The 140,468-nt window shown below is 33.2% G+C and overlaps 1 protein-coding gene and 2 long non-coding RNA genes across 3 annotated transcripts; 2 read left to right on the forward strand and 1 right to left on the reverse strand.

Moving 5' to 3' along the window:
* Positions 1–59,565: 59,565 nt before the first annotated feature.
* On the forward strand, positions 59,566–121,581 carry LOC123706856 (mucin-5AC). The gene is made up of 10 exons (XM_045656395.1): positions 59,566–59,816; positions 106,335–106,532; positions 113,229–116,073; positions 116,434–116,672; positions 116,742–116,818; positions 116,988–117,348; positions 117,825–117,955; positions 118,732–118,881; positions 119,335–119,492; positions 120,341–121,581. The coding sequence occupies exons 2-10, from the start codon at positions 106,460–106,462 to the stop codon at positions 120,459–120,461; spliced, it is 4,155 nt and encodes a 1,384-aa protein (XP_045512351.1). The 5' UTR covers positions 59,566–59,816; positions 106,335–106,459; the 3' UTR covers positions 120,462–121,581.
* Positions 121,582–129,015: 7,434 nt separating this feature from the next.
* On the reverse strand, positions 129,016–130,474 carry LOC123707327. The gene is made up of 3 exons (XR_006753479.1): positions 130,121–130,474; positions 129,893–129,972; positions 129,016–129,402 (listed from the first exon to the last, which is right to left on the reverse strand). It is a non-coding gene; the product is annotated as an uncharacterized LOC123707327 (long non-coding RNA).
* A 110-nt stretch (positions 130,475–130,584) lies between these two features.
* LOC123707351 lies at positions 130,585–131,597 on the forward strand. The gene is made up of 3 exons (XR_006753482.1): positions 130,585–130,795; positions 130,976–131,045; positions 131,294–131,597. It is a non-coding gene; the product is annotated as an uncharacterized LOC123707351 (long non-coding RNA).
* Positions 131,598–140,468: the final 8,871 nt, after the last annotated feature.

Below are 140,468 nucleotides of genomic sequence, written 5' to 3' on the forward strand. Positions count from 1 at the left end.
ACGCATTATTTACCTCGGAATAATTGTAATCTAGCTACCCACAACACAGGGGCCCTGTATGTTCTTGGGAAGAATGCCTGGCAAACCCCGAGGGCCCATCTTAAGGGCGTGTGAAGGACTGAAGTGTTTTTTAGTGGGTGGGGTCTCGCTATCCCTCTGAATAGCAGAGGGGTTTGCGTGTAGGTCCAGCCCCACAGTAAAGCCCAACATCCATGGCGCGGGTCTGCGTAAGCGCATTTTCAACTAATTAAAAATATGGGCCCTGAGTGTACTACGCAATATATTTCTTTCATGAATAAAGTTTTAATGACATACTTGCGTGAATTTAAAATATATGTTAAAACAGAGAATGAACAAGTTATTAATTGTTTTTGGGTGTTATATGCGATATTTCGTTAAAATTGTATTTAATTTACAAAATACGCTGAGTCAGAGTTTTATATTTGGAATTTCATTTTCACCTTGACAAGGGTTGAGATAGATAACGCACTCCGGTTAATATTTCAAACCTAAGTCACGTTTATGATGAAAAATCATTAATCCACAGAATGTGTATTATTTTTTTGACAAGTATGATGAGTAAATAGGAAATGTTACTTAGCTTATGAAGTCGAAGGTCATATTTTTAACATTCAATCTTTAAATTTTATGTTGTTACAGGGACCAAACTTTAAAAAATTGTTTTAATTGTTTATTATCAAATTTTAATTATTATTACTATGTAGGTTAAAATATTGTATATTTGTGCTTTCTTTCTATGTGCGAATTTAATATTCGTTCGAACGGTGAAGAAAACATCGTGAGGAAACCGGCTTGCTTGGACCCAAAAAGTCGACGGCGTGCGTCAGGCAGGCCTATTAGATTAACTAGTGATCATGAAACAGATACAGAAATCTGATGAACAGACCTAAAAAGGTTGTAGCGCCATTGATTTTATACGAAAAATAGGACTCGTTTTTAATTATACTTTGTATAATTGAGTATTTACTCTGGTTTACATTTGATTCTTTTCTTTTCAAATTACTGACCATTTATCCCATAAACTTTTTTTCCGCGTTATAGCCACTTCAATTGCCGAATGTGACAAAAATATTTAAATGTTTAAATCAGTTTTAAATGCATACATAAATACTAATAAATAATTTTACCCTTTATAAAACAAATGAAATAAACATCTTCTAATCGTAATATATTCGGTTTATTCAATCAGAAACGATTGAAGACTATGCCTAAGAGAGATAGCTGAGGTGTGAATTGGAGATATATTCAAAAGGAATATGAACATTTAGGTTGTAGCGCGTGGTGGCTTCAGATAACGAAACAATAGATGTTTGGATACGTGTGATTGACTTTGTCGACTGTTCATGACTTTCTCATAGATTATGCCTAGATAATAGTAGATGCGGATAACCTATGGTTTTACAGATTTCTGTCTTCCAATGCAGGACTGTGTAAAAACACAGTAAAGTAACACACATAAAGCATATAATTATTTATAAAAACTTGGTTGTCTGTAAAATCGGCTTATGGAATTTTACGTATGTAAATAGCATAGCGTTATGAATTGAATTGAATTATTATCACTAAATTATCATTATTTTGTATACTACAAAGGAGTTAATTTAATTTTCTTTTATAAATTAACATATACTCGGTAATTTAAATATTTTGACATTATATTGGAGGCACGTGACAATAATTCATATTACGCTCGGCTCATGCGGAGTGTGACAATGAGTCATGTTTTTTCGTGCGTGCAGGCGGCGTTCATCGATTTATAAGACGTATCTTATCAAAAAGCTTCCCAACGTTCGGGAAACTAATATATTGGTACAAGAAAAATAAAATACAGATTTTAATATGTCAAGCACTTATAGGTAAACATTACATACACGAAGAGACAATAAAAAATAAACAAAACAATTAAATAATAAAAACTACCTGCAGCATGGCTTACTACTACTAAGTTAGCTTCCATTAAATGGGCTGGTGGTAAGAATTACTCCAGCAAGGAGGAAGAACTACAAGAAGAAGAAGGAAAAACAGGATAGTACATATATCTGTAAATATCTGTAATGGGTCAACATCCGCGAACGTTATATTAACAGAAAGATACAACAGACAGTTCTATAAACCTATTTCTCGAATGACTGCCTGCCATCTTACGGATGAGAATACAGCAAAGCTTGTTTATTTCAGCAATTTTCATAGTATCATGTCATATGGTGTTATTTTGTGGGGTAATGCAGCTGACATCAAATGGATATTTGTAGGACAAAAGCGGGCTATAAGAGCGATCTGCGGATTATCCCTACGGGAGTCAGTCAGTAGGAAGTTTAAAGAATTGCATATTTTGTCTTTGACATTTATCAAAATATTTCAAAGAAAAATATAGATATCTTTAAAAATAATAGTAGCTTCCGTAATTATAGTACTCGTAATAAACACAAAATTAGCACGCCAACCACAAGGTTGCATAAAACGACTAATTCTTTCCAAGGGAATTGTATACGTTTTTTTAACAAAATCCCTAGTGATATACAAATTTTCTATATAAATAAATTTAAATCGTTCGTTAGCTGCCTATTATAATACAAATAAATATTTAAAAGATTCTAGTGCTTGGATATGAATTGCTCCAATATAAGAAAGGGGCGATCGCCAACATCTATGACTGTTCTAATGTAAAGTGGGAACAAATAGTGATTCATGTTTTTATTTTTAATTATTTTCTTATGTAGCCAAGTTCACATTTAAAAGTCGTCATGCTTCCTTAAATATCATTGCATGTGGCGGCGTCCATGCGTTATACTCGTGAACGGGTGCTACTTGTGGTGACTGGTCGTACTTGAATTCGTGTATGCGGTGATGTTAGTTATTTTTGACTATGTATTTGCGTGTTATTCTCACGAGAATGTAAGTGCGTGCTCCTATTTCACCATGCCGCCTGTTGATATCATGTGGAACATGGTGTTATGGTTGCAGGCCTTACAAACGAAACATACTTACAAATACAAAAAAAAACTTGGCGATTAGCAAGAGTGGTGGAGAGTTTATTGCCAGTTCTTCTCTTCCGTTCTACGGCCCTGATTTAAGAACTGGTAGTAAATGTAAAGTTAGAAGCATTTTATATATATATCTGTTTTTGACGTTCATAAGTGTACATTGTGTTACTGATATAAATGATTTAGGATTTGAATTTAGGGTCGAAGTTAAAAATGCCTTTCTTGTCTTGCTATAGATAACATAAATAGTTTTATAATTGTTTTCTACTTTTATAGTATTATCAAGTATGTCCCATGTAAGTGAGTGTAGCCAAAAACGGCAAACTATAACCCCAAATTCATAACGTATCTGAACTAATTTAATATATAATCTTGGTCAGCTTAGTAAAGCAATCACAGCTTTTGATTTATGTCTTCATGAGCCAGTTTGATAGATCGTTTCATTTGCCTACCTTTCCAACTTCGGGTCCATTACATCAAGTTTCTCTTAGTCACTAATATTGGGTCTTAAACAGACTTATAGGCGACCTTATTAGTTGTGAATGTCGCGAAATTTGAAATTCCGTTACATTACAATCAACCTTGCGATATTGTTATTTGTGTGCTATGAATTACACAATTTATGACACTACAATATCGTTAGATAATTTTTAATCTAACGGGTTCTAGAAGTAGGTTCAATAAGTTCAATATTAATATAACAAAATGAGAAGTTTATTTAAATTGTGGAACTCGCTACACTAAAGAATTGTTCGAATTGAAAAATACTCCGATAAATAATTACGAAAACGGGAAACATCATTTGTATGCATTCGTTGCGCCGAATAAACAGCGAAAGTTAGCCACAACTGCTGCAACGATGCACGCTGCCACGATTCGTCGTTCTATTTCAGCTCTTTGATTCAGTCCAACAGAAGTTGCAACAGTTCTAAGGGGTAAATCACAGGGGCATGATGATCTTGGCATGGGCCTGTTGCACGGAGGCCTGCATTTACCTAGGATCTATGTTTTTTTGTATAATTTATATAAATATTTTGAATAAGGCACTCGTCCTCTAGACTAGATGTATGAAAACGTTTCTTGTGCCAATAATCAGCAACTATATCAGATAAGCTGCCTGATGGCTACTTGAGTTCGCATACATATGAGTCTCATATACTACTGTATATGAGAGGTACTCCGCTAAAAGAGTTGAATCAGTTCTAGTGTTGCTTAACGGTGTCCCCGCCATAAGGACGGAAATAGGAATATAGGTGTTTTGGTCATTGGGTTGTAGAGGATTTGTCTGATAGCGCTGGTTTGGAGCAAGAAAGAAGAGCGTTAGCCGTAAGGGCTAATATGCTGGCGGAGGTATGCACGTAGCTAACCAGAACTTGTAGTTATTCTGTTCGAGGCTGATTATCAGTCATTTTACCCATGTCGCCGTACCCTCCGTATTCACGTTCGGGTTGCTACTGGGATTGCCGAGGTTCTACAGTGCATCAGGTATGTTTGCCGGGTATCGAGCCGAACTGACGTTCTTAATGCCATCCTTTGGAAAATGATAACAATGCATAGCATTAGACATACCACCAATGGTATCCTGAATGTGTTAATAACAAACAACATGAAAATCTTAAAACGTTGGTATGCTTCCCATACCCTATTATAGAAGTTTTTTGTTTTGTTTACTAGCTAATACTATCATTGCAACTAAGCCCGAATTGTTTCTAACTTAACTGAAACTACATATGAATATAATCTGCAATCTGTTATTATTATTATATGTCTATGTCTCATCATTACTCACTATTTCCTCTTTTATTACAATTATATTTGTCCTTTAAAAAATTAATAATTACCGAAACTGTTTTTGTAAATACGATCCATCCATCTTCATCCTAAGTAAATATCTAATTAATCAAAATCGATTTCAATAAATAATTTAGGAGATAGTTTTAAAAAAGCTTCAAGACTTAATAAGAACAAACCTGCAATTTTATTATTTGCACGGTTCTAACAATAATGTGGGTGAAACCGCGGGAAACTACTACTATACAATATAAGCGCAAACACAAATAAACAGGCCAAAGAGAATAGAGAAACATATTTGCACAAAGATATGGTGCAAATATAGTCAAGCTTTAACTAAGTACTCAGAATGATTTATTTTTATATATTTATTTATTAACAATTCGTTGTTTAAACATAAATATTATACAACTGACAAATTTACCGCTTCCCAGCGATCACTTTCAGGCAACCAAAGATAAAAAAATAGATTAGTGTAAAACGTGCAAAAATACATAAGACATATAGCTATTTAGACAAAAATAATGGAACAAAACAAAGCAAATAAATATATGAAAATATTGAACAGGACAATAATAAAAAACACACACGAAAAAGAAAAAGTGCACATTAATGACGATAATTTCAGATCAGTTATAAATACCGTCAAACTTCTTGAGCATTAAACAAGGGAGTGTAGTTTGTGCATCGTACACAGCGCGGGACACAAACGTCAACTGATTTACAAATCACGCGATCGAGACGTCACTCTCCCGCTGTCCCCTCCCAGTGCTTCCTAAAAATCGCTTCTGCACAGGCACATTTTTTCAAGATGTTTGCCGGTATCTATAGTTAGGGATACAGGGGAGTTAGGGATGTGGACAGGTAATACTTGTATAGTAGACATTTAAAGGAAGTGAATTCCATAGCCTCACCGCAGAGACCTTAAAGGATTTTCCAAGAAGGGAAGAGTTATGAGATGGGATTTTAAGGAAATGGTTTTCGAAAGAGATTATATAGTGAGATCTATAGCTATAGGGTCCCAAAAAGTTGAATCTCCCACTAGGCCCGGGCGATAACTGCTCCAGAAATATTATACCATGATATTTATGGTCTAGACTGCAGGCGGGCGGGACACGCGTCACCTCTAGTGCTATTCATGTTACTGACATAAATTTGACAATTCTGGGGCAGTATTTTCCTGCTGCGATCTGTGATTGAACAACATCTCAGCCTCGAGCTCGGTATTGGAAGTTACAGAGTACTAATTCTGGCCAATTACAATGTTTTTAAATAATTAAGTGAATAATGCTGGCTGGCTGGCTTGGTTATTGTGGTATTGTTATGATAATCAAAACAGCCAGTAGACGAAATCCTTTCAAAAATAATAATAAAAAGAGCAGACGAGCGATTATCATTTGTTTTCATTACTCCGCTATGAAACCACGAATTCTGTAAATTATTAAATTTCATGAACGGGTGAAATTTTGAAATGGGTAGGATCGTATTATAATGTATAATTTACTAGTTGTCCTTTTACCTTTCTAATATTTTGAACTTATTTAATCAATTAATTTAAAATGAAATAAACGAGTCAGTTTCAATGAGTATGTTCAAAACTTGAACAATTCGTAAACAAATGCCGTCTTTGCCGTTCGATACGCATTGGGCTATCTAATGGAATATAAAGGAACTATTAAAAATGAAAGAATTTTAACCGAGCAAATTTATTGTTATGGAAATTTATTATATTTTTTGTAGATGGCAGCTATCAACATAATTCTAACTACTAAGATATTTGTAGAAGTTCTTACGTTTGTCAATAGATGGCGCTTGTAAACATAAAGCAATTGGTATAGATGGCGGATGGATTCTGTAAACTGCACTTACAAAAATAATGTTACAGTTCAGGTAGATGACGCATACTCATAAATTAAATAATATTTAATAGCTAGCAAACATAATTAATACTTTTATTAAATTTACAGACCAGAAATGTTCATATAAAAATATACAGAAAATTCTGGGTGATGGTGACACAAATGATTGATATAATAAATTCTAAAGAAAAATTCAAGATTTTACATGACATTACAAAGTTTTCCTTAAACTTATTTCAGTTTTTATATTGTAAATAAGAAAGTTTAAAAAACATTTGGTAAATTTTATAATTCGGATCCAAATCATGAATATTTTTTTAATGCTTAATATTTAAGAGGTCAACATAAAAACAAAAAAAAATCTATTATAACAATAACAATAAAAAACTAATCTGAGTAATATGTTTAATAAAACATACATCGTTACATAATTACAATTAAAACATAATCGTTTATAAATGCATCCGCAACGATAGCTCGTTAGTAACAGAACAAGAAAATGTAAATAATGTGATATCTTAAACAATTTTCAACATCACTACTTACATACTTTAGTTTTAGTTTACCTTGTGCTTGGTTAACCTTAAATTTCCGCAATTTTTCTTACCGTTTCACAAATTTCATATAATTTTTCAAAACTTGCCTTGATTTGTGGGCTTTGGATATTCTCTTATACTTCATACCTTTGCATTTTTTTTTATCTTGGACTACGCTTTGCCTCTGATTTTGACATTGTTGAAAATGCCTTCGGAAAAAAGTTTTTATGTATTTAGATGTGGAAGTTCTAGCAAGTTAACTCATAAATTAATTGAATAATAAATGCTTCAAAACTCCGTTAATTTGTGATAAACCAGTTTATTTAATTTACTTAAATTAAGTGACCTAAAAACACTGTACGTGGGTAACACTGCTAATGTTTAGAACTGACCATTGCTAATGATTTTCTTTTATTTCAATTTTAGAACTCTTTGGTAAACTAATGTAAAATTGCATTCATTTGTTTTTGTGAATTGGTGGCAAATCTAAAGCTCTTGTCACGTGAGAATGAACCTAACGCGAGAAAATTTTCGGTCAATGATTTATTATGACTCTCGTTGTGGGCTTACTCAACAACAAAGCCATGATAGGCTGCGATTAGCATTTCTTAATGAAGGCCCATCTCGTGCCACTATTTACAATTGGTTAATTGGTTAAATAATTTAAGCGTGGACGTAGCAATCACAATGGTGATACGCGTGAGGATGTCCTTTAAAAGTGACTACTGAAGACAACTTTAGTGCTGTGTGACGCATGATAGAGGAAGATAAGAGAGTGACCTATCAGCAGATACGAGCAAGCCTAGGCATTGATATGAGTCACAACAATTAGTCGTCATTAGTGAACAATTAGTCGTCATTAGTGAACAATTAGTCGTCAGGAAGCTTTGTACCAGATGTATTCCCCTATACTTTAACCGACCACCTTCGCATGGACTAGTGTTGTCAAATGTTAGATAAGTTCAACGACGGTGACTCAATGCTGTATTTGACATCGTCACAGGTGATGAAAGCTGGATATATTGCTACGAACCCGAAAGCAAAAGACAATCAGGTCAGTCGGTGCTTCCTTTCGAGGATCGCCCAACTAAGGTAAAGAAAGGAAGAACTCAAGGATAACATTAACTCATTCTTTGGGCGGAAAGGTCATTTCGCTTGGTTGGGCTTGAGATGGAAGGACAGTTACTGAAGACTGGTATGTCAATCGCTGTTTGCCTGTTGTCTTGGAAAAAATTCGACAGCAGCGCCCTCGAAGCAGGGTCCTCCTTCACCACGACAATGCTTCAGCGCACTCCGCAAAACGGACTGTTGAATATTTGACTATGGCAGGTGTCGAGATAATGAGTCATCCGGCATACAGTCCTGACCTGAACTAAAGATTCAATTCGATATTCGCTTTACGAGCCCTGAAAATGCCATAGAACAGACCCCCTTAGGAAGAATGGGCCCACTACTTTTCTCAGTGGTTCCATCGAATGCAACGATGTGTGGAGAGCAACGGAGATTACTTCGAAAAACAATAAAAGTATTGGCAACTTTTTACATTAAGTCGTTTTTTCATTTTATAAACATTTTCAGTGTTACCTAGGTATCATCTGTTTCATGCAGCTTCAATTCTAAGCCGAATGCTTAGAATACTTAGTTAATTATTACCTTACCAGTAACTATTGATTATCAGTTGCCATCCCATACATTTTTTGAAATAATCAGCAAATATAGTTAGCAATTACATTAATTCTTGAAGAAAATTAAGGGAAGCACGATAGTGAGTTCTATGATTTTCCAACTCAAAAAATTGACTAAACTCACGGGAGACAATCCGACAATATTGATAATCAGTAAAACTAAGAAAACCTGGTCGAGCAGAAATACAGCCTTGGTTCGTACAATACTTATCTTGAATATTAATCCACCCATCTGTGTACGGGGAGTACAATAGATCTTGGTTTAATCACTTACTCGAATTAGCTATCTCGCTGAAACAAGCGAACTGCGCTTTGCCTTACCGAATTCGAAACTATCGCGAACTCTAATGTAAGATAATCTTCTAATCCTACAGTAATTGAACGGATTAAACTCAATCGTTTAGTTACTGCCTGTGCAACGATTTATGTATGTTAATTAATATTTCATATAAACGAAGGTGTTTGAATTAATATGAATTAAAGCGACGGCCTTGAGGTTGTGGTTTTACGGGTACGCGGGGACTGACACAGTCAGATGCCAATAGAAAATTTAAAGGTAATGCAATTCCATAGTCGTTTGTACTCTTCGGTTTCTAGCTCTAGGCACAGTGATCGCTATAGGTCCTAGTGCCTGCTTGTCTATGCGTAAGTAATTAAAAAAATATTGCAACGGAGATGTGAAAAGTAGTATTTAAATTGAAAATTAAAATAATATTTAAAAAAAATACAAATTGAAAATTTAAATAGTTACGTTCAATTCGAAAAAGTCGTCTTACCTATTAAATAATTTAATTTAATTAATATTTTTTTATCTTAATGCTTCTCTGACAACACTAGTGTTTACTCCAGGCTATTATAGGCAAATGTATTTATTTCATCTTCGTTTGTAATAATTATACCTAACTAATATAGTTTCAATTAAAAACTTTGACTTTGAACAACGAAATAAGTATAGTAATTACAAACATAAAAATGAATAGTATATCTTTTCAAAAAAAGAGGATCTTATTTCGTATGTACTCATTAAAAAGGACACCTTTTCACAAGAAACATAAGATATTAATGGACTCCAAGATTTGATGAAATGTTTTCCTCGTCTTTGATGCGGACACGTAGCTAATTATCTAAAAGCATTTGTAACGTGAGTCAGCGATTTCGACAGTGACGAAGAAGAACGTGATTGTGTCTCAGGTTTCCTTTAAGTAAATCATTAAAATTTTCTACCCTAGAGTAATTCAGAGACTTAGCGCGGAGTATGACTGCCACATGGCAACTTTTAATAGGTTTTTGATATACGGGAGTCACAGCATGCGCTGAGTTTTAACTTTGAATCCCCTTTGAATATCGTTATCTAGATGACTAAATGTACTAAAGTAGGTATTATAAAAATTATAGTTAGTGTCGTAGTCACTTAACCCTGAGATCGTAGATCTAAATGAATAAAATAAAAAAACCAACAGATTATCTATGTGGGAAATTAATCGCTTGGCAAAGGTAAAAGTTGTGAGGAAACCGACATCTTTTAGACTAAAATCAAAATGTATTGGACACTGCGGAATACTAATCTTCTACTTTGCCCTGGTAGAATACGAGAGCGATTGCGGAGTCTCTCTAACGCGGCCTTGACTACCCTCTAGCAGAGATTCTGGTGAGGATTAATATCACGAGCAGGGGAAGCACAAATGCACTTCCAGCTCGGATTAATAAAAATATTTGAGACCAAGATGGATTATTATTATTATTAGTACTTAAGATTTTTTAAAGTCTAAATTTTTTTATTAGACACAAAACAGAAACATTTCTGTGTTTGATTGCCATTGGCTGTTTCATGGATCAATTTTGAGGTAAATAGTTATTTATAATTGTACCTTAAAAGTGAATTTTCTATCTTCAAAACAACGAGCTATACGAAGTCAAGAAGTATGTAAAGCATTTTCATTTCAACACGATTTGGAAGCCAAGAAAAGCTGCGAAATATGATTTTCCGCGACAAATTAAATCTGGCGTTTTATACGAGTGCATTTTCAGCATTTTGCGGAAAATTCTACTTAAGAAACTGACGTACACAACAAGTTCTTTACGGTAAATTTTGTCAGTAAATAATATAATGCCGCACACGCGTACATATACATCCATATACAATCTATATGTAGAGTCTAGACCAACGTCTATAAGATAAAGAAATAATTTAATTGGTTTAGTTAATTAATCAAAAAAAGTATATTAATATATTGCTTACTACTACTATTAATAAGAAATAAGTTTCGCCTCGCTGGCTTCTAGTGGTACGAGACGTAGCCCAACCGTGGTTCCCTACGAACTAATATATTTCGAAATTAATATTTTTATTTAAACATATTGGTTAACATCTATAATTTTGGAAACAACTTACTACTACACCACATCATACACACCGCAAACCTGTATAAGCTACCAAAAAACGTACTTTCGTTGCCCAACACTTTTTCTCCTTCAGAGGCCTTTTTATACATAAAAACAACAATTTTACTAACGATTCAAAACTTTATTCATTCACTAAAATAACATGTCCTATGCTGAAACGGATATTATTATTGCGCAATAAAAGTTTAATATTATAATATAAGAGTTATGTTGAAATTATTACGTAAAGTAACATTTCAAATGGAAGAGACTACCTGCCCACGACACAGGGACTACTGCACTAGCACTAACTAAATATTCGAATATATCATGGAAAAAGGTATAGTATTTAAAAGTAAGTTTTTTCTTTCTTCTTCAAAATAATATAATGTATAAGGGAATGTAACATTAATAAAATGTCTCTAAAATTGGCATTTTCAAGTTAGATTATATAAAACTACATCAAACCGGAGAGAAATTGCAATAAGTTTTAATTTTTGTCTGTCTACAGATAGCTACAGTAATTCAATGAAAGCCACTTTAAAAACCTTTGGAAGCTGTTATATAATCTTATTGGGTACGGCGTTACTTGTTACGAGATATTCAGACGGAATTGCCTATGAGTCGGTTTGAAGAATGCTTGTACCTGTCTGTGGTGAGAGCTCTCGCTGAAAGACGTGTAATACTTGAGAGATGCTACAGATATCGTGTTTAAGCATCTAATATAAATAGAAACTCATGTTTCGTTCCTCAACAAAGAACTAAAACAAAATAAGTGAAAAAAAAAAGTTCAATAAATAGTGATAATGCTATACATACTCCTATATTACCCTCCTAGAGAAAAAGAAATTGAAAAAATAATTAGTGTTTTAAATATAGAATACATTTGTTGGCGTCGTGTCGTAAATATTAGATGTTATAATTTTTGGTTCTGATACATGTAGGTTTCCTCACTATGTTTTTCTTTAACGTACAAGCATAACGTATTATTTGCTTATAGACAAAAAGTCCTACTATCCCCTATATCATGTGATATATTTGTACCTATATGAGGAGAAGAGGGTTTGACCTCTCATAGATTTTGGCCGAAGAATTCCTTCTTTTTAAGCAACTAAATGATACCTACAGTGTCTGTTGTCGATTTACCCTCAGATTAAAAGTCAAGACATAGCGCTAAGTGAAATTTAAAACACTTTTGACATACCGGAGTGATACTTAGCAAGCTTATAAGGTGCAAAGTCAAGAGTCCGTTGCTCGTTACCTCGCGATTTTTATTTTACGAGTAAAACACATTGAAAGAAAAATACATTTACACGGAAATTAAACGAACTGAGTCGACCTCTTACACCATTCTCAATAATCATAGTCAAGTCAAAAATCATTTATTCATATAGGTAGCATTGAAATGTGCCTCTGCGCCCGGGTGATGGTAAGACTCTGCGTGCGTCTTTCGGGATCTCTGCGTGTTAAAAACAACGTGAAGAAAAAACAGGCTGCGTTGGTAATAAAGTGACGATTTTTTTACCGTCTTAGTATGGAAGCTATTGTTTCCTTAGCTGTCCAGGTAATCCTTAGCATACCCCTCCAACTCTACATTCTCAGAGCATTTATTTTTATGATTGCAGATGTCCGTATTGTCCAGGTTGGAAAGTTGGAAATACCAGAGTCTCAACCAATGCCATCTTCGTTTTTAAGAAAAAAATTCGGTCCTTCCATAAACACAACAGTTTTGTCATTGCCTCTTTGGTCATGTGGGTGTTTTTTCGGATTTCATTTACGCTTCCTCCTTAACTTGACAATAGTTAATATATAATATAAATACTGTATTCAGGCATTTGCATGAAGACTGTATGATTAAGATTTACGGTTGAGTGAGTTCGGGTGCGACAGCGAACCCTTCATGGGCGGCATTTTCACACCCCGCTAGACACATTGAAAAGCGTCCGTTGCAAGTGTCGATTCATACGCGTTTACAGATGTTCACGAAGAGTCGTCATCACAGAGTAGTGGTTAATATTGCGTATAGTTCTTAGAATTTATTGGAAGTGTTTGTTACTACTTTACGAAAATGTTTCCCGACTTTAATGTAGTGAGAAATATATATTAGGACCCTGGGAAATAACACACTCAATAAAATAGGAACTATCACTTTCTGAAGGAATATTGTTTATTAAAACTAAGTTATTAAATTTTTGTAGGCTCTTAGAGCTTTCGGTATTTCATGGAAATATAGTCAGTATCTTTTACTGATTCAGCACACAACAACATGATATTTGACATAATAAGGTTCTATTCAAGTAATAAAGTAATAAAGTTTTTGTGTTCTTGTCTATCAACTCCAAAGAAATACTAGGAAATAAACCCAGTGCCTATTAATCTAATATTATTTAATATTATTTACTCAGTGTGTTACATTTTATTAGTCGAGTCTTTTTCGTTTTACTACTCCTTGGTTAGTTTAACGATATTTTCTATCCTTATGCAAAATTTCCCTCTGAATATCAAATTGGAATTCATTAAAGTTTGTAATAAGAGAAACTTTTGAATATTAAAATTTATTAGAAGCTCCATTAAGATACTGAAGAGCGAGGACATTTATATCTGCGATTTCGAAGAGATTTCGGTGGTAATTGATATCAATTAGGGTTGCGCTGGCGGCTCTTTTTAACAATGGACTATCCAAAACAGGCTTAAATTTGCTTACCGAGATTGTGATCGGCTGCATCAATCATTTCGAGACATTGCTTTCTTTAAACTATTTTTTTAAAATGCTAATTATTTAACATACATACATTATCTCTTACCGTACTCATGTTGGTACTCTTAATTATGTAAACTAGAGAACAAGTTTTAAACGATTAAATGAAGAGAGGTTGTGTTTCTTTTCATATCTTGTCTTATCTATTTTTTAATTAATTTTATTTCTAACGGCTTATATTTTTTATTGTTTTTATTTAATATGTAAGCCTTAATTAATTCTAACTCCAAATATAACGAATGTTATAAATGTAAGAGTACGAAAGTAAAAGACGTTGTAACATATACAAAAAAGTTAAAATGGAAATGGGCCGGTCACATTGGCCGCATTTGTGATGGCAGATAGATCAAAAAGACCCTTAATTGGAATGGCCAAGTGGGAAGAACAAAGAGAGGATGCCTACCAAAAACTTGGGAAGATGAATTAAAAGGGAAAATTGTCACAAGGAATAGGGACAAATGGAAGAAGCTGGAAGAGGCCTTCACTCCGTTGGAGGTCACTAGTGAAAACAAAAATGACATAGACTTAGTGTAATTACAGTGTACCCGAATAAAGGCTATTTTTTATATACCAAATGTGGTAAGTGCAATGCAGTTTGATAGCAAACAACAAATTAGTCTTGCCTGAAATAACAAATGGAATTATCAATATAGATTTTATTCTATGAATATTGCATTACTTAAAACATTTGTCAGTTATTCGTTTTAATGAGACATTTAATTAATTAGATAAAGGAAGTAATATGTTATTTTTTCCTAATACCTAGGTAACACTGAAAATGTTTAGAAAATGAAAATCGGCTTAATGTAGAAAGTTGCCAATACTTTTATTGTTTTACGAAGTAATCTCCGTTCCTCTCTACGATGGAACCACTGAGAAAAGCAATGCAATGTTTAGCAATGTTTCTAACTGGCCGGTTCTAAACACTTTCAATGTTACCCACGTAAGTTTAGAAACAAATCAGATATACCATGATTTTTAGTTTTCTAGAATAAAATTGCCTGCGGAGTAACCGACAGTGGCACAGAGTGCCTACGTAGCACGTTCTACGGCCTACAGATACGCGCCGCATATTAACGAGGTTTGTTAACGACACTGCATCACATCTGCAAAGCCTTTTCTGTTTACTCTTGTCTTTCAATCTTTATATCTAAAGAATTAGCATAGACTACATGGTTTAGAAATTATTTATCAACATTTCATTATATTAAAATTTTGATTGAGTTGTTTTGTTTGTATTTGACTGATTATTTAAAAACAATCAATTCGCCGGAAGTAGAACCTCTAATGTGTGCTAGTTACTGTGTTATTATAATATTAATCTTAGTCAGTTACCTCCGTGTGTGTGTTTGTATTTGTATGTGAAGAAGTGATAATAAAAAATATCATTTTACCTCTTACCTATTTCTGAACTGTGTGAAAATTTAAAGTGATAGTGCGATGAAAGGAGTGTAATTCTCGCTAAGATCTCCCTTATATTTAAATATGATTAAATGATGAAGACTGAGGCAGCCACCGTGAATATGAAGATTGAGTTGAGAGTTTTAACTGCCGGGAACTTTAAACTGCCCTCACAGCCTTCAACGTAACTTTCTAAATATTAGCTATTACTCTAATTTACCCTGGAAAGTTTGCCGGCGTATCCACATTGATTTTAAAATGGATATTTAATTCGTAGTAAATTTAAACATAGTTGGGTACTTTTAAATTTGTTTAGTTATAGTTACGAGAATTGTAAATTAAATTAATGTCAATTTATCGATTTGTAAACAAAAAGTGATAAAATAACATGTAACTGTGTAAAATTGAAAATAAAGTGAATATAAATAGAAGTAGTGGAGTAAAAAGGAAATTTCAATGAATAATAAATTCTACTTAAGCCAATTTGATTCAGCAATAATACTAAAAATAATGCCCACACGTATAAAATACAAGCTTTTAAAACAGAAGCCATGAATGGTTCTGTTGTGAAATGCCCGTAGATTTTAATTGCGAAATGAAACCTTACCAACTCGGCACAAGAAATGTTTTGAAAAACTTTTAAATAATTTTATATTAAACTTAAAACTTCACTGTAAGGCACTTTGAAGGCGAACGTTAAACGCAATAAGTTTATATAAATGATGGTTGACAAAGATATTATTATTATATCAGCATTATTGTTTAGAAGATTTAGCAAAATTCATGCAAGCTCTTTTATGTGTTGTCTTAAGTGCTGCGACTTTCAAATTCATGGGAGCCAAAACACGAGAGTAACAACAGTTGTCTATGTCTAGTCTATGGTATACATTTTGGTATCTGTGGCCGCGCTCGATTTGCGCGTTTGGCGCCAATTATAATTTCAACCATAGATATTAGATATTAATATGTATACTATCACGTACTTTCAAACAAAATTATATACAAGAATATTCCCGGGATATTCGTGATGCCTATGACGGATGAATGTTCGTAACTTTTCAGTGACAAGTTCCCCATTTTCACCGGCAGTTTCTATCAGAAGTTGTTGAATTATTTCGTATCCGATAATTTTAAATGTCAGGAGTTTTGAACTTTAGTGATTGCTCTTGTTTCTGGAGACAATCTGTCAATTTGTTAATCATTACTTACAAAGTTATTCCCGAATTTAACGAATATTCTGTAACTAAAGTTTTCATATTGTTAATAAGCATTTATTTATTTATTAAAGCTTACCACATCATACAGTGTACTTAATCTACTGCATATTTTATATAATCTTTCATCTAAAATGTATGACAATTGAAGTAAACATGTGTTTCAAAAAATTCATGTTAATATTGGATACAGTCCCTAAAAAAAAATTTAGTTTACTTAATTTAACTAAATACAGTGAATAGCGATCGGTACAGTTTACTTTTGTTTGAAATCGACATAATATAAAAATGCCGTTGTGGAGCTCCATCGCTTAACATGTAATATGCAATAATGGAGAATCACGTGGCTAATATGGTCGGCATGCAATAATAAAATATAATTGGTATAATTATGACATCAGTAAAGCGTCATTTGAGAGCAGACGGTGCCATTAATGACAGCATTAATCCAATAATGACATGCCTACAGCCAGCTTTCGTGCTCCATAACACTGATATGAAAATAATAATTTCATGTGTGATTTAGTAAGTTTTAGATCAATAGGAAAACAGTATAGCTCCGTATTTAACATCGCCACATTACACTATCAATTAACGTCTGCCAATATAACTTACACCCATCCCGGGGACGCCCAAAAAGTAATTTAACATAAGTGATTTATCTTGTGCCTATATACTTATAAGAAGAATTGCCTGGAAGAGATCGCTTATTATTGATGATGTTGCACGTTGCACTGTATTGTTTATTTATTTTTATATTTTGTAAGTCGTTTTTATTCTGTGAATAAATAAAAATTAAATAAATGACGTAAGCTTCAGGTTACTGAGGACCTTATCCAGCGGGTTATTTTAATGTCTTTTACGTTTATTTGTATAGTAGTATTAGAATTAACACCCAAAATTTGGTTATTTATACCTTACAATACCTTGTGTAAGTGTAGATTTAAAAAGTCACTAAAAATGGAATAATTTAAGTAAAATTATTATTCAAAACTCTAAATAATATAAAAATTAGTTTCTATATTGAGTATATTGTTTCCAATAACACCAGTGTAGGGACTACCGTGTGTATTACTACCATATCTTTTTTACATTTTAAAGTAAATAAATACTTTTAATATATTCGTGGGTTATTAACACGTATTTACAATCTACCGTTCTGCACAACTACCAGTTCAGTCAGCAATAAAACAGTTGATTATAAATAAAAAATACAATTATAAACTTAATATCTAACTTATATTTCTTTGTCAATGGACATAGGTAATATGTCTCATTGTTCTCTCTTGTCATCCATCAACAGCCCTTGGGACTTGGTGTATTTAATGTACAATATATATTGCGTATGTGTTATAATGAACCAATGTATGACTTAACTCTCTTGGGGTTGAAAAGCACATCCATCAGATAAATACATTTGCATTTAAAATTAACTATAATTTATTTAATTTAAGTGTTCGTGCTTAAAATTGTTATAGAATAATATTAAATAGTATTTTTAAGACTGTAATGTAGTGTTATTGAATATAGGGATATATAATTCATATACTGTAAATATTCTTTGAAAATAGTAATACTACTAATAATAATAACACTTAATTTACATCATTGTGTCATTGTGATGATTGTGAATAGGATAAATTAAAATAAATGAAGTTAAAGGACGTAAATAGGCGGTTTTACTACTACAAGCAGCTTGTTACAGACAACCCAAACATAAATAATATGTAATAATATTAAGAAGTACTAGTTAAAGGTAGGTAACACAATACCTACCAAACTAAAACTTTGTCAAACAAACAACACGCAAACGTCTGGAATCAATGCCTCCAGGCGATAAGACGTTTCTGGAGCTGGTTCATAGGTGTTGTTATTGAATTTTTTACTATTACCTAGACTAGACTGATAAATCCATGTTTTGTTTTCAATATTATTCAATTCGTTAATCTTCGCTTTAAGGTCCTAGAAGATAGATAATTAGTATGTTTAAGTACATACTTCCAAAGCTATGAGTTAGTTGGTTTGTTATTGTATTTAATATGCTGGCTTAGTTATCTTAAACTACGGTGGCTATAAATATATATTTTATTTATGTAACATTCAATTTAGACATAGACATAACATAACATTAAATTTGTGTTTAAATTTATATCTTGCGTAATCTATAAATCAAAATGCGTTATACCAGCTAGTCTGTGCGTTTCGATTCCCAACGAGTATCCACTCGCTTGAAGACAAAGTCAAGAGTTATCTTAAATCTCCGCCAGTTTTTAGTTATTCATTCATATACAGTAAAATTTAGTTGGTTAAAATTGATTTACCAAGTATAATATAACCTAATTTTCATCAGTAACGTTCTATTCAACACCGTACCTGTAGTTATTTAGCTAAAACACCCATTCAACATTTTAACAAAAGAATGTATTGACATTATAAAACGTCAAATTCTTAAGAACTTAATATACCTTTACCATAGACACGATTTATTTGTAATTCTGTTTACAGAATGCTCTGGTTTACCAGAGCTAATATTTTACATAACCATAGTAATTAACACCGACTACCATTGTATGGACTATTTGACACACTGACTTCCATATATTTTAAATTACGTATATAATACACATTTAATACTTAGTCCACATTTTATAAGAAAGGGTTTTGTGTAAGTTTTATTAAGGGCATTTTTTATGTAGTTATCGAGAAACTTTGATCAAGGAAAACGAACAATAACAAAGCCTTATTTGTATATCGCCGTAATTTATTGTAAGAGGGAATCGCGTACATTAATATAACTCTAGGAAAAACGGAATTGAACTCATAAAAGGGAAAAGGTATAGTATATTATGGAAACCGTGACTTTATGATATTAAGGTTTCGGTATGGAAAAGGTTCGATATTAGATTTATACAATAAATGCAATTTATAAATTATTAGTTTTATCTTTACTAATACTAATATAACACAAGAGTCAACAAAAAATCATACAAGGAAGTTTTAATATACAGTATATATCTATACTGATAGAGAATAGAATATTACAACAAAATTAAAAGGGAAGAATAATTATATCAAAATTGTTAATTAAGTCAGAAATTAATCTCACGTGACACACTACATGTGTACAATACTAATTAATTACAGGGCTGAAGCATAGTTTTCAAAAATCCTAATATATAATATAAATTAATCGATAGGTTGAACTATAATTACAAGTCTAAGGGACAAATAAGTATCTTCAATTCAGGATTGATTGTAACATTCACAAAGAATGATGGCAAATACGACCTCATCGGAAAATCAATTCGAAATGGCAGGTCAGCCGGCAATTGAGAGCGGTGACAATGTGGCGTGGTGGATTAGCGGGCGGAGCTGGACTATGTCAATCTTTTGTTGTTTTGTGAAACTAAGTAGGGCGACCACTTACTTAATGGTCAGAGGCATTTGACGCCTTTACAATATTGTAAATAATTTCGCTATATTCATCTTTAAAATCGACATTTTATATATTAATGGAATAATATGTTAACTAATGAAATATTTTTTACAGTGACTTTGCGTCATGTTATCATGTCATGCATTTTTAGCATGTCAAGATCTACTAGATATAGTTTCTATATGCACGGGATAGTCTGTGGTCGTAATATAGTTACAAAGTGTGCCACAGATAATCTATAATTGCATTAAGCTTTCCCACTATAGGATGTGAGGTATCAATGATTTTACAAAAATCAATAATATCGTAATCGTAAATAAATATCGTAATAATATCTACAAAAGAATATGTTTCAGTATCTTCTAAACTGTATTAATAAATATATTGCAAAAATATTCATGAACAATTTTTAATCATAATCCATTGTCCTAAATATTTTCAATTTAAAATGACATTCCAAAATTAAACTTCAATTAAACGGTCATTAATTAAAGCGAAAGTAAAAAGGGTTTTGGAAAGATTTATCTTCCCATAAAAATTGGGAAGGCCTTTGGCTAGATTAATAGCGTCGTCACGTGGACGCACCCCTTTCCTTAAAAGCCTACAGCCTACTGACGCCAATTAAGAAGTTTCTAACTTAATATAGATTTTACTTTCTTAGAAAGTTTGGTGATTAGCCCAAAAGCTCATTAAATGTTCTTTTTGTTGTCTGAAAAGGTTATATGTGTTTTGTAAAGCGTAATATTCTTATGTTGCTCAACTTAGTTTTATAATATAGTAACATGTGTATCAACTACACTTATATAATTTTGTAATATCCGGTAATAATCATTGTATATTTTAGTGTATATCATGCATGCCTATTACGTAGAGAACACAAACAATGCGATATTCCTCTTTATTTTCCCTTTTGAAACTCTGCTTATTGTAAACAACATACATACAAATTATTAGCATAGTTTCTTTCTGGCTTAGACACTCTAAGACACTATTAATACATAGGTGAAAATTCTAATTTAGTAAGCTATCTTTACTGTATACGATGCAAAGCTTAACCTGTTTAGATTTTCATGCACAGACGTTGGAGCTTACAAGCTTCAATGAGCTTACAATAATTAATTTGCTTTAAAATTCCTAACATTAATTTTGTTAGTTAGATTTTTCTTTGAGTTAAAATTTCTTAAGAATCTTATAGTTAAAATATATCAAGTTGTTAATGGGCAATCTTTAGTAATAAATCGAAATCGTTACCTTTTTTTACAACGCTTTATATTAATAATAATCTTTGGTTATATAAATGTCAATACAATAAAATAAATAAATCAATGTCACTACAACCTTTTTGGTCTGGGCTTCAGATTCTGTATCTGTTTCATGATCATTTTTTAAGCGAATAGGCAAGTAGGTGATCAGCCTTCTGTGCCTGACGCACGCCGTCGCCTTTTTGGGTCTAAGACAAGCCGGTTTCCTCACGATGTTTTCCTTCACCGTTCGATCTAATGAGCTCTTTTTGTCTATGTACACATACATACATACATACAAATCGCCAGGAAATCATCGCAAGGAAATCGCCATCTGTCACTCACTATTTGTATATAAAATAAAAGTTAGTAGTTATTTTAGCGAAACTGAATTATTATTCATATCAAATATCACGTAGGAAACTTTGAAGTCATCACACTTGTCAGGCATTTATAAAACCAACATGTTTGTTTTGTATAAGATACTATAGATGTATCTCTCAAAGCGTTCCGACGATTGATAGAGTGTGTCAATGTATCAACGTCGTCCGTTGGTACACAAACAACGTCGTCTGAGGACATGGTTTTATTGGCCTCTCGTTTTATTACCAATAGGTCCACGAATTTAATAACGTCTCAAGGGGTAAGATTACAGTGCCCTTATCTTTTTGAAGCATATGAGTTCATATTATATATTAACCATTATAATCTTTACTTTCGTATATTTGACGTTAAGTATTTTGAATACTAAATTTACGACTCAAAATTAAAAGTGTTATATACTAGATGCATATTTTTTTTAGTATCTATTATATCTGTGTCCCAAAGAGGGTTTCAAACGAATTCAATGTTTTCTTTACGCTGTCGCGTCGTTAGATCTTCTAAATAACAATTTGGAACAACTAATGTCAATGTATCGAGGTTATTTGTTCAAAAAATACAATATGCTGTTTCTCATAACATGGTCAGTCACTATTAAGTATTATATTTAAAATATGGCCTCATTTAAGACATATAAACTTGATCGTTATAACCGAAATAACATAGTACATTATATCCATAGATTACAATGATTTAGCTAAAGCATGCGCATACAATGCATCTGATTAGTACTGTTGTCTACTACATAAATGGAAATCGGCCATTACAGTTAATAGGCTTATAACATGTCTATATAATCTTTACATTATATAAACATATCTCTACATCATTACAAAAGGATTACTTGAAATGCTGAATCCACTGAATGATTGAAAAACGTTCTTTAACATCTAATAGTGTTGCTGCGTACCAAAAGTCAGCTAAAAATCATATTATAATTGATTTAAGGCACATTGTTGATCAATTAAAAACAATTAAATTTTATCACTTGACTTAAAGTCCTACGACCCCAAGCGGGACAGAGGGCATCCAGTGAAGAAAACCAGCCCGATACTGGACGGCTCTCTTATTTTCAGTCCAAATCATACCAGCTTCCTTCGTCTCTGCATTGATGCTTTGTTGTCAGGTCTGTTTTGGGCGGCCACGTTTCCTTTTGCCAAATCAATCAAGGATTGATTGATTCTTGATTCCATTGGCTTGCTAAGCAATCTGTCTTGGAAAACTCCAGAGGGTATGGCCGACATATAGCTCCCATAGACGATGGTAAGTATTTAATGTATCATATTAAATTACGTATTTATTGATCTATTTGAAGGTTTGAATCTAAAACCGGTAAATACGTTGTTACGGGTTGATAAATACTGGAGTTATAAACTAAACTACGACGCGACACGAAAGTAATATCATTTCGTATCAATATTTTCAAAATACATTTCACTTAATACTTTAAATCAGCAAAATTGTATTTATACATCATCTCAGAAGATGTTATGTTACGTCGTGCGTTACGTGTCCACTTTAGATCCCATTATATAAGAGTAATAACACTGGTAATAAGAAAGGATGGGACGTTTATGGAGAAGATTTTATTTAAATATACCTGCTTTTTGATTTACGAAGAAGCCGTGAATGGCAATTTCCTTTGCGGAAGTGTTGCTTGGCAACGCGCTATGTCGCTTGATCTTCACCTCGGAATTAAAATGATATTATAGAAAGGCTAAAATTAATTTAATATTAAGCAGCGCTTTAGCAAAATTGTCATTACGAATTTTTACATCAATGAGTTTTTGAAATTCCAATTATTAATTTTATTGTTTAAATCTCATCTTTCATGTTTTTTGTATTTTTTTTAAATAAAATAGACGTCGTTTATACTGTCCCTGTGTCTCTTAAAGTCAATCCAATGTAAATCAACTTACATAATTGTATAAATTAGCCTTAATTACGCTTACTTTCTTTTCGTATAAATTTATTTATTTATCTATTCATTCCACAGAATAAATAAATGAGGTATAAGAATCAAAATGTATATTCGCCAAAGAAGATGACATTAAAAAATATACGAAGATATTTTTCAATTAATGTACTAAGCGCCGAGCACTGTCAAAATTAAAACTAAAAAAACAAATACGTACATCCTCGCTTAAAAGGCTGTCATATGGTATATTTAATTTTGATAAAAATTCACCTGACCTATATACAGTCTGACAAATTGTGTTTACGCTTTCACAAAAAGCGACCAGTGCTTTATATAAACCTATAATACTTATGTTTTATATAATGGCAGTGTTGATCTAGATCAATCTAGATCAGCTTGCGATTTTTACCCCATAGGTCGTAGGTTCGAACTCCAGCTGTGCACCAAAGATTCTGTTTATGTGCGCATTTAACACTCGCTTTCACGGTGAAGGTAAACATCGTGAAGAAACCAGCGTGCCTTAGACCCAAAAGCCGACGGCGTTTGACAGGAGGCTGATCACCTATGCCTATTAGTAAAACAAATGATCACGAATCTGATAAACAAATTTGAGGCCACACTTAAAATATTTTTGCAATACTATCTTCATACTAGATATTCTATAGATATGATATTAGAGATTAGAGCAAGTAAACGTCTATATTGGTTTATATTTCATACATTTTTCAGGCTTGCTTCAGTACTAAGCTCTCAGAGGCTGAGAAACTTGCTAGATATTGACGCAGTGAGTGTAGTGAGTATACATCGTGCAGCTCTGATATCCCATTACAGAACATAATCTCAACGTTCCGTCTGACGTATTATAACTTTGCTGAACACATAACTTGCTTAACTACACCTGTGCACATACTCGCTAATGCCCATGTATTCGATTGAGGAATTTAATGTCATTCTGAGAAATATCATTATGTTTATCAAAAAATAACGAATTAACGACCATTTGACTTCGATGATTATTTTATTTATGGAATTAAACTTTCTATACATATTTAATTTGATTAATCTAGAAGATGAAGATGAACACAGATAATACTGATTATTTTCTGATGAGGTAACCTTATTACATCGGAAAATGTGATTTATGTTTAAATTTTCTAACATCGCTTTTAATTAAAGTTACTAAGTATAATTTTAAACAAATCTATATTTAATAGTACTAACCTGTTTTTTTGGTGTTGCTGTTTCAGTGGGAGTGCCATGCTGTTGCTTTAGGGCTTTAGCCAATCGGGCAGGCACGACCGGGGCAGTACCACTGTCTCACAGAAAACCGGCGTGAAGTGATGCAATAGGTTCATCTTATTGTACTCGCGTTTCGTGCGGTGAGTGAGACTCCCGGAGCCCATCAATTCCCCCCTCCCCCAGAATATGAAGATGCAGTTTAAACAGATATTACCCCAGGGGGGTACCACACGTTTCCGCTGTGGAGAATCCCCCTCTGAGCGTCCATCATCGGAACAATCAGTATTCGGTGGTGGATGCACAGGCTGCCCTTCGTATTCTGGGGTGGGCAAAAACTGCTCAAAAAACTATAAGTTTCGATCTCGGGGCAAACGGAAGAATTTACCGAAGGCATCCCCTTCCACGCTCTCAGTGGACTTTACCAATGTTAGGGGGCTCAACTCTAATCTTAACGCGGTTCACTTTCACCTCGAAACTGCGAAGCCGGCCTTATTCTTCCTTACTGAGACTCAGATATCCTTCCCGGCTGATACTTCCTACCTCTCCTACCCGGGGTACAAATTGGAACATTCATTTGTGCCGCGGGCGGGAGTTTGCGTGTACGTCAGAGAGGATATCTGTTCTCGTCGCCTCGGGTCGCTTGAAGGAAGGGACCTATCTAGCCTCTGGCTGCGCGTAGACTGCGATGACCATCCGCGATTCTACGCATGCCTGTATAGGTCCCATAGCGGAAATACCGAAACTGAGCGACTCATTGAGCACATCCAAATGGCTACAGATTCCCTGCTCGAAGGGGTTCCTACCGCTGAAATCGTGATACTTGGCGATTTTAACGCTCACCATGCCGATTGGCTGGGTTCGGAAACCACCGATCACGCGGGAAGATCCTTTCACGACTTTGCTTTAGCTTACGACCTGTCACAAATGGTCCCTGCGATTACGCGAATACCAGATGTGGATGGTCATAAACCCTCTTTGTTGGACCTTCTGCTGACCTCACATCCGGAGACCTATCAAGTCTCTGTTGACCCGCCATTGGGTTCATCGGATCATTGTGTGGTCCGGAGTACTGTGCCTACTACGCGCCCTCCTCGGCCCCGTTTTTCGGGTTGTCGTCGTATTTGGCACTATCGGTCAGCAGATTGGGATGGGATGCGGTCTTTCTTTGCGTCCTACCCTTGGGGGCCTATGTGCTTTTCGTCGGAAGCTCCAGATTCCGTCGCTGCCTCTGTCGCCGAAGTGGTTCTGCAGGGCATGGAACTTTTTATTCCATTCTCTGCGGTGCCGATCGGTGGCAGGTCACAGCCCTGGTTTAAGCGTTCTTGCAAGGCGGCATCGCGTCGAAAGCGAGAATGCTTTAATGCATGGGCGGAAGCGGCGATATCTCGTGATGCCAATACCAGCGAACATAAAAAAGCATATAACTCAGCCTCCAGGTCCTTCAAACGGGAAATCGCTAAGGCAAAGTCAGAGCACATCGCCAGATTTGGCGAGAGATTGGCCCAACTCCCTTCTGGGACCCGAGCCTTCTGGTCTCTCGCCAAAGCTGTACAAGGGAATTTTTGTCAGCCATCGATACCACCGCTGCACAGAGAGGATGACTCGCTCGCCCACACTGCGAAGGAGAAGGCCGACCTCTTGGGCTGTCTCTTTGCGTCCAACTCGACTTTGGATGACCGGGGGAGATCACCACCGGCGATTTCGCGGTGTGATAACTCAATGCCGGAAATCACATTCCAGCAACGTGCTGTTCGCAGAGCACTATCTTCCTTGGACATTCATAAGTCGAGCGGGCCGGATGGTATCCCTCCAATTGTGCTGCGTACATGTGCTCCTGAGTTGGCTCCGGTCCTGACGCGCCTTTTCCGGTACCTGTACTCGCTCGGCACTGTCCCGAAGTGCTGGAAGACCGCTTCGATACATCCGATCCCTAAAAAAGGCGATCGCACTGATCCATCCAACTATCGCCCAATCGCAATAACCTCCTTGTTCTCCAAAATAATGGAATCCATTATTAATGGCCAGCTCTTGAGTTATCTAGAGGGCCACCAGCTGATTAGCGATTATCAGTACGGCTTTCGTCGTGGTCGTTCAGCTGGTGACCTTCTAGTATACCTTACTCATAGATGGGCAGAGGCAATTGAGTCCAAGGGGGAGGCACTAGCGGTTAGTTTGGACATAGCGAAAGCCTTCGATCGGGTGTGGCACAAAGCACTGCTCTCGAAGCTACCAGCCTACGGGCTTCCTGAGAAATTATGCGACTGGATCTCCAGCTTTCTAGCCGATCGGAGCATCAAGGTCGTCGTCGACGGAGCATGTTCCGACCTTAAACCCGTGAATGCTGGGGTCCCACAAGGCTGTGTTCTGTCCCCGACCCTGTTTCTTCTGCATATCAATGACATGTTGCAACTTAGCAACATTCATTGCTATGCGGACGACAGCACTGGGGATACTCTTTACACTGGCCGGGCAGGTATTTCTCGGGCAGTTGTCGATGAGTACCGGAACAAACTTGTGTCTGAAGTCGAAACTCTTTTACGTGGAGTCTCGGACTGGGGTAGACTAAACCTAGTCCAATTTAACCCCAAGAAGACACAAGTTTGCGCGTTTTCCGCGAAAAAAATACCCTTTGTCGCTACTCCTCTTTTCAAAAACACTCTTCTTGAAGCCACAGCCAGCATCGGAATACTTGGCGTTGACATATCGAACGACGTTCAGTTTCGCGGTCATTTGGAGGGAAAGGCTAAATTAGCCTCCAAAAAGCTTGGTGTGCTCAGCAAGGCGAGACGGTACTTCACTCCGGGCCACCGCTTGCAACTCTATAAAGCGCAAATACGGCCCCACATGGAATACTGTTCTCACCTCTGGGCGGGGGCTCCCCAGTACCAGCTCCTTCCACTTGACCGTATCCAACGAAGAGCGGTTCGAATCGTCGATGACCAATCCCTCTCCGAGCGGCTCGATCCTTTGGCGTTGCGTAGAGATGTGGGGTCACTCTGCATCTTCTACCGCATTTACCATGGAGAGTGTTCAGAGGAGTTGTTCGGATTAATACCTGCAGCTGAGTTTCAGCATCGGACGTCGAGGCAAAATACAAAATTCCACCCGTATCACCTCGACGTCCGACGTTCCACGACTGAGCGTTTCTCAAGGCAATTTTTGCCGCGCACCACCGCTATGTGGAACCAGCTGCCCACTGAAGTATTTCCGAACCAATTCGACTTAGGGTCCTTCAAGAAAAGAGCGTACAAATTCTTAAAAGGCCGGCAACGCACTCGCGAGCCCTCTGGCATTGAGAGTGTCCATGGGCGGCGGTATCACTTAACATCAGGTGAGCCTCCTGCCCGTTTGCCCCCTATTTTATAAAAAAAAAAAAAAAAAAAAACTTATATTATTACAAATGAGAAAAAACTTAATTACAAATGATTTATTTACTATGTAATACCTATTTATTAATTAATTTTACAGTATACATACCAAACAATAGTATATTAGATACCAAACTTATATACCACCTTAAACAAATGACTACTTAAAACATCAAACATCTAACATTCGTTTCTGTGTCTTCTCAAACCTGTCGCAAATATATCCAGTTGTAGAACTGAGGAAGCTCTTAACTGAAACCACATGTGGATTGTGGATATGGTGACTACTGGCGGAGGACAGCTCGTAAGAACCGTTTTCTAAGCAATGTTGGAAACAGGCACATACCGTCTGTTCAACCCTCAAAATATTTCGACATTTCAAAACACTATGGTTCTTGGTAATGCTTTCAAGGGATTCGGTGTTTAAAGGCACGGTGTTTATTGATAGTAAGGCAGTTCTTTGTTAGTTTTGAGATACTTACATAGGACACGACATTTACATACAAGTTTAATATAGCTGACAGTGAGATGTTTAAAATTTTAATTTAAAAAACAGTTTCCTGCCCTTTCATAGCAAATTGTACCGACATATTCTGTGTTTTATCATCTATTTAATTAGAGTCGCTCCGCGGGCACATAATCCCTAATGTATTAGAGCCTCCGTTTGTCGCGTCGTTTTCCTTGGGATTAACTCTCTATTGTGTATAATGTTCCTAGAGTTAATGTCAAATTGCTTTATTGCTAAATATCCTATATATTAACACATAGGGTTGTTAAAAGACGAACACGCCATACTCATATTCGATATCCTTCCACTCTATGGCGCGGCTCAATAGAAACTTAGTTATACATGAGCTCAGAGATTTTATAATTATGGACTAAACCTTTTTTGAATTGCTCTTTTGTTTAGAAAAAATATATCCGGGAAGACAACAATGAGAAAATGAATGGGTGAATGCAAAAAAAGCTTAATAATCTCTTAATCTCTCTCATCGAGTCTTTCTTTTATTTTTAAAGCACAACTAGTTTACAGTTCCTTCTCTCAAAGTCCCCCTGCAAAGAGAAGCTGTGAGACCTCTGGAGTCAACTCTTTCTATTTCCATTCATTCCATTATTTGTCACTAATTATTTTTTCTTTAAAAAAAAATTGGTGGTCCTACAACCTTTTAAGAGCTTTCCCTCAGATTTATGAACAACTTTTTTGCTTCAGCATTCGAGCAAATATTAAATGCGCACATAGACATAAAGTCTATTGGTCAGCCAGGGATCATCGATCTCAAGGATAAGAGTTTCATGCTGATGCCACTAGGCCAACAATGCTCATTAATTTAAAATACGAATGTATTTACACCTTCGGCTAGTTGCTAGTCTAGTAAAATATTACCCATGAAACATTTATATCTACATATAATAAAAATCATTTCTTCTAAATAAACCTCTTTCCTTGACACTTACGAATTATCACACTTGTTGTGAAGCAGCAAATTCAGATTTACATTTGCATCCGGTGAAAATTGTCCGTAGTCGAGTAATGCGACAGCCGGACGTTATTCCAGAAATTTATTTGTTGCTGTAACTTCAGTCCGATATAACTTTTGCTAATAAATTGTTTGAAACACGGGTCAACTCAGTTCTGCTTTTGCGAAAAACTTTCGCGATATTGAAATTAATTATACATTTGGGCGAGCGTGGTTTTATTAATGGAGACTTGTAATTTTAAAATTTATTTTATAAACAGTATACAGCGGTTTCAGCTAAATGACTAAAACCACTATATACATAAAACTATTTTCATATTAAAATATTCTTTTAAATGACTTTCATAAACAACATTTACTTTAAGCCGATGCAAATAGAATATATTTGAACACACTGAAATATATATGTATTCATACTCGATACAATTTAGTTTTTCGGAATTGGATTTAACTAGGCCCAGCTTAGGCGGTTCGTAGTAAAACTATCAATGAACGAATGTTTCTATTACTTACGACGACGAGGAACGACGTTAGCACTTAAATAATTTTAGAGGATTTTCAAGGATTGTAGACAAAGCAACAAACGAGAAACTACCTCCATCAATCCAGTCGCTAGACGACAATATTACTATCGCTTAGTGTCAGTTACTCGCCCTTAACTTTCTACTTTACTTTCTCCACGCGTAAACCTTGAACTTATACTCAATTCAAAACGTTTCTCTTCAGCTCAGCTGTGTCCTGAACACCAAACCACGGTGATGTTTATGTATTCCCATACGTTCTGTAATAAAACTATGTTATACTATGGTTTGCTCATGACTAAGAGCTCTAACTATTTGAATCGATCATAATAAATAGTTCTTTCAGATACGACAAACAAAAATTCAAACCCGTCATTTGATAGCTGGGCAACAACAACATATTTTTGTGTTTCTTCGTTTTTGGTTATTATAAAAATAAAACTTTACTTCCTTATATTGTTTGTTATTTAAAGCTTATATTACGTAGTCCTTAGTCAAATCTGATAACAGGGGTCTTTGGCGGAAATACTTTTAGGAAAAACTTCGTGACACTCTTAAACATAGTTGTCAGCTTAATAACCAATGGAATCATTTCTGTGTACGTCATGGAGTTACTACTTCAGTCTAATCAAAAAGATCACCTACCGTTTATTGGCGAGTTAATTTCCGTTAATAAACTTTGCTAATCATATAATATTTTAAAAACAACATTCCGTTTAATTCCTGGAATCAATCCTTTGATCTCATAGAACCTTCGAGACTCTACGAGACTTAAACTTAAAAATATGACAATTTAAATTACCCACAGATACACATTTTTTATTATTTCAGGCGGTGCAGAGCGAGCCTATCAGAATGGTCGTGTGGGAGCCCATCGCTGGTGTCAGCTGCTGTTGACATTATATGTCACAGAGTTTGTAAATAAACAAACACTAAGTCTTATTAGAGTTTATCCGATTTATTCAATTTACCTAGACTAGATCTATAAATTAACAACAAGTGTCATAGTAATAGTATATTTCATAGTCGTTATTTTGTTTTTCTTCTTGTTTATGGCTTTTATTTATGCCAACTGGGCACAAGGTACTTCGCCAGTGTCGTGTAGATGGAGAAGACACGAAGATAGTCGTTATTATTAACGTCGGAGCAATGGCATTAGTATTAGCTGTCATTGTCATTATAATTTAATAACATCAATGTCAAATAAGATCAAAACCGGTCGTTTATTTGATTTATCAATGTTATTAATAATAGTTTAAAATGTTATCTTTAAATTAACGACTATTTAATATTATTAAAAGTAATGTATAATAACAAACGACTTAAAGACAATCAATATTAGTAATCTTGACACTCGTTCCTATGACTGCCGTTTGACTCTGTGGTCGATTCGGGTGCGGTCGCGGAACGAGTAAAAGAAATGTCACGAAACTTGTTTATCACAAATTTGGGTTGCTATAAATACAGGCTTTTGTTTGTGAGAATTGAGCAGTTGAAGCGCAATCCTATAAAACCCAATAACTTAGCTGCAGGACCATTTTTGTACAGAATAGAAGAAACCTGAAGTGTTCAGACTTAACGCCTGCGCAAATATTACGCCAAACACCATCGCGGGAACATTGCCGTCACCCACATCAGGCGCTTGAAGATTCTTCATACACATCCTACCCGTATGTAAAAGTGAACAAAGGTTAAAAAATTAACTTTTAGCTATTTATCGCAATATTCTCTAAATTAATACAGGAATCATTCAATTGTATGTTTACTATTCCGAAAAATAGTTCAATGGAAGTATATTAAGCAATAAAAGGTCACTCAATTGACATAAAGTTAAATTATTTTACGAAGTAACGTTGGTTTCGTATTTTAGGTTTTCTCGTTTCGTATTGTTTCTACATACAATATTTAGCGTATTTGCCGAATAATCAAGGCTAATATTTGTCATCGCCGTGCGCCGTTTGCAAGTACATACTTATCCCGTTGGATTACATTGGCCGGCCACGGCTCCTGGACCGTCCGGGAGCGAACTGTTGAGCACGCTCAAGCCGCTCGTAGCCGGGTTCCCTGAGCTGAAAGTACCACCAGAACGAGAAACGTGAGCCATTACAATTGAATTACGCAGGAATTGCATTGCTATTTAAATAAAGAGAATCAATATTTAGTTAAATGACAACCAAAAAACGAAAGTTTTAATTATATTGTTTTATTGTTGTTTGTTCGTAAGTGTTATATTTAATGACAGAAGAAGCGAATAAACAAAGCTGACGTGATTTAATCACTAGAAGAACTTCCGCCAAGGGACAAATTACAAAATTTAAAAATTATTTAAATAGCATTGCCTGTTTAATGGAACTAAACAACGTTCAATTCACGGAGTTAGATTTAAACTCACTAAATTTGAAGCGTTGTCTATGAAGGTTCATGATATGCCGAGTGAAATAGAGGTTTTAAATTATGAAAATATTTCGGATGAAATTGAGGAACGCGATAAATTTGAGCAAGATATAATTATGCCAAAACTTTAGTCGAAAAATTCTCCAAAAAATTTGAATGCGAAAAAAGGCGCGTCATGTTGCATAGATGATCCTAATCACCCCCACGAATTAGGGTTGAAACTCCCTCAAATTCAAATAGCCAGATTTGATGGCGCATATTGGAGTTTTGGGATGCTTTTGAAAATAAGAATATTAGCATATCAGACATCCATAAATTCCATTACCTCTACCATATATATACCATTACATTAACAGTTTTATAAATTTATGATAGACCGTGCTGATGTGCTCGAGTCATTGAAATATTGGAGCATGCTTCACCGCTATCATGGAGATACGTTCCAATCGATTTAAATCCTGCGGATTTAATTTAAAGAGGAGTAAATGTAAAAAACATCATGTCGTTGTCACTTTGGTGGTCGGGACCCACATTTTTACTTGAAAATGAAATCAACTTCTAACTAAAAATAAACCTTTAATAATAAAAGCAAACTTTTAAGTTTGTCTCCGTTCTTAAATAATAAAATAATGCGAGTTGAAGGTCGGTTGGATGCGGCTAATTATTATTCATATGAGAAAACGCACCCCATTTTACTTCATGCCTCGCACAGGTTAACAAGACTACACTTTGAAAGAGAACACGTCAACAATATGCACGCGGGTCCTTTACTGTTATTATCTATTGTAAGGGAAAGAGTGTGGCCAGTAAACGGACGACATCTCGCATGGCGGACAGTTAATAACTGTGTTCGGTGTAGACGTGTACGCGGTGAAACGTTGCAACCTAAAATGGGTAATGTATAACCCCCAATATATAACTCCAATGTATAACCCCAGGTCATCCGTTTTTGTCAATGGATCTGGACTTCGCGGGACCGTTTACGATCGTAAATCGTAAGGGCCGTGGAAGTCGTTCAATAAAATCCTACATGTGTTTGTTCATTTATCTGCGTTATAAATGCATCCATCTCGAAGCTGATTTAAATAAGGATGCATTCATAATGACACTTCGGCGTTTTGTAGCGCGCAGAGGTTGACCAACGGAAATATTTTGTGATAACGGAACTAACTTCGTAGCAGCCGCAAGGGAGTTAGGATCATTTATCAAGGAAAATCAAAACCCTCTTTGATTTTGCAAGTTAAAATTATGTCCAGTTTAAGTTTATTCCAGCTTACTCTCCTCATTTTGGTGGTATATGGGAAGCCGGCGTTAAATCAGCAAAAATTCCACTTAAAACGCGTCGTTGGCAATAGCCACCTCACTTTTGAGGAACCTAATTACGAGAATTCTTCAGGTTCTCGTTTGTTGCTTGTCGAAAATCGGTCCCTGTCTCTGCCTTCCTAATTTTTTTACTATACTATCAGTAGATACGTTACGCCTAGTAAGGCGCGAACTTAATGTGCCTAGTATATAGTCCAGTGACCCTTAGAGTATCGCAATACAGCGAGGACATGTTGCCAGAATTAAAGATGCACTGCCAGCGACCAAACTTTAATTTTATTTTAGTTTCCTATTTTTCATTTTTATGTATTCTTATTACTATGTAGGTAAAGGATATTGTAAATATGCTTTAGTTTGCTATTCTAATTGCGTTGTGTTAAACAAGTTGTTTAATTATTATGATATTTCTAGTGTTTTTATGTTATTAACAGCGCCTACACTACAAGTATCAATGTGATGTAACACACAAATCAATAAATCGTTTAAGAAAAAATTTCCATTCCAACAAATTACATAATGTTCAAGATTAAACTCGAGCGACGGTTTACAAACTAATGCCTGAAAATACAAAAGCCGCATGAATGTATCTATTACATAAAATTACCCGATTAGGTATAATTTAAGAGCAGTCATAAGCCTTTATTACAGCATATGCTTGGATATATTTGTTGCGCCTAACAGATCAGATGAACTAAGCCATGGATTTTTAAACTTGGATTAACCGCCATTTCCAAAGCATCATAAACGGAAGTTTTAGTAATTAAGACTTTTATCTAACGAACATAGTTCGGATTATATGTTCGTATAATATGCACTTCAGTTAAAAGTATTTAACAGAGCAGTAGAGAAATGGCGTATTTACATATTGTTTTACGCCTAAAAATTAAAAATCAGTAAATAAATTTTAAACCATATTTTTTTCTACGTAGTCATATACTCGCACATCAAGTTGACAACTATTTTTGTTTTATACAACGGAGGAGATTCACTGACAGGACGGTTATGATGTTTAATGATACTGCCGCATTTACTCTCTCAACGAGAGGGCTCGTGAGAGCGTTGCCGGCCTTTTAAGAATTGCTTCGCTCTTTTTGAGCTCTCTTTTATCAATTTCATTAATTAAATTGTGTGTACAAGTGGGTAGTGCAACGTGTATTGGTGTGTCTTGTGATTTGTACTAAAATAAAATAGTATTTGGGTTTGAACTTTGTTACTTACAGTTCCATTGATGAATTAATGTTCCACTACACATTAATCGCAATTTTTCCTTAATAATATCCTTTATTTAACTAAAATTAACTTAAATTAATTTTTCACTTGCACCTTATTATGGAGGATCTTAAAAAGTCTTTAAGGGATGTATCCGAAATGGTGTCTACCAGAATGGAGGAGTTCCAGCAGCGCCTTATTGCAGCTCAGAATAGGTCCCCATCGCTGGAACAAACTCCACTTGCTAGGGAGTTTGAAACATTTAAAAGTTCTGTTCTATTCTGCCTAGAGAATCTCCAGTCTCAGATGGCGATTCTGTTTAGAGTGCAGGATGAGCAAGAGATGCGTAGTAGGCGAAAGTGTCTGTTGCTGCATGGAGTAAATGAAGCGAAGGATGAAAGCCCGGCCTCCATTGCAAATATGATATCCATCCTTTTAAAGTGTCCAAATGTCACGGAGCAGTGCCTTACCCGTTGCCATCGAGTAGGATTAAGATCCAATGAAAAGCCTAGGCCTATATTATTAAAGTTTCGTGAACATGCCGATAAGTTAAGGATCTGGGCTGCCAAGACTAGCCTTAAAGGCACTGGTATAACCTTGTCTGAGTTCCTAACAAAAACAAGGCACTCACTATTTATGGAGGCGAGAAAGCGGTTTGGTGTCTCAAAATGTTGGACCCAGGATGGACGTGTACAAGTGATTGGGGCTGATGGGAAACTTCGCCGCATCTCTTCGTTGAAGGAACTTGGTTCAGTCCCGGGCAGCATCCCGTCATCGTCCGCAGCTGATGATGCAAAGCGAACAAGAGACATGACCCGTAAGAAGGTTCCAAGAAAGGGTCATTAACTTCAGTGTCGGTGTTCCATGGTTCCGGGGTTATAATCAACTTTGTTGTCAACTGGTTTGATGTCATTAATTTTAAGTGTTAAATAGTTCTTTTTTGTTTCCCTTTTGTTTTAAAATATTATTATTTAGTATCTCATAACCTTAACTTTTGTTTACTTAGTGTTTTTAAAGACCCCACTGACAGATAATAACTAATAACTAGCAAGTGATGTGACACTGTCAAAAGTTGTGATTGTCAATTAATGATAGATTGTATCTATTTCCACAGTTCATAAAATTATTCTCTTATAATAAGCTTTTACAGTAATTTATCACTGCAAACTATATATAAATTCCCTTGGTAAATTTTTTTTTTTTTTTTTTTTGGAAATAGTTACAATTAGTTTATTGAACCCCTTTGAGTTAATTTGTTTTTGTTTTCTTAAAGTGTGTGACTATATTTTCTGTTCACTAATATTAGCGATTGAGTGTGAACACAGGATCATTTTTGTACATAAATTAAAAATTTATATACTTAGTAGACTTATACATAAATATTATTGGCTAACACATGAATCACGATAGTGAAGCTCTTGAATTTGCATCGGTCTCTTCGTCGGATTTCGAATCATTCCATAGCGCTGAGATATCTCCCCCTCCCTTGCATAGTATCCTCACAGCTTTATTTAAAGACCAATCGCGACACTTGAATGTCATCCATATTAATGCTCAAAGCGTTCCTGCTCACCATTTGGACTTGTTGACAACATTTGTATCCAACGAAATTCACGCTATCCTTATATCAGAATCTTGGCTGTGTCCAACCCTGTCCTCCCTCAGCTATTCTATCCCCGGCTTCAACCTAATAAGAAATGATCGAGTTGGAATGCGTGGAGGTGGCGTCGCTATTTACCTACGATCGCACATCCCTTACACTATTATCAGTATGTCTCCTCAACCACCACCACCTAATGAATGCGAGCATCTTCTGGTCGAGGTCATGCTCAGTAAGACTAAAATTCTCCTTGGAGTGTTTTACTCTCCTTCTCTTTTAGTCGATTATTTCGCAGGCTTTGATAACACTCTTGAAAAATTTTCGCCTCTCTATAAAAACATAATAGTTATGGGTGATTTCAATACCTGCTTAATCAAAGACGACTGCCGATCGAAAAAGTTGCTCTCCATCACCGAATCTTATAATCTTCATAACCTGCCACTTAATGCCACACACAAAGTCCCAGGCTCCACTCCTTCCTTATTGGACCTTATATTTACCTCTTCTCCTGACCTAGTTACCAACCATGGCCAACTTCCTGCTGTTGCTTTTTCTCATCACGACCTCATTTATTTGTCTCTCAATCTTAAACCTCCTAAACTAAAACCCACCGTAGTCCTTAGGCGTAATTTTGCTGCGATCGACACCGAGCGTCTGCTTATAGATGCGGCCAGAATTGACTTTAGCACGATTTACGAGTGTCCCACCCTCAATGGTAAAGTTGATTTACTAAATGCCTCCATCATTAATCTTTATGATATACATGCTCCGTTGAGGCCCGTTAAACTCAAGCATTTACCTGCTCCTTGGCTCAACGATGAAATCAAATCTTTGATTAAACAAAAAAACCGTGCTAAGGCCAAGATGAGAACAGCCAAAACGGATAAGGAACATGTATTTTACAAAACCTTGCGCAACCGTTGCAACACGCGTTGTCGCGATGCGCAGAGACGACACATTCACGACTCAGTGTCTAATGGGGATCCCTCAAAAATATGGAAATTCTTAAAATCTCTGGGTATCGGTAAGCCACCACGTACTGCCATGACTCCCGATATCGACGTAAACAGCCTAAACGCCCATTTTACCTCTCACTCCACTTCAAGTAATATCGATCTGGACTTAACACTTGAGTATATATCATCTCTCCCTCGTCCTAGTTTTCCATCTTTCTCTTTCGATGAATTCTCTAGTCAGAAAGTTGAATCGAGTATTTCTTCTATTCATTCCAACGCTGTTGGTTCTGACCTGATTAGTCGTGCTATGATCATACCTATTCTCTCTCTTATACTTCCTGTAATCACACATATTTTTAATTTTTCCATTTCTATAGGTGAATTTCCTTCTTGCTGGAAGGATGGACTTATCATCCCTATCCCCAAAAAGGCTAATCCTAGTACTTTTTCTGATTTTCGACCCATCTCGATTCTGCCATTTCTATCCAAGGTACTTGAACGCCTCATACATGAGCAATTAAATAATTTCCTAAACAAAAATTCCATACTGAATCCACTTCAGTCTGGGTTTCGACCTGGACATAGCACTACTACTGCTCTGGTCAGAGTAGCCGATGATATTCGCGAAGGCATGGACCACAAACAACTCACAATTCTCACACTGCTAGATTTCAGCAACGCTTTTAATACTATTAATTTTAAAATTCTAATGGGGTTGCTTAGATCTATTAATATTTCTTCTCATGCTGTTAACTGGTTCTCTAACTATCTTAATGGGCGCCGCCAGTGTATTAAGACAAGCGATTGCATATCTCAGTGGAGTTTGATTGAATCTGGCGTTCCGCAAGGTGGCGTACTTTCTCCTCTTCTTTTTGCTATATATATTAACTCCTTAACTTTCCGACTTTCAACTAATTTTCATTTATACGCTGACGATCTTCAAATCTACGTACAATCAAGTCTCGATGATCTCCCGCAAGCCATACAATCTACCAACAATGAGCTGGCAAAGATAGTTGACTGGAGTAAAAAATTTGGTCTTCTAATCAATCCCAAAAAGAGTAAGGTATTAATTATTGGCAGCCCCTATTTCACGACGAGAATTGATTGGGCCAGGATATCCCCTATCCATATCGATGGTGTAATTTTAAATTTTAGCCGTACAGTAAAAAATTTGGGGGTTTTATTTGATCAAAATTTATCCTGGGAGCAGCATGTTAAAGAAGTTAGCCGAAAATTATACGGTGCCTCCAGTATCCTTCGACGTCTCAGTAATTTTCTTCCCTTTAGTACCAAAACCTCACTGGCGCAATCTCTCCTCCTGCCTTTACTGGACTACGCCGATTCCTGCTCCTCCGATCTTAACGAGGAATTGCTAAATAGACTGGATCGTCTCCAAAATTTCTGTATCAGATTTATATTCGGTCTAAGAAAGTACGATCATATCTCTGCGTTCCGTAAGCGGCTAGGCTGGTTGCCAATTCGTCAGCGACGCGATGCTCATGTTCTTCATCTCCTATATTCCATCCTGTTCAACCCTAAAACTCCTTCCTATCTCAAAAATGATTTCAATTTTTTGGGAGCCCATAACTATAGCTTACGCTCTTCCGAAAATTATACCCTTGAAATCCCATCTCATAACTCCTCCTTTCTTGGCGATTCCTTTAAGGTCTCCGCAGTTAGGCTATGGAATTCACTTCCCGTCCCTATTCGCTTAGCTCCTTCTTTATCTTCCTTTAAATTTCTTCTGTACAAACATTACCTGTCCACATCGTATCCCGAACTTTCTTACTAACTACTAACTGACGTGAGACTTATCTTAAATTATCGTGATTTATGTGTCTTTTTACTCTTTAATGTATCTTTAATATTTTATTCCTGTTTAGTTTTGTTTAACAACTGTGTATTACATGTATTTTGCACTACTTGCCTATCTTATTTAATACATTTATTTTTTTTCTTTACTCACAGTGGTTGCCTGGAAGAGATCGCTCGTAAGCGATAAGGCCGCCAGTTGCCCTCCTTTTGATTTAATTATGTTAATTTTTATTTTTATTTTGTAGTGTAACGAAGTGTAAATAAATAAATAAATAAATAAATAAAATAAATTTTGTTTTAATATTATATTAACCCCATATTTATCCGAAAGTTTGTAAAAAGAAAAACGTTAATTATATTAGTTATAATTTACTTAGAGTAAAAATATCATATCGTATAAGCATTTCATTGACAACACAATGGTTAAACTAAATTTGTTTATAATTTACATTATTAACAATTGTATCAAATAGATGCTTTATTAAGTTATCTTGGAGTAAATTGTCGGCACACGTAATGTAGGCAAGATTCTATTATGTGTGGGGTGTAGTTGGCGAACTGGCACTTTGCACAATCTGGCCGGCATACGACTGGAATAAAATAAACAGCGCAACCTAATGTGATAGTTTCAAACTCGTGTATTTGTCTTAGTTTGTATCTCTAATGAATACTTGGACTGCGCCGTCTTAATATTTTTAATTAAAATTCACTGCGGTGACACCACACCCTAAAACACGCCTACTACGTTACAACCTTAGCCTTGGGGGCCTCTGGGCCAGATAATGGTTAGACTGTTCGAGGATGCTCCCCTTAGTTTGGATAAACAATACACCATCGAACCTCCTGATACGTGTATTGTGTATTAGTCGTTCATAATTCATGAAATATATTGAATGATTGACTTATTAAATTTCACAGAACAATTCAACTCGGCTTTCTTGATTTAAACAAGGAACAAGGTTTTTTTTAATTTTATTTAGCTTAATCAATATGTATAACTTATGTAAATAGCATTTGTATCTAGTATGATTAAGCATAATTTATTTATATATACTGAATCATCCTAGTGAACCTAACGACTTTTTGTATAATATTTACAGAAAATTCTAAAAAACTTCGTTGATTTTAAATCTTAGGATAGAAAGGCCCATTGAGTTACTTCATGAGTGAAATATTTCAGTTATCTTTGATAAATGTAAAAATTCTAAGAAGAAAAAACGTATTACTAAAATACCGGACGTGAAAACAAATGAATATATTACCAAAATAAAAGATATCAAAAACGCTGAATTCAAATGAGCAACAAAGGATAAACACAATTCTCTTTGACAAACGATAGGCCATAATTGGATAGGTATTTGCCAAATTGAGCTGATCCTAAATTGATAGATCCCAAATCATTTGCATAAGTGTGTTCAATTACTATTGACTTATCGCTGAAGATACACTAAATAGTTCTGAATTATGGTAATGAACTAGCGCGACTTCAGCTTGAATCTACATATGTTGTCTAATGAAGCTTCATTATGGTTTAATTTAGATAATGTCTACTGAGTGAAACAAACTCTACGCATAGGGCTAAGTATATCCAATATAACCTTATCAATTATTAATGGACCCAATAAATCTAGGATTTTTTATTTTATGGATATGTTTATTGTGCTTTTTTTATTTAAATTAGGGTACAGCTAGATTTCGAACTCAAACCTTAGGTATTCATGTACAATCGTATTTGAGGAAGAGAGTAATTAGAACGCTCTATCGTTGAAGGGCCCTCGCTTCAACTAATGCAGATCAAGGACCAGAAATTTAAACATATAACAATTAATGTTATGAATAAAAATATTATAACCTGTACCTAGATGATTACGGGAATGTTCTTTAGTCAAATATTCTAGGTTAGGTTTTGACTTTACGAATTTTAAAGAGAAAAAGAGCGTACCAATTCTTGAAAGACCGGCAACGCAAGTTCTGGCAATGTAAGTGTCTATGTGCGGCGGTATCACTTAACATAAGGTGAGCCTGCTGCCCTTTTGCCTCCTTTTTACATAAAAAATAATAATGCCTTGATTAAGTACTCAACCGTAATTATGTAAAACAACGGTAAAACATTATATTTTCAATTAGATAATATTTGGCCAACACTGAATCTAATAAAAATTGCTACATGGCAAACTGAAAAAAAATCGACAGCTGACATTATTGTTTTGACGATTACTTGAAATGCCAGAGATTTGTGACAAAATCACTTTTCGACAGATGTCATTTCTATATAAATTCCTTTTGCGTTAGTGAGTCCAGTCGAAAAGTGAATCTTTCTCAAGCCCCAGCGCAGATCTAGTCTTCGCGTCGAGTCAGTCCCAATAAAATTTAAATGTTTATGAAAGTAGCGTGTCTAGGAAGCGCACTAGAGCGTCTACTCTTTATAATATATTTACACAGAGAATTGAATCGATTTTATACAGTACAAAACTTTTGATAGAGCGACCTGTTTATACAGATAAAAGTGGGTTATGTCAACCATCGTAAAGAATATGGTAGATCCTCTGGTGAATTTCGCGAAATTTTCGGTCGGAACATCGCGATACTAAATACCATGAAATGATACTTAAAATAAATCTTTGTGTATAATACAAACAATTTAAGGAGGCCATTAGAATTAGCAATGTAAAAGTTACATTTAATTTTACTAGGGGATAATGTTGAGCGCAGTTTACAGCGTACATTTTGCAGTAATACTGCGGAATAGTGCAGATCCGCTACAAACAATAAACATTAAGGGAATCTAGAGGATTCCTACACAATTTTACACAAAAGCTTCTGTTATTTACTGTACAAATAAGTATATCTGTGCAAATACTCATTGTTATTGTTGATATTTAAGAGTTTAATGGAGAATGAAATTAATTTATTCATAAGAAATAAAATATGCATAATCCTACAGACATCTTCGGTAGATGATTTTAGCTCATGACTGACAGAAGTAATTAGAAAAGAATTTATTAATGTTACTCTTAATGTATACTTAATTGGTTTTAAGTTAATTTCTGTAATAATTTAAGAAAATAACAGTTGGTGATTCCTTGATATATAACATATAATAAAAGGAAAATTCAAATTTTCATTTATATTAAGTTTATATCTAACAGTTTTATTTGTATTAAACTCAGTTTTAATTGAGACTGAACTATCGGAAGGGGAGCGCGAAAACTAAATATTTACTTAACTCACTCGTGCGAGGTGGCTCTTGTAGGCTTACACAAAACATAAAATTTATTTTCAATCTACTTGTGCGACGGCATATTAGCGATCGTGTGATTTTTAAAAGTTGTGCATTCGGAACCTGGCCGCTTCATTCGCTTGTCTCAATCAATTAACTTACGAAATGTGAGGAAATCTCGTGAGAAAACTGACACGCCCAACTGAACCAAAATTAGACGTATTCACGAAGGCTTAAGAGCCTATAATGAATATAATTAAATTTCTTAAATTTGTCTATTTTCGATCGAATTTTAGAGAACTGCTGAAACTCACGTACTCCTACAATAAAGTTCTCACACGTGCCTTTCTTCTGACGTCCTATATATTATTATTTTTATCAATATATTTCAATATATTCAACGTTTCTTACAATAATTTATAAATATCCCTATATAATTTCTATTAAATTAAAAACCTATCTCTAAACATAGAATTAAAGTACATATTATAACAAAAAAGGAAAATAATACATTGTAATAATTTCAACCCTTTCAATAACTTCCTGAAGTATTTTTATGGTATAGCTTTGTATATTCGTAAAAACAATTTCACTGAGAATTGAGAGTGTTGCAACAGCATTTTGCGTCCAATCATCACTATTATTTTTCTCTTTACGCCTACCAACTCCTGTCCCTGACGATTTTCCAGCTGCCACTCAATATAATTGGAACATGATTGGAATAGTTTCCAATAAAGCGTGTCAGTTTAAATGTTAAAAAGTTTTTTGGATAATAGTCTATTCAAATATACTTCGATTGTATTTATAGTGTATAAATCCTAAGATTCTCTTCTAGTTGACACTGAAAATGTTGAGAAGGTTGCCAATACTTTTATTGTTTTTTGAAGTAATCTCCGTTACTCTCTATATATCGTTGAATTCAATGGAACCACTGATAACAGCAGGGGCCCATTTTTCCTTAGTGGTCTCTTCTATGGCATTTTCGTACGCTTTCATCTCATCTTCAGAGCTCGTAAAGCCCCGAATTTTCTCTCTTAATCTTAGGTATAAATGAAAATCACAGGGTGCCAAGTCAGGACTGTATGGCGGATGACTCATTATCTTAACACCTGCCATAGTCAAATATTCACCAGTCCATACGAAGATATTTCTGGTCGTCGGTTAAAGTATGGGGAATAAATCTGGTACAAAGCTTCCTGACGCCTAATTGTTCGTGTAATATTTTTTGAACTTGACTCATACCAATGCCTAGGCTTGCCCGTATCTACTGATAGGTCACTCTTTTATCTTCCTCTATCATGCGCCGCACAGCACTGATGTTATCTTCAGTAGTCGCTGTTAAAGGACGTCCCTTAGGCGGATCACCATTGAGATTGCTATGTCCACGCTTAAACTCGTTTAACCAATTGTTAATAGTGGCACCAGACGGGGCGTTATTAAGAAATGCTAATCGCAGCCTATCATAGCTTTGTAGTTAAGTAAGCCCACAATGAACGTCATAATTAAACAACCAGCCGATGAAACTAATACATTTTGTCGTTAATATAAATAATTATTATAATAAAATAGTCTAAGCTTACTTAATAAAGCAGATTAAAAGAAAACGTGATTAACAAGTAGTAACTTTTAAACCCAAAGAGCATTAAAAACAAGACGAGGAAACTTGAGATGCTTTTAAAATTAAAAGCATAAAAATGTTTTGAACTGAATGTAAGCAAGAATTAAATTTTATTAATTAAAACGCGCTGTGAAGTAAATTAGATATAAATAGTATGGTTTATAGATATATAATATAATAAAAAAATGTGTGCGTGTACTAGTTTACTCACGTAAGAAGTGAAACTTCTTTATTACCTTATTTTTAGAAAAATGATCTATTATATGCAACTTTACAGAAATTAGTAAAATAAAGTTAAATAAGATAAAGGTTAACAAAAGGTTTTTATTATCACAGACATGAATACAAATAATACAAATATTTTATTTTACCTTATTACTACTAAGATTATTACAGCATTTCATTAATAGTAATAGAATTATTACTATCATTTTTATCGTTTTTATTATTAATGGCTTCGAATCTCTTCGAATCAACTGTGGTAGGGACAAGAAAAAGATGGCGCGTAACGGAAAAAGGTGTCGCGTAATCGAAAAATGTGAGGGTAATTTTTTTTACAACGCCGATAAAGAAGTTTCACTTAAACAATATTCGTACATATATAAATTCAAAAGAAAATAACCTGCTTTAAGTAAAATAGGTATTTCATTATAACATTAAAAAAGGACTTATTTTATCTTAATAATTGTTGTTTGAATATTCGTTGGCTGGAGATATAAGATTTGTTTTGGTAAAATAATTAGGATAAATTATATAATGTGGCTTTGATCAGTAAGCAATTGGTGAAACATAAAAAAATCTATATAGTAGTTTTAGTAGTAGTTCAATTAGTACATACCCGTAAACATTGTTTAAGCCTCGTACGTTGCAATGCTTGTTGAATTAATATGTTTAAGAGAATTAGGTGAACTTATTGAAAGAAAACCAGAAACAATTAATTTGCCCGAAACCGAACATAAGACTGCCAACATGTCTAACTACCGAGACTCTGAGCCCGTCCTGTATTTTATATTGAGTAAAAAATGTTTCCTAAGCACTATTTCCAATTTGTAAAATTAAGTTATCTAAATTCGATTTGGCGGAGAATTCAGCTTGTGTGAGTTAATATTGGCTGAAAATTGTTTTGCGAACGCCTATAATTTAATTATGTTGCGATTGAAGCACAATGTACTCGGCCGCTTTCTAACCCCGAACAGCCAATTCTTTTTTTATTACAATTTAATTGACCTGTATATGAATTGTACTGTATATAGTCACGTCTAAATAATAACATTCGGGTTTACGCTTACTCTTGCAATTCAAGACTATTTATTGAACCGTTTTTATGGTGCCCGTAAGTGTCAGTAAACAGAATAAGAGTTCGATAAATACTTAGTCGCAATTTTCTGTTTGTAAAAATGAATAAAAAAAAATACATTTTTCACGATATATTTATTTTAAATGACCGAGTTATTAAAGAAACAATGGTCTTTAAACAATAAAACTTTAAAATTAAGATGGCAGGTAACACAGGGGTCGTCATTTTGGATTTAGATACCCACTAATGGCGATACAAGTACCTAGAATGAATGCAAGAGTCAGTTGTTTTGAATCTCATAGCAATTAAACACTTCAATTCGCAGGATTGTTCAACGTTCAATAAAATACGCAAAGCTCCACCGCATCCCGCCAAGTCACATGCCATTTTTGATTTGGTCCTGTCTGTAGAACGAAGAAATGAAAGAAGTCGTTATATACCTTGGTTGGTATAAGTGAGCTTTCTAAGGTCTAAGTTTCTCGTAGAAAAACTGATTCAAGAGCGCATATCGATGGGTGATAGGGGGCAATGGGGTAATAGGGGGTTCGGTAATCGGTCTATTTGCATATCGTAATACCTTCTACGTGCGGGCTTTGCAATATATCGCTTCGATGCTTTTAGTTTAAAAAGGCGCTATTATTTGCCACGTTGGAAGCGTTTATGAAAAATATGGCATAATTTTCAAAGTATAAACTTGCTTTACGAGGGTGAATAATAAAAAAACACAAATTAGTACTAATAAAGAGAACAATTTCTTTCTTTCATTCTACACAATCCCTTTCTCAGACTAACCAGTGTTTTGATTATATGGAAACCAGTATGCATTTATTACATATTATGCAATTTTAATCGAAAAACTTATTAAAAGTGAGGTCACCTACGTCATGTCAAAACCTCTAATATACTATTTTATAATAGTAATATAATATAATATTTAGTGTGGTAAATTAATCGAGTCAGCCAGTTAAGTCTAGTTCCATAGACAAAGAATGTTTTGTTACGAAGTTCCTTATCGCGCGTTGCGAAAGGGGGCTATGCGGAAAAAATTAAGACCAAAAGTTGTAACGACACTTTTTGCTATAGTTTTTCTATCTGTCTGCAGGCAGGCTTTTTTGTGATACACTTAATGCTGGTGGGCTATCGAGTGCGTTGCCGCTGTTTTAAGAATTGGTACGCTCTTTTTTTTCTAGGACTTTTGCGTGTTATTGCTTGTTTTCTTTCAATGTGTAAAAGCTATGTTAACCAAAGACTATAGTTTCTATAGACACTAGTTTCACTTTTGTCATGTGTACTTTGTACGCACACATTTTTTTTATTATATAGATGACAGTTATTTTAGGATACAATATAACTGGTCTATATCTAAAGAATTATTCTTTGATGAGCTGTTTTATAATTTCGCAATGCGCGTGGGTAATTCTAGCTAGTAAATGACTTTTCCTTTTATTCTTTTGAAGCTACATACAAATGACTATGGTTTAAAGCTATGCGATAATGATCCGGACTACAGTATATGGTAATCTTAATCCACGAGATTAGTCCAAGCTACACAACTTTAATTATGTAATACCTATTATGTATACATTAAGGTTATTTATTAAGATTTAAATAATTTAATAAAATGTTTTTGACTTAGCCTCTAAGGATTCTTCTGTAAATGTATGCAACGTTGATTTGTATGTGAAGGAAAACAATGAAAAGTACGATGATGTGTGTTTTAACATTCCTCCATCGGACACCTTACTGTATATAATTTTACTTACCCTGTCGGATACCTTTCGGCATCAGGACGACTCCATCGTCTACTGGTGAAATAACCTGTGACAGTATTTCACCAGTGTAATAAGTCAATCAAACGTCCGTTGTTTCACAACATGTGTGGGACCAGCCCACTGAAGTATTTCCGAACCAGTTTGACTTAGGGTCCTTCAAGCAATCAGCGAAAATCTTAAAGGTAATGCACAGAAGATCCTTCTGGCATTGAGAGTTTGCATGGATGGTATCACTCAACATTATGTGAGCTTCCTGCCCGTATGACCCCTATTCTATAAAAAAAATTGTTCCATGTTTGAGATAGATACAAAATGTCTGCCTAGGTCGCGGGACCGCGTTAAACACTTTGACTATTTTTCTTGGCTTCGTTCGTTAGGCTTCGTTTCGATAACTAGTATCCATGCATGCATCTCTTATTCTACCACTTGATCTAATAATTATTGCTTATTTTGGAACAGAAAATCAACCGCGATATTGTGTTTTAAGGGGGTTAGGCTCTCGTTCATAATTCTGAAGTATTTATTATAGAAGTTAGTATGGAGGAAAATAATGTTAATTAGTCGTTAGTCGAACAACATAAATAATGAATATATGAATGGTATTGGAGTAGAACTTTAATGGTCTGAAAATGAAGTATCGAAGGTCTTAGAGGGTCAGTCGATCCCTTTAAAAGGTGAAACGAGTTATGCGACGCGTAAAATGAGAAATAAAAGTTTAGAAAAAGATTTATTAGCGCGTTTAATTTATTTTTCATCAGCACTTATTTTTTTTGTCTTATACCTTAAGGGGTTGGTTTATCGGCAAAAGTTTCTGCTGCAGACTATTTATGCTGTAGACAAGAATTCAGCAGGTTATATATATTATTATTATAATTTGAGTTAAGTGAAGATAATTTTAAGAAAATAAGCAAGATTAAGCATAAAATCATTTATGAATTAAGTTATAGAAGACATACTATTATTCTATTACGAATATAATTAGATCTCATAATTATAATATAACATATTATCATAAACTACTAAAAAAAAGTTCTTCTTAAAAAACAAATACATATCAGCCTTCCCAAACCCGTAAATATATCCAGTTCTGGTGAAGAACTAAGGAAACTGTTAAGCAATGAGATCATAAACGGTATTGGTGACTGCAATAATAATGCAGTGAAAAGTTAAAAAAAATGATATTATTTTACCAAAGATATTAGTAAAATAATGAAATAAAATATTAAGGAAAAGGACGTGGGTCAATCGATTTCAAGTGACAAATTGTCTCGTTCGCCATTCTCAGGCGGCGACATCTGTATTTTACTATCTTAGGAAGACGCTACGACAAATTCTATATTATATCCGTGAATTCTAAGAAGCTGGTCTGAATACAGGACATATAGAAGAGCAATCACAAGATCACACTTCTTCGGTCACATTCTCGCGTTCATTTGTAAAGGTCATATGGCGCCGCACAACTTCCTCCCCTCGCCTGTCTTTGGCAAACCTCTGAGTGATGATAAGACCTGTGTACTTGATCGGTCCAGTGAGTAGGAGATAGCCTCATGGTCTAGTTTCCTCCACTCTTCCAGTCACAATAACTTTTCTGAACCTCTGGATGATCACACATGTAACATCCATTGATAATTTAACCCGTATAATCTCAAAAATATGTAAATAAACGCGTTTTACTATGTGAAAGCTTAGTTGCAATTATAACATCAGTAATTTTTCAGAACTTACTTTGTTACCATGGTAACGTTATATTTGCCGCGTAAAAAAATGATAACTCCCATTACTAGGTCCACGTTTTATAACAAGGCCGTAGTACTTGATTTCCAATCTGCTATCCGTGGCATAATTTAGCTTCACTTCTCTTATTCTTAAATCTCATCATTACAGTAACCGGTGTAATGTTATCAAATTAAACGAACGGACCACGTTATTCGCTGGTCACACAAAGCTCTTATGCACTTGCAACCTCATTAATTTACCTAAGATCTCGAATTAGTCTCTTTTGTCTCGTCATTTATTATCAAGTATTAGAAGCCTAGAGATATTTATTCCTGAAGTACTCGTGATAAATGCGTCCATAGACTCAAAAATAATCGATGGTGGCATAAAAGTGACACTGCAAATGGAAAAGTCTATGAAATAGAGTATCCCATAGGGTAAACTGACCATTGGATGTCATTTTATTAAAGTGACATGAAGGTATAGCAGAAAAATTTATAGTCCTTCAACAAAAGAGTGTACCAATTCTTAAAAGGCTGGCAGCGCACTTCCGAGCCTTCCAGTACTGTAAGTGTTCATGGTCAATCACTTAGCATCAGATGTGCATGCTCGCTTGCTCCCTGTTTTATAAAACAAATAAGAAATCGCTACTCGCCACACGTAACGTGCGCCCTTAAAACATTTGTTCGTCCAGGCGCTTTGTATATTGTAGTAAGTTCAAAGGAAAATTCATTTCTTCCAAAAGATAAAATAATCGCCACATTTTCTGTGAAATTAAACTCATAGAGCACGTACCGTTAAAATTTATTTTGTAACTTCGTGATCAAACTTAGGCTCGAATTTTCTTTAAACTAAACGAAGAAAAATTAAACTAAATTAACTTTTGAACAATCGTCAAAGCTACAAATGCAATACATACTCAACATATTTGTCATCTTTGATAATGTACTATTTATAAACTTTGAGGTTCTGGTTTCGATTCCTGCGGGTAAAATATTTTTATGAAAATGAAATTATATTGTAACTGACGCAGATATGAGTATTAGTAAACACATCACACATTAAAATCAGAACGAATATGTGATTCTCTAGAGATGCACTTCCAAGACAATCAACAGAGGAAGCTATTAATATTATAATTCAAATACCTGTGTCTTGTGTACTGGTTTAATCTAATCTCAGAAACATAATATGACTGAAGCGCCGCAGGCAACATATCTCATAATGAAAACGTTAAGTTTATATTGAACCAATGTATAAGTATTATTTATTTGCTAAAGCCGGCTACCGAAATCACCAAGAGTGTGAATCTAAATTTAAAAGTATTTTTTTTTGAGAGAAAGAGAGATCTTTCCGGAGAGGAGCCGATTCCACATAACAAAACTTCAATTTTTCATCGACAGACAAAAACTACTAAGTGTTGTACCTCAATCTATATTATTTATGTAAAAATGCGGTGTTTTTTATTAAGACAAATTTTATTGGCTGAATTACAAACTTTTATCTACTGAGCGTGTGTTTGTCTTCTTCTCCTGCTGATTATTTGACAAAAATTTTTTGTGCGTTTAATTTATTTTTTTGTACTTAATATATGATAGTCATTTATAAAATGCTAATAATTCGGTGTAGAAAACACAGAACAAATACTGAAGAGATAAAATCTATATTTAATAAAATCTAAATTCCTTTAACATCTCTTGAAAAATCCTTGTTTATTATTGAATCGTAGAGCATTTAACTAATACCCAAGGCGAATATTAAAATACACAAGTACCCTAAAGTTAGCATACAAATCAAAGTTAATTAAAAACTTGCGTGGCAATTCCTTCAGGGCCACTTTAACAACAATCCAATAACAAAAGATTCGTGAATGCTTGAAATTTGCTCATCTTATATAAGTAAATTTTGCTTTAGTTTTTAATCAAATTGTCGCTGATTAGAAGTGACAATATAAAGACGAATTTTTATTCTGTAATTTCTACCTTTAGCTATATTGTATAAGCATATAATGCTGGCTTAGGTACGCTGGATAACGTGCCTGCGAATATTTGCAGCAAGTGATGACTCTGAGATCTTGTTGACTATTTACCTGCTCCATTTTTATATCAGATACATATGTAATTCTAGTCGTATAGTACACTCACATAGATTTATGAAAATGTATACTAGCTTGTCGGTGCTAATGATATTGGAAACTAAGAAATAATGAAACCTTTTCAAAACCATTCAGATTTTGAAGTTATACTTCTTTTGGCGCGTTAGGTAAAAATCAGCCAGTCACAAAAAACCGACACCCGCAAACCGTCACATAAAATCGACACCCGCACACCGTCACAAAAAATTGACACCCTGAAGTTAGCATAGTCAAAATTTTTAAACAAAAATGTCCATTTATTTCATTATGTAGAAATACTTGTTTTGTGATATTTAAATAAACTTTATTTACGAATAAAATATCTATTATAATAATACTTTCAATGTATTAAATACCCTTTTTCCATTGTTAGTGTCGTTTGTAGAAAAAACCCTTATTCTATAAGGCGAGAGATAAAAAATTTAAAAGGATTTTTTTTATTTTGTTACGCCGACGAAGTATAACTTCTAACGCGTGTTAACATAAGTATGCTAACATAAGTACACACGCATGTTTTTGATTATTTTAATTGTTTTACATCTTACATCTTCAGTATGAATCAATTGCTACTTGAAAGAAAAATTGCTACTATTCCCATCTTTAAATCAGGTTGTAAGAAGAACCCATCTCAATTCTTCCAGCTTTCAGTAAAATCTTCGAAAGAATCATCCTAGATCAGATGCTAAGACACTTTAATATTAACAACATATTACATGACCGTCAGTTCAGCTTTACAAAGGGTAGGTCTACTACTGACGCTTAGCGTAGCTCTCGATGGTGACAAACTTGAAGTCATCACTGAAACCGTTTTCCTGGGCATAAACATTGACAGTAAATTACAATAGGGAGCTCACATCGCAGCATTATCAGGTAGACTAAGTTCTGCAGCTTATGCAGTCAGAAAAATAAGACAGCTTACTGACGTTGCTACAGCTAAGCTTGTATATTTTGCTTACTTTCATAGCATAATGTCCTATGGTATTCTTCTGTGGGGCGCAGCGGCTGACGTAGATGCCATATTCATTCTCCAGAAAATTCTCTCCAGGCAATTCATGCAATTTATAATCTTGGCCCCCGCGAGTCTCTGAGAGAATTATTTAAAGAAATTAATATACTCACGTTGCCTTCCCTTTACATTCTAGAGAATATCATGTTTGCTCGTAAAAATTTGCATCAATTCACTGTCAAAAGTGATATTCAATCTATAAATACCAGGAATAAGCATAAAATAGTAGTGCCAAAATATAGATTAACAAAATCGAATAAATCGTTTCTTGGGAATTGTGTCAGATTCTACAACAGGCTACCGAAGTGTGTAACTGATCTTATGACAAAAAAATTCAAAAAACGTCATCAAAGGAATCCTAATTAAAAAAGCGTATTATAAAATCCAAGAATATGTTGACGATAAAGATGTATGGCGCCAATTCATCTCTGCATGTGCGGCTTCCCTGGCAACTTGCGCTGTGCAAGTGTGTGTATCTCATTTTACACTAATAGTAAAAACTCAATTTTCTTTTGCATTGTATAGAATCTCTGTATACCTTGCATTATATAAACTTCTCAGCCGATTATTACTATTGTAACCGAGTCTTTGTAAGCTAAACCATTGTTGAAAAGAGTGTCCATGGAGTTTCTTGCCGGTTCTTCTCCATGAGACCCACTTTTTGGAACCATGCAACTAGACGTTTCATAAGAGCCTGCAAAGGCCTATTTGAAATAAAAAACTTTTGATTTTGATTTTGAAAGTAATTCGTACATAATAATTTACAATACTAGTGTAGAATAATAATTAATCGTCGTTAATTTACCATTCAACGTAGTATATATTAATATTTCATATTTTTATCATACATATTTCACATTAATTCACAATTCCAAAAAATTAATCTCTGAAACCAAATAACAAAAGCGTGCTTAAAATAAACAATACATACTTCAAAAGTGAAACATTCATAAAAAGTTAGCAAAAACAATCGAATGTAGTCTGTGGCGTATTTCTCGGTTTCACTAAGAGTACTAGAGTTTTACTTTTTCAGTTTTTGTTTCGTGAACAAAACAGCCACGTCGGAACTCGAGTCCCAATAAAAAGAGGTTAAAACTGTTCCGTCGTCTTCGAGGAAAATTTTAGTACTAAGATTTTTCTTGTTTTTATATATTCAATGCAGTTTATCGCGTTTTAAGAGTCGATGTAAAAGTTTAAAGTGCTGTTTTTTACTTGGCATTTCAAAACACGCCGTAGGGACGTGACGACCCCATCGCCACTAGTGAAATAACCTGTCACAGCGCAATCAGTCAATCCCTTCCTAGTGAGAGTGCCTCCGGATTTCAGCCAAATGGGCAGGCACGACCAGGGCAGTACCACTGTTTCACAGAAAACCGGCGTCATGTGATGATAAGGTCCTTATGGTACTCGCGCTTCGTGCGGTGAGTGAGATTCCCGGAGCCTAAATATGAAGGTTTAGTCACCAATTGAAGTAGATTGAAATTTCATTGCAATTATGCATTAGAAAATATCAGGTTCTGTGGCAAAATACATACGCATTTGGTAAAATTATTTTTATTTGAATCTAGCTGCTTCTCCATAAAAACCTTCCTTAGAGTTCAAGATATAAATAAAAAATATATTCAAATTGGTCCAGCCGTCTTCAAGTTTTGAACTTCATCATCAGCAATGGTTATACAGCCCCTTATGGGCCTTAGCCTCCTTAAGTACACTTCGCCATCGCAATTGATTGATTGAGATCAATTGCGAACCCTTGTTTCGAGGTCCTTGACAACTCCATTCCTCCTACGCAGCCTCGGTCTTCCGGGTTTTCTCTTGCCACCGGGTTGTGACTTCAGTAAGAACCTTGGCGTTCTGTCCTTCGCGATTCTGTGCACATCCCAACCACTTGTTTATTTTTTATTTGTACATCGATTGAAAGTAGGCAATAAAAAACTATTTAATAATAATTGATTAATTATAATAATTATCTAATTACAGTCGTAGTTACGAAACGTAGAACGTAAGTATGGTGTAAAACCTGTGAATAATATTGTGAGTATAATTTGCCGTGTTAAGTTTGCTATGGAAGGGCTGGTAAATAGGTATCCTTTACTTAAAGGCTTAAAGGAAATTCTACATTTGAGTGTCAAATTTTAGTTTTAGCAAATTTCTTTATATATAAATCAACTTAAGTGAGTTCGAAAGTTGTAGTTTGACTTAGAATTTAACATTGGCTCGTCGAACTTGTCGATTTCCAGTATCGTATTTGTCTTTTTCCTTCATCTCTAAAACAAATATTCATATAGAAGTTGAAACAGGTATTGCTTTGATTGATTGCCCCAAATGCCGGTTTAAAAGCGTAAAGTAAAATTGACGTGTAATAACAACTTTTGTGAGACAAAAGTTTTCTTTTGTATTTCGACTTAACTGTCGCGTGGAATTTGAAGAAACCTTGGAGTTTTGTTTTAAATAACAAGCTGCTTTCTGTTACTTATAAACTTGATAATGTAAAATTATTTGTGGTATAAAAGTAGTAGTGATTTTGAAACTTAAAAATGTGAATGTAACTATTATATGGTCAAGCATAGAAAAAGCTTTTTTTTATTTATTAAAAACACGAACATTCTAAAACACTTATTGATTACTTAAAGAACGCATCATATTTATTGACATTGACCAAACTTCAAAAATAATATAGCTTTCAGGTTGCTTGTTTAATACAAAACAGATGCATAAATGTAATCACATAATTTATGAATTGATGGATATTATTTATTGTATTAATAGAACACCTGTATAAGTATGCAGCTTCTAATCAAAATTTCAAATAAATTTTGTTTTGGAAAGTGTCAAAAATAGAGACGTCAAAAATAAAAACTGTTTGGTTGAGACTATGTTACATTCATTACAAATTTTAAAATACAGGTCTAAGTCTAAAACGTTTTTGTGCATATTTTTCTTTCTGAGGCATATTGCATGAAATTTTTTTTAGTGATCTATAATTATCATTATAAAATAATTTTTTTCAATGATAATTATAATAAATCAATTTTGAAAACTTAATTATAAATTCTATTAATATAGCGGTGATTAGAAGTTGTAATTAATTTCGTTTATCCGACAAACGTTCCGTAAATTTTACTACGAATAGTAGATTAATTTGTGAGCAAATGTGAAGTCATTAACTAAAAATCATGAATTTATGTAGTGTGCAGTATGTATGCAGTAATGCTTAACATCATTAGTAAAGTATACTATTGTAATATGATTTTTAGATTATTTCAATATACGAAGTTCAATTTATGTTGTAGAAGACAGGTTATCTATGAAAATAAACATAGACCTTCCCCCGTATTTACCTTATATACTACATATTTTCTAAATCTAAATAATAAACGTGACTTATCAATCGTAATTCTTTAAATTACTTACATGTATTGGATCCATTGTAGATTATAAATTACATAAAATTGCACAAAGAGATATCCTATCATAGTCAGATTTAAAAGCAATAAACTGGAGACCTCAATTATCATGTTCGTAATCCGGTAGAATATTGATTAGAATACCGAATCTTTGAGGAGCCGTGACCCGGAAACGATAAAAACTTTATAGATTCAGCGCTCCCGCTCCTCGACAAATTACAACACCAAGGATGGTGATAAAATTTGAATTTTTCCTAAAAGCCTCTTTTCCGTGGCGTGCTGTAAAGTCCTGTTATCCAAGCCTCCTTTGGGGCAGACATTTCTGAGTCTGTTTTATGATAAGGCTTTTAGCGCCCCTGACGCATGTCACCCGTTTTACGAGATTAGATGCCCTTTAACAAGCAAGTTTTAATAACGATTAGAGAATGAAGAAGCCTATTGGGACACAGTCGGAATTCAAACGGAGGGACGGCCTCATCAAGTTGGGAATACCAAAAGAACGGTAAAGTTTTTAACCAAACAAAGTATTGCGTGCTGTAAAACACGGCATAGCCAATACACTTCTTTCTACATGCCTATTATTTTTTTTATTAAGAAACTGATACAGAAATCTGACGCTATGGTTGCAAGGGCGCCAATGGTAAACAATTAAGTGGTGATACAGGTTATTTGTACCCTCAACCAGCAAGGTTCCCAGATAAGTATACATTAAAAAAAATGTTGTGTTAAAATAGAATTTTAAGAAATCCGATTAGATGTAAAGCATTTCTTCTATTATTATATTATTTAATAGCAAATTATGTCATTGTAACATGTAAAATAAAACTTTATTTCTTCGTCAATCGTCATTACAATTATCATCATGAGTCATGAGGCATGCCATGACTATGCTTGCACATTAAGCGTCGGAGGAGTGAGAATGCAAAACGCAAAGCGGCTTATTATTAACTTATCAGTCAAACGAAAGCGAACGAAACGCTGTCGTATATAGGGACGTTCTATAATTCTGAAATTAAAAATAATATTGTAAGGTGTTTTGAATAAAACCCGGTAATGTTTATTTTCTTTCAATTATTTTGGCGTTCACGTAAAATATCTAGGTTCAAGTAAAATGAAATGCTAAGACATAATCAAAGGCATATAGCTAACACCAAAGATAAATAGCGTAGTTTATTTTAAAGTTAAGGTGAGCTTAATTAAAGTATTTCAGACTTGGAAGGTAGTCCAATTAATTGTTCTAGTTCGAGCCTGTGTAGGCGAAGAAAAATGTCAGTGTTCAGTGTAAAATAGTTGGCCATTATCGAATGAATAGAAGCGAAGTATCCAGTTTCTTTTATTTTTAGATTCAGGCCCTAACGAGGCGGATTTAAATAAGGTCATAATGTATTTTAAACCATTATTAATCTTTATAACTTTTTGGTAATTATCTAAAAAAAAATATTGTTTCATTAAACGGTAATTACTTCATTTCCCGATTTTCGTATAATTAGATAACTTTACCATTCTTTTTGTATCCCATTTTCAGCAACAATATAAAGATCGGCCGACGAACAGACTTAGGACTTTGTCTTAATCCTTAGCTATACTTTATGTTTATATACATTAAAAAACATTTTATTAGCTTTATCAAGCTATTAAATAATATTATATAACTTTTGGTATAGAAGGCAGACCGATCGAATGTCATCGACTAAAAAATACAAAGCAATAATACAATAATATATTCAATAATATTAAAGAAAAATTAAACGACTTCAAAAATCTGCCAACTACAAGAAAAATAATGGATTTTCATTTTTGTTGACTCTACAGTTCCTTAAACGTATTGAATTAAATCAAATCTGTAAATCTCGATTTGACTTTTAATTCAAATAAACACAAATAACCTTCTTTGTCTATACAACTATCTATATAGTCAAATTAATCGATTGCACGAACCAAAATGGGTATTGTTAGGATATTGATATTGTTTGCCGTATTATTTGTAATTACTTTGATGTTGGCAATATTTTTAATTGGTAAATCAAATAAATTATTGTTTGTATATTAATAAAATAACACGAACATTAATTTTAATCATAATATTATCTCTGATATCTGTATACTTGTGAAATACGTGAGTGTCCAAGTGTATCACGGTATCCCTTAACATTATGTCAGTTGCCTGCCCTGAAATAAGGAATTGGTAGATGACCGACTAGTCACTAAACAAGTCAAATACTTGATAATAATATAGTATTTATCCTCTAATTTATTCTTTGGCCTTTCAGCATGGCAATTTCTCGATACAGTTGAAGACGGAGGGATGCAAAATGAACGAAAAAGGAAATTGAGTTGGCCCGCTTTGATCTTCGTTTATTGAAAGTCCAACTGATTGATTCAATAACAAAACAGAATTCTTCCCGTTAATTGTTACATTTTTAAATAAACTGAAAGTGAAATACAACGAAATTCTGAACAAACATTCAAGATTGAGGCATTAATTAAAAGTTGTTTACGAAATTTATTCGTTAATCGGTGATTACGTGTATGTATTATTAGCAATTTATATTCAAACCACTTGCGAATAAATGGACTGGGTTAAGCTACTTTTAGTAACCTCAATTATGTTGCTAAACCAAGCTTTTAAGATTTGCTTTCATATTTCAATTTATAATAATATTAGATTGTTGTTGCTTCATTTCATTACCATATAATTCAATTTATATAAATAAATAAATTTTAAGTTAACTTAAACTAACCTAAGATTTATTATTTTACCACAACGAGATTCTTCTCTTATAAATAAAACGGCGCTACAATCTTCTGGGCCTCATATTTCTGTATCTGTTTCATGATCATTTGTTAATCTAATAAGCAAGTAGGTGATCAGCCTTCTGACGCACGCTGTCGACTTTTTGGGTCTAACCTTACCTCACGATGTTTTTCTTCACCGTTCAAGCGCATGTTAAATGCGCACATAGAAAGAAAGTCCATTGGTGCACAGCCGGGGATCGAACCTACGACCTCAGGGATGGGAGTCGCACGCTGAAGCCACTAGGCCAACACTGCTGACAATGACCAACAATAATAGTCAGGCAACAAGAGACTGAGGTTATCATAGGTGTGTTACCTTTAATATGGGTAATGGTTACACCTCTCTTATAAATAGCTTATAAGAACATCTTTCCAGACCGATCAAATATACGAAAATATATGTAATATTAGGTCAACAAGTGTTAAACTTGTTAAACATTGAAAAAAGTGGTAAATAAATAAAAATAATGCAATAACAAATTTAAATTCTCAGTTAAAATAACATGTAAGCATAAGATGGTATATTTATGTATTGAATGAGTTTACAATCATGAGTTCTGTGGGATACGATTTTTAATGGTTTCTCATAAAATTCTTCGAACGTACAACTACTTCGTAGCGATATAAATACACTATATTAATAAAAGCATTATGTTCCGGAAGTTGGTAACGAATAAACTTAAAAGTTACTAATAAAGGTTATGTTTATTTCCCTAACATTTAAAATAAGCAATGTCCAGCCGTGCGAGGCTGGGACAGGCCTTTAATTATATTTTTTTAAAATAATTCTCAGCACTTTCTGATATATTAAAATATGACATAATATTCAACAATTACCAATTTACTCATATCCGTTCACATAATATTTGTGCAACAACGAATATCTATAATTTACAAAGCCAAAGCACAGTTTAAGTTGAAACTATCAAGAATTCGGGTTTGCGAGGTTATATCGGTGTGTCCCTATCTCACTTGTGCGGAGGTGATTGGAAAATGTCTTACGTCTCGCTCCAACTCATGAGGCTTGCGCGGAAAGAGAATGTTGGTAACGACCTTTTGCAGCTACGGATGGCAGTGCGGAGCGTCCATTCACCGGGAGTGGTACACTCAGTAGACGCGATATCACACACGACACCGAAAAAATTACGTAAATATTACAACACTCTCGAATTGATTATCGCCGTGTGACCACATGCTGCTTTGACTTCCAGCTCATACTAAATCCACGTTTAGTGCTGCATGTGTTTTCCCTTGTGATATTTCGACTTTGTGGTCTGACTGTGTTTTTTTTGTGTTCTTCTAATTTTTTTTATATTGGATTGTTGCAGGCGCTATAAGTAAGTTGATTTTATACATTCAAATTACTATTACTTCTAAAATAAACATTATACTAAAATCAATAGCCACCCACGTGCTAGTGTTACCCTAGTTTCTAGAGGAACGTCTGGCACAACGTTATTTTCCAGACTTTTAATACTTATTTTATTATCAAGTAATTTACTTGATAGTAAGTCCTTAAATCTAGAGTTTAAGTATATGTAGAGCCTACAATATAATATTTAGCCCTTACTATAATTTTAAGAGTTAGGATGTTGAGGCGGTCCAGCGACATTAATTAGTAAGGAAACGGAGGTGACAAAGATCGCCTTAAAAGAAATTTTCAGCCAAGATCAAAGAAAAACTATTATTAGTGAGCCAACAGCTTGGAATTTCTACAAAGATCTAATGGTATTTTCTTTCTTGAGGTATTTTATTTTTACCTAAGTAGTCTGTATGTGATATATATGTTTTAGCGGTAACAATGGTTATATTTAAATATATTATTGATCAGCATACGTGTACCTTTACTAATGTAGATATTATATTTATTTACGACTTTCATTTGGAGCAAAAAATTAGGATTTCACTGCCCTATACTCGTTACCTAATTGGGCATTACATTTAGCAGTAAAGTTACACCATCCTCAAGATATTTTAAATTATAAATATATAATTAGGCGTAATCTAACATTAGACGTACTCAGAAAAGTCCATTAAATAATGGACAATTCTGAGCTCGGACAGTTTCTAAATATGCAATGATCAAATAAATATACATATTTTATTCTGACCGAGCCCAAATTGATTAATTAGTTATCATTTTATAAAATATTCAAACTAATAATTAACAATTTCCAACAAGCAAATTAATGTGTAACTTTAATTATATTTGGTGGATATGAATTGTTGTTTACCACTAGAGTAATCGTGTGCTTTGTGTATCAAGTTAACAGTTAATTCAATTTGTGAAACCAAAGATCACACATTACACATATACTTTGACAATTTACTTTAATAACAAACGGAAAATGTACGCAACCGTATAATGTATCTTTCTTTTTTTTAGATACTATATTATAATATATGCATTATGTCTATACCTTGATAGAGATAAGTACACTAAAATAGCGTAGTAAAACAGATTTAGTTTCTACAAACAAAGGAGTTCTTCAATTTTGGAAACATGCTCAGGTTTTAAGATTTTAATAATTTATGATATTAAAGCGAATTAAATTTGCATTTGAAGCACAAAGCACGCAATCATCGGACAATATAAAATAAATAATTACGATCCCCGATGTTTAGACACTATATGTTTTAAATATGTTATACTTGTAAAATACAATATTTTGTTAGCAAATAAACTTTACTATTATTACTATTTAATTTCCCTTAGAAACTGTTAATAGCGTAGAATAAAAGACTTCAACGTCTGATTAATAGGGAGAATTTTATATGAAGGTTTTATATAATACTTGTTTAAGATCCGGCTCGACCGTACCTAATTTGCATCAGCAGTCATGCGGAATGTATGAATACCTGCTTGTAAACGAAATGAGGTAAAAAAGAAAAACTACTGGGCTATTAATTTGTAATACATTAATAAGATAACATCAACTATAATAGCCATCGTGGTATCCCAATTTTACTTTGAACTCAGGTTTTTATTCGAAAAAAATATTACCCTTAACGAATGTTGATACATTTTAAAGACATATAAATGTAAACGTTCAGTCTGAGGTCAAAAGTTCAAATAACGGCTATGCAATGGATTGTTGCCTTGTGCATTGCATGATTGTGTGCATTTCGCATTTAAGACACGGTGTACGGTGTAGTAAAAAATATGGAATCCAAAAGTTGAAGGCGTGTGTCAGGCTGGAAAAAACAAATGATCATGAAACAGATACAGAATTATATAGCCCAGGTCTCATGTTGTAGTTCCACCGGGTGTTCTTTAAAATATAATACTAGAAAAGAAGCACTTGACATTGTATTTCTATAATATCTATATTCAGAGACAAATAATATATTAAAGATTAACTAAAACTGTCATTTGTCAAATGGTCTAAGATTTTGACGTGAGAAATCTAAGAACAGTTTAGTGAGATATAGTTGTCTCTTCTCATATAGCGCTTTCGTCTGTGGGCAGCTATGAGTCAGAAGGTCTCGGCGAGGTCGCTCACGTATCCGCGTTCGCAAATACGGACTTTGATGTGTTTAGATATTATTGTTTTTCTTTCACACTACGTAATCATAGAAATTCGATTTAAATATCCCAATACATTTAATATCTTTACGGAAATGTACAAAATTTCAAAATAAATCATATTTACTTGCATTAATCGAAATACAAAAGTATTCCACATGTAAAGTTTTTATATATAGCACAAGTCATAAAATAGTGTCATTATTTTATATAAGAGGGGGAAAATGGAAGGCTTACTTGATGTTAAGTGGTATCATACTCTTCCATGGACACTGATATTACCAGCTCGCAAGTGCGTTACCGCCGTTATAAGAATTGGTACGCTCTTCCCTTGGACCTAATTCAAATTGGTTTGAAAATATTTTTTTATTCACACTTCGTTACATAAAAAATTATAAGGGATGCAATGGGCAATCTTACCGATAACAAGCGATGTCTTCAAGGCTACTTTAGTAAGGGAAAAGTCTAAAAAAAGAAATATGATGACATGCATGAAATTATAAAACCAAATCTTATAAGAAAAATATTATAGAACCTTAATCTAAAATAATACAAAAAATATTAATACAACAAAATGAAAACTAAAAAGCTAATCTCACGGATTCATGAATTGCAATACAAAAGAATAATTCAGTCAAAATGTCATAATTTTGATTTCGCTTCCAACTTCTACATAAAATAAATTTAATATAGCTAAAAGATCAAATTCAATTACTTTCATGTCACTGTTATGTAACAGAGAATAAGACGTTTCAAATGCAATTTAATTTTCGGGTGTCTGGGGGTTTTAGGACATTCAGAGTCAGCCGCAAGCAAACTCATACATTATTCAGTCTTTGTATAGAATAAACGCACAATTCTATACGGCTAATGGCATTGAAAAGCAAAAGGTTGGATGAAATGACAAAGACATTTGAACTGGTTGTGACTTGTATTAGTTGGCTTTCGGTTTAGTCATGTGCTTTACACGCGAAATGAGTGGACAATTTTATTCAATATCCGTGCTTTTGTTGTTTAACGAATAATATATATTGTTACAGTGTTAATATGAGCATATTAATAGCAGCAAATTTCTCAAGTAATTGTGCGTGTTCCGTTTCATCATTATTTATTATTATACTAGATGACCCGGTGAACTTACTATTATGGTATTACCTGCATATTAAACTGAATCCAAAATTTTTACAACATACCAAAGAGATCGGACCTTATACTAAAGTAATGAAATACACATTTTTGAAGGAATTATATGACTACGAACTGAAAGAAAAAATCTGAAAATACAAAAGACATAAAATATTTCCCTGCCAAGCGGCCTTTATTGGATAAGTCTTTATTGGATAATTCAATTGTATCAAGTATTTAGTTTCCTATTTAACTTCCACAAATCAAGTCCAACCAATCACTGGTTTTAGTGAGACAAACAAGTAAAAAAAATATAGATAGATGTAATATTTGAAGACATACATACATTAAATGTGAAAGTGCCAATCATAGTATATTTTTAAAAATTACAGTAAAATAGTTCATAAGTCAAATTATATTTCTAATTTAATGCATCATATTACATATTGTTTTTTAAACAAATGAAACAAATGAGTCTTTAAAAATCGACGTTTTGTATTACTTATGGAAAAAATGTATTACTCAATAAATGATTATTTGCGTGAAAGAAGTAGCTATTAACATTTGATATGATATGTACGATACAAATAATATAAGAATTTACCAAATTCAATATGACTAATAATGTAAAATGTAAAACTCCTTCAAAGACAAATTTGCGCGCCAGTGTATGGCAGAATATGTGAAAATACTATTGTACCATATTCTTGCAATAAATTATTATTATTATAACATCAAGTAACATTATGCTATGAATATAAGGATTTATATAGATAACACTATGTTTTATCGTTGAAAAATAAAGTATTAAAACTGGCTATTTTAAACATAAAAGTTGGAAACGAGAACTAGTTTAACTTAGTTGGAAATAATATGCATTAAGTTTCCAATTTGTGTTCACCGCTGGTAGTAGTGAAAGCCATTACAATATTTGAAGCAATTACGATAATCAATTGCCGATTAATAATAAACAAATTACGAAAAGAAAGTTTACCTTGAATATGAAGAAAGCAAAGTGATTATTAATCTAATGTATAATAAACAAAGTACAGTTTCGTAAACGAAAAATATTCAGTGTCTGAGCAGTGTTGGCCTAGTGGTTTGATTGTTCGAACATCTTCCCTATTGTCGTGCATTCGAGTCTAGGCTGGGGACCGATGGACTTCATTTGTGCACCACTTTAATCGGACGTACGGTATTGTTAATATCGTGAGCAAGCCCATGAGCCCAGAGAAGACTGATTACCTACTTATTTTTCTTGTCCATTAAGAAAAATCATAACAAAACCGATACAAAATTCTGGGACCAAGAATCTTTCAATTTATGAAAACGAACGTAGATCCTCCGTATTATATTCACTGAAAATTTAGATATAAACTAAATTAATTTTGAGTTCTTAAAACTGGTATACTCGGTAAAGTTTCAAATTCAAATTGTTTTGATTCTATTTGGACCCTAGACCTATACAATTTCGTAACGCATCGTCACTAATAGTTACGTGTTTGATTACGTAGTAAATTATAGTCGTTTGTGATGTTAATGGAGTGGCTCTACACGGACCAGTTAGGATCCGCGATTTCACCGACCAAGCACGCAAAGTCACGAATAACTTCGGAACCAATTAGTAAATGGAACAACAATACAATATTATAAGCAGTTCATATTTCTCATCACGTATTGAGTTACCGTTCATTGTTACGTGGGCCACTTTCTGTGAGTGAATAGGACCAGGACTCAGATGTGCGTGGAATATGATTAATTATTTCTTACTCATAAATATGTGTACGCATCATGGAAGCTTAGAAACTTGTTTCTCGACAATTGCGTATAAGGGTAGCGGAAACTTTGTAAGAGAATTCCTACATTATTTTGTATAAGACGACATAACTTTAAACGCATGTTCATTTCTCTATTGAGTTTCAAATGGGCATAATAACAACCGACTACAAAAGCTATATTATGTACACATCTTAGCGTCTGTCTCATTTCACATGTCCTCGAAGTCCATCCTCGGGTTTCCTTACGATGATGTCGACTAAAGCGAATGGCACACATTTATCGTAACATTAATATATTTTATAATCTTATGCACACATGAAGCGCGTTAACATACACAAATCAGCATTCCTCCGTAGAATATGATCAAAGTAGTTTTTGTATGGATGAGTCACTATTGGAAATGACCAGTTTAAAATTATCCTTGACTAAATCACTTAACATGATTTCATCGAAAAACAATTTCAAAGTGAATAATTTGCCTCCGCGAATTGCCTTTGCGAACCTTTTAGGAAACCAATAAAAACTTCCCGCTACAATCTTCCATATTTAAAGAGCAAATACCGCAGCTGAAATTCAGTGCAAAGTTTTAAAATCCATTTCAAGTTTGGTCCAGGCGAGGCCTCCGAAGATATTGGCCGACATCCAAAATATCGTGCCAAGGTTCAAAGACACTGCGCGCGTTTTGTCCGGGATATAATGCTATCATTCTCGAGATAAGGCAATAAACGCCACTCGAAAGCAAACCTCATTTATTTACTAAAACTCTGGAATACTTTTTAATTCCCTTTACTCCCGCATTTCATTATGTTAAGTCTTGCTGAATACTCCAACTTCCAATAGATCTTGCCAATTAGACGGTTATTTTTCTGCCAGCTCCCAGTCATTCGTGTTACACGCTTGAGAGCTTAGATTTATTGAATTGTTTACCCATATAAGGGATAGTTTTTAGTAGCCCAAGGAGGATATTATAATCAGTAAAACAGACGATAGTCACGCCTCCTTAATCCGAGAATATTTTACCCACACCTCACCCGTATTCTATTTCGTGTGTTGGTTTTATTTTGCCAGTGACATAATGTAACCCCAACAACGCTGGATTATATCTGAAATGGGACTTGGCCTAAATTGAATTTCGTGACTAAGCAAATACATAACTGTTTGTATATTTTATTCTTTCTTTAATAATGCAGAGGGACGTGGTAATAGGGTCGAGGACCGATGTGATAAATTTGCACATCATTATTATTTTACGAAACTTTTAGTAATATATTATACCCCTGGTATATTGGATAGTGTTTTTTACGTCTTACATTTGTACTATAGATATAATCTAGTTATACTACATAACCGTGGAACCAATTTATATTATATCTGAACCGATATATGTCCTTCATGAAATAGCATACCACCTTCTAAAATGACGGCATTGCTGGTACTCTCAGTGTTATTATATTTTCCGGTGCTGTTGCGTTCCTGGAAAAATATTTAAAGGTCCATCAACACTATGATGATAACACATATTCAATTCGATGTTCAAGAAATTATTCTAGCGGTAAGGTTAAAAAACCTCGAGTCATATAATACGCGATATAAAAAGATGCTTTGAATACTTGGGACAGGAGAGCAGAAAATAGCAATAATGCTGCCAGCTTCAAATATACTATGCTACAGGGACTGAATTTATCAGTATTTAATATTCTACGTAATATAAAGTTCGTTTTTATTATTAATTTTAAACATAGTTACAACGAACTATGACATGTGTACTAGTGAATGGGTCAAACGTGTATTCACACAATGTTTTGTTCATAAAATCTAACGCATATTACGTCTTTTGACAGTTGGCATTTGAAACACACAAACGGCAAATGTGATGTGTAACGAAAGTATAATTTTCCATTCGTTAATTTTAGACTGGTGAATGTCAATTAAAATTAATTTAATAAATATGCGTATAATAACTTTTAGGCGTTGTGTAATATAACTCCGATCTCCATACAATAATTTTATAGTCAATTGGATTCGTATTATTAATATTATATAATTGTTTTCTTTAATTTGGATTACATGAACGGATATATGTGATAAGGCAGCCCGTTACATAAGGTTTGTTTTAAATAGCACTTCTTCGTCACAGCATCTTTATTCGTTGTGTGTTATGTGTGTTTCACAGTGAGAAACAAATACATGTTAATTTCAAACTAGAATATATTTTCGTATGATTAAAACTCCTTGACACCCTCCGAATGAATGACTCCGACCCAACTGCGGCCGAGTACCAAGAGCCACGAGAAATTAAGGATTTGATTTGATTTGTATTATCATAAAAATCCTTTAACAATATCAGAAATAAAATTTCGACCACGTACAAATGTACGCACACACCTATAGTAAGATTGTATTGAAGTAAGGTAGGCCGTTCATGGTGGATGTTTTGTTATTAATTAAGAATTCTAATTTTTTATACTCTGTTGGTTAATAATAAAAATGTAATTATAAACAATTAAATCTATTGCCTGTACGAACCAGCACAGTACGAAGAAAAGTTATTATTTTGTAACAAAAATATAGCTCATAGTGGCAACATCTCAAGGCTGTAAGAAATGGAAATTAAGTTATAACAAGGTTGTGTTTTCAAGACAACGATTACCGATCGAAATAGGAACTCTTAGTATCAGAGACGCGACTTAGAACAAAATAGGACTCCCGTTTGTCAATTCAGAACCTTTTTACATGAGTCGCTTAGCGGTAACTTTTAAGGCTGTTTTTTGCCATTTAATATTATATATAACTATGGGTTGATACGATGAAATGGATAGGCCCCACACTCCGAAGAGATTTCAATCACATCCCTAAGCAGGCGCTTGATCCGCAAGGATAACGGAAGAGTGGCCGTCCCAACTTAACGTCTCCCAATTGGACTTTGGGAATAACAGTTGCATTTTTAATGATATGTATGAGGTTCATTTTAACTCGAACCAAATATTTTTATGGAAATTAATATTCATAAAGCGTCTCCTAACCTTTGACCTTCCATATTTAAAGTAATGTAGAGAATATGCATTACGCATACAACAAAAACGGCTCGATGTGTGAGAAAGTAACGCGCGTGTTTCACAGATTTCTAATGTAAACATCAATAGATGGCGAATTAATACTTTCTAACTTGTTTTCTTACTTTCCCCAAAACAATATGAGGGAATATTTAATAGCCTGATTTTCATTTTATATAATATGGCATCGAAAACCGATTGCTTTTAAAACATTATGTTTAAATTATGCAACGAGTATAATGGCAAAAGGATTAATAGCACTATTCGGTAGTGAAAAATCCCGACATTTTGTAATTGGGAAATAAATTGTTAATATTTACTAGTATTTTGGTGCTTTTATTTACTGTGCACTTTAAAACTTAAGAACCAGTAATAAAAACTCGTTTATATATACGAATATATATATATATAGTTTAGATCTTATTGTGATCAATTTAGATTAAAAATATTTTCGAACTGTTTTAGGTTAGTGGTTGAAATCAAAGCCTGGCAGTAGTGAGTTCCAACCGGTATGCATAAAATTTTCTCTCTATTTGCCAAAAAAAATTGTTATAAAAAAATGTATAGAAATGTAATATTTAAAAAAAATTGAGGTCCATACATTTTTGTAGCACAAAATTATAAAAACAATATCGTTTACTAAGTACTAACATAAGAGATTCATAATTCTCTCTATGTTTCTTATACATATCATATGCATATCTTGACATTGATTAACAAGATTTTTTCATTTGCATACATTTTGCACGTTCTCTAAAGCATAATACACATATATGACCTTTTGCTTAATGGTTTAAAACCTCAATAATCCATTAATCCCAATCCAGCATTTAATTAATTAATCGAGTTGTTTCATCCGTCAAACGGCCACCTGCACCAATATATATTAGCTTTATTTTATTAGCCGCTTTATTTTCATTATTAATAGGTTTCATTGAAATGTGGCAAATAAAAGTTTCTCATAAAGGAAGTAACAGTCAAGACTAAGCGAGTTCAGTCATCTCTTATTAGAATTCTTCGCGAATATAACAGTAACACTACTTATCCAGAGATCCATGTGGTTAACAGGAAGTGGCTGATGGCTGGCTCAAGCAGTTTAAGCGTTAGTCAGCGCCTATCTGCTGCCTAATCCGCATTCCTAAACAAAAAATAATAAAACAAAAACTAAAAATGGAAGAGTGATATCTTTATGTTATTTTAACTTTTTGTAAAATTTATGTTGACCAATGTATTATATATTTTTTTTCTTCTATGTAATAGGAGGCAAACGGGCAGGAGGCTCACCTGATTTTAAGTGATACCGCCGCCCATGGACACTCATATTACTAGAAGACTCGAAAGTACGTTGCCGGTCTTTCAAGAATTCGTACGCTATTTTCTTTAAGGACCCTAAGTCGAATTGGTTCGGAAATACTTCAGTGGGCTGCTGGTTCCACATGCTGGTGGGGAGCGGCAAAAATGCCTTAGAAGACGTCGAGGTGATGTACTTTAATAAATAAATAAGCGATAAATACGACTACTGTTTTTCAAATGCAATACAGTTTTAACATACGTAAGTAATACTTAGCTGAAGGTTGATACCCTAGAACCTTTTAGTCAAGACTTAGGACTAGACTACGAAAAAATTATGTCACCTAAAATGATGAATACGTATATAACAAAGCAGTTTGCACCAACCACCCTTTATTGTTTAATTTAATACAAAAACTTAAATATTAAAAATGCCGCGAATGTGCAGAAAAATAAACATGAAATCTAAAAACATAAGACGGTCGCTGTGATAGCATAATGTTACTTTAAATAACAATAGAAAGCATGTATTTTGCAAAGAATGTCTTTTTGTATATCACGTTGGAAGGCCTAAGCCGGTTCGCAGTGAAACGGAATGCTACGACCTCCTATGGAATGTGGCGCCCTCGCAATAGGCAAGCTGCATACTGCTTCAGATTCTATAATGCAAATATCGTTTATTAATTACTCTTATACCATTTGCAGTGATATATTACACTATATTGTTATTTAAGTTAATTATCTTTGGCAACAGGTTATAGTATATATATATATAGTTTCAGTCTTATAGGAAAACCCGCTCTTTAGCGCCGCTAAATTTTATTACCTTAGGCTAATTGATCGTTTTAAGGATAGTATGCCAGATACAATGAATGAAAGAGTTATAATTTGACCGTTATTGTATAGGTATTTGTGTACTTATTTGTACGTTAAGGATAATGTACTAATGTGCTCTATGATTGGTCATGTGTCTAGATAGATGATACACAAATTAAAATAAAATGAACTAAACTAACTTTTTAGTCAAAACTGTAAAATAAGCGTAAATGATTCACACTTTAACCAAACTTAGACGTTCTAATGGAAGTGTCGCTTACTAAAAATATTACCAATAAATAACCATTCCGCATTTAAATGTGTGACATTATCTTTCTGTCTTTTCAAAAAAAGGGCTTAAAACCCTCATAAATTACAGTGTATCAGTCCTCCCATGAATTATTTAGATTAGTATTTTACGACGTCTGCTAAAAAATATATTGTCTGTGGCCAAGATAAACCAAAATTATGTTCCTGGCAAATTGCAGCCAATAGTGTATTATAATAAATGTTTTAAATTTTTGCCATACTATTGTAGCCTATACAAAAGAATGTTTCATATTATGTAATATGAGACTTGTGCCAAGCTAACTGGACAGCGGACATTTTGAATTGGAAAAATCTAATCGGATCTTTTTCTCATAACGCTTGGGAAATATAGGATCCGTTTGGATTATTCACTACGTAGACAATTTAATTGTTTATTTACAAAAGAGTCGAACATCAAAAAAAGAATATTCATATCTTATGTTTGCAGATAACAAAATATATTTACTTCAACATGTACGATCATCAACAATCTTAATAGATTGGAAGCAAAAAATTTTGAAAATGTAGTCCAATTACTTTTACTCACAAACATAAAAAAATACAATTTTGTTATAAAATAAGAGAGACAACAATTAGGTGAATTTAGTTAGAGATTTAGAGATACTACTAGATAACATGTGTTTCTCAGACTAATATAGATAACATAACAGAAAAAGCATATAAATAACTTGGCTTCGTCAAACGTGAATGCAAATCTTTTAAGAATATAAATTGCATAAAATGCCTGTACTTTGCTTTTGTTAGGAGCACACTAGAATATGCAGGCACTGTTTGGTCCCCAATCTACTAGAAATACATTGGAGCAATATAGAATAATCAAAAAAGTTTATTAAGTTTTAAGGATTTCCGTAAGTAGTCATATAGGTTACTGCAACTATGGTATTGATTCCCTAGAATGTAGGCGTTAACAGTAATTATAAATGAATTAATGCAGTCTCGTAAAATCTTTACGATTCTTGGCTTCATTGCGTTTGTTTCTTTAATAATTTCTGTTTTTATAGGCAAGTACAGTGCCACATACTTTTCTTGGCCGGCGGCTGAAATTGGTAGTACCGTCGCCATTTAGAAATATAAATAGTTTCTGTCATTTCTTGGTGCGTACAATAAATATATATTTTTTAAGTATTTATTTTTATTCCTTGAATTATTACAGTGGCAATTTTTTTAGTATCGAACGGTTTTGATGGCTAGGTATCTTAAAATATATTGTATTTGTTCCTAGGTTTGTGTCTAGAATAGTATTTTCTTACTAGTATACATCGTTTTATTAAGAATTTTCAATAAATTATTAAGTTCCTTTATATTATTCCCCTTATATTGGTTAATTTTTATTTACTGGCAATACTATAATATCCATGACAGCGACGCTTAAGGGCCAAGAAAAGTATGTGGCACTGTAGGTGAGCCTCCTGTGCCTGCCATATGTCAATTGTTGGTCACAAGGCATGCGGTGCATTATTGTTTACTGTCACAATTAAGAGTGAGTGATATTTTTGAGCATAGAAAGGAAAATTAAAAAAAACGTTTAGATGTACACATGAGTTTATGCACTTTAATTAAGTGAACACTGGTAATTTAAACAATATAAATACAGCATATCAATACTGCACTGCGACTATATAACCACAGTTCGATTTTACCTTTGAATAGAGAAAATTTTCCCGTGTCACCTCCACGATGTGTCATTTACATACAGATTTCTGCTTCTATTTTGTTACCGTAGCAAATTCCATTTAGTATTAGATAACTATCGTGTAAAACAATGTGTACAAGTTTATGGTCCAACTAGAACACAAACAATGGCTGGTTAACTGTTGAAACACATCACTTTGACGTGATGTAAAACTGGTGTTGCATACATCAATATTTCATTGAAAAATGTTTCCACATTAATAAGAGGCTACACGAAGTTGCTGAAATGTTTAATTATCTCTAGATTAAAGATTAAAATAATAAAGAACTACACATTATCATTATAATTTCGTAACGCAGTTGTCCATAATTGCTTTAATTTTTACTTTACATCAACCTTTCACCTAGTTTTCTGGTTATCAGGGGTACGATATCTGGTAAACATAATTCAGGTATAAAACGACAGTATAAGCATGAAAAAGTTCTATATATGCTTTTATTATATATAAACATTATTCAGATATAGAAAATACCTAAACAACAAATAAAAAGATTGTTCGCAGTACACCTTTTTTTCAAAACAGTTATTTTCATATAAACCTTTGTATTTTAGTATTTTCCTTTTCCTTTGATTCACTACAATATCTAACAATATACAACTCTTGCTTAGAATAACAAACGTATTCTATTACAAATACTTTATCTCCAATGTATCGGTACAAGATAGCCTGTCGAGGCGAATAGCCACGCTCCGTCACACGCAAATGGCTACATTACACGTGGTATTCTCTAACAAAACGCCAAATATGATAAATATTTCAACTATTTTTATTTTAATAGGTTCCTTGTTTACAATTTGATTTAAAGTGTGATTAAAACTGTATTTAAAAAAAAATATCAAAGTCAAAGTTACCCTGATACCTATAAAATAGTATTTATATGTGTCTTTCATAAGCATTACAATAATGGTTTTATATAAACATTGTACTGTGAATGTTTATATAAAACCATGGGTTATAAACATAACAGTTGGGTTGGAATTTCCATGGCCAGTTAAACGCCTGGTGTTAAAATGCTAAAACTTGCAACTATTATAAACGTTTTTGTGCTTATTAACCCTACGCCTACATATACGCCTTCATTTTACTCGTGCAACAATATATAGCAAAATATTAGCCGGCAACGTAACTACACAGTAAACAGATTCTAATAATATACGACAAATATATCTTAACCAGAAAAACCTCATTGCGTTAGCCAGGGCCGAGATAGAGCGAAAATCCACCAGCTTTGTACTTACAAACTGACAAAAGGAATATTTATTACCTGAGAGAATACAGACCGCTCGGAAACAAATGTAATTAGTTACACCATGTGATTATATTTACAACTTCCTGTTAATATTTTCCCCCATATTTTCTTGATTTTATGTTTCATATAATTCGTACAATGTATATAGATTTTTCAAATGTTCATTCGTTTGGCTTCAGTCAACACGCTTTGTTGTATAAATCTACGTTACATACTCGAGCATATCTTTTTTTTATTACCCGTCTATAATCTAATCACGTTTTTACAAAATTCAATATAAACTATAGTGCAATATCATGCAGCATATATTATTTACCAATTCTCGAACCGCCCAAAACTTTGTCTTCAAACACTTTGCGAAACGCGGATCTTTTGCGAAATACTCTTAAAGAAAGTTTTATACAAGGTTTCTCGTACGTGCCAAGCTCTTTCGTGTTATGAAATATTTTGCACTTTTTACGGAATTCTCGTCTGAAATGATATTCATATTATGTGGCATTTCATCATTAAAACGAAAATAGCTACTGAAGAAATAATTATTAAGAAATCGGCAAAAAGGGAAATAATTTTAAACATCTATTTGTTGATTATTTTCCAGTACAATAATCAAATGTTAAATTTTGAACTAAAAGCCTGATTTAAATTGTAAGAAAACACATACTACTTAAACTGAAGTAATCTCACAAAACTAAACGTTATCTCTATATATATATAATTCTCATTCGTTCCCATACTGCTCTGAAACGGCTCGACCGATGCTTATGATTTTTTTACGCATAGATAGAAAGTCTGAAAATCGGCTACTATCTATTTTTTAAACCACTAAGTGATCCTTAAGTTTTTTTTATGATACAGCATACAAAATTACATACAACCCTTTGTCACCCCTCTACGATCAACCCCTATATTTTATTATAGTTATTTTTATTTAACTAAAAAAATGTTTTCTGGAAATAATATTCATGACAAAACGACGATTGCCGGGTCAGCTAGTAACTATATATTAGGTAGGTCCTTACATATTAAATTGGCGTTTTGTAAGGGAGGAACAAAAAGTCGAATATTTTTAAATATAATATATTTAATTAATCAAAGTATGAACCATTGTTTTCTATGCACTTTTGCCATCTCAGAGGTAGTTCATTGATCCCTTTAGTAAAGAAACCAGTCGGACGGGAATCAATAAAATCTGTGAAGGTGATTTGGACTGCCCCATCAAAGTTAAATTTTTTCCCTTGCAATAAGTTGTCTAAATTTCGAAAAATATGGTAATCTGTTGAAGCAAGGTCCGGAGAGTACGGAGGAGGTCTTAGGCATTCAAATTGAAGCTCTTCTAATTTGGGTAGCAGTCTGTTGTGCAGTGTGTGGTCGAGCGTTGTCGTGAAGTAACAGTGGCGTGGAACGATTGACCAGCCTAGGTTGTTAAGCCGCTAGCTTTTACATCATGGTTTGTAGTTGCTGACAATGAACAATACCGGCACTAGTCCACCAAACGCTTACAAGTAACTTTTTTGGGGTTAATTTTCGCTTGGGGCAGGATTTGGCTGGCTGGCCAGGATACAACCATTGCGCTGAGCGCTTCCGATTATCGTAAAGAATCCATTTTTCATCACAGGTAATGATTCGGTTTAAAATACCTTCATTATTGTGCCGGTTTAGTAATGGAACGCAGCAGTCGACGCGCGTTTGGCGGTTTGCTTCAGTCAGTTCGTCAGGTACTCACCTTTCAAGCTTTTTAATCTTCCCAATTTGTTTCAAGTGAATTAAAACAGTTTTATCACTAACACCGCAGCCTGCAGCTAACTCGGACGTTGTTTGCGATGGTTCCGCTTCCACAATAGCCTTCAATACTTCATTATCAATTTGGGTCTCAGGCCGTCCACGGGGCTTGTTCTGCAGGTCGAAATTTCCAGAACGAAAACGTTGGAACCAAAAACGAACTGTGTTTTCTTTTGCAACATGACCGCCATACACATCATTCACCCTTCGAGTCGTTTTCGCAGCACTAGTGCCACGGCGGAACTGCTCCGGTGTTTGGCTTACAAGCACATTATATTAATGATTTTTTTAAATAACGTTGACGAATAAATGTGTTTGATTATTGACAGACAGGTTCAATGAGGACAGAAAAATATAGTTTTACAAGTGCGTAACTTATTGCCCCGAAGATCGTGTTTACCGCACATTTTAGCGAGTTGCTCTTGTTACAAAAATATTCCTGAAAACCGCGATTTAAACCAGAAAAAAATGCCTTTATGATCAATTTGCCCCGAGTCAAAAGCGCTACATAGACGTGGGCTGCAAATATAGCTGTCGATTTGAAAAATTTCCTCGTCGTAAAAGAGAACAACGGTTGAATACAGATGCTTGGTGATTTTTAAAAATTCGTCACGAGACCAACACCGTGGGAGCATTCGTTTGTAGTTATTTGGCCAATCACTTTTAACTCCGCTTTTCGACATTTGAACGTTACCTTTGTAACAGCTCTAGACATGCAATCATAATATCTCTATGTCGATGGTGTGCAGAGACAGATATAAACAAAACATTAGTCGATAATAAAGATTTTTATCTGTTATAGTGTTGCCCTAGTGGTTTCAGCGTGCGACACCTACCTACTCTCAAATCTGAGGCCCTAACGGCTAACCTAAGAGGTTGTAGTGCCACTGTTTCTGTTATAAATAGCAAGATATAATGAGAAAATTAATATCACGTATAAATTCCAACTTAAGGTTACTACATCCTATAGAAACAAAATTTTCCAACTAATAAATTATTGATCCCGTTCAAACAAATAATATTACATGGCTTCCGGTTTAGATACTGAGTTTTAAGCGTATAAACTAATCTGAAGTTTGTGGTAGTGGTTTGACACAATAATGCCGTTCACAGTTTGTTCTTTAGTCAAACATTCAACAAACAACTTTTCTGATAAATAAATGTGTGTTTAAACAAAGAGAAATAGACTAGTTTTTTTGCAATAAACTGGTTCTGTATCACGACTAAGTACGGTATGTGAGTGGTTGCAAGTTAGCATTAGGCGCGGTATGTCGAGGTCGCGCAGAAATCGAAAGTGCCTGCACCTACGCAGAGGTCGATTATCAAGTTTTTATTGCGTGTCATACTACATACATTTCACTCTCAACTATAAAAACGTCATTCCTTAAGTGCATTTACATGATACAGGAATTTTTGTGTATATGATTATTTCATACAAAAGAAGCCCGAGAAGTACCAACCAAGGCTTATTAGTCAGTCTTAAAATGTGCGTAAATTACATAAAAACTCGTAGAAATTAATTACATTACAGTGATTTCAATATTTCACCTTCAATTGAATCTGACCTTCATAAAAATTTATCGTTTATAACCGTGCATAGAAATTAGATTTAATTGAACTTCTCATATAAATAATTACGATATACGTTTCCGTAGATATTCCTTTTAAATAATCTACAAATGTTATTAAAACTTATCCAAAGGATATTAAGAGTTTGCGCAATTTAGATTATATTTATTTAATTCCTGATAGTTATTTTGAACTGTATGCGTATCACATTTGTCTGTATCACAGTCCTGAAAACATAAAAAATTATGTTCATTAATGGTTCTAAAAATTGACATAAAACCTAACCTAATCCGTCGCTCACACACAAAATGCTTCGTAAAACGTATATATTAGATAGAAAAAAATTCTTTTGCTTGGAAAGTTGTGAAAATTTGAATGATTCATTGAGATCTGTAGACAAAGGAAATTTGTTGTGTCGTTTGAATTAAGATGAGTCTTGCCAGTTGCCTAATTAATCAGTGTGTGAGAACATGATTATGCGACACTTGCAATTATATACGACATTAACAGTCTTAATCATATACGAGAAAATGACAATAACTAACGATTGATGGTATCTGAAACCGAGAGTTTATTTATTTATTTTTTATCTTAGGTTCATTTTGTTTTTTAAATATTCCTACGGCTTTGTAGAGAAAACTTTCAGAAAAAATGGGTTGAAAATTGCAAAATTCAAACAACTTCGAACTTCGCGCGTTTGACAGGTCAAATTTATAGCCAAGACAGGACATCGTTTGTAAAGTTAGCTAGTAATTTATGGAAATTCAAATAACAAATATTTGTTTCATCATTACAATAAGTCTAAAGTCAGGAGGATATTTGATGTATATGATTTGATAGTTCAAAACAAACATTGCTTATGATTTATAATTAATCGTAAACGTATATTAAAATGTAAGTGATTAGTTCACTAACATAATTTTTGTGTAAATACACTCCTTAAGCACATTAAATGGTCCATTAAAATTATACGTACTTGATGAAATGTGGAATGAATAATTTGATTCAAAAGCTAACATTAATTAAGGTATTTTAAAGTCTTTAGTATTTTGTTTTATAACTTATATTCCCAGAACGAACATAAGCTATGCAGGTTCCATAGTGTCAATTTTATTTTATAAACAAATCCGACCTATATAACCTTATTATTTTAAGCCTGCATTTTTAATAATGTTTTGTCACGTAAGTTTACAAAATAATAAATGAGCAATAATAATTGAATAGCCTTCAAGTATTTATATTTCTTTATAATCAAGATTGTAATACATTTATGCATCCTATGTACCACTAAAAAAGGATATTTGTGACACGATTTCCTTCAAGCTCTATAAGAACCGGGAGGTCTATACAAATCAGAACAAACACGAAGATGAAAAGCGAAACCATGGCTCGTTTCAATTGTATTTGATAACTAAACATCTCTACTCCATCAAAGATATGCATGACGGAACGTTATTCCGTTTGACCAATAACAAAACATATAGCTTCGTCTTTTGTTTAATTTTCTCAGAACCCCTTGGCAGGTATTAGGGCCTACTTTGATGGATAAGGGGTTATTTCATTTGCAAAACAACCAGAATATCACGCACACTAATAACGATATTTAAATCATAACTTGAATCAAATCTTAATGTAAAGTACATAGGCAGAAAAAAACGTTTAGCGTCATGAAAACCAGTCTTCGCGCGCCTGTATTGGGAAGGTGATCAAGTGATATTTAAAAAGTATTCTTCCGTAGAATTCCGAGAGCATTATTAGTTGGACCGGTCGCCATTTTGATATCTACAGGTGAGACACATCCGTGTGCGCATCTGCATTTTTACACGCAAAAAATAAACTAGTTCCAACGAGGTTCAACCAATTTAACTTTTTTAACTGAGTCATTTTATACCAAAAACATCCTTTTTATGTTTGTGCATAATCCAACTGCTGTATGTTAGTTGACGAATTATATACAATAAAAAGATAAGTTTACATTTATATTTATTTAGATACACGTGAAAATCCTGTGAGACGCATGTTTAAAAGATGGCAACAGATGTTATACACAATTATTGCACGAGGGGAAATGAAAGACATTTATTGGGGCTTTAATTAATAGATTGATTTTTAAACATAATTTTTTTAATTAACATTACACCAATACTTGGTGGATACACTATTCCTTGGTTACTGCAGATTGCAATAATTGTTTCAGTTTGACTGATCAAAGTAAACATTGAAATTAAAAAAACTGTTTCCCTTATTATAATATACGTAAATAGTGTTTTTAATTGTTTGTTTACTCGTATTTAGCAGTAAAATGAAAGTAAAGAGTGAGACAAGACAAGGTCGTGACCTACACAGCATAAATGACACTTTTTACTACAAGAAAGTCAACTTTAAGCTGGCTGTTTCATACTGTCTGTTATCATTTATTACTTTAATAGAAACTGTAGAATGTATATGAATTTTAACGTTCATTATAGCCCACTCATAGAATCTCAATGCCAGAGGGTTCGCGAGTGCGTTGCCGGCCCTTTAGGAATTGGTACCCTTTTCTTGACGGGCCCTAGATTGGTTTCGACATACTTAATTGGGCAGCTGGTTCCACATAGGTGTGGTGGTGTGCGCCAAAAATTGCCTTAAAATTGCATACTCGTGAATGGATTTTTTTATATTCAATGACATCATCATAAATGAAATAAATAAGAATATTAAAAATATAAATATTTCACGCGCCAGCCCGGACTCCCAAAAAATACAATAATTATCTTATTACTTTATTAATTAACGTAACCTGTAAACAATTTTGATTAGGATAACCATTGAATAATTTCTTCGGGAATTAACTTTGGTTATACTAATAGTTAATTTTCACGTATTAGAGATACGTACTAAAGAAGATGTACACATATCAACGAATAAACGATTAAAAACTTTCGGACTATAAAAAGTTAAGTTGACGTGAGAATCGAGTCTGAGTCTTTCTCTATAATTGTTTATAAACAGGCGTTTGACGTAACTTATAAACAGTTATTAATATAAGCTTAAAATACTTGTTTAATTAAACTATGGAGCGTGGTGAAGATTAAGGAAAATCGAACTTTCGTCCAATTCCCACGCGCCCTATCGCTGTTTGATTGTCTATGCCAAATATTTAATTAATTTTATTAAGTTGCTTGTTATTCATCATTTGTATAATAGAGATATAAAAGTAATTATAAGACAAAATATTTATAGTTATGAACCGGGTTTGATTTGAAGTTTTAATGTATAAAACGTGTCTAAATAGATTTTTACATTTGGTTATTTATCAACAGATTGACAAGGAGCATAGGAGATCCCAATACATTTTATCGGATCCGTATGATCCCGTCACATGTCATAGTCATGTCAGATTAACATGACAAGACAATAACAATGACATGTTAAAAGTCTGCGCGGCAAAATCAATCCAGATTTGAGTAAGTTCGTTGTTCGCTCACTCCTGAGAACTTCCTTCCTTCCCTTCAGGGAATATAAAATCATACGACGGCCCAAGCCTAGGTCCAAGTCTTTTTGTAGACACCCTTATGCTAGACGTGGGAAAAAGATTATTTCCAGTAGAGCTTGCTAAATCTGCCCGAGCTGAACTGACAAAGCCCTTAAGGCCAACAGCAAAATTATGGAATTTTGCTGAAAAAGAGATATTTTATGGTTGGTTTTAAGTGTTATAAATTTGTCATTATCTTTGAATAAAAGAGTAGTTTAACCAGTTGGTGATGTCTTATTCCGTTCCTTAGGTGATATTTATGCATTACGTTTACAGTCACCAAAACAAAAATTTATATTATTACATAAATTTATAACATATATATTTACTTAAACATTACACAGACTTTAGTTACATATACCGGACTTTGTACCTCATGAGTACTAAAAAAAGTTTCAATTTTGTTGATCTCAAAAAAGGTTACAATGGTTCAACACCATTAAATCTCAACAAGGGAGTTTTCATAACTAAAACATCGTTCACTGTGACAGCTGCAGCGATCGTGTGCGTTCATGAAATACCCTCAGTATTTATATAAAGTACTGTAAAAAAGTCATGAAACGGAATAATCACTGTCAAATATTTTTATTTATTTACACGAGACTGAAATACCTGAAATATTTCCAGGTATGCAAGGTACAATATTATATATAATGCTGTTGAGAAAAATAATCCAAACCACAGGATACAAATATAAACTCAAACTCAAAATAACATTATTCATATAGCTAAACACGTACACTTATGAACGTCAGAAAAGTAAATTTACATTTACTACAAGTTCTCAAGTATAGGGCGTAGAGCGGACAAGAAGAACTGGCAAGAAACTTTCCGCTACTTTTTTATCGCTAAGTTTTGAGTCATAATAATGCTCGAACTGTAGCAAATCAATCCCATCATATAAGAAATTGATCATGGTAGGAATTATATTAAACAATATTTTTGTGTCACTGTCACATAGATAAGTCTTTATTCAATCTATATCATATTCATCTTTTTAAGTTTTATTTGTCCACTATTAGAGTGGTAATTGTTTGTTTACTCGTATTTAGCAGTAAAATGAAAGTAAAGAGTGAGACAAGACAAGGTCGTGACCTACACAGCATAAATGACACTTTTTACTACAAGAAAGTCAACTTTAAGCTGGCTGTTTCATACTGTCTGTTATCATTTATTACTTTAATAGAAACTGTAGAATGTATATGAATTTTAACGTTCATTATAGCCCACTCATAGAATCTCAATGCCAGAGGGTTCGCGAGTGCGTTGCCGGCCCTTTAGGAATTGGTACCCTTTTCTTGACGGGCCCTAGATTGGTTTCGACATACTTAATTGGGCAGCTGGTTCCACATAGGTGTGGTGGTGTGCGCCAAAAATTGCCTTAAAATTGCATACTCGTGAATGGATTTTTTTATATTCAATGACATCATCATAAATGAAATAAATAAGAATATTAAAAATATAAATATTTCACGCGCCAGCCCGGACTCCCAAAAAATACAATAATTATCTTATTACTTTATTAATTAACGTAACCTGTAAACAATTTTGATTAGGATAACCATTGAATAATTTCTTCGGGAATTAACTTTGGTTATACTAATAGTTAATTTTCACGTATTAGAGATACGTACTAAAGAAGATGTACACATATCAACGAATAAACGATTAAAAACTTTCGGACTATAAAAAGTTAAGTTGACGTGAGAATCGAGTCTGAGTCTTTCTCTATAATTGTTTATAAACAGGCGTTTGACGTAACTTATAAACAGTTATTAATATAAGCTTAAAATACTTGTTTAATTAAACTATGGAGCGTGGTGAAGATTAAGGAAAATCGAACTTTCGTCCAATTCCCACGCGCCCTATCGCTGTTTGATTGTCTATGCCAAATATTTAATTAATTTTATTAAGTTGCTTGTTATTCATCATTTGTATAATAGAGATATAAAAGTAATTATAAGACAAAATATTTATAGTTATGAACCGGGTTTGATTTGAAGTTTTAATGTATAAAACGTGTCTAAATAGATTTTTACATTTGGTTATTTATCAACAGATTGACAAGGAGCATAGGAGATCCCAATACATTTTATCGGATCCGTATGATCCCGTCACATGTCATAGTCATGTCAGATTAACATGACAAGACAATAACAATGACATGTTAAAAGTCTGCGCGGCAAAATCAATCCAGATTTGAGTAAGTTCGTTGTTCGCTCACTCCTGAGAACTTCCTTCCTTCCCTTCAGGGAATATAAAATCATACGACGGCCCAAGCCTAGGTCCAAGTCTTTTTGTAGACACCCTTATGCTAGACGTGGGAAAAAGATTATTTCCAGTAGAGCTTGCTAAATCTGCCCGAGCTGAACTGACAAAGCCCTTAAGGCCAACAGCAAAATTATGGAATTTTGCTGAAAAAGAGATATTTTATGGTTGGTTTTAAGTGTTATAAATTTGTCATTATCTTTGAATAAAAGAGTAGTTTAACCAGTTGGTGATGTCTTATTCCGTTCCTTAGGTGATATTTATGCATTACGTTTACAGTCACCAAAACAAAAATTTATATTATTACATAAATTTATAACATATATATTTACTTAAACATTACACAGACTTTAGTTACATATACCGGACTTTGTACCTCATGAGTACTAAAAAAAGTTTCAATTTTGTTGATCTCAAAAAAGGTTACAATGGTTCAACACCATTAAATCTCAACAAGGGAGTTTTCATAACTAAAACATCGTTCACTGTGACAGCTGCAGCGATCGTGTGCGTTCATGAAATACCCTCAGTATTTATATAAAGTACTGTAAAAAAGTCATGAAACGGAATAATCACTGTCAAATATTTTTATTTATTTACACGAGACTGAAATACCTGAAATATTTCCAGGTATGCAAGGTACAATATTATATATAATGCTGTTGAGAAAAATAATCCAAACCACAGGATACAAATATAAACTCAAACTCAAAATAACATTATTCATATAGCTAAACACGTACACTTATGAACGTCAGAAAAGTAAATTTACATTTACTACAAGTTCTCAAGTATAGGGCGTAGAGCGGACAAGAAGAACTGGCAAGAAACTTTCCGCTACTTTTTTATCGCTAAGTTTTGAGTCATAATAATGCTCGAACTGTAGCAAATCAATCCCATCATATAAGAAATTGATCATGGTAGGAATTATATTAAACAATATTTTTGTGTCACTGTCACATAGATAAGTCTTTATTCAATCTATATCATATTCATCTTTTTAAGTTTTATTTGTCCACTATTAGAGTGGTAATTGTTTGTTTACTCGTATTTAGCAGTAAAATGAAAGTAAAGAGTGAGACAAGACAAGGTCGTGACCTACACAGCATAAATGACACTTTTTACTACAAGAAAGTCAACTTTAAGCTGGCTGTTTCATACTGTCTGTTATCATTTATTACTTTAATAGAAACTGTAGAATGTATATGAATTTTAACGTTCATTATAGCCCACTCATAGAATCTCAATGCCAGAGGGTTCGCGAGTGCGTTGCCGGCCCTTTAGGAATTGGTACCCTTTTCTTGACGGGCCCTAGATTGGTTTCGACATACTTAATTGGGCAGCTGGTTCCACATAGGTGTGGTGGTGTGCGCCAAAAATTGCCTTAAAATTGCATACTCGTGAATGGATTTTTTTATATTCAATGACATCATCATAAATGAAATAAATAAGAATATTAAAAATATAAATATTTCACGCGCCAGCCCGGACTCCCAAAAAATACAATAATTATCTTATTACTTTATTAATTAACGTAACCTGTAAACAATTTTGATTAGGATAACCATTGAATAATTTCTTCGGGAATTAACTTTGGTTATACTAATAGTTAATTTTCACGTATTAGAGATACGTACTAAAGAAGATGTACACATATCAACGAATAAACGATTAAAAACTTTCGGACTATAAAAAGTTAAGTTGACGTGAGAATCGAGTCTGAGTCTTTCTCTATAATTGTTTATAAACAGGCGTTTGACGTAACTTATAAACAGTTATTAATATAAGCTTAAAATACTTGTTTAATTAAACTATGGAGCGTGGTGAAGATTAAGGAAAATCGAACTTTCGTCCAATTCCCACGCGCCCTATCGCTGTTTGATTGTCTATGCCAAATATTTAATTAATTTTATTAAGTTGCTTGTTATTCATCATTTGTATAATAGAGATATAAAAGTAATTATAAGACAAAATATTTATAGTTATGAACCGGGTTTGATTTGAAGTTTTAATGTATAAAACGTGTCTAAATAGATTTTTACATTTGGTTATTTATCAACAGATTGACAAGGAGCATAGGAGATCCCAATACATTTTATCGGATCCGTATGATCCCGTCACATGTCATAGTCATGTCAGATTAACATGACAAGACAATAACAATGACATGTTAAAAGTCTGCGCGGCAAAATCAATCCAGATTTGAGTAAGTTCGTTGTTCGCTCACTCCTGAGAACTTCCTTCCTTCCCTTCAGGGAATATAAAATCATACGACGGCCCAAGCCTAGGTCCAAGTCTTTTTGTAGACACCCTTATGCTAGACGTGGGAAAAAGATTATTTCCAGTAGAGCTTGCTAAATCTGCCCGAGCTGAACTGACAAAGCCCTTAAGGCCAACAGCAAAATTATGGAATTTTGCTGAAAAAGAGATATTTTATGGTTGGTTTTAAGTGTTATAAATTTGTCATTATCTTTGAATAAAAGAGTAGTTTAACCAGTTGGTGATGTCTTATTCCGTTCCTTAGGTGATATTTATGCATTACGTTTACAGTCACCAAAACAAAAATTTATATTATTACATAAATTTATAACATATATATTTACTTAAACATTACACAGACTTTAGTTACATATACCGGACTTTGTACCTCATGAGTACTAAAAAAAGTTTCAATTTTGTTGATCTCAAAAAAGGTTACAATGGTTCAACACCATTAAATCTCAACAAGGGAGTTTTCATAACTAAAACATCGTTCACTGTGACAGCTGCAGCGATCGTGTGCGTTCATGAAATACCCTCAGTATTTATATAAAGTACTGTAAAAAAGTCATGAAACGGAATAATCACTGTCAAATATTTTTATTTATTTACACGAGACTGAAATACCTGAAATATTTCCAGGTATGCAAGGTACAATATTATATATAATGCTGTTGAGAAAAATAATCCAAACCACAGGATACAAATATAAACTCAAACTCAAAATAACATTATTCATATAGCTAAACACGTACACTTATGAACGTCAGAAAAGTAAATTTACATTTACTACAAGTTCTCAAGTATAGGGCGTAGAGCGGACAAGAAGAACTGGCAAGAAACTTTCCGCTACTTTTTTATCGCTAAGTTTTGAGTCATAATAATGCTCGAACTGTAGCAAATCAATCCCATCATATAAGAAATTGATCATGGTAGGAATTATATTAAACAATATTTTTGTGTCACTGTCACATAGATAAGTCTTTATTCAATCTATATCATATTCATCTTTTTAAGTTTTATTTGTCCACTATTAGAGTGGTAATTGTTTGTTTACTCGTATTTAGCAGTAAAATGAAAGTAAAGAGTGAGACAAGACAAGGTCGTGACCTACACAGCATAAATGACACTTTTTACTACAAGAAAGTCAACTTTAAGCTGGCTGTTTCATACTGTCTGTTATCATTTATTACTTTAATAGAAACTGTAGAATGTATATGAATTTTAACGTTCATTATAGCCCACTCATAGAATCTCAATGCCAGAGGGTTCGCGAGTGCGTTGCCGGCCCTTTAGGAATTGGTACCCTTTTCTTGACGGGCCCTAGATTGGTTTCGACATACTTAATTGGGCAGCTGGTTCCACATAGGTGTGGTGGTGTGCGCCAAAAATTGCCTTAAAATTGCATACTCGTGAATGGATTTTTTTATATTCAATGACATCATCATAAATGAAATAAATAAGAATATTAAAAATATAAATATTTCACGCGCCAGCCCGGACTCCCAAAAAATACAATAATTATCTTATTACTTTATTAATTAACGTAACCTGTAAACAATTTTGATTAGGATAACCATTGAATAATTTCTTCGGGAATTAACTTTGGTTATACTAATAGTTAATTTTCACGTATTAGAGATACGTACTAAAGAAGATGTACACATATCAACGAATAAACGATTAAAAACTTTCGGACTATAAAAAGTTAAGTTGACGTGAGAATCGAGTCTGAGTCTTTCTCTATAATTGTTTATAAACAGGCGTTTGACGTAACTTATAAACAGTTATTAATATAAGCTTAAAATACTTGTTTAATTAAACTATGGAGCGTGGTGAAGATTAAGGAAAATCGAACTTTCGTCCAATTCCCACGCGCCCTATCGCTGTTTGATTGTCTATGCCAAATATTTAATTAATTTTATTAAGTTGCTTGTTATTCATCATTTGTATAATAGAGATATAAAAGTAATTATAAGACAAAATATTTATAGTTATGAACCGGGTTTGATTTGAAGTTTTAATGTATAAAACGTGTCTAAATAGATTTTTACATTTGGTTATTTATCAACAGATTGACAAGGAGCATAGGAGATCCCAATACATTTTATCGGATCCGTATGATCCCGTCACATGTCATAGTCATGTCAGATTAACATGACAAGACAATAACAATGACATGTTAAAAGTCTGCGCGGCAAAATCAATCCAGATTTGAGTAAGTTCGTTGTTCGCTCACTCCTGAGAACTTCCTTCCTTCCCTTCAGGGAATATAAAATCATACGACGGCCCAAGCCTAGGTCCAAGTCTTTTTGTAGACACCCTTATGCTAGACGTGGGAAAAAGATTATTTCCAGTAGAGCTTGCTAAATCTGCCCGAGCTGAACTGACAAAGCCCTTAAGGCCAACAGCAAAATTATGGAATTTTGCTGAAAAAGAGATATTTTATGGTTGGTTTTAAGTGTTATAAATTTGTCATTATCTTTGAATAAAAGAGTAGTTTAACCAGTTGGTGATGTCTTATTCCGTTCCTTAGGTGATATTTATGCATTACGTTTACAGTCACCAAAACAAAAATTTATATTATTACATAAATTTATAACATATATATTTACTTAAACATTACACAGACTTTAGTTACATATACCGGACTTTGTACCTCATGAGTACTAAAAAAAGTTTCAATTTTGTTGATCTCAAAAAAGGTTACAATGGTTCAACACCATTAAATCTCAACAAGGGAGTTTTCATAACTAAAACATCGTTCACTGTGACAGCTGCAGCGATCGTGTGCGTTCATGAAATACCCTCAGTATTTATATAAAGTACTGTAAAAAAGTCATGAAACGGAATAATCACTGTCAAATATTTTTATTTATTTACACGAGACTGAAATACCTGAAATATTTCCAGGTATGCAAGGTACAATATTATATATAATGCTGTTGAGAAAAATAATCCAAACCACAGGATACAAATATAAACTCAAACTCAAAATAACATTATTCATATAGCTAAACACGTACACTTATGAACGTCAGAAAAGTAAATTTACATTTACTACAAGTTCTCAAGTATAGGGCGTAGAGCGGACAAGAAGAACTGGCAAGAAACTTTCCGCTACTTTTTTATCGCTAAGTTTTGAGTCATAATAATGCTCGAACTGTAGCAAATCAATCCCATCATATAAGAAATTGATCATGGTAGGAATTATATTAAACAATATTTTTGTGTCACTGTCACATAGATAAGTCTTTATTCAATCTATATCATATTCATCTTTTTAAGTTTTATTTGTCCACTATTAGAGTGGTAATTGTTTGTTTACTCGTATTTAGCAGTAAAATGAAAGTAAAGAGTGAGACAAGACAAGGTCGTGACCTACACAGCATAAATGACACTTTTTACTACAAGAAAGTCAACTTTAAGCTGGCTGTTTCATACTGTCTGTTATCATTTATTACTTTAATAGAAACTGTAGAATGTATATGAATTTTAACGTTCATTATAGCCCACTCATAGAATCTCAATGCCAGAGGGTTCGCGAGTGCGTTGCCGGCCCTTTAGGAATTGGTACCCTTTTCTTGACGGGCCCTAGATTGGTTTCGACATACTTAATTGGGCAGCTGGTTCCACATAGGTGTGGTGGTGTGCGCCAAAAATTGCCTTAAAATTGCATACTCGTGAATGGATTTTTTTATATTCAATGACATCATCATAAATGAAATAAATAAGAATATTAAAAATATAAATATTTCACGCGCCAGCCCGGACTCCCAAAAAATACAATAATTATCTTATTACTTTATTAATTAACGTAACCTGTAAACAATTTTGATTAGGATAACCATTGAATAATTTCTTCGGGAATTAACTTTGGTTATACTAATAGTTAATTTTCACGTATTAGAGATACGTACTAAAGAAGATGTACACATATCAACGAATAAACGATTAAAAACTTTCGGACTATAAAAAGTTAAGTTGACGTGAGAATCGAGTCTGAGTCTTTCTCTATAATTGTTTATAAACAGGCGTTTGACGTAACTTATAAACAGTTATTAATATAAGCTTAAAATACTTGTTTAATTAAACTATGGAGCGTGGTGAAGATTAAGGAAAATCGAACTTTCGTCCAATTCCCACGCGCCCTATCGCTGTTTGATTGTCTATGCCAAATATTTAATTAATTTTATTAAGTTGCTTGTTATTCATCATTTGTATAATAGAGATATAAAAGTAATTATAAGACAAAATATTTATAGTTATGAACCGGGTTTGATTTGAAGTTTTAATGTATAAAACGTGTCTAAATAGATTTTTACATTTGGTTATTTATCAACAGATTGACAAGGAGCATAGGAGATCCCAATACATTTTATCGGATCCGTATGATCCCGTCACATGTCATAGTCATGTCAGATTAACATGACAAGACAATAACAATGACATGTTAAAAGTCTGCGCGGCAAAATCAATCCAGATTTGAGTAAGTTCGTTGTTCGCTCACTCCTGAGAACTTCCTTCCTTCCCTTCAGGGAATATAAAATCATACGACGGCCCAAGCCTAGGTCCAAGTCTTTTTGTAGACACCCTTATGCTAGACGTGGGAAAAAGATTATTTCCAGTAGAGCTTGCTAAATCTGCCCGAGCTGAACTGACAAAGCCCTTAAGGCCAACAGCAAAATTATGGAATTTTGCTGAAAAAGAGATATTTTATGGTTGGTTTTAAGTGTTATAAATTTGTCATTATCTTTGAATAAAAGAGTAGTTTAACCAGTTGGTGATGTCTTATTCCGTTCCTTAGGTGATATTTATGCATTACGTTTACAGTCACCAAAACAAAAATTTATATTATTACATAAATTTATAACATATATATTTACTTAAACATTACACAGACTTTAGTTACATATACCGGACTTTGTACCTCATGAGTACTAAAAAAAGTTTCAATTTTGTTGATCTCAAAAAAGGTTACAATGGTTCAACACCATTAAATCTCAACAAGGGAGTTTTCATAACTAAAACATCGTTCACTGTGACAGCTGCAGCGATCGTGTGCGTTCATGAAATACCCTCAGTATTTATATAAAGTACTGTAAAAAAGTCATGAAACGGAATAATCACTGTCAAATATTTTTATTTATTTACACGAGACTGAAATACCTGAAATATTTCCAGGTATGCAAGGTACAATATTATATATAATGCTGTTGAGAAAAATAATCCAAACCACAGGATACAATTATAAACTCAAACTCAAAATAACATTATTCATATAGCTAAACACGTACACTTATGAACGTCAGAAAAGTAAATTTACATTTACTACAAGTTCTCAAGTATAGGGCGTAGAGCGGACAAGAAGAACTGGCAAGAAACTTTCCGCTACTTTTTTATCGCTAAGTTTTGAGTCATAATAATGCTCGAACTGTAGCAAATCAATCCCATCATATAAGAAATTGATCATGGTAGGAATTATATTAAACAATATTTTTGTGTCACTGTCACATAGATAAGTCTTTATTCAATCTATATCATATTCATCTTTTTAAGTTTTATTTGTCCACTATTAGAGTGGTAATAGTGGACAAATAAAACTTATAAAGATGAATACATACAGAAACCCAGAAAACATACAAAAAACGTGATTATGCAAAATCGTACATTAACAATTTTTTTTATTAATAAGATTCTGAAACGACAATTTTTCGGAAGCGGACGTTGTTAAAAAAGAACGGAAGTTCTGCGCAAATCAAGGCAAATATATAAATCCTTATATAGGCTGACCTCACCACTTCAGAATATAGTTTTCTCGGAGTGCTTTGAAATAAAAGGTCAAGTCTCATTTTTATAATATTCATATGTTTTCAGTATTTCTAGACATTAAAGTTTTAAGCGTTAAATATTATACTTTTCTATTATGCGTGTTGATATTTCTCTTGAATTTTAATTACAAACCATGTTTACGTTCTGCTAGATTTATTTAGACCTTTTACGTCACTGAATACGATATTCAAGAGTCAGTGCCGAAGTGACATATGGTTCTTTTTACCAAACAGTAATAAGACCTGTGTGCATCTGTAATTTTTTGTCCCTAAGAAACAGTACAGTGACTATTAGGATAAGATTCAGAGCCCGGACTTATGATCGCCGTACTAGTCAAAATTCAATACGATTTTAGCGCATTTCAATTCTGAATGTTACGAATATCCAATGTCATTACCGACATAACCTGATACGTTAAATTACTAGGTCTAATACAGGTCTTCGACGTTAAAAAACCTGCTATTAAAAGCAATATATTGCTTATAACTTGTCTTAATAGTTTGTTATTATTATACAATTTATAACCTTGACAAGCACAATATTGCAATTAATTATTATTAGTATAATTTGAAACACACATAATTATATGTTTTTTAAAACATCATAATTGAAATAAAATAAAAGCCTTAAAACTTATACAATGACAGATATCTTTACTATGTAATTATTAGTTATATAATTGGTAGAAAAATCTTTAATTCATATATTTACTATTTTATGTTGCTGCTAATACTTTTTAGATTATCTTGGGCGGATAAGATTATCAGATGGCAAAGTCCAACTTACTGAGTACTTACGTGGAATTTTAAGTGAGCTGACGGCTTGCAAGTCGCGTTTCTAACAGTTACTTTTACAAATATTTATCCGGAGCCTGCAAGGCACACAGCTTATATAACATTCCAATGACTCACAGAAATACATAGCCAATAGGCTTAATATAGGTGTACTTATGTATAAGTATTTATACACACGGATTGCGTGCAAGTAGACAATAATCAAACAAAGACATAAAAATGTACATAATACTAGCTGACCGGGCAAACGCCGTTTTGCCATGTATATTATTTATAGGAAACATTTTTTTAGTTCAATATAAATAACTATCTGCTATCCTAAAATAGGGGTTGATCGTTGAGGGGTGATAAAAAAACTTAGGGGTTTGAAATATAGATAATAGCCGATTTTCAGATTTATTGAATATGTATAAAAAAATTCATAAGAATCGGTCGAGCCTAATCGGAGGAGTATTTTATATATATATATATATATATATATTTGAAGGCTGAATCTAACAGGTTGCTTTATCGCTAATAAGCGACTTCTTCCAAGCAGCCCATGCTAGGAGAGAACCTTAAATACGATAGTATTTATTTACTTAATAAGTAAAGTAATCAAGCACACCTAAAATATTTTTTTAGAACTGTATATATTTTTAATAAATTATTCAAAACAACATTGAATGAACATGGTGTAGAAATGACGAAACTCAGCTGTCATATTTTTGTATCTCAATATTTTCAGATAAGGCTAACAATCCCAAGCGATGGTTTTATACTGACTTGATGGCTATCGCCCTTGGTAATGAAGATGTTAAAAAATCCTTAGACAGTTGTGACGGCGTTAGAAACAAAAGAACGCTACGTTTGGCATTGAATATGAATTTCGATTTCGGATTGCAATGATCGTCGAAAGTTGAAACTTAATATATAGAATGCCTAATAAGATATTCACGAAAATGTAATAAAATTTTCTTATATCACTTTACTTTTGTAGAATTTCTAAGTAGGTATTGGAGAATAAAATACGAAATAGTCTAGCACTCTCTCCTAAAAGCCTCATGACCTTGAGTACAACCTCGCAATTATTTAGGAATACCTACGTTTTCTTAATTGATCACACATGTTGTTAAATCTGTGTACTTATGGATTTGTTCGTCCCTAGAAATGTCTTAAGTTAATGGAACTTTATCTTATTTAATCTATATTTTATTCCAATAGAAGCAAAACTCGCGTTACATTGATTAAAGAAAACTCCACTTTTGCTTAACTACTTCATATGTTATATGTAATATTGATCATCAAAATAATTCCATTTTGAACGAAGTCTTGAATTTAACTTTTACTTCCTACTAGCCTTTATAAAATAACATTTGTATATTACATAAAACAAAAACAATTATACATGTGTTAATAAACGTAAAACGTGTAATTTAGCAATAAACAATTCTATTCATATAGTTGTAACAAAGCAATTATCTAAGTAGGTAACTTAATTTATAATTAAGCAATTCTGAAATTCTTGTATAACTTATGAAAGTGTACTTAACAATTTTTAATTACTTCTATTTACCAATTCGAATTACGATAATGTTTTGTGTGATGTATTTCTAGCACAAACTTGTGTTGCAATGCAAAAATATGAATAATATTATTATTAACGACTTAACAAAATAATTGATTTGAAAATAAGTTTATTGATGTATTAAGGACTCACTCAAACTTTATTTACCTATGGGATGATAACTAGTGTAGCGTTAAATGTGTATCTTAAGCCTAAGGTTTTAGGTTCGGACCCCGACTATGCTAATTGATATTTCTTTCTATGTACGCAATCAACACTTGTTCGCTAAAATATTGCTAGGAATCGGACATGACCAACAATCAACGTGTGTGTTGCAGAGACGGCTGATCTATTGATTAAGAAACGTATAGCGACAATATTTGTTAAACTAAGTTATAAATGTAGGCTATAAATAGGATTTAATTTAGCATAAAAAATAAAAGTCCATTTTCGCGCACAAATTGAATTCCATATTTTATGTCTCACAGTTTTTGAACAAGAGCTTTCATATATCATTGACGTGCGATGTCATATCGAAAAATGGCTTCCACAAAATTCAGCGCGCGTTTCATTCGGAACATGATCGAGTAATAACTCTAAAATTAATTAACGAGCACGAGAGAGTATTGTTGTATGTGTTGAGAGAAGTCACTTTTCAGAAACGAACAATTTATTAAGTGTTCTAATTTAGTTTACTTTAGTTATAGTCTCACTATTTGTAGTTTAGGATTTGCATACTATGCCAATGTGGTATTAAACATATTGATTCCGGTTTTATCTTCTTTATTATTAAAGAATAATCAATCTATATTAATTTTAGTTCGTTCTGGGATCTGAGCAGTTAGACAAAACTGAGTTGACACTTCCTATTTAGAACTTTAGAATACGTGAACTCCTGTTAACAACTTTGCAACTCTGTTACTTTTACGCCCTACTGAAAAATTATATATAAAAAAAACCTCCACTGACGTACGAGTCATTCTAAGCCTATGATTACAAAATCAATTATCTTCATTTCATTTGAACAACGCAACAAATATTGTAGATACATTTACAAAAAACACTTCAACGTCCCGTAATTGCTGTAATATTAATATTGTTATTAAAATGAATAGCACAGTTACTAAAAATTACTAAAAGTACTTGTACAAAATATGAATATTAAATTGAACACTGTCGAAAGACATTACGGTGCAGTGTCGTAACTGCACTTTGTCTCTTAAAGTACCTGCTCTAGTTTGCTCAATGGATTATTCTATTAGGTACCTATCAAATGACTAGTACTTAATGAAACAACTTTCAGATGATTACTAGAATTCCCTTTATGATTTTACACTGTTACTTTAGTAATTTGAATAGAATTTTCTAGCTTAGTCACGGATTTGCTTAATATTGATCCCTCTATTCATAAATAATATTAATTGGGTATTTATTAGATACAATGATAATACAAAATATAATTACAATGATTTAATTAGAGATTCGTGAAAGTTATTCGTAAAAAATATTTTTACTGATATTCCTTTACCCATCCAAATAACGTAAATTACGTTACGCTTCACAGATAAAGTTATGAACGGATACATTTATTTCGATTTGAAGTTCCAAGTGTAGATTATTTGAAATACTTATATTAAAAAAAGGATTCTTTATTACGTTTTAATCGTAATAGAGATCAGGGTACACTCACGTATCGGGATTGTGTTATCCTTATCTGCATACATTTATTTTTGAGCCGGACTGGCAATATTATGGGCAGACACATTTATGAGTCACTCGACATATTTTATCGTTATTCGTTACGTCATTTTTCTAAATGGCTTTTCAAAATTAAAACCTTCACTTTTACCTCGGTGTTTAGTGAGTCACTGATATTATTAACTTATGCAGCGTCCTTTAAGTGGCAGCCACGTCTTCAAATACAGTTGTCTAATATATTATTAAGACAGACACTACCTATAAACATGGAATAAAATCTAACCCTAGTTGGGTATGTCTGAACACCCAAATACAACGGATGAATATGTATTGTCCCTGTACCTGCTTTTGAGAGATTACCAACCGTTTAATACTTCTAGGGTTACTGGTCTTGTTATATTGAGTACATCTGTGTTTGCACACTTGTGTAGAACCTATGTATGGCCAGTACCAATTGAAACTAATATATATATATATATAAATATAATTATCGTAATATAGTAATCTAAGTATATCATTGAAACTTTAGGTTTTAGTAATGACACAGTTAATAAGAGCCGTCTACGTGTGACTGCGCTCAGCGTAACTAGAGCGTTGTAATGATTGCCTTAAGTAATAACGTTACACCTAGCGATTGCTACTATAAACACTTCAATTATTTAAGGCTACCTTTTGGCTTTTTAGTGGATATTATTATTTCTACTTATTAGTTCTATTGGTATTCCTTTAGGTTAGGAATAGGTTTCAATTTAGGTTAAAATGTAATAATAATCTTTTACGTCTCAACTTTCGCCTTTATTCCTTTACTTTACCTTTACCTTTACCACCGCCTTAACGCCTTTATTTGAGTATTACACTACACTATAAACGACCTAGATCCATGTCATTATGACTTAAATTCTAAACATTAATTATTACATTTGTTACATTTTCTTTCCTGCTACAACATACTAAATCCAAGATATTTTGAATCCTCGTTTATATTTATCAACTAAATAATTTATAGATGTAACATATTTTTATACATTTCAACTATACGTATTGAAAAGTTTCAAAGCCCCAAAACGTTTCATTTGGCAGTGGTGCCAACTTATTGCAGCGGAACGATAAAAACTTTTATTTGACGCATATTTCAGTATTACGCGAATTTTAAGTTATTTTTATCACAGGCTATATGAGTTTTCTATTTATACACAACAATATAGAAATTCAAATGTCCATAACTTGCAAAACACTTTGTTAATAACAGCTCGCTTGTGGGCTTGAGTATCTTATAGATATACTTAACAAAAGGACCAAACCGAAGTGAAAAACAGTTCTTTCATAGTGAAATATATTAAAGCCGATATGTTTTTAAAACGCCTGGATTCTTTAAATTCAACAAATTTAAAAATTTATTAAAGAGGCAGTATGAAGACAAATAAAATTAAAGTTTCGCTTTTCCTTGGAGATGGTGATGCGCAGATGGGGATTTCTTTAAGGAATAGTAATTCCTAAGAATTCTAGCTCCTAATTCACAGATTAAAAAATAGAGAATTCCATTTTAAATAATTAATAATTTGAAACTAATGAACATAATATTCTAATTTCCATTGTCACGATACTATTACGGAAGCCACCACAACGTAATCAATGCCATTTGGTGGTGAAAATGAGGAATTATAAGGATATATTTTCGTACCAGTCTTTAAACAGGAGCATAGTGTGTTTGAATGTGCATAGATTTTTTACGATTCCTCTTGTTTCTACGGTGAAGGAAAACGTTGTATAAAAAGTTTGCGGGCAAAAACTAATTCGAATCTTCAATTAATTCCCTTAATAGATTCACTCAAAAATAAAGTCCTTTTCTGAGAATTAGAGAGCTTAATTAAACGAAGTCAATTAAAAGGTTTCGGAATAACGAAAGAACCGGAAATTTTCTACGCTTTGATCAATGCAGTACCCTTATATAGGAGTCTTGTTTATAGTAAAATTAAAAATTATAAATGTAAACATGACTTCTGAACCTTTAGGGCATGTGGTAGACATGGGCAATAAGACGATCGGGATAGAACATTTTACTGGTATTGATAATGTTTATAGTAAACTTCTATCACGAGAATGAACTATTCTGGCCATAAATACTGTTTCATAAAAACTTTTCGTTTTTTTTTTCAACTTTTTAATTATTTTGAATTTGGAACACATTTATTATTTTAAAAATTTATTTTCATTCTGCGCCATTTGACATAATTTTTCGTGTTCATTATGAAATTACAATATGGATTGGGGTGTTAAAGAAAATAGGATTGCAGTGATCGCCTTACACAAAGTTTTCTAGACACTTCAAAAGTTTGGTATCAGCCGTATGTTCGTATATCGCACTATCAGGCTTTGGAAGTAGATTTTGTACCGCCATTGATTTAATTATAACGATATTAAGCAAAAAATATACATATAACTACTTCCCAATGGTTGATTTATTATACTCTGTAATCCCACCCAGTAATATATATATATATATATGTGTGCAGTTTTTCATCATATGTGTTCGATTTTTAAATAACGAAACAAATAAAGAAAACAAGTGCAATCGATTTTATATCCCTCAGTCACGGCACGTTTGACTTGAAGTGGAAAATCTACTTCACAATAGTGAGCCTTCGACACATTAGACACCTTGGACATGGTAATGACCTATTTTATTGTTATTGTCTTAATATTTATCACCTTTGCACGAATATTATTAAGGCCAAAAAGGGTGTTAACATGAAATTCAATTGCGATGTTTATTTCTCGCATAAGATTAATTTAATTTATGTATGACCAGATGGCCTCAAAGCCTGACTAAGAAAGATGTTACAAACAGTTAATATATGACAATTAAATAAAGCACTAAAGCACTGATCGCTTTAGTTAAACAGTTTAATTGCATTGAAATAGTTTTTATTAATAAGGCGATAAGGGTTTGATAAAGACATAACATTCCATACCAATATAAACTTATGAGTGTATGTGAAAGCTATGAAATTTCTAACCCAAGACACGTTCATATAATATTTAATAATTAGTCTTGTTATGACGTTAATCAATAACAACCACTAACATACCGAATTAATTTGACAGGTTATGTAACCAGTTGATTAGCTTGTTATCCACATTGTTGAAAGCAATATAGTTACTTTCGTTTCGTAATCCATGACGAAAAACTGGATACAAAATAATCAGAAGAAATTCAACAGCAAAAATATATTTTGTTCTATATTTTTGTTATCGAACGAGGAATATAGAATTTAAATTAATTATAAATTTTATAATTATTTGTATCATATGATATGCGACTTACCAAGTCATTATTAGTGTTCATAATAGACACTTATTTTATTAATGTTGTTGAGGGTAATGCATTATTTGACACGGCCGATCGGCATGTTTCATTTCAGATTCTCTGTTGTTTTGTTTTACACGCACTTGTAATTGTTTCCATATTTGCCAATATTGATTTAATTATATTATTTTGTGAGTGCTGTGAAATTGTGTTTGTGAAAGGAAGTACTCGTATATATGTTATTATCGGTCTTACGTTTCGCATTACTCCCATATTATTCAAAGAAATATCGAAGTTTATCAATAATTGTATTCAGGGCTTAATACTGAATGGAAATATAAAATTTGTATCAACCAAACCGTTCTTTGTCGAACAAATAGTAAAAAACATTAAGAATAATTTTTAACTTAATAACTAGAAACTCTTACGTTTTACCAATACGTTAACAAAGATTGTTTAGTAACGCATTAATAGAAATATTAGTTTGTCGTAACGTCATAAGCTGGTTTCGAAACATTTTAATATTAAATTACGTTACAATGTGACCAAATGCAGTTATTTTTACTGGTATCTGACCCTAATTTGAGGTCCAAGTGTAATGTGATTCATTGAGTGTGTACAGAAATAATTTAGATACAATATAATACAAAATTAATAACTAATAAATTATTACGCATTGTGTTTCATCAAAAGTACTCTTTTGTCTCTCTCCGTCAAATTGTACTTACGATATAATAAAAGGAGACAGAACAGTGCTTTGCTAAAACGATGCAATAGGATTTATTTAGTTTCTATTTATTAGTTAGTATACATTATATGACTAATTTCTAGTATTAAACTAGTCTATGTACAATAGTATTCTTTTATAACGATTCAAATATCTTTAAAAAGTTATAAATTTAAACGGAAACATACAATATCGCATCGTCACGGTACATTTACAGCCTTAATAGCAAATTCATTCAATAATTCATTTATTCAGAGATTTTACTTCGTCGGCTTCAGAAATTATGATGTGCGCTCGTCGGGAACATCCATAGTTATTTTTACTGTTTTTGTAACTGCAAAAGAAAATTTTTCAATGCTTTATAGCCAGTCGGAAAAAAATAGTGATTTATTGCGACAAAATAATTTAGAAAAATAACGATTAGAATTATATCAAAAATATATATATCAGAATGGCTTAAAAAATAGTGGCCCTACAACCCTTGGGGGTGGCTCTAGATTTCTGTTTTCTGTTTCGTGGCCATTTATTTTTCTAGTAGGTAAGTAGGTGGAGTAGGAAGAGAGCCACTGAAATTCCATTGGAGTTTGAACCAGGAACTCAAGGATAAACGTCGTACGCTCTAGCCATTAGGCCATCACTGCTCATGGCTTCAATGGCTTGGAATTTTAAATTATCACAAACAATTACTCTTTTATAAAAAACGTAGAGTTTTATGTTATAGAAATGGGTATCTGTGGTCAAGTCTTCGTTTGAAATGGGCGACTCCATCTCTATGGTCAGACGTTCGAACTTTTGCAAAACTCATTTAATTAATAGGTTATAACAATAAGAATACATAAGATTTTCACATAACAACTATAAACAGATAACAATTAGTATTTTCTTGTGCGTATTGCACGCGGAAACGGAGGTAATTAGGAAATACATTGAAACAATCAATTATGAAATACACATTATACATTTTCGCTTTACAATCAACAATGCGATTATTTTACAGTATGGGTATTAAATGGTATTACAAAAATGTATGCGCAAGCACATGACAGTTGACCGTGAGAATATTTCATAACTCATACAATGGCCATTTAAAACTTGAGACACGCTCGCAGTGGCATTTGCATGCCTACCTGCCATTGAGTAATTCACGGCAGAGTAATTAACAGTTGAACCACCAATTATACATCTTTCTACCTTCTTTCTATTAACTTGCTACACACGTTAATAATACAAAAAGCAAAATATCACTTATAATTTTGTAACTAGAAAAAGTGCTTGAAAAGGTAAAAATAATTTAGCTGGATATGCGCACGGTCAGGCCCTAGTCTACAATATTAATATTTTAAAATTAATTCATATGTGTCGTATTCGCTAAAAATATCGAGCGTCAAGGCCGGCAACGCACTTGCGAGCTTTCTGGCAATGTCAATGCCCATGGGCTTACAATCTTTAATCTTATCACTTAGCATCAGGTCAGCCTACTGCCCGTTTGCCCTCTGTTATATAAAAAAAATTGTTGAAAATCGTACAGTAAATTTAAACTGATGCTAATACTACTCCTGAATGCACAGAACTATATATGACCCAAAGTTTTATGACTTTAAACTATATATTACATCGAAGTAATGGCCCATACCGCAAGTATCAGTACTAATAAAGAACAAACCTGTTTAATCTGTTTTTTTACGAACGTAACTCTTAAATCACCGATTACGAAACTTTCAAGTCCATTGAGTCTTAAAACGGCACGATAGTGAGGCGAGATAAAAGTAAAAATATTAGTACAAAAAAGTGATAGATTACAATAATGAGGCCGTAAATATTATAAACTATTTTTATACCTGTTATAGAATCACCAATTACGAAACTTTCAAGTCCACTTAACGCAGAAAGGCACGAAATTATTTTCGTACTTAAAACACGGATCGGCAGCCGAGATAGCCAACTGTAAGAATTTAATGAAACACATCTCTAAATACTTTTCTAAAGAATACAATAAGCACATTGTTAAACTTAATAAAAGGTCGTTGCCGCGTTGTTGAACATTAATGAATTGTTATTTTTCCTACCTTTTTCTCCTGTATAGAGATCGTTTTTGCTTCAATTAACCTTGAAATGAGGAAAACTTTTTACTCTGGGAAGAAAAGCGTGAAGCCATTATCTCTAACAATGCTCTTATCTTCACAGACAGAGGAATTTAGTTTTTTAGACTTTTTAGTGCGGCTGTCATATTATTATGCCTCTTATAACACTCTCAACTGTTTGCATATCATTATGCAAACTTTCATTAAAACATGTTTTAAATAAGATTGAAAGTTGCCTCGCAAATGCATTTCAGTAATGTATGAAGAGCTTTTATTCACTAATTAGTAGGTTATGAAAGAACCGTGTTATTCAATAATTCATCAAAATACGTATAATTATTCATTAATAGAAGAAAAATATGCAAAATTAACATATCTAAAAATATACAAATACAATGAGGATTTCGTATTTAAACAACAATATTTATTTATTCAATAGTATCTATCTAACCAACAATATTTTACATCAATCCTTTATCAAATTGCAAAATTGCTTTAATAAATTGAATGAACGACCTTTATAATTGTAGAAATCCCGAACATGGCCGCAGTAATTTAACACAGTTCTCGTAAATGCGAAAATGTCCAACGAATGTAACAGGCCTAACAATGTACCAAATTGTACGTACGCCCGAAATAATAATAATTAATGAAACACCGTGACTACGAAACGAAAACGTTTTGTTTTATACCCAAACCCTTTAGGCATTTTAACTCATTCGTACATTCAAGTATTCCGCACGTAGCTTAATTGATGATAAATTTGATATTTTTGATTAAGGATCAAGTATGAATGCTACGTATACGAAAATGTTTGAAAACATAATTATTTTTACGACTTATCGTATACGTGTCGAATTTAAAGAAAGTTACTTTGGGGTTACCTATAATTTCTTAGACATGACATAACTCAACTCTCGTATCTTGTTTAACACACCTGACGCTGCCGTCACAGGGACTTTGTCTTCGAAAATCTTAGGATGTTTTGTATTATTCTAAATACAAAATTAGTAAACGGGCTGTTTACTTATTTTGAATTTAGAAAAACTATTCAAACGTTAACTTTCTTACTAATCATTTTCTGTGTTTTGGTAATTGCTACCAATTCTCTAATTTCATAGTGTTACCTCATAATTCGTCGTATATTAAGTACAGTGCGTGCAATTTGTACGTGTACCGGTTTAGAAGCAAATAGCAATATATCGGCGAGAAACTGTCCGACCGGCCGGAACGATCGCTTTCTCGTACTGCGTGCCGCCTCTGTGACGCACATACCCTAAGAGCTTGTTAATTTTATCAAAATTGATAAAAGGGGCTGTCTTGGCTCTTAATGTAAGATTTAGATTTGAGACGTCTCGACTCTGAATCTGCGGTGTAGTAGCATTTTTATCTACATTAGGCAAACGGGCAGCAGATGATGTGAAGTTGATTTAAACGATACGGACGCCTATAGACACTAACATTGTCATAAGGCTCACAAGTGCGTTGCCGGTCTTTTAGGCATATGGCATTTACCTAGCGTATCTGTACAGAATGGTGATTTATGTTTTAAAATACAAAGAGACGGGACGAATAATAAATCACCAATAGGTTACGACATTTAAAACAAAATTACTATCAAATATAAAGAGATATATAGTATACTAATTATAACAAAACTTGCCTTTCTAAATTAGTGTCAAATTCTTATATATTGAACTAAATATTGTCACAGTTTTAGTAAAATTATATTCAGTCACAAAACATGTTCTTACAATTAACAGTAATGTTAAGTTTAGCTCCTAAACTATTCCGATCACGATATTGACGCTACGTGCGGTGTATGTAGGCCAAACTGTTACGAACAGGCATTGTGTTGGCATAATTTTTAATCACAAATACAGTCCTTTGGCTTTGCGCCGATATTTCTAACGAGACCTGGATATGGTCCCTATTCAACGGTACAAACAATTCCTTTTCACACATCCTCATATTTATTATTAAGAATAAAATAGAAAAATATATTGATGATATTTTTGTATAGTACATCGCATTTAAATATATATGTAGATAGAAAGGAAGAGACATGAAGAATTTTAATTTTTTCTTTAATAATTTTTTGTACTACGATCATCAGTGAGATTAAAATCTAGTAGTTTGGGAATACGACATGCACTAACATTAAAATATAAATAAGTTTAAAGACTTTATTTCTCCAAAAAAAATTCACTTACATGAGAATAATACTTTAGATTAACATTACATTGTAGTCGTTGTTAAAATAATCACAATAAAACGATAGCCGTACATGCAAAAACTTAAAAGTAAAAGTAACCAAAGACATATGAATAAAAATTAATTATAAGAAATGGATTTAATAGTAATTTTGTCTAACATATGCACTTAGCTTCGATTTGAATGAATTGGAAGAAGTAATATTTTTTTTTTTATATTTGTGGGTAGTTGTAGTTGTTTGTTATTTGTTGGTATACAGCTTGTTTTGCCGTAGTTCGTACGGATTTTAGGTAATACAAGATAACTCGTTCGACGCATACTAACACGTTGCGGTTTGGAGAAAATATAAATTTATTATGTGACTAATTTATAAACTAAACTAAACTATAATCCTTAATATTTTAGGCTTAAAACTATTTTAATAAATCAATCGTTTTCTTTATAATGGTGTGATTAAAAGAGACAAAACATCAATAAATCTTTTAGTATTTTTGGTTAAAGGGCTCGTCCCTTAATCAAATTCCGTACTTAAATCCTAAGGTTAAAGAATAACACAAGATTCGTTTCAGCAAAAAAATATGAAACAAATAGTGAGGGGAGCGAGGAGCTTTGATTTCCGTGATTCTATTTGTACGGATTTATTGAACAAATACGACAATTTTTCCGCTTTCATTTCGGTGATTACATATTTTGTTAGAGAAAACGTATACCGTGGTCACGTATATATAGGTATAGGTCTTGATTGATGAAGTACTGCAAATTTAAATACGGATTTGGCGGCTTTAGTTATAGAACTTTCGAAACATTAACCTTAATGTTTTAAAAAAAATTGCCATCAAATGACTTTATTTTACTTTTTATATAATATGTACTTATTTATAGTATTTATATATATATATATTTATGTAGGTGTTTGACATTGTAAATTGTAAATTTCTGTAATTATTTCTAAAATCAACTTTTATAGCAGTATTTCGACAATTTCCTCTAAGTCTGTAGTTGTAATTTGTAGAATCAATAGCTTTGACGTATATACGACCTATATATATAGAAAAGCTTTGAAGAACACTTTGCTTACCTTGCAATGATTAAGCCTGACTATTAGTCTCCTAATTATTCAATGACTCAGACACTTTTGCATTATAATGTAACTTAGATAACCCATAAATACGTATACGAATTGTTTTGTTATCTTAATAATAACTAGGATTCAGTAAACTTTATAGTTCCATTGCCATACTAAACCAACTGTCAATAGCTAAGAACATAAAACGGAAAAGTGTCATTAATATTAAAGAGAGTTAACATTGCTTGCCTTTCCTTCTGCAGATCGTTTATTTCTTCAAACCTCAACTCCTATATTCACAAAATACAGTTATATCCAACGTTCATAGAGAATTGTAAAGATATCTTTGCGACACGAACAAATTGCTGTATAAATCGAGGAAAAAGCAATATTTTCTCAGCGTGGTATAGTTTGTAAATTGTGTTACAGAATATGTAGCATTACATTTGCGCATGAATGAACATTCGTAAAATATCTAGCTTATCAAAACTTAAAGTATAACAACTAATTAATTTAATATGAAATGTACTTAACAACCCTCGTATCTTAGTTGTTTATGTATAGAACAAAGCTCAGAGCGTTCCTTGTGAAATTATAATTGTGTCAGGTAGGAACAGGTGGTCTCCTCTTTAGTCAGGGTTAAGGAGCTTCACAATTTCACAAATCTATTGAAATTATCTACTTTGTAAAAACAAAACATTATTCTTCCTTTAGATTTTACTTTATTGAATTTTAGTTATAGTTACATGTTATTTTGGGTTTTTTTGTTAAGTAATTATAGACTTTGTGTGGGCCTGGGTATCCGGAAGCTATATAAAGGATGCTCCCTTCCCTCAGTGAAATAATAAGCGCTGGTTCGGCTGTCACGTGTCAGTATAATAAAAAAGGAATCCAACAATCGATAAGACTAAAACAAAACTAGCAGTTACCATCAACGGTGGCGTATCTCACTCCAAACACTGGATCCTTCAATGATGAATCAAAAAAAGTAAATGGTATGCGAAATATATTTAGTGCGCACGCGACAGCGGTTAAAATTTAACTCCCTTGTGCTATTACACCGGGACACCACCTACCATCTCCGGTTCGTGTGTCAAAGTCAAATAGACAATCCTTCTTTGATTAACACCGATTTAGCGCGAACAGACTTCTTGTTCTTTACCCTCGTAGATGTTTATTTTTTTTATTGTTGCATATTAGGGTTGCCTGGAAGAAATCGCTTGTTAGCGATAGGGCCTAATCCATAATAATTTATGTAACCTGTCTTTTTGTTTTTTTTTATAAGTATATTTTTGTATATTATGGTAACGAAGTGTAAATAAAAAAAATCTAAGGGTCACGAATTGTGGTCGTTAATCGCAAATTATTGTCATCTTAATTTTTTGGCATAGTACTTAATTTTTGTGATTTTATTTTCACAATTGAGTGATAACTGAACACAACAATAGAATAAAAGTTTAGCCCGACCCGTGAGTAAAATTATTGATTTCTATCAAATTCTTTGTAAAAGGAAAACTATTATCATCTAGGGAAAGTTATCGAATTCCGGGCAGCTGACATCTTTACTCACGGCACCTGACTCTCAATTTGGTTACACCCACTTTTAGATTATTGATCCCAAATGTATACCTCAACTCGGGATTATCCAATAAATTTTAGCCAATAAAGCTTTGAAGTTCACTACTTAATGGGTACGTTTTAATATTCAGTCAAAATAATCACTGAAAAGGGGTTATAAGTTTATTAGATTGTGGTTAGATATTTATGATTTCATTTACATATTATCAAGGTCATATGTTCGAACCTAGACTTTTTGCTTTTACACTTCTTTGATAACATCGTAAACAAAGTGTAGTATTTTAAGGTAAGACCCGACCTTTAATCCAAACATCAATGTCTTATTATTATTAAAGACTGGTAAATAAAAATATAGAAAAATGTAGGAGGAACCATTTGGTGACGGTACTTCATAATATATATATAAAAAGTATTTAAATAATACAGAGCATTGTTGGCCTAGAGGCTTCGCGTGCGACTCATCCCAGAGGTCGTAGGTTCGATCGCCGGCTGTGCACCTATGGATTTTCTTTCTATGTGCGCATTTAGAATTAGCTCCAACGGTGAAGAAAAACATTGTGAGGAAACCGGCTTGCCTCAGACCCAAAAAAGTCAGGCACAGAAGGCTGATCAACTACTTGCCTATTCGATTAACAAACGATCATGAAACAGATACAGAAATCTGAGGCCCAGACCTATAAAAGTTGTAGCGCCATTGATTTATTTATTTAATATGAGCTTGTAAGATAAATCAACTAACATATCAATATCTTTTGTTTCAGATGTGAATATGAATTAAGAAGGTGCCAAAATGTCAACAAAAAACCCAAAGACTTTATCAAATTTTTAAAATATTTTGGTGACATAGAGATCGTATTAATGTTACGGTGAAAATAAGACATATACGATGGGGCGGTGGCGATGGAGATTCGCAATCGCTACGATCCTGTTACTCATCATAAAGGATGCACAGTGTCAAGGTAAAAAGTTATTAACAAAAAGAAGTTTTATAATAAAAAAGAAAAATATGAAAGAAAAAGGAATAAGGTACATTATAAGTGTGTTATGCTATGGAGCAGACGTGTTCCACAGCGCTCTTCTTTCTTTTTTCGGTTAGAATTTTATCGTATGTTTATTAAGGACTGGACCGACTTCAAAGCTACCCCTGAGTAACTTTGCTATATTATTTTGCAAAATATCTCATAGGCTAGGTATGTAAAAGTAAATAGTAGACCGGGATTCTGTAATAGTATAGGAGCAGATAATAGGCTGCGTTATTCAATAAGTTTATAACAACATGATCTTGTCATGAGAACAATATGCGTAGTTCAAACACAAATCCACAATAAACTAATCTACTTCGAGTCCACTGGTGACAAGTAAATAACAATTGACTACTTTTAAATATGATATTTAACTACTATTACAAATGATATTTAAAAAGTTCTTGAAGTGTAATTTGCAAAAAAAATATATTGGCATTATCATGAGATGCACAGTGTTAACAATTCAATTTACATCCGTTCCGGTTAAGACTGCGCAGGATATACACTTTGTTTAGAGATAACTGTCTCGATTGGGTTTCAAAAGCCTGTTTTGGAAGTTAAAAAGTATTGGTGGCAGTCACGTGTGCCGCCTAACCGACGCTCCATTTATTATTCAAAGCTACTCACAAGCGACTGCCAGTGATCGTTTCGTAAAATTAAGCTTCATTCATACGCTAACAGCCTCTACTATTCAACACAGAGATGTATAGCGCAATTAGGATGCCATAGGGGTTTGTTAAGTAACAGCAAATTCCAAGTGGTATCGATTTACGTGTGTTTCGGAAGATTCATTGCTAACAAGAATGTCGTTTGTTGAGCGTTTATAAAGACTTTAATCAAAACATATTCGAAATTTGAAAATTTGACAGTTCCATTGTTTTCTGTGAGTCTATTGTTAATCCAGTCAAATCTGTTGTGTGTGTTGCCAATTTTCAGTGGGCAAAGACAAGCCTTTTAGGCAGTCACGTTTAGAACAACGTTGCAGTTTATTCATATTTTCGAGTTCATTTCTTTGTTTCAAATCCGTGAAATAAATCGGCTTTAAAATCCACATTGACACATAGACCGTTATTGTAAAGCTTGAGGCACTTTAAATCTGCAATAATTAAAGAATTTTGTTCAGAGAGAGGCATATGGAACAAAAAATCATTCATTCTCAGATACTTAAAGAAGAAGTAGGTAAAACATCAACTAAATTCTTACTTAAAGGCAGTTAAATGAATTTCACAAAAATCTAACTGCCCCATGCTATAAAACAATAATCTTTCGATCTGACCTTGCTGGACCACCTTACGGCGATTACATCATTACTTAGGTAATATTCGAGGTTATAATAGAAATAAGTAGAGCAGTAAAAGGTGGTCGTAACGATGTAATATAGTGTTGTCTCCGCCTGAGGGAAACCAAACATTGTTGGAGGTGCGTACGTGACGGGCCTCACTAATTGGGGATGAAGGAGGATCTGCCTCCGTTGATATTGGCTACAAATTTATGAATTTTTCATTCAATAACTTGGGTTGAGTTATTAGACAAAACTCACCAACCGTAAAACTCGAATTATTTGACACTGTTTAAATTGAGTTCACTGTCCGTCAAATTAATTACGCAGTGATGAAAAGTGACATATACAGGATTTAGGATTAACGTTTTATAGGACTATATTTTGTGCAGTGTTTAATACGTTCAAAATGATTATGTATGCTTTTTTTAAAATGCTATATCACGGAGAAAGTTTGTAATGTAGAGCTAACATGGGAGCGACCTGGTTGTTTGCTTTAAAAAAACAAGAGTCACTATGATCGCCACAAGATAGTTTTAGGCAAAAAGTTCATTAACGTCATAGAACCTTCGAACAATCTCACTATTTAATTCAAACACAGCATTCATTCACAAAACAAAGCCTTAAAGGTTTTTTTTATCTTATCAGATAAAATAATACTGAATTTTCATTTCTCATTTCTCGCTGTTAGTTTTACAGAATGCTTGAGGGGATGGTGCTGTTTTCTTTAAAAATTTTTCTATCGTTTCAATTCCTTCAATGTACAAGCAGAAAGCGGTCTAGGACAAACGAATAAACATTGTTTTATAGAAACAGCTATTTTCAAACGATTGTTCTAGACTTTGATTATATAGGCATAAATATCATAAAGTCGACAGCGTGTGTCAGGCACGGGAGGCTGATCACCCGCTTGCCTATTTGATTGACAAATGATCATGAAAGAGATATATATATCTGAGGCCCAGACCTAAAGTGTTTTTTGCTTTATTGCAAAACATTGAAAAAGATAGCTGTGTGAAACTGTTACTAAGAGAGCAGGATAGTTCATAAAAATTTAGTCCGTATACTAATTTAACTTGAGGTGTTACGTCAATTTTCATCACATTGTGAACACTATTAAGATTCACTATCACACAAGAAAGTTTTAGGCCAAAAGTTAATAATGCATAATAAAAGGTACTATTTTGTTGTTGATCTATCTAAAACAATATCAAAAAACAACGTTTTGCATACAGATTGGCTAAAACTATGCCAATGCAATATTTTAAAGCAATGAATTTCAATTAACTTCTGGGACAGTTTACCTTTTTAATTGTTAGCCTGTCAGTGGCAGTGATAACTTTCGACAAAGTATTTTATGCGTTAAAGGAACAAAACAAGTTTTAGATTTATTATTATATATTTAAAATCTCTGTGCTTAAACAAATATCGTGGTAGCTCAGACTTGATTTTAAAAGTTCTGGATTCGATTCACGATTCCACTTTATGTGTATAAAACCGAATTTTCAGAAGCGAATCTCATAAACGTTTGTGTACTTATGTACACGCGTTATGAATTATATTTCTTTGGCGTAACAAGATTAAAAAATTTCAAAATTTTTATCTTTCGCCTTATTCTACGTTTGTAGAAAAAGCTACACTAACAATAGAAAAAAAATTGTGACGGTGTGCGCGCGCATCGTAAAAATTTACTCATCATTTTTCCCTAACGCGTCAAAAGAAGAACTTCAAAATTAGTGAAAAGTGGTCTCGGTATTTATATGACTCTTCCATAAATGTAAATACATAATGACCATGAATTGTAAACGGCCTTAGAAGACCTTTTGATGTCGGTTAAAGGGTTACAAACTTTGCTGCATAATATTTTAGAATACATTAGGAAAAACTTAATTATGGTGGTGTGGGGTTATACAGCCGATCCCTTTTGGTCCCTCGCAGCGTCACGTGCACGGCCGTAACATCTGCCTAATTACCTCCGATTTACGATCTGGCGGCAATTAATAATTCATCAACTCTAAACACATATGCTATCTACAGTTTGGCTTTGTTTTGACATTTACATATTTTTCCAAAACTAAACTTTCCTTGTAGTTTCAACCCCGTTTATTCAGTGGTAGCGTGATGTTCAATATTACTCCTTTATAAATGGAATACCTATTATTTTCAACTTATTGAATTAAATAATTCTCTAAGAGTAAGACTCAGAAACGAGACTAAGAATAAAAATGTATTGGAGCCTTGTGTGTTCTGTTAAATTATATTTTTGAAGTTATACTTTGGGTGCGTTAAGGAAAAAATATGAGAGTAAATTTTTACGATGCGCGCGCACACCGTCACCCAAACGTTGCTAACTTAGTCAACATTTCAAAATAAGAAATGTTGACATTCCTTTTATTTATTAATAGAAATATTGATTTGTGATATTTAAATAAGTTTTATTTAACTAGATGCTTGTTTGCATGCTTTATAGTAAAACTTTCAATGTATTGAATACCTTTTTCTATTGTTAGTATCGTACAAATGTAGAATAAGGCGAAAAATAAAAAAATATTTTTATCTTGTTTAGTCCAGTAAGTATTGTGGTATCTGAACACAAAGAAATTCTATAAGAACCTACGCAACTTGTTTAGTCTGTGACAGTTTGACAGCAAATGAGGAAAGTCAAGTCTTCTCAGGGGAAATCTAACTGCGTTGAGGACCCAAAATGTACGAGGAATGTATGTAGATATTTATAATATCACTAACATTCTTTGGCTAACCTTACTAATACGTTAACGGAAATATTGTTATTCAACATAAGGAACTTTAATGAGAGTTCTGAGACGTAATTAAAATCTAGTTCATTAATATACATTCAATCAAGCCCATTCAGATACACCCTTGATTTTACCTCTCGTATTATATGGTAACAGATTTAATAATGTATAATTAACGTTATAAAGTTATAGCGAATATAAATTAATATAAGAAAAATCAATAACTAATCTTAAATATAATAATTAAAATATATTATGAAAAGGGGTCCCGCAAGGGGGTTTAGGCAAGGTTCCGGGCCAGTATCTTACTGGCAACGATCCCCCTGTGAATAGCTAGACTAATTCTTTGTTCCAGGTATCTGCCAGCTCTTCGGTCTCCTGTGATGTTGACTAGCCTTTTTGCTATTTCCTTAAAAAGCCTTATAGCGCTTGGACCTTTTGATGCCTCGTGCGGTTATACTCCAAAGCATGGAAGTGTTTTTCGTTCAATATACTCAATTGATACCGTACTTATACTACAATTATGTAATTAGAATACCCAAAATTTTACGCGATGTCTAGGGCACAGAAAGCTGACGCCTATAAAAAGAAAATATATGAAATATAGTGAAAGATTAACGGTTATATCAAGCACCACTGATGTTAGAAATCACCTTTTTTATTTCCATTAAATCTATAAATTTCCTGTGCTTATATCATCAGTATTTTCATATAAATTATTACTGTACCCAAGTATCGTAGTCATTATAACTTGTATGACTATTACTACACATAAACGCTATAATCTTCCGAGCAGAGCGTCGGTTTGTCAATACATCATAACAAATATGATTACAAGTTTATAACCGAACTTTTAACGGCCCATCATAAAAGCGTCAGATACAATCACCCATCAGGAAGTAACACTATGAGTTAATATGTTTCCTGAGGGTGGTATACAGCTATAAAAGACTGTCAGACCCCACACAACTTTATTAAAGGATTTATTATAAGCTGAGCTTACTCTAAGCGACCAAGAAGCTAGAACCTAGGTGACTAGCGTTCTACTCTCATTCCTAAGGTCTTAAGTTCGTATTCCGGCTGTTCACCAAACAACTATTTTTTATATAATATGGGGCAAACGCCCAGGAGGCTCACCTGATGTTAATTGATACCACGCCCCATGGACACATTGCCAGATGGCTCGCAAGTGCGTTGCCCTTTTAATAATTGGTACGCTCTTTTCTTGAAGGACGTTAAGCTAACAATAGTAGTGGTTCGCAGCAAAAACTGGCTCAAAAAACGCTCAGTTGTGCAACGATGGTATTTTGTATTTTGCCTTGACGTCCGAACTATCTGTCTATATGCCAATTTAACACCCATTTGTATGATAAAGGAAAAACATCGTGAGCAAACCGGCATAGACCTTAGACCCAAAAATTCAATGACGTGTACTAGTCAAAGAAGTCACCTACTCGCAAAAAAATCAAATGATCACGAAACAGATGAACACAACATCATCGTCAGGCCCACACTTTAAAATTATCAACATTTTACATTTATATGTATCTAGAAATAAATTTAGCGCTCTTAATACTGAATATTGAATCGGTCATAAAAATAAATTTAGATTATTATGTATATTAGAGTAAGATAAAGAGTCAAGACTTAGGCCGAACTCTCAATTTTGTTTGTCAAATTGAATAGATTTTTGACATATTTTGTTTTGACATTGTCAAACGCTTGTCAGATAGAGCTGTTTAAAAACTTTATTCTGTCATATTTCTACACAGAAGACAGATCTGGTACGGTAACAATATACAGACGATTAACGTGTATGCTATTCGTAATTCGTAACTATATACCTATAGATAAAATATAGCAAATAATCTAAAAATTCCGATAATTTGTTTAGAAATAAAGTTATCGTAAAATTCACGCAGGTCATACAACATTCTGTAATTAATTCCCTGGATGACTTAAGATAATCTTAAGCCATTGAAGAGGATTCATTATTAAATAGCAAATTGTCTTGCGCTCCAATCTCTCAATTGTTATCTTAACCACTCGTTAATTACCTATTTAAATTAAACCGAAATTGAAGAATCGATTTTTTATTTAATTTTTGTTGTCCATTTGAAAATATGACAAAATATTCTTAAACTCATTATTATACAGTAAGTATATGCACGAAATATTGAAGCTAGCATAGGTGCGCAATGCCAAGAGAGCAATATATTTATCCTGAATAATTGGGTAATTCTCTAAATTAAGTCAATTTATCTATATAGCTGTACCTTGGACACGAATTAATATCTTATTATTTATCCTCAGGCTCTAAGCTTGTGGAGTATCGACAGTGTTAATTAAGGATATGATCCACAAAGTAATTTTCTGGAGATGATCTCGCCGAACAATTTAGCCCGACCGCGTCATAATATTAGATTGCTCAAAAAAATAATATAAGGTTAAGGAAGATTACGTAGATCAATATCAAACATTTTTTCTTTGTTCTTTGCGTAAGCAGATTCGTTTTAGATAGCAAGTCAGATTAGTTTAATATTATGTTAAGAATAATTTTATAGGTTATAAAATACCTTGTGTTTTTTCTTTCAGATAAAAATGACTACTACTACACACCAGAGAGAAACTTTGCGCAAGTTCAACCACCCATCTTTCCTAATAGCCGACCATCTACATTCTTTGAACACGAGAGCTTCAGAATAGCGCCAACGGCACAACAAAATAATTTTAATGAGGGTCGCGTACGATTTCCGACCCCCAACTATAACCAAAACCCGTCTCCATTTCAATTGCCTACGGGACGAAGTCAGTCCGGCACACAGTATTATATAAATCAACCCGAATTTCCACCGAATCAACGACAGAGGTTTAGACCGGCTCTGCCTTATAACTTTCAATTAGTTCATCCAGCGTCAACAAAGCGACCTGATACTTTACCAATTCATTCTGTTGCCTATCAAAACGATCCTTCAAAACCAGAAACATTCTTAGGGCAAATAACGATAAATAATCCAGATATTGAAATCTTGCAAAACAATAGATTTAAAAACATTCCTTTTGATGGTAACAGTTTAAAAAGTAATGGACAGAGTGGTCATATTTTACATGGAGATGACATTGATAATGACGATGAAGATATTTTTGAACGACATAAAGTGACTACTTACAATCCGACTAAACTGGGAGGAAGACAAGTGATACTTAAACCTAGTCCATCCAGATTTTCTAACTTAAATAAACCTGAGAGTGATTTCAAGCCAGTAATGTCAGTTCCCTTGACAAGGTATGATACAAATAATTTGAAAAACGAAAAGGCAGAGGTCAATTCATATAACGGTCCTTCTACAGAATACAAGTCTTTACTCGATATTGAACCTCTTTTAGAAGATGATATAAGTGATTTGAGTTCATTTAGAGAGTTGATGAAAAATACTGATTCTTTTGATGTTGAAGTAATAAAATCTAATAACAGCAAAACTAATGATGATAGCAAACCTGACTCGACTTCCATGCATTCAGATAATATTCCAAAAGTGTCATCTTTAATGACAATTACAATTCCATCTAATAAAACGAAAGTGCAGCCTCCAGAAATCCCGTCATCGAGTGAAAGTACATATGATAACAACGAAGATGACCTGAAAAATGGAGACTCAGAAAATACTGAAGCAGAGTATGAATACTATGAAGATGAAGAAGACACAAACCATACAACTCATAGACCCCCTTCTGTATCGAGTACTTCAACAGAAACAATAAGAGATATATATGATGAGTACGACTCAACTGAAGAAGATGATAAATCACATGAAGTTAAAATAAATACTACAAAAGCATTTGATGTTCTCGATATGAAACCTAATATTACGATGGTAAAAGATGACAATTTTAAACAATTCAAAGACACGACAGTAATAGATCAATCTGATTCACGCGACGAAACAACAGCTCCAAGCCTTAAGTTAACATTTTCAAATGAAGACCTTTCTTCTATTGAACCACCTTCTATATTAGGACAAGAGGTTGTTTCTGTAGTTACTACAAAGAGTGTTGTTAATGGAACCATCTCAATACCTGACGTGACCTATCCACCCACTTCAAAAGCGACTACATTTAAGTCAGCGGGTAGCATAGCTGATGATATTAATAACGATACCGCAATTACAACAGAAAGCTGGATTGTAGTAGCATCTGTTCAGACAAGCCGTAGTGTTTCTGGTGCCCGGTTTTTACCATTCCCTACAGTAGAGCAAGAGGAAAAGAAACAAGTCATCGAAGAGGATGAAAGTGAAGAAGACACTGTCACTGAAAATCCTAAGTTAGAATCTATAAATAGTTCATCTTCAACGGAGAATATAAATGATAAACTCGATAGCATTCAGTCAGAATTATCTAGTGCTGTGTTATCAGGTGAACTGGATAATGAAAACAAAAATATTGAACTAATAAAAGAAACTACATCAGAATCGACAATATCTACTACTACCACAACAACGACATCCCCAGTGAACGTATTCACATTAAAGAGCACTCAATATACGCCAATAACGGAAAGATCATCTCCCGAACCTCTACCAGTACTAATAAAAAAATTCACTCCACGAACTTCTTCCTCAACAACGCCGAAGCCAAAGAAAAAACCGTCGTTCGTTACTATTATGGATGATCTTTCTGGTCTTCTGCCACCCGGTTTTAAAGCAAGACACTCATACAAAGACAAACGCATTACTACTACAGCGACAACTACAACCACTACCCAAAGAACAACTACAAAAAATGTAGTGGATTCTACGGAAAAACCAACGATTGATGGTACACAAGGTCGGTCCTCTGGAATAAGTTCCAAAAACAAAGTAATCATTTTAGATGATAAATCTTTACTGCCTAAGGAATATAAACCAAAAGAAAGAGCACAAGAAGACCTATTGAAGAAACTTCCAAAAGATAATCTTAGTCAATTATTACCACCGGGTTATAAACCACCCGTGAGTGATACCACGAAATCGGATATTTTAGCAAATGTTGAGAAAGTAGACATCACTGCCTTGTTACCGAAAGGTTTTAAGCTCAATATTACTTCTCCAGTTGCAACTACGACCGAAAAACCTAAAAGTAAAATAAACATTCCTCTTAACGCTGCTCCCATCGATTTAACTGCACTTCTTCCGCCTGGATTTAAATTAAACACCAGTGAAAAAGATATAGAACCACTAAAAGAAGTTGTGCTTGCAGATATTTCTAATTTGCTTCCACCAGGATTTAACTTAAATAGTTCGGAAGAATCACCAGAACCCCCAACCACAAAGACCCCAGGAAGTTTCAAACTCGTATTTCCCTCAAGACCTGGAGGAAAGAACTCTAGGAAATCGACAACGCAAAAAAGTAGCATAGGTCCACCGGCGGTCACGCCTAAGATCCAGAAAGGCTGGCCTACGAGGTAAAATTGATTTCATTAAATATAGTTAACCATAATAACTAAAATAAACTTAATTTAGTTCAAAAGTTAAACTGACTAAGTATATTAACCTGTCTATGTCTGGTCATGAAATAAATGTGATCATTTTTATTATTTTTACATATTCATATCGGTTTGGCTCAAGAAGAGGCCCATGGGACATTAGATTTTCGCTAAATATAATAGTCATAAATTACAATCCATAATTCCATAAACTTCTCGTTCCCTACGGAGTTGCTATCTTGTTAGCCGCAAGATATTTTTGGAACTTCTACGCTAAATTTTATTAAACAATTCAACTTACCTACAACAATATTTATCACAATGATGATATTTTTATAGGGCATCTACTGAGTTCACTGGTTGGCCATCACCATCTACAACGCCGTTCTCAATCGAGCGTCTTCTTGAAATGCAAAGGAACGCTACCTCAACAAGTCCCTTACCAGAGATAAGTACAGAGACTACAACGAAACGTTTTATTTCGACGACTACGACCACCCAAGCGCCCCCTCCCCCCACTACTCCCGGTGTATGTCGACAGGAATGTGACATCGCTGCAACTATTAAAATTGTAGCAGGTAACGCGAACTTCCATTTCTAAGTGAATATTTTAAGTAATTTTATACTCACGAATTTTTACTTTTCAGGAGTCAAATGGGTACCCGAATTTTTAGATCAACATACCATAGAATGGAAGAATTTAGCTAAAGAAGTAAAAGAGGAGGTTAGTAAAACCTTATATAAAGGGATAACTATAATAACATTACGGAAAATTTTAATGATAAGTAAAATCAAACATTAGAAATCCCAAATTTGATGTAAATAATATTATAGAAAATGTAGGCTACATTTAAATCTATTTACCACTGATTTACTTTTGTTAATTTTCACAGCTTAATTCCGTCTACTCGAAGTCCGATTTACTGAGAAAATGGTTTAAAGGAATCCGTATAGACGGTTTCAGTCAAGGCTCCGTCCTAGTCGACTACTTCATCGAACTAAACCACGTGGAAGAGAAGGTTGACACAGTGCAACTAAAGAGGCTCTTCCACAAATCCCTTCACGAAGCGAAGTCTGGCTCTGTTATGGAAACTGAAGAAACAGAGTTTGACCCTGATTCAATGCAAGGAGACCAACCCGATGAAGATAGGTTGCGTAAGAGTGACAAACAAATGACAAAGACGATTGATAAGTCCGCTGGGAAACTAGAAATCGGAAAGTTTGTGATGGATCCCGCATACACAGAATTTATTGGTATGTTACACAAATAATTTTTAATTTTTTTTTAATTAATTTATAATTTTGTTTCTACAAAAGACCATCAGAATTTCCGTTTTCAAATTAACTGTAATATTTAATTTGCTGATTAAAATTAAAATTTACATTAAAATTCAAGTAGCCCGATTTTTATTATTTTTAATTCAGATTTTTTTATAGAATTAAAATCTATGTTTGATGTGATATATAAGTTATTTATTTATTTAGAACTGTGTTGGCCTGGCTTCAGCTTGAGATTCTTATCCCTGAAGTCATAGGTTCGATCCCCGGCTTTGCACCAATGGACTTTTTTTCTATGTGCGCATTTAACATTCGCTCGAACGGTGAAGGAAAACATCTTTTGACCCAAAAAGTCGTTGGCGTGTGTAAGGCACTATATGTTGATCACCTAGAAATCTGAGACCAAGACATAAAAAGGTTGTAGCGCCACTGATTTATTTTATTTATTTTAGTGTTGCCTAAACGAGGAGAAACAACGATTGTTGCACCAGACGAGGAATCTTTGTTGCCTCAATGGGGAATAGCTGTTATTGTGATAGCCATGGCCTCACTTCTCTTTGTAGTCATCTTCGGCGTCACTGTTGTAAGTATACTTAATCGAACTATTTTTCTGACGTTGTCAGACACAAAGTATACAATAGATTAATTTTAAATGATCTTCATGAATTTAATTTGTCCGTTGAATTGTGTTTTTAGTATACATTGTAGCGATAATTTTAAATACTTGTACATCATTCATGTAAAATTGTGCCCGATTTAATGACGGTTAAGGAAGCTTGTTTAAACTTTTTGACCTAATGTAGTTATGTAGTCCTTAATGAACTTTAAATATATGTGATAGATTTAATAACCTAGAACTTTATAATAATATACAAACGTATTCCATACTTTTGAAATGAAAACAATGAAATGTTTTAAAATGAGTAAATAACGCCTAAATTGCTTTTCAACCGCTGTCATTGCCATTCAGCAGTTATCAAAACTTTCAATATAAATATTTTATATTAAATATAGCATAAAATGTCTGTGATTAACATTTAAAGTGACAAGATGTCTTAAAATTATCGTGAAAATAGAAAAATCTCTCTGAATATTTTTCCATTCATTCATGATATCGTATTTCATTTTTACTTCACTCTCACAAGACGTAAATACGAAATGAATTCACAAATACAGTTCACACTAACAGTGTTTAAATTGTAAATTTGTATTCGAATTATAAATTTTCTATCTCTATCTCTAAAAAAACGTTTTGGGATGAAGCTAAGGATTTTTTTTTGTTTCACACGTTGTTTGAAATTGGAATATTGCCAATTTCTGTTCTGATATTTTAGGCTAATTCTTTTTTTTTATAACCAGCTTGTAAATCGCCAAAAGAGTACGAAAACGAAGCAACCTATTCCACTCAGTGAAGACATGCTACGAGAGCTGGACAAAAGTCACATGGGTGGTTTTGACGACGTGCACCAATTGAAAGAAAGGGACCTACCATATCTTCCTTCTGGAAAGGTATGTAAAATTATTGGACAGTTGAAAAATAAAACTGTACATTTGAATCGTCAATTTTGCGGGTTCGAAATGATCTTATTAAAGATTTCTTAAAGACTCATCCTGCACTGTATAATCTTTTTAGTTCTGTAAAGTTATTTATATATAAGGCATAACGTTGCGTTTTTTCTGTAAAATTGTAGGTATGGATTATTTTGTGATATAAATAATATATACTTAAATAACATAAAAATTTCCATGAAGATTTGAAATTACTTGACTTGACTAACAACAACTCTCTATAATGCCAGAAAATATGAAATACCTTCATCGTCGCAGCATAGAGTTTTAACTAATTATATGCATATCTATTTTATTTTATTCCATTTAATTTCCTTTTTGCCTTAACAATATTCATGTATTATGATTGAAATATAACAAATGTTTTATTACTTATATTTCTTTCCCATACAGCGCATGTCTACAGCGTTCATAGAGCAACTTGCGTACCCGAACCCTGGAGACTCATGGCGATCAGAATGGACGCCGCAAGCGCAGAAGTATATGCAGCACTACACTGCTGATTCGGGGAGAGGATCGCAACTGTACGGAGCTGCCGGAAACGGATATGGGTAAATAATTTTTATTATTAGTAACTACAGGTTCTATTTTTTTTAGTTCCCAAGCAATTGTTTTGTATACTCGCGCCTCTGTTTTGTATTTTTCATTGGTGCATTTGTTAGTTATCGTATATTAGGGGTTACCTTGAACTATATATGGCATCAAGTCAAATCTACTTCATCTGTAGTAATATAATGAAGACATAATATCTTACCAATAGAAAGCCACGTTGTTTGTGAGGCATATGCCGAAAAAGGGAAAGACTTTTGTGGTAGCCGTTTGTGAAAAGTAAGTCAGAAAAAAAACCGGTCGACCAAAATTGTTTCTTACGAACACTGCCTCAACGATACCTTAAAGATATATGGTTGAGTTAGTTGAGTTGATAGATATAAAGTTGAAGAGCTTGAAAATACCTACAAAAAAGTCAGTGACAGCATTGGTCTTACTTTTATGTTACAAATAACCACGTCCTCCGCTGCATATCTATCTGTTAGCGATAAACACAACTAGTGTACGGAATTATTTTCACCAATACTAGAATGTTTGTGAATTCAGGTTCACGGGGTATGATTTGACTTGCGAAGCCGTGGCCGTAAACATTATTTAACTGATTAAATTTTTATCGAATTCGGTTCAAATGAATCAACAAAAAAAAATACAATTGTATACGCCTACTGCGGTGTTCATATGTAACTGACTGAAAACATACGGTATTGGAAGATGAAGGATATTTATTTGTTTTCAAATGTTTTGGGTATTTGTAATTGTGAGCCCCTTTAAAAGTTAATAAGTAAGAATTTTATACAAATAATAGAATAAGCGAATTTTAGCCGTGATTATAAAGCTATATCTTTTACAGATACGGTGGTTCCCAGACCTATGGACAGACCGGGGGCGGTTCTCAAGTGTACGGTTACACTGGGGAGTATCCTCGATCACATTATTCTAGACGTCGCTCAGAATACGATAGTAACTTCTAGAAATTTCTAATTCAAAAAACCTCTTCTGACAATATCACCTTTAACCTCAGGACCTAGTATAGTATGTAGTAATCATCTCATGTAGGCTTGGTACAAAAGAGAAAGAGAGAAGAGAAAAGAAGATGGAATTTTGATGACTGCCGTCATAACTTCAAAATTTAAGCGTGTCAGATACAGAAGGCTGATCTGCAGAGTTTTTATTTAGAAAAGAATAAAAAGGGTAGTCTAAATGGAAAATGCATATGTATGAAACTGACTACTGCGGAAAAATAATTCTACAAGTAATACATTTCCCAATAAGAAGTGTATGGTGAGCCTTGTTTTAAAACAATATTACGGAGACCTTTATTGAGATCTATCAGGATTGACTGAACCTTTAAGTCTACCTATAAAATGTACCAAGTCCGACATCAGTAACTGGTTGTGAAGTAGAGATGCTTTTATTTACAGCGTTGTCTCGTTTTACTTTGCCTAGAATGTTTAATTAGACACCGGCCTATCTAGAAGTCTAGTGCCAAAATTCAGTGTTTACTAAATCCATAGCTGAGCATAAATAAATAAAAACATTGTCTTATTCAGGTGATTATCTGCCAAATTGTAAACATTTGTGACTGAATGTGAGATGTATATAACTAGCGTAAGAACTCACCATACTTTAAGTCAATATTTAGAGATTAGAGTATTTATGTAGATAACTGCATACCTATATTTGCTCAGATTCCGTAGCAGTATGGACAGAATGGGAGCGTGTGACGCATTTTTTTGCCAAATGTCCGTGTATATAGTATCGATATTGGTCATCAGTTGAGGTGGCTCACTGCCAATTACGTGCCACCACTTCCGGTTTCATTATTTAAATGATTTTGAGCAATTCTTTTCGTATTGTTTTAGTATATCTGATGTAGGTTGAATTTGAAATTCTAAATAAAGTTCGAATGTAACGTGTATGATATTTTATCCCCGATATATTAGATTATAACTAGTTATTGACATTGTAACTGCATGAAGTTCTGTATATAAACAATTTTGTACATGTAGTCATTTAATTTAATTATTAGATATGTATTAACGAGTGACAAATTGTAATTTAAGATGATAAATATAGATATATGTAATGATATTAAGTTTTTCTTTTCACCTAATTATCATTTAGCAGAGAACTTAAAATTTTAATCATCAGTGATAATTTTTATTTAATGAATGCACAAAATAACACGGTCTGCACTAAACCCTCAGGGCGATTCTCTACTCGCTGAACCGATCAAGTTAAGTGCATTCAGCCGAAATTTGACCGAATTTAGACACATAAATATGTCTAGTCTACGTATATAGCAGAACATATTTACCGATTGCAAATAAGACTACAGTGATATCATATTCTTTGAAGTATTTTCTTTTGATTAATATAAAATACAATTTCGAATTGGTGAATATACCTTTTTGATAGAATTCGAAGTCATATCAAATAATATAATGAAAGTCAAATAACAATTCGAATACTTTAACGATTTCCAAGTTATATGTTTTATTTATATTTGGTTGGGACGATTCATTATGAATCAAAGGTTTTTTCGTTTTTACAAGTAGATGTAAATAAGTATACTAAATATCTGAAACTATTACATCTTTCACTGTCAATAGAAAATAATCGTATCAAAGGAAGTCTCAGCAACATGCGCTAAAACTGAGTACCACTGACCTACACTTACTTACAATATTTCTGTTTCATTACGTGATGATAGGTGGTCCTTATATACATAATTATATTGAATAATCTGCCATTAGACTTCTAAAAAAACTATCAACAAAGATTCAGATTCTAAATATAAAAAATAATACATAAACATTTCGTTTTGGAAATTACAAACTTTTAACGAATTATGAGAAACTGCGTAAACTATATTAGATACTTCTAAGAAACACATTATATAAGTGCTTGACAATAATTTATTTGATTAAATTTGTGTAGCTCTGTCAACAAAAAGAAAATCCATCGAGGTTGGAAATAAGGTTCAGAGACAGAAATCTAGACGTATAATCCAGTGTAACAAGAAATTCTCTAGAGGACCTTAATTACCATTTGGCTACGAAAAGGATCTTCGATAAAATTATTTGCGGCGAAAAGATATTTTGTCAAAATGTCTAAGCTCAAATATATTGTACGAACGAAATATATAAATAAATATACAATTTATAATAGTTTTATTTCAATAATCTTAAATTATTATTTATTATTAATTACGATTAGGGTAGGCAGAATTTTGTCTTTTTTTTAATGAGCAGTGTTAGTCTGGTGGCGTGCAGCGTGTGACTCTCATTCCTGAGGTAGTAGGTTCGAGCCCTGGTTATGCACCAATGGGCTTTCTGTCTATGTAAGTATTTACCGCTCGCTAGATGAAGGAAAACATCGTAAAGAAACCGGCATGCCTTAGTTGAAGGCGCGCGACAGGCAGAAAGCAGGTTTTTTTAATGTGCAATTCCAAAACAATACTTATTATCCCGAGACTAGGGCTCATCATTAAGTGAAGTCTCAATATTTTCAAATAATCATCCATTTCACTTTACTTTTATATGAACGAACACTTAAAAATGTTTAAGGCCCGAAACGAGCGTCCCTGGATTCTTATTCATATTTCTGACCAACTGAACGGAGTAAAAAGAACATAATATACTTATGATTACATCCCTCCATTTAAGACCATTATAACTTTGTGAAGTACCATAAAAGCCTCATTATTTTACGTAGAACTTTATATAAAACTTCATAAGTACAGTCTTGGAAAAGTTAATATAATAGCTGTCCATAGCTTCGAGGACAGATTAAGCATCAATCATATTAGTATGCTACTATAAAATAATATTATATGAATAATACTCTGTTATAAATTTAGATAAAATAAGATTAATAGTAATACTAAAAAGTAAAATAATTAACTGAACCCTTGCAGGCGAAAATTAGGCCACAAACGCGTTTTAAAGGACGACATATATTTTTGTAATGAATATAATTAAAAAAACTATAAGAAGTTTAAAAATGTCCATCGTAGCCGTCACACACTATATATATTTTACGTTATAACGTAGAATGATGCAGAAAACTCCTACTCGTATACGTGATGTATCGTATTTATTTCCACGGACAATGTATCGCAATATGTATGGAACGTTTCTGGTAGCTAGAAATGCCAATGATTAGTAATACATCAAACAAAATCTTAATCAAAATAATAAGAAACAAAATATTGTGTGTCTGATATTTTGCCGTAAAATCTCTATAACTTCGGTAATTAACAACAAAACTTTTGTGTCCCACCGTATTACAATACCGCACTAATCAGCTAATATCCAGCTTTTAAGCTTAATTCATTAATATAAAACTATTTTATCATTAAACGAAACAATTGCCTTTTCCGACAAAAAGGCACTGATTTTAATCATTACCATGTTGTAAATGTCCAAGCGCATTTGTTATTTAACTGTTTATTTTTATGCGGCTTTCATTGTAATTGCGATGTCCACGTATTTAAATTGCTCCCACGCCATACAAAAAATCCCCATATGGTCTGATTCAGTGTGGCGTGCTTGGAATGCTTTAATAGGCTAGGTTAATGGTTAGGTAGGCAAATGTGCTACAAGTATCGTGTCGCGTGATTAAACAATCATACTAAATATTACACATGTAACATAGAGTGGCACTGGTTTATATACTAAATTATTAGTGTTTTTCTTTAAACAGGATTTAAATTCATTATTCTAGACACAATAATATGTAGTAATGTACGCAGACACAGCCCTATTAGTGTTTTTCTTGGTTGAACTATAAACTTTCTAAGCTACTTATAAAGATCACAATAACTGTCTAGAACCTTGGGAAAAGTCATCCAATAACGTCATTTGTATCTTCAATAATTATATCACATAGACATAAAACCGAAACGATTTACTTTTTTTAGCACCAATAAAGTAAAACCTTCCGAAGGCCTTTGTTAAAAGTCCCTGATTCATAAGTTTTCGTAATTTATCGCTGTCTTATACGTGACACAATATCGTAGGTCAAAAAAGTTTTTCATTGATGTGACGTCATACTCGAAAAAGGAATTCCAGCAGGTCATTAATCAGTCGCGACATGTTTCTATTGAAGTAAACTACGAAATATGTCATGGTTGTCAGACGACAGCCATTGAATTTACGCTGAATTCACAGGATTTGGCTGAATGTTTACTTGATAACGCATGTAATTACGTATATACTAGGTCGTAGTGGTATATATATATAGTTAAATATTTATTACAGAAACACATACATTACAGACTATGCCAATACGATAATTTCGAGAAACATTAAATACAATATATTTAAAGTACATATATAATATTAAACATATAATATACACAATATCGCTACGGTGAATTCACTCTGTGAACATATAAATATGCTGATAGTGTCGAAGACAGCATTCAGTATGCGCAATATCCTGGATAACGGGGATCTCTGCATCAGACTAGTTCTTGCCCTTGTTATCGCAAATACCCCAGGCCTCTGCCGTCGCCCATATCCCATATGTACTAAGAAACCCAGTTCTTGGAGTACACTTGGGTTGCAAACTATACCCCTCAAGACTACGTAGTAGGCCAACAAATAATGTTGGGTATATTAATGGATAGTAGGGATTGACGCCATACAGTCTGTTATAGAGGTGTCTTGCAAATTTATACTGTATACGCTCCAACATAAGGCAGTATTTAGCTTCTTGCGGAGGCCAAACAGACGAGTTACTATATTTATGTTTATTTATGTGTTCATTTTAAGATTCGAAAACGCATTGACGATTAAAGTTAGAAATACGGCTATTTCAGTCTATCCAACTATATTTATTTATTCCATGAAGCGATGTTAACTAGTGATCTCTGTAAAGAATGTTGAAATGTGTGTGAAAATGTAAAAATTTTGAATACAGACATTTCGTAAAATACCTTAACCGTTTTAACGAACATGTATGGCTCTGTTAAAAAAAAACATAAATATAATGTATAATAGATATCGGGTGTTATGTTTTATTCCTAACCGAAAAATACGACCAAATATATTTGAAATGTGTCAAGACAACATGATAGCCAATCTTTCAATTGGAAGTGAATTCGCGCGCACTGAGGGGTGAAAATGTTTTCTGTCTTATAAAAATACCTTCGTCAAGGTTCAGGCGAAGTTCCATTTAGATTTTGATACTGATGTGATATGCTCTGTGATAAGGATGCCTTGACTTGAGGAAAAGGACCGCTCTTAACCTGACATTAGAAAGTGGCGCACCTTAACCGTAATAATTCATTGAACATTCCATTCCAATGTCAAGAAACTCCAATATTTATCGAATCGAAAAGGCTTTTTTGAAAGTTTAGCCAAAATATAGTAATGTAGTCAAAATATAGATACTCTATACTTTCATTTAACATTATCACTGGCAATTTATATTATATTGACCAGTGTTAGCCTAGTGGCTTCAGCGTGCAACTCTCATCCCTGAGATTGTAGGTTCGATCCCCTGATGTGCACTAATGGACTTTCTCTCAATGTGCGCATTTAACATTCGCTCGACCGGTAAAGGAAAACATCGTGAGAAAACCGGTCTGCTTTAGACCCAAAAAGTTGACGGTGTGCGTCAGGCACAGGCTGATCACCTACTTGCCTATTTAGAAATGGTCATGAAACAGATATAGAAATCTGAGGCCCAGACCTAAAAAAGGTTGTAGCGCCATTTATTAATTCTGGGAATTTATCGGAATTAATAATATTGCATAAATGTTCATACAGTCACAAAACACGTACATCGTATTGTATCTTCCTCCTACGTTTTTAATCCATCTCCATAGTCGATTGGTGTACATGCCGTACATATAGGGTTTCGAGGGTCAGGTTAGGTTTAGGATTTTCAAGATTCTTTGCAATAAAATAACTCCAATTATAATAGAACGCAAATTATGTATGGATTAATATAACTACTGAATGAAATAGGCCATAATAGTAACCAGTTATAGAACTACATAATAAGAAAATTCGTATTCTTGGAGATTCTAAATAAACAGATTCAACAGTAAACTAAAATAGAATAATGAGTTTTGAGAATAAAAGTCAGTACATTTCCAAACAAAAACATTCGTCTCGTTGGCGAAATCTCGCAATAGGTAAGAGGGTTTAGGTAACTCCGCGTAAATGGGATTAGAATAAGCTCCGAGCTGTGTTCTACTCCATATTTCATTCCAGTTAAATAGGCCAATAAGTACACTGTAATATGTGAGATTTATAATTACAATTATATTTGATTATTGTTATCGGGCATAGCATATGACATATGTGATAACTATATATGTTAGACTGGCAGATCGTTTCTTAATCCTTTCATAATTTACTCTAGGCAATGTATGAAGAAAATACCGTGATAGAGATGTAAAAAACAGTTGTAAAAATCTGTCTGCCTCATGACTGTGTGACACATGATGTGTTCAAACTTATGTTCTTACGTAGATATGCAAAATATCGGAAAAGTCAGAGTATATTGTAACGGAGGACCCTATGTTTTATAAATTTTCGCAGCTCAATCCGTACTTAATTTGAAACTTCTCTTCATACTTAAGAATAAATAAATATTAAATAGGCTGCTTAATATGCTTAATATACTACCAGCTCAATGTCTACAATCTACAAATACGATTAAGGGCTGGATTATGAATACACCTTACGCAGTGTTGCAGATGCTTCTGAACCTGTACGTACACACTTCATTCATTCACGTGGGTGAATCACTCACTCACACACTCACTCATTTGCACGCAACACTTACTCATTCTCTAACTTGCACCCACTCACTCACTCATGCACTCAGGCGTGTTTAAAACAGTTTAAAAAACAAAAATAAATAAAATAAACGATGTAATTAAACTATATATTTATATATTAAGGAATTTATCATGTTTATGGAAGACAACCCTGACACAGGTATTTTTTTACTTAAAAAGAGTTCCCAAAACTTACACATTGTACTGCATATGTTTACTCCTTTGTCATCTCATATTACTAGAAAACCGATATAATTCAGACTTACTTAACATACAAAAACATATATAAATTTAAATATTATCTTACTAAATAATTTTACTATAAATATTGAATTCGTTTGATTTAAGTTATCCAGTTATACATTTGAGCGCGACTAATGAAATTTCGCTTCTACATTTCGAAATAGACAAAATACAAGTTTACAAATTCTAAATAATAGGCCTCAACTGTCACAATCACTAAAGGTTTGACGAAGGTCTAATTATTTATAAATTTTAATTTTGGATTATCCACTACCCTTCATGATTGATCAGTTATTTTCAGTTAGAGACGAGAACTGTTTAATTACGGTCCAATAATTATGTAAGTTACAATTGCTACGACTTGTATCCAAAAAAGGATTTAATGTTGTTTGGAAAATGTTTTTTTCATAACTCTAATGTATTTATTAAATCGTTCTCTACGCTAAATATTGTGTTTAATTTAAGTTCATTTTCGAGATTCATAATTTTACTAAGAAATATGTAGAACATTTTGAAGTCACAATTCCAGGTACGAATTTAATTCTAAGAATAAAAATATTTTCTTCCCTCATTCTTTAAGCACTTCGCCCTTAAATCTGAGATAAGTCATCAAATTATACAGAAGCCATGTTGTTTACAAATTGTTTCTGAAACAAGTCACGTTCCCTTCTAAATAAATATGGGCGTTAAAATTGAACCAATTTATTGATTTATACATAAATTTTAAGTAAAAAATCTCCAAAGTTTTATTATCGTGTTAGTTTGTTGTATGACATAATTTCTTGGTCTTTGGATCATTCTTGATTTTGGTGACAGTTGACATTCGATTTAATTAGTAAAAAATATAACATTTATCAAGTTTGCTTGAAAAAATAATACGTTAGTATTTCTTTTATAGGACAGGAGGCAAACGAGCAGCCTGGTCACTTAAGTGTAAGTTATGTGTAAAAGAAGAGCATATTCTTCCCTCAAAGGCTGGCAATGCACCCACTAAAATGGTACTATGGGCTGTGATGACTGCCTTTTTGGGCGACCTATAAAAGAGTGTTTACTACCCATGGACACCGGCAAAACCAGGAGGTGTAAAAGTACGTTGCCAACCTTCAGTGGTACGCCCTTCTCTTGAAGGCCCCTAAACTGTATCGGTTTGGAAATACCCGGAATGGCATCTAGTTACATAAAGGGGGGATTATAATTGAAGTAAGCAAACAGTCGGCATAAATAAAAGGATGAGATTCAAAGACGCGATTTACGTTGAGTAAAACTCCCGTACGTCAACCCCCAATTCAATTTTGACACACAGAAGTAACACTTAGTGCTAAGTCTTAACTCTAAATTTGAGGGAGCTCAGACATTCGGAACAAGTTTTATTTTTTTAATAAATCAAGCGAAAACGTACTATTTTTAATACATTAAAAAATTTATTCATTAAATCTTATTAACATGTTATAAAAATCAGCTTAATTATTATATAACTCCAATAATTGCATGGCCACTGCAATCTAGAACTGCATTATTGGCAAAACACTTCATGTATTTTTAATCAGGTTATTGGGGCCGTATTGAGGAATATTTTATTCACAGTATATTAGGTTAACCTAATATTAATCTTCTTGATAATTTAAATTAGAAAACAATTGATGAAGAAAATATAATAATTAACCCCAGTTTAGACAAATGTTTGTTTTAATTTATTTTATTATTATTAATTACTTAAGATGTCACATGGAACATGGTGTAATAGTTGCAGCTCCTTACGAACGTTATGTAAAACAACAACTTGGGGATTAAAAATAATGGCGGAGAGTTTATTGCTAGTTCTTCTCTTCCGTTGTACACCCTTGATTTGAGAACTGGCAGTGAATGAACTGTGAAATGTTTTTGACGTTCATAAGTATGCATTGTGTTACCTATATGAATAAGTGATTTTTTATTTTTAAATATTTATTATGTATATAAGAGTTTTGCCGCAGCTTAGAAAAAGACAAATTTCCTTGAAACGCCTAAATATATCTTATAATGTAAGGAAGGTACCTAAGAACCCATGTTCATGCACCAATGTACCTAGCATCTATGTTGTATGCAATTAACTCACTCGTACGGTGAAGAAAAACATCTTGGGAGAACCGGTATGCCTTAGACTTAAAAGTCTATATCGTCAGGGACAGAAGACTTATACAGGTAACAAAAAAATGGACCACGAAACATATACATCTCTGTTTATTCATTAAATAAATATAAATTCTGAATTGTGCTTGAAAATCCTTAAAAATTAATTATTTCGCGTAAAATATTCCACGTCTTATAAAATTCTATCACGAATGTTTTCAAAGAAGCCAAATTTAATTAAGTTCTTACCTTAATACCGAAAATATATTTGATCCTGTTTATTGCTTCTTAAAGTAAAAGTCTGTTAGCGAAAGACTTATAAACTCATACTGAAAATAGAATTACGTACGTCACATATGTATAAATATATAAAAATCTAACCTTAAAATTTTATATTGCTTTTCATTATAATTACGAGAATTTAGAAATCTAACATAATTTATATAAATACATTGTAAATTAGGACTATTAGTCTACCGAATCGAGAAATTTCCTCAATAGCATTTTAATTATTATAGAATGAAACCGTCATTTGTTTCCTTCTTCGACGATCCCGATCCTTCTTTTTCAAATTTATAAATGGACAAAATAAAGAACTTAATAGCACGTCTGAAAGCTCCAAGGAAATACAGCTTCAGGCCACTCTTCCTAATTTTTCCAACGCCGACACTGATTTCCCTAAAGTATTGCTTCAATAGGGCAGTATGAGTAGTGTTCCTATTTTCTTGGCGAGCTTTATCACGAGCTTAATATTCTGTTAGCTTTGTCACCCTTGAAGCGTTACTGTTTTCTTATATTGATGTTGATGTGTAAAAAACAAAACACATTAGATTGAAAAATATATCTTTATCCAAATATAACTAGTTCGAAATCCAATTAAAAATATTTAATTGAAGTTGGTTTATGATTCCAAAGTCATTAAAAATCACAACAAACTTGTAATAAGTTTGTTAGCGAAGAAATCTTAATTTGCGGCGCAAACTTTCAACCATAGAGACAAGAAAATTAAAACTGAAAATGTTAAACATTTCGCCTTTTGCGCTGTTCATTTCCTTTATAATAAAATCTACATTCGTCCCGCTCATTCTAAATTACTTAGTGACAATTGTTCAACTTTGAGGGGTTAACTAAGGACATAATTAGCTTCTGTTGGTAATGTAAAGCAACTTTGACTAATTGCAGAATACATTTTTATTCATCTTTTACAGAAGAAAATATTACTTTAATACGTCGACTGCTTTTTAAATTTATTCAAGTACAATGCTGTATAAAGTACATACAGCTTGCATACGCATAGTAAATAGTCATAGCTTATTAGCAAAGTATTTTCAGGTAAGCGTTTTGGAATTCAGGCCCCAAAAATTCTAAAACATGTATTGGACTCAAAGCTACTTAATCTCGGGTAAATCATCTTGTGAGTAATACCAGGTACTTGAGACATATTTTCAAAAATGGAATATGACTAGTGAAAGAGGCAATATTAGGCATTGTTTACCCAATATCAGCAAATCATTGTTTATAATGATTGCACCTTTTATGTCATTCGAATTTCAAATTTAACTTAACATAACAAGTACCTAAATTATAAAACATATTGTCTTAACATTCATTAATCATTAAACCCTCATCGCAATTCCATTGAATTCCAAGGTAAACGTAGCAGCCCTCGTGACGTCACGTCGTATTGCCATTACGGGAGGATAACGGTGAATTTTATGATGGCCTCAAAAGCCACATGCTATTGTGCTTCCGTATACCCGGCAACCCTTATAAAAGCCTTTCTACAAACATCCGAGGTGCGATAGAATACCCAACTTTGCCAATCATGAGAACTAAGATAACATTGTGAGACGCCACTGAACTTTTGTCGTCGACAATTTATTCTATGAGTTCATTAGGTTTATGGGCATGGGATAAGGTTTCGATGTTAGTAGATAATTTTATATATTTTATTAAATTTAGTTTCAACAATACAAATCCTTTAAATTATTATTTAAAATTTCGGAGGTAGGTAGTATTCCCAATTTCAAATTCTGATTTTCAATGAGTCTATCTGTGAGAAAAATATATAGCGTATATTATAAACCTTAAGCAAATATTGACGTCATCCACGTCAGCAGCATTTTGAAAAAAATAAACCTCTTAACTTACAAATATTTCACGTTTTAATATATTTCAAAACGAAAATTTCGGATATACTATTTTAAACTTTTACATCTGGCAATTAACAAGTTGGGACTTGGAACTTCATCGTGAAATAAAAAATAACACTCGAAAAAATGGACTGAAATGTTCGTTAGATAAAAGTTATATCACGAGTGCCGGATATATAGACAATGGAATATAGAGTGATGATGACTATGAACAGCTTTTTTAGATAAATATCCTTAGATATCTAAAAGAGGTTGAGGCATCAGATGATTTTCTCAATAGACAGTTATCTATTAAGAGAAAATCATGAAGGACTGATACTATCAGTTGATCAGCTTGCTTTGTATGGCTGATGAGCGCTTACTATGTTTGATCTCAGTAACAGTATACTAATAATACCTTAAACGAAGAATGGGGGTTATATATTTGCCGAGTGAAATATAGCCTGCACTTAATCCTACGATACATATACGTAGGATGACCAGCATAGGTCATTCCGTCATCATTACCCATTCGTCAGTGTCGTCACGACATTGCGGAGTTAGCACGGAATTCCTTTATTTCCTAAGTTGCCGAAATAACCACAAATAATGGAGATTAACTTTCAAAAAGATTTATTATGGCCTCAAGTATGATAGATAATGTACACGATATCTTCAAGTATTTAGTAAAAGCTTCTTTTTTGCCTACAACTTTTTATATGTTGGAGTTCTTAAACTCAAAGCAGTGGGTAATTCTGCCTGAGATTATACGAAGCACGACAGAGCAATGGATTTCTCTGTGTGCATTTAACACTTCCTGAAGGAACATTATGAGAAAACCCAAGATCGAGATATTAAAATCAAAATCGAAAATCCTTTTGTTATTTGATACGGATACGAAAAAGCGGTCTTATGATTAATTACTAGGCACTGTGGTTTCTTGCCTTTAAATATGTTTTGTATCTATATTTAATTAAAATTACTAAGTATTAGTAGGTTCATGGTACTGTATCATCTATTTGAACAAGATATTTCAAATGATGACAACTACCAAAACCAACAAACTTGAATTCGAAACTCAATATTAATGTAATTTCTTATTAAACTAAATTTGCCTATATACCTATAACGTAGAAAACAGTTAAGTAAATAGCATACATTAAAATTGGAATGTACTCGAAATGAGCGTTCTCTAAATGAAGACAGTTGAACAGCGTTTTACCTAATTGAATATTAACGAGTCATCCCAATCAGAGCTATTCACAAATGGTCCTTTGTGCGAACATTACGAACACCTTGTAAACTTTTCATTTAAATTCTCAATTGGCTCCCTTCTAATGGTGTAATTATTCGTTGCACATGAATTTGATTATTTAATCTAGGTAAGAAATATATAAGACATCTTGATGAACATAGATGTTTGTATCCAGTATTATCCAAAAGCTAAGCGAGTTAAATAAAAGTCACTTAGACGCATTTATGATATACGTAATCACCCATTTCACTTTTAAATAAAATACTATACTATACTATTTAATAAAAACAGGTCTGTTCATCGAACCAAGGACGTCTGAATTACAACGTAACTAGCCAAACCGCGTTGATATAGTTTGTTTTGTGTCATGTATATAAGTTTGTATACACAAATTTTATCACATTGGCAAATTGAATCAATAAAAATCAAAAAAAATATCAGTTATAGAAGAGAAATACCCAGTAGCAGGCACTACAACCTTATTTTAGATCTGATCCTCCTATTTCTGAATCTGTTTCATGACCATTTGTCAATAGGCAAATAGAAGAACAGCTTCCAGTGCCTGACACACACCAACGACTCTTTGGGTCTAAGGCAAGCCGGTTTCCTCAGGATGTTTTCCTAGACTGTTCGAGCAATTGTTAAATGCGCGAATAGAAAAAAAGACTATTGGTACAGCCGGAAATCGAACCAACGATCTCACTAGGCCAGCACTGCTCATTTTTTCATCCATAGTTAGATAAAACCAGTGTAAGACTATTTATGCTAACATAGCGATATTTGTCATAATCATACAAATAGGAGAAGAAAACTCATAGGCCCATCAATCGCCACTAACTCACGACCAAAGCTAATGTTCAGTCATAAATCAGTTTCACCAACAACCATTCCACCCTCTCCACGAATAATTTCCACCCGCCAAAATAAATATCACCTAACTAACACCGCAATAATTTCTCACCCTTGATAGTTGAAACGAGAGTGCTTATGAAGTTAATAAAGGAAATTCTCAAAGGTTAGGAGTAATAATTCTATTACAATAATAATAAGCCATGGTCACGTTGTAATTGTGCAAATTACTAACGTAACCTGACCTAGTCGTGATGTAAAACTTTTAATGGCTTTAAAATCCAAATAGTTTTGGTATTTAATCTTTATCCAACAAAAAGAACTTGAAAGCAAATATAAAGTAAATAAAAGTTTAAACTAAATAATCATTATATACGTTTTGTAACTTTACATAAATGTATTCCGTACTACGGCGATTTATTATGTACCGGTACCTTAGTAATAAATTTCCAAATCGTGTACTGAACTGGGACTCTCTTTAAGCCTCTTGACGAATTTATGGACGCTCGATATAAGCCCCAGTTTCCTAGGTGCATGTATAAATATTTCAATATATTTTAAACTTAGATAGATTAGATTAGATTTATAGAAACCTCTCTATTAATATAGATATGGTCTATAAATATGTACACAGCTCCAACACTATTATTATATTGCATAGGGATAAAATTACTACATCGGACATTCTTAATAATGAACTATTACAAAAAGAAGTCCTCATGCCACGTCTCTCTGTTTGTATGAACCCGATAAACTCAAAAACTACCGAACGTATACCTTTCCGTATGATATAGTATATAATTCATTATGACCTTATCAAAATGAACTTGCCAAAATATATGAAAACTACACTGGCGGAAGCTCGATTTCACTTAATTGCACATTTGCATATGATGACACGAAGCGGACACATATGTTTCCGTTTCATATGTACATATGTCCTAACCTTATTAAAACTACTAGGCACTTACCTAACTAAGATACATGTTTTAATATAATATATTTATTTATATAAACGCTTCAAGGAAAATTCACAATAAGTCCTTTAAGGGTAAAGCGTTTACCAATTAGGAAGGGAAGCAGTAAATTAGCAGTGCAAATGGCGTGGAGAAAATAGCCTTCTTGGCACTGACAGGCCCAGCCCAATAGCTATAAATAATTACAGATTTAACAAACCTTAAATATTACAAAATTTGGGCAAATATTTAATTTAAGCCAGTCAAGGAATACTAGTGACTAGATATAATTAATACGAATATACAAGGTCTAGTATAAGAGCAATACTTGCGTTTGGAACGGATAAATCGAAAAGCTTGGAAAAATATATCTTTGCCAAGTTGGGTATGAGTTGTATATTTCAGACGCGGTGTTTCAAAACATACTTTTGTCAATTGTTAGGATTTAATGAAAATTTCAAGCCGAAATTATGTTTTGTCTACTTCTAATCACATAAAATAAATATACTTTGACTACACTACTGTTATAAAACCATTACCTATATCGCAGTTATGAAGATGAAAATCTATATCTATATCTAATCAGTTTGGCGTACGTATATATTTTATATTAAAAACTTCATAGATTTTTTTCCTTTCACATTAACGAGTACACCTTATTTTTACAATCGTACATTTAAATTTGTTCCAAATAAAATTTTACACGCGAAAATCACGTAATACCGTTTCATAAATAACTCCCAAACAAAGGGCAGTAGTCAAAATCCAAAACGTTTTAATCCTATTTCAATTCAAATCCCAATTATTTCCCTAAAACAAAACACGGTAATATAAAAACATAAAGCATACTGTCGAATGCTTGGACTGATTTCTAAAGAAATGCAAATAATGGAAATATGTTAGGGCCCTTAAAACCTATAGGTTGAGAGAACAAAGCATTTACAGTAGGACAAAGTTGATTTTGTATGTAATGGATATAAAAATTCTTAAACGCTTTAAGTTATTTTTTGAATATATTGATATAATCTATCTAAGCTATAATCACTTTGAAGAATAGCTATATATATTGTTAAATTGTAAATGAAAATTTAAGTAAAAATACAATATTTAAAATAAGCTTTTTCGGAATTTTACTGTAATTACAATAAACGTAATGTGGGAAAATTTTCCACAGGATAAAAATATTGTGCAGATTTATTACTACTGACTATAAACAATTCCTTTATTTATGTCTAGCAAAAATACTTAGTAATAGTACGCACTTTTGTAAATTGAAACAAAGAACATTAACACGGCTTCAATTATTTCATTAATGGTTAATTTTCATTCCAACCATTCGGAAGCGAAGTCTTCGATAAATCAATTAAAAGCTTTCAGGATAAAATAACCTGAATATTGCCAGGAAAAATATGAGAAGATTAAACAGCAAAGAAAGCATTTTAATTCTAAAAATCTATTTACATTGGATATTAAGTTATCTAATTAAATTGAAGGTTCGTTGCGTAGATTTGAAACTCGCTGAATCTGCGTCAATACCCATAATAACAAATCTAATTGCTAAGAGAGTCAGAAATTTGTATGTGAGATGTCTATTGTATTTACTGTCGGCCTTTCTATAGAAAGGAACGAATACAATTCTTTTGTATATAACAATATATGTCGGACTAATATTTTTGACAGTGGTGCTGTTTATATAAAAAAATAATATATGAAAATTAAAAATTAAATTCTTAATCAACATAAATTTTCCAAATATCTACTTACATATAGAAAAAGATAATCACACGTGACAATTACAAGTTCCGTCAAACAAAATGAGTATTCACTAGAACGACTATTTAGTATATACTCATTTACATTTTAGTAAATACTCATTTCATTTAACTTTATGAAAAGGGTTGATTCTCGGCGTTACAAGAATTTAATGTTTAAATAACTTTATTTCTCATTACAAAAATGTATTCTTTTTACATGGGAAACTTAATATGTATATACGAGCGAGACACACGTCGCCAATAGCCGTCCCAATTTTAGTCTACTACGTTCACTCTGACATGTATCTTCAATGACAAATATTGCGAATTTTAGACGGTAAATGATTAAATAATTTGTACACGGCTTAGGCAGGTTAACCAAACTCGCTCAACGAGTATTGCGTGTAGTTGTGTGTTTGAGTGTTAGTCCGTGTTAATTTTTTTTTATCTAAATAGCTTTTATTAATTTATTTTGTAGTGTTTGTAAGTTATAAATTTTGTACTCTATATATCAATTAGATATATGAAATTTGGCTTGACTAAACAATTATAAATAAAATGAATGATGAATGATTAGATAGACAAACACATACAAACTTGCCTATAAAAGACTTTATCCATGAAACAGACGCAGAGAGAGACGCAGAGAGAATTGACTTCCCGCTCTTGGCATTTTAAAATATTACTAACCTTACCATTTCCTGAAAGGTCACACACCCTCTACCTCGTTTATCAATACAATGACTGCTGGTTTACCGTCTCTCCCATAAAACATATATATATATATATAATTTTCATTCAATTATAAAATCTTTGATAGCCACATAGCGAGATATTTATTAATTAATTAATTAAATAAAAACCAATATAGTTATTGACCACAAATATCTAAACAGTCGTATTCATAAACCTCAAAGTATATTTGTCTAACTGATCTAATAGTCATAAAAAACTAAAAATCTTATTCGAAAGTTATTATGTTTATGAAGGGGCGCGACTCTAATGAAATTCCTCTTTCATCTCAAATACATTTATAAATTCAATTAAATCAAGTAGATAAATAAATTAACGCCTACGCTGATTTCAAACATCAAGTTCAACGTAGTATTGTATTTAACATTATTCCTTTATGGTATAATAACCTTATCATTAGATAGTCCAGAATTAAGTGGCCGGATTTAGTTGTAATATGTCGAAACTGTGTTATCTATCAAAGTCAATAATCATTTATTCATATAGGTAACATTGTGTTACACGTACACTTATGAACGTCAAAAAAAATATATACATTAAATGCTTCTAATTTTACATTTACTGCCGTAGAACGGAAGAGAAGAACTGGCAATAAGCTCTCTGCCACTCTTTTTATCACCAAGTTTTTTTTGTTTTACACAACGTTTGTAAGGATCTGTAACCATTACACCACGTTCCACATAACATCTTAACTAATAAATAATAATAAAATAAATTAAAAACAAAGATTTGAATGTCAAAGACCCTCTATCAGTAGGAGGCATAGTGAAATAGGAGCACGCACTTACATTCTCGTGGGAACAACACGCAAATACTTAGTCGAAATCACTAACATCACCGCATACACGAATTCAAGTACGACCAGTCACCACAAGTAGCTATGGAAGAAGTGGTAGAAAAATATTGTGGGGGAAGGATGGTGAACAGTTCCTGCAACCTAAAGGGTCTAGCTACTGATTGGACGGCCCGAAAGCCCCAGTAGTTATGATCGAGAAGGTATATATCCATAGCCGACGGAATCACTTTGTTAGCGAGTTTCAGGATATGACGTCATTGGTGTGATGTGTAAGCGCAGATTGTTGGTGTCGCTCCAGTGTGTTTATCGTCTATTTAAAAACACGCATGAACATGACAGGCGTAGGCTTAGTTTAAAAATTTGAATTTCGAACGAAGTTGGTTGTATTTCCAAAATGTGGAATTCAGAATCGAAACCTCATAAAGTTTTTGTTTTAAGAAGTCTTACTCTGGTCCAAATTAAAAAGATAACGAGATTGTACAAGAAGTTTTCGCCCTACAGCACGGTAAAATTAAGTGAAACAGTTTCGCCTCGAACGATACCGTCGAAGACAGCCATGACAGTTGCTAGGTGAAAGTGTTGACTCCTGCAAAAACATTGTTACTGACGGGGAGGCTTTGAGTGAATGCCGTCAGATGATTGAAGAAATTTTAGCTAGGCTTGGTCTTAGCATTAGTGGTCATATTAGAAAATAAAATTAGACTAATTTATTTTTACAAAGTTTGTCGTATTATGTAAATAGCATAAAAATAGTTCATCTTGATAGTTTAATTATTAGATAATATAATTTTCTTTATGCATAGTTTGATTGTCACAGTTTTGGCACCACCTATTTGTGTTGGTATGGTAATCTTTAATAATTAAATTAAACGACAAAAATGGACTGAACTTTGTGAATGACATGAACGTTATCAGACAGCAGCATTATGACTCTTGATAATGTCAATTGATATAGTAATGTCTATAACGCAATAGACGTTATAACGTAGTAAAACTGAAATTTATAGAGTAAAATTTATCTGGCTTTGCTTACGCCAAACTTAACTGAGTTTATTCTAAGAAAAGTACGATTTGATAGAATCTACAATAGTAACCAAATGGTTTAAATGCCTTGATTAACCTAACGAAAATACGACCTAAATAGAGTCACTCCTTCGCTTGCATGTTTTCCATAAAACACAAAGCGCTTGATAGTTTAAATATGAAATTAACATATTTATTTAAGTAAGTAGCCCCGAATAAATCATAATATTAAAGCAACATTTTCCACCATGTTTGACTAGAACAAAAATAAATGTGAGTAAAAGGTTCAATATCCGATTAGAAATTCAAAAAATGAACTTAACAAAAGGATCACAATTTCTAAATTATCATCCAAATAAAATCTAAAGATACATAAATAAATAAAAATCTTGAGGGTAACATAATTTTGACGTAAATAGAATACCTAACTAGGTCAATATATGTATATAACAAACAGGTTCTGTTGGGAAATATAATTTATATTCCCAAATTGGTTTTAATACACAACAATACCCTATATTTATTCCGTTCGTGTTCCGTCATGTATAAACTTACGTGTAGGAGAGCAGAAATAACTGCCATTGGGGATAAAAAGGGTTGTTTAAGACGCAAGTTGGGACAAAAGTATTTGCGCCGCATGTAAACTTACTGCTTGTAAACACAAACCTTTTCTAGGGTATTTTGAACTGAAAAACGGGGTTCTTTCATTTTTAAAATATCAAAATCCATTAGATGCATGCTATGGGTGTACATTAATTTTTTTATAAAAATGAGTTACACTTCGAATATTCGTCGTTTAAAAAAATGTTAAACAGGAGCACCAAAGAATCGTCTTCATTACATGTATGTTGTCGTATATACGTTATAATGCGCGCGAGTGCCATAAAAAGGTTTTGATATAATTTTTTAAATTTGAACTTTTAAATAATTATTTTTTACAAATACATATTTAAAAACATCAATGCCGATAGTACATCAAAAATGGCACGTTAAAACAATTATTATCGGTCAAACGTTAATAAGACGTATTCAAAGTATTATAATAAGAATTTCCCTTAAGTTTCATTAATTTTGTTAAATTAATGTAACTTAAGGGAAATTAATGAAACTTCTTTCAATAAAATCAGAAGATCGTGAACTATAACAATCAGTGGTACAACAAACTAGAACCTAATAGAAGTATAGCGATTATCTTTTACGTAATAAATACCGCTTCGCAACACTTTTTCAGTTACAAAGCTTTCCTAAGAAAACCAATTTCATACAATTCAAAAACAAACAACGTTATATGGCTCAGCTAAGAATTT

Source organism: Pieris brassicae, chromosome 3 (genome assembly GCF_905147105.1).
Source record: "Pieris brassicae chromosome 3, ilPieBrab1.1, whole genome shotgun sequence".
NCBI lineage: Eukaryota > Metazoa > Arthropoda > Insecta > Lepidoptera > Pieridae > Pieris > Pieris brassicae.

Bases quoted from the DNA above. Each gene is read 5' to 3' on its own strand.
- LOC123706856 (XM_045656395.1), top strand. From the start codon at position 106,460: ATGGGGCGGTGGCGATGGAGATTCGCAATCGCTACGATCCTGTTACTC. The intron at 116,074-116,433 runs GTAAAATTGATT...ATATTTTTATAG, and splicing joins CAGAAAGGCTGGCCTACGAG to GGCATCTACTGAGTTCACTG. The intron at 119,493-120,340 runs GTAAATAATTTT...TATCTTTTACAG, and splicing joins GCTGCCGGAAACGGATATGG to ATACGGTGGTTCCCAGACCT.